Source organism: Dendrobates tinctorius, unplaced genomic scaffold (genome assembly GCF_039654945.1).
Source record: "Dendrobates tinctorius isolate UK_male_01 unplaced genomic scaffold, ASM3965494v1 ptg000084l, whole genome shotgun sequence".
Taxonomy (NCBI): Eukaryota; Metazoa; Chordata; class Amphibia; order Anura; family Dendrobatidae; genus Dendrobates; species Dendrobates tinctorius.
The window spans coordinates 29,518,902-29,663,080 of NW_027361752.1; positions in this window are offsets into that span (position 1 = coordinate 29,518,902).

A 144,179-nucleotide genomic window follows, 5' to 3' on the forward strand; every position below is an offset into this window, starting at 1 on the left:
TGGCCCATCATCCGCAATGTCTGAACCACAAACAAAAGAACAAGAAATCCGCAAGCATCGAAAATGTGGAGTTGGAAGATGCAGCGAAAACAAAACAACTAAAACTTGCGCAAGCTGTAACAAACCAGTTTCTGGAAAATGCACTGGGAAAGTGGAAGAAAGTACTGTTTGTGCTAACTGTTGGATACCGCATGCTATGACCATGTAAAAGGAAAATGCGTGCTGTACTTGATCTTAACACTGTTCCTACTAAGTTAAAATAAATGTTCTTTAATTTGTTGGCAACAAAAAAGTTATTTTTACTCCAGAGTCAGTACTTTTGAATGGGGGTCAAAATGACCCCTAGTGGTAGTTATAGATATTATGAAACATGCGGTAGTTCTAGTGTTAAAGAACAATAGACACATTTTTCTCTTCATCGGATGAGCTTTCAACTTTTAGTATCTATGCAGGAGCTTTATAGCTCACTATAGATGTAACTAGTGTATACACTGTGTGCAGAATTATTAGGCAAATGAGTATTTTGATCACATCATCCTTTTTATACATGTTGTCCTATGGCAAGCTGTATAGGATTGAAAGCCAACTGCCAATTATGTAAATCAGGTGATTTGCATCTCTGTAATGAGGAGGGGTGTGGTCTAATGACATCAACACCCTATATAAGGTGTGCTTAATTATTAGACTGTGAAGCGAAAAAAAGAGAAATATACCGCACTCACCGATATAGCTGAAAAACTGTGCGTCTTTATTTCACATGAATTCCATCAATAGATATGTGGACATGCAGGACGTTAGAGGAATGCTAGGGGAGGGAGGTGCCGGACAACAGCCGTTTTACAATTACTCGCTTCTACTGGTCATTGAACATTGAAATATTCATTTTTTTTCATAGCTCTGTCTGTTAATGTGGTGATTTGTGTGCCCTAGTATGCTGTTCATCTGTTTGCTCTTTGCTGGGTGCTTAATTATTAGGCAACTTCCGTTCCTTTGGCAAAATGGGTCTGAAGAAAGATTTGACGGACTCTGAAAGGTCAAAAATTGTGAGGCTGGATCAGTAAAGGGCAGAGAGCTCCACTCCGACTCAGACGCCAGCAAGGTGAAGGTGGGGTACTGGTATGGGCTGGTATCATCAAAGATAAACTTGTGGGACCTTTTCAGCTTGAGGATGGAGTAAAGTTCAACTCCCAGACCTACTGCCAGTTTCTGGAACACACCTTCTTCAAGCAGTGGTACAGGAAGAAGTCGGTATCATTCAAGAAAAACATGATTTTCATGCAGGACAATGCTCCATCACATGCATCCAGATACTCCACAGCGTGGCTGGCCAGTAAAGGTCTAAAAAAAGAAAAAATAATGACATGGCCCCCTTGTTCACCTGATCTGAACCCCATAGAGAACCTGTGGTCCCTCATAAAATGTGAGATCTACAGGGAGGGAAAACAGTACACCTCTGGGAACAGTGTCTGGGAGGCTGTGGTGGCTGCTGCATGTAATGTTGATTGTAAACAGATCAAGCAACTGACAGAATCTATGGATGAAAGGCTTTTGAGTGTCATTGTAAAGAAAGGTGGCTATATTGGTCACTGATTTTTTTTTGGTTTTTGAATGTCAGAAATGTTTATTTCTACATTTTGCGTTGTTACAGTATATTGGTTTACCTGGTGAAAATAAACAAGTGAGATGGGTATATATTTGGTTTTTATTAACTTGCCTAATAATTCTGCACAGTAATAGCTACCTGAAAAAACAGATATCCTCTTAAGATAGCCAAATCTAAAAAACCCCACTCCAACTTCCCAAAATAATAAGCTTTGATATTTATGAGTCTTTTGGGTTGATTGAGAACATAGTTGTTGTTCAATAATAAAAAGAATCCTCTCAAATACAACTTGCCAGTAATTCTACAAGCAGTGTATATGTGTTAGATTAATAACTAGCAATCTAAAAAAAATTTCATGTATTTTTTAGGGTAAAAATGTTATTTATGCATGATATGTCGCTATAAGACAACAGATGACTAACACGAGTTTCTTCAATACCAAATGAAAATTTTCACTCTTGACTTATAACTCAGTATACTAATACTTTGAAATAGTAACTGTAGCAAATATTAAATACAGCCATTATAGATATTATGGCAAACTCATCAGCAGAAACACATTCATTATTCATTAACTGTAGTCCATGAAACAAGCCTTGAATTTACCATGGATAATTACTATATCCTAGCCTTAGAGCTAGTCCAGAAATTACTATATAATGAGCATGAACTTTAAGTCTGCCAAATCTTTTTGTTCAAGGGGAATTTTTTCTTACATTTTACCCTTTCCATTTATTTTGCATTTTTTGTTATGTCTGTAATGTATTACTTCAACATAAATATTTATAATTTGAGGTGCAATGTCTTACCTTGCAAGCCATTCAAAAGAACTTGTGAGCTCAAGCCAACTTTTGATTAAAATTTCCACGTAAGTTTTTTTGGCTGGAGAAATTCTATAATCTTCATAGGCAAAGCATTGTCTGTTCTGTAGGGATGCAGAAAAAAAAATCGGTTTAACTTGCACAATGCACTAAAGGACTCATTTTCAGAATTTTCTGAAAATCTATAACATGTTTCCAATTTTACCTTTTAAAATGTACAGAATTAATATTAATAATAGAATGTTTTGCTTATTTTAAATATACTTTGTTATAGAGACAAGAAAACAATATGTTTTGGTAAATAGTAAAATCAGAGCCAAGAATATGAATAGGCAGAGAAGGCACAAACAAATTTATCTTTTTAACTACCGTAATTATAACCTATTGTTAGCGCAGCTGGGGTATGAAGAAAAATCTTCCTTTTAGAGAACTAGTGTAGTTACTGAAGAACTGGTTCAAAGAGAGGCTAAAGAGGCAAATGACAGGGCCAGTTTTCCAACCTTACTACAAATGAAAGGTAATATGGCATTAAAAACTGTTAAAAGTATGTTTCTCACCAGTATTTTTCTAATTCAGGTTTTTTTTCTGACTGTAGATTTTTTTTTGTACATGAATATGAAAGTGACTTTCTTGATTATGAATCATAGAATCATAGAATCACAGAATCATAGAATCGTAGAGTTGGAATGGACATCCTGGGCCATATGGTCCAACCCCCTGCTCAAAGCAGGATTCGCTAAATCATCCCAGACAGATGTCTGTCCAGCCTCTGTTTGAAGACTTCCATTGAAGGAGAACTCACCACCTCTCGTGGCAGCCTGTTCCACTCATTGATCACTCTGTCAAAAAGTTTTTTCTAATATCTAATCTGTGTCTTCTCCCATTCAGTTTCATCCCATTGCTTCTAGTCTTTCCTTGTGCAAATGAGAATAAAGTTGATCCTTCTGCAATGTGACAGCCCTTTAGATATTTGTAGACAGCTATTAAGTCTCATCTCAGTCTTCTCTTTTGCAAACTAAACATTCCCAAATCCTGCAACCTTTCCTCATAAGACAGGGTTTGCAGACCGGTCACCATTCTGGTCGCTCTTTTCTGAACTTGCTCCAGTTTGTTGATGTCTTTTTTTAAATGTGGTGCCCAAAACTGGACACAATATTCCAGATGAAAGTGGTTATCTTGCTCATGAGGCTGTTAACAATATTAAAAGTTATTATTTACAACTCCCGAGGATATACACTTTAAATGCCACTGTTAGAGATTGACAGTGACAATTAAGGAGTAAATAGCAGATTATTCCAAAATATTGTGGTCCTCAGTATTCTCATAGACAATAGAGTATGTCTAATAATCGGATAACAATGACTGACCCGGGGATTATTGCTATGCCACTAGTTGCTATTTTAATTTATCAACACCCCATTATAAGTTTGCATGGCACCAATGGTCAGACAAATGGAGTCCCAATAACTCTACCTAATTTCACGTGTCTGCTTTGGTAGCTTTTGCCTATATTTAAAAGGTTCATCTGTAAACATCCGAGGTATTTACAGTTCTCCATCACTGTAACCTTATAAGTACATTGGACAGTACTCTACTCACAAAATCATTATTATGGATAGCAACATTATGATGCAGGGACTAGCACTCACTTATGAAAGATGTATAATTCTTTATCTTTTAAAGGGAATCTGTCAGCAGGTTTTTGCAACCTCATCTGAGAGCAGTGTGATGTATGCAAAGAGGATCTGAATCCAACAATGTATCTCTTAGTTCATTGGGTGTAGCAGTTCTGACACAATCAGGGTTTTAGTTCCCACCCACACCAGGCTCTTGATGTACATAGTCTATTGAAAGTGAACTGCTTATCACTGGAGGAGGTGGAGTCGGACTGACAGTCACATGCACATCAGACCTGGCAGTGATAACGTCCTAGTGATAAAACCTTCAGTGTAAGTAAACAACAGCACACAGCGTAATATAAGACACATCATTGAATTCAGTGTCTCAGCCCATACCTAATGCTTTCCTCAGATTATACCTGCTGACAGATTACTTTTAAAGCACCGCTCCAGCATTTTTTTGTTTCACCACTGAAGTGGCACCTTTAATGTAAGTCCCCTGCCCCTGTCTCATACTTCCCTTAAAGTGTTTTCATCTGTTTTTGTTATCACTGCCGTTGGTCTCTGGTGAAAAGTAACTGTCTGGCTTTTCCAGTATTTTATGGAGCGGCATGGAGTTCTCTATTTGATACAAGTCTATGACAGTCTTGTTCTGGCTTGCATTAAGAGCTTGTGACATGGTTTCTGATTTCCAGACCAGTCATAAGCTACTGTCACGAGATGGCGCCATGGGACCAGGGCGGTGCTGCTAAAAAGGTGAAGGAGCCAAAGGGTTATTATAAGGCCGGGGTCACCCTTGCGAGAAACTCGCATGAGTCTCGCGACTCAATTCCCAGCACTGCCGCCGGCACTCAGGACCGGAGTGTGCAGCTGCATGTATTTCTACGCAGCTGATCGCTCCAGTCCGAGTGCCGGCGGCAGTGCCGGGAATTGAGACCCGAGACTCGTGCGAGTTTCTCGCAAGGGTGACCCCGGCCTAAGACAGAGATCAGGGAACTTAAGTTAAAATGCCACTCTAGAGTGGAAAAAAAAACATGCTGAAGTGGTGTTTTAAAGAGTTAACTATATTAACTTAATTGCAGAAAAAATGGATTTTAACTACAAAAGTTAAAAATATTATATGAAAATTATATAATTACCATAAAATTACCCTTCCTACTTAAAATATTACATTCATTTGTAGTGATATGTATTTGGATGATTCTGTATTCCAGCTGTGCATTCAGTTGTTTTACAGATAGATTCAAAAATTAACATTTGAAAAATGTAATTAGAAATTTCATTAAGAACGAAGCCGCTGCTAATATTCATGTTGTTTTAAAATTTCGAATATATAGTGAAATTAGACTCTTAAGGCTTAATGTAATGAATATTCATGCTTTTTGATTTTTTCAGCCATCTCAGTGAAGCAGGAAATGAAGTTACCTGTAAGCACACCATGGTCACACCTATAAAAATTGATAGATCGAGCTTTGAGAAAGTCATTAAAGGAACTTTAATTTTTTTGGCATCTGAATTTTGTTCTAACTTTCATTTATTATTAATCTTACATCTGGTTGTAATACAAGTTTAGCTTGTGTTACCCATACAGAAATCTAACCTGAAATATCACAACTGAAATATTAAATTAGATTTAAAAAAATATATAAAATATAGCCTTCGATATTGACTATTTGGCATTTGGCATAAGTGATAGTGATCATACCACAGGGATCCCCACTGAACTTTTACATGCAACACTGAAATGTCCTTTAGAGACTACAGATATGTATTCTTTTTGCATGTTTTTCACACTTTTATTTCAGTACTTAATGACACATCACTCAGCTGAGTGATATTTTTCTTAAAGATCCATTGAGCGTCAGACTAGAAAATTGAAATGGAAAAATATATAATGGGTTGTACAGGTTGTTGTTCCATTGAGCTGCCCAATGAAACAGTATTTGACCTTGCAATACATATGGCTACATATTGCTAGTATTAGTGTAATACTAATGGTCATTTGGTCACGCACCAAACAGGAACACATCACGCTGAATCCATCTCCTGTTTTGTTTTGGATAATTTACCTACTTGGTTGGTATCAGGGCTCAAATGGCTGCTTCTTAGCAATACTGTTATTGATTGATGTCAGAAGGAAATTGTTAAAATGGTGCCCCAATTATTGCAAGAAATATCTAAAAACTGTACACGAATGCTCTCCTAATCTGAAGGGTCTGCCGGGGTGTCTGAAGGACTTTGGAGATGAGTTCTCGGAAGAAAGAGGACAAAATAGACCATACCATTTGTTGTGTAATTTCTTCTGAGCATGCCGATACCCCATATGTTGGAGTAAAACCACTGTTTGGGTGGATGGCAGGGCCCAGAAGGGAAGGAGTGCCATTTGACATTTTGAATGTAAAATTTGCTGCTATAATTAGCGAAAGCTACTGCATGTTTGGAGAGCCCCTGATGTGCCTAAACAGTGGAAAACCTCCACAAGTGACACCATTTTGGGAACTAAACCCATCAAGGAACTTGGCTTGATGTGTACTGAGCACCTTGAAACCTCAGGTGATTCACAGAAGTTTATAACGTTGAGCCATGAAAATAAAATAAAATCATATTTTACCCACAAGAATGTTTTTTAGCTCAACTTTTTGTATTTTCATAAGGGTAACAAGAGAAAATGGACTCCACAATTTATTGCATAATTTCTTCTGAGTTCACCGATACCCCATACGTGGTTGAAAACTACTTTTGAGTCAGAGTGCAAAGCTCAGAAGAGAAGGAGCGCCTTTTTATAATGCAGATATGGCTGCACTGGTTTGATGATGCCATCTCACTTTGGCAGAGCCCCTGAGGTGCCAGAACAGCCTATCTCCCCATAAATTACATTATTTTACAAACTATACCTCTCAATTAATTCATCTGTGGGTGCAGTGATCATATTGACACCACAGGTGTGTCACACAATTTTATACCATTGTGCACTGAAGAAAAAATAATTTACATTTTTACCACCAAGATTTTGTGTTAGCCCCAAAGTTTTCATTTTCATACTGGGAAATGGGTAAAAATGACACCAAAATTTGTCCCACAGTTTCTGCTGAATGTAGAAATACCCCATATGTGGCTGTACAGTACTTCTTAGCCACACGGCAAGACTCAGGAGGGACGGAGCCTTCTGAAACACAGATTTTCCTTGAATAGTTTGCAGACTCCATATTAAGAGCCCCTAAGTGCTGGAAAAGCAAAATCCCCCCATCAAGTAACCCCATTCAGACTTGGAGATATCTGGAGAGAGGTTCGAAGGAATATTTAGACTGCTCAGATTCACCAAAAAATAGAAGCTGTTCAGTGGATCTTGTTATTAAGATTGAGGATAAGGTTTGGTTGTCATCTTTGATCATTAAACTTAAAGTGCCATCAATGAAGTTGGGTAAAAAGTTTATTGGTCCATATGAGATCCTGGAGGCGGTCAATCCGGTAACATTCAGATTATCGCTTCCTCCATCCCTTTGCATTCGTAACATGTTCTATAAATTCCTGTTGAAGAAGATATTTCCTTCGGTATTGTCTCCCTCAACTCCGCCTAGTCCAGTTTTAGTGGATGGTGTCTTGGAGTACGCGTTTCAAAGGGTTGTGAATTCTCAACATAGGGTCCTAAATTCCCTCCAATACCTCATACACTGGATGGGATACGGCTAGATGAGAGATCCTGGGTCCAAGCTTGACATGCAACGACAGAGCAATTAGTCAAGGTCTTTCATATACTCAGAAGAGGGGGTACTGTCATAGTTTTACTTCTCAATGTGTCTGGAATGCAGTTACTGACAGCTCAGCTGTCCAATCTGGTAAGGAGGAGTGCTGAAGCTGTCAGCACATTGATTAAAAATTCAGTTGTCCAACCTTGTGCAGGGGCGTGCTTAACTCTCTGTGCTTGATTAACAGCTCTGCCATGCAATTTGAGGCTGGGAGGTGTTGGCTGTCTTGAGGTGTTCAATGTCCCAGGGGATTGTCAGGCTACTCAACTGGGCTGTTACTCCCAGATCTCTGCCAGACATACATTCAGCTGATGTGTGGTTTGCCTCTCTTTGCCTAGCATCCTGCGTTTTGATCTTTCGTTGCCTGACCTTGGACCTTGTTCTGACCATATATCTGTTTAACTCTTTCTGCTCTGATCTGCTATCCTCCCAGGATTCTGACCCTGGCATGTAACCTGACTATGCCTTCGTCTCTTCCTTCTGTCTGTGACATACCATCCTGGCTTTTCAACTTGGACTCCTTGACTATCCCATTCCAAGGCTTGTCCATTACAAGTGACTCACACCTCTGGGCCTGACTTAAGCTGACATAAAACAGCTGACATCAATGCCAAAACCTTTACTTCACTTGCTAAAGCACCAGGGCAAGTGGGAAGAGCTAAGGCTAAGCACCAGATTTGGCGCATCTTATGGATGCGGCAATTCTGGGGCAGCTGAGGGCTTATGTTCTTAGTCTGGGTGGGGGCCGATATCAATTGCCCCTTCCTATGCTATTAATATCAGCCCTCAGCTATCTGTTTTGCCATTGCTGGCTATTAAATATGGGATGACACTACGTCATTTTTTGCGCATCTACCCTACAATATCCAGCAAGGGCTAAGCAAACAATCATGAGTGTGATTAATAGCCAGGGAAACTATATAATTATCCATTGGCCCCTTACCAAAATCATAACACCAGCTCACAGATGTCTACTATTCATTTGCAGGTTATTAAAATAGGGGGGGACCTCACTTTTTTAATTTATTCATTCATTTATATTAGTAATAAATAAATCAAATAATTTGTGCTTTCCCCCTATTTTTAATAACCAGGTAAGAAAAAGCAGACAACTGCTGTCTTCAGCCCCCAACTCTCTGTTTTCCCTATACTGGTTCTCAAAAATGGGCCCATCTCTCCCTAATCCATCTCTCCCTCCCTTTGTCATCCCACTCTCTCTCTTCCTCATCCATCAATCCATCCCTCCCTACATCATCCCTCACTCCCTCCTTCTTCTATCCAGGCATCCCTTATCCATCCCTCCCTCATCCCTCCCCAATCTCTCATCCTTCCCTCCATCATCCCTCCCTCATTTTCTCTCATTTTTCCCTCCCTCATCCATCCCTCCATCATTCATCTATCTATTCCCCACTCATCCCTACCTTCCTCATCCATCTATATATCCCTCTGTCTTCCATCAATCCCTCCCTCATCCTACCTCCTTCCCTTATCCATTAATCCATGCATCCATTCATCCCTTCCTCATCCATCTTTCCCCCATTCCTTCCTCCCTATCCATAAATACCTCATTCAACTATTCCTCCCTCATCCATCTATGCATCCCTCCCTCATCCATCCATCCCTCATCCATCCATTCCTCCCTAATCCATCTATCAATTCATCCCACCCTCATCCATCCTTACATCATTCTTGCCTCACTCATCCATTCATCCATCCAACCTTCCCTCATCCATTCATTCATCAATCCATCACTCACTAATCCATCTATACATCTACAAAGTTCTTACGAAGCGAGCGGAGCCATAAGTGAACTTTCTCATGGCAGCTTAGCACTAGACACTGCAGGAGAGATTGTCAGTGTGCTCCAGCTGGTGGAGATAGCGGTCACATCACTGATGTGACCGCTATTCAAATCATTTGGATTGCTGTGGGACAGCATTATTTCAATAAAAGGATTTTATTCTGGTTGTTTCTATTTTACAATCTAACTATTGGATTAGTAATGGAGTCATCTTATGGACTCCTCTTCATCACTAATCTGTGGGCTTGATGTCAAAGGCCATAAAACCGATGACATAAACACCACAACCATTACTCTACTTGCCACACCAGGGTAAGTGGGAATAGTCAGGCAAAGTGCCAGAATTGGCACGAATAATAGATGAGCTTTTTATTGCGTGGCTGTGGCCTGCTATTTTTAGGCTGGAAAGAGAATGTCCCCTTACCTGTTACCAGCTATCTGCTTTAGTTTGGCTGGTTGTCAAAAATGGGAGAACCCTATGTCATTTTTTAAATTATTTATTATCTATTTTGATAACCAGCTGGATAAAGCTGACAGCTGAGAGTTGCAGCCCACAGCTGTCAGTTTTTCCTGCACTGGCTATCAAAAATACAAGAGTTGTCCCATGTCACTTTTTTATTTATTTATTTATTTATAGCACGGGTGCCAGCTGATGAATACTCTCATCAGCTGCGCTTGCTCTTGCTGTTATCAGTCTGATGGGAAGAATACTTTATAATCATGGTATGTCCATCCACCCAGCTCTCCTGCTCTCCTGCTGTCTGTCTATGAAGGACACACAGTGCGTCACCCAGCTTTGCACATAGACTTGCCTCTGCACCTAGCATTCACATGGTATGTCCATCCACCCAGCTCTCCTGCTCTCCTGCTGTCTGTCTATGAAGGACACACAGTGCGTCACCCAGCTTTGCACATAGACTTGCCTCTGCACCTAGCATTCACATGGTATGCCTTTCAGCTAACCCCAGCTTACCCCAGTGTTATTTATGACCTTGTTTACTCTGGCTTGATCATATACATCTGGTCCACTCTTAATTGTCTGGCCAAGATGAGCAGAGACCACTCCTCTCTGCTTCACACCTGACTGCACTTAGTTGTACATATATTGCAGAGTACAAGTCTGCATAGACTTCAGTCTGCATTGTGATTGCTATAAGTGTGTGCTAGAAGTGTGAAGATTAATTTAAGAATTAAAACCAGAAGGATGAATACAGACTGTGCCCTGCTACCTGCCACCATCGCACTCTAACAAGCATCTCTATTCTTCCGACAGGTATGTCCATCCACCCAGCTCTCCTGCTCTCCTGCTGTCTGTCTATGAAGGACACACAGTGCGTCACCCAGCTTTGCACATAGACTTGCCTCTGCACCTAGCATTCACATGGTATGTCCATCCACCCAGCTCTCCTGCTCTCCTGCTGTCTGTCTATGAAGGACACACAGTGCGTCACCCAGCTTTGCACATAGACTTGCCTCTGCACCTAGCATTCACATGGTATGTCCATCCACCCAGCTCTCCTGCTCTCCTGCTGTCTGTCTATGAAGGACACACAGTGCGTCACCCAGCTTTGCACATAGACTTGCCTCTGCACCTAGCATTCACATGGTATGTCCATCCACCCAGCTCTCCTGCTCTCCTGCTGTCTGTCTATGAAGGACACACAGTGCGTCACCCAGCTTTGCACATAGACTTGCCTCTGCACCTAGCATTCACATGGTATGTCCATCCACCCAGCTCTCCTGCTCTCCTGCTGTCTGTCTATGAAGGACACACAGTGCGTCACCCAGCTTTGCACATAGACTTGCCTCTGCACCTAGCATTCACATGGTATGCCTTTCAGCTAACCCCAGCTTACCCCAGTGTTATTTATGACCTTGTTTACTCTGGCTTGATCATATACATCTGGTCCACTCTTAATTGTCTGGCCAAGATGAGCAGAGACCACTCCTCTCTGCTTCACACCTGACTGCACTTAGTTGTACATATATTGCAGAGTACAAGTCTGCATAGACTTCAGTCTGCATTGTGATTGCTATAAGTGTGTGCTAGAAGTGTGAAGATTAATTTAAGAATTAAAACCAGAATTGAACCAGAAGGGAACTGAAGGTAACTGGACACAGTCACTGTAAACAATGTTTCTGTTTGTTTTCACTTTCACCCCAATAATCCTTCACTTTCTGCTAATTCCCCTAATCCCTACTCCTAGTAAGGAACTGTTCATCTCTTCTTCAATCCTCCCCATCCACCTCACCTCCGCCTCAAAACTGTTCCTTAACATACAATCCTCTGTCTCCAAACACAGACAGCCCCCTCATGCCCTCTCCTGCTCCCACCTGCTAACACTTTCTCTGCTCCTTCTCACTGCTGGTGATATCTCTCCAAATCCTGGTCCTCCTCACCACATTCCCACAGTCATTTCTACCTCCCATCCACGCTCTATCACAACCTTCCGTAACCTCTCCAACCTTATACCCATTCACCCAGCCCCCGCTTCCCCAGTCCCACTAACAGGAGCTCTGTGGAACGCTCGCTCTGTCTGCAACAAGCTTTCCTACATCCATGATCTTTTTGTTACTACCAAACTCTCCTTCCTCGCCATCACCGAAACCTGGCTCACCCCTTCTGACACAGCCTCTCCTGCTGCACTTTCGTATGGCGGCTTCCACCTTTCTCACACCCCCCGCCCCAGCAGCAAACATGGTGGAGGAGTTGGTTTTCTCCTGTCAGATACCTGCTCCTTCACCCCAATCCCACTGCCACCCTCTGTTACCCTCCCTTCCTTTGAGGTGCACTCTGTGCGCATCTACTCCCCCTCCAACCTCCAACTGGCTGTCATCTACCGCCCCCCAGGGCCAGCCACCACCTTCTTTGACCACTTCACCACCTGGTTACTTCATTTCCTTTCCGCGGACATCCCTACTATCATCATGGGCGACTTCAACATCCCCATTGACACTTCCCTCTCAGCTGCCACTAAACTTCTATCTCTCACTTCCTCCTTCGGCCTCACTCAATGGTCTTCTACAGCCACCCACAAAGATGGCCACACACTGGACCTCATCTTCACCCGCCTCTGCTCCCTATCTAACCTCTCTAACTCACCTCTTCCTCTCTCTGACCACAACCTGCTCACATTCTCTTCCCTCTTCACTCCATGTCTACAATCCCCACCCCACAAACTTTCACACCCTCGCAGGAATCTTAAACACCTTGACCTACACTCATTCTCCGAATCCCTCCTCCCTCTTACAGATATAAGTTCCTTACACAATGCGGATGACGCTGCCGCTCTATATAACACCACAATAGCTGTAGCTTTGGAATCCGCTGCCCCACTTACACATACCAAAACTCGCAAAATCAACAGACAGCCCTGGCACACCAGCCTGACCAAAGAGCTGAGGCGAGCTTCCAGGGCTGCTGAGCGCAGATGGAAAAGATCCCACTCCAACGAGCATTTCATCGCATTCAAACAGTCCCTCACTACTTTCAAGACCACACTCGCCACAGCTAAACAAACCTACTTCTCATCTCTCATATCCTCCCTGTCTCACAACCCTAAACAGTTATTCAACACCTTCAATTCTCTCCTCCGCCCCCCAGCACCTCCTCCCTCCCCACTCATCTCAGCTGAAGACTTTGCCTCATTTTTCAAGCAGAAAATTGATAACATCAGGGACAGTTTTGGTCAACAACCCCCAGAGCCCTTCCTCCCGACTTCCCAGCCCTCCACCTTCAAAACCAACTTCTCCACCATTACAGAAGATCGACTCTCCACTCTACTCTCAAGATCACATCTCACCACCTGTGCTCTCGACCCGATCCCATCCCACTTCATCCCAAACCTCACCACAGTCTTCATCCCAACCCTAACCCATCTCTTCAACCTATCACTAACAACTGGTGTTTTCCCCTCAAGCTTTAAACATGCCTCCATCACACCTATCCTCAAAAAGCCCTCTCTTGACCCATCCTCTGCATCTAGCTATCGCCCTATATCACTTCTCCCATACGCCTCCAAGCTACTGGAACAACACGTCTACCTTGAACTGTCCTCCCATCTCTCTTCTTGCTCCCTCTTCGACCGCTTACAATCTGGCTTCCGGTCACACCACTCCACTGAAACTGCCCTTACTAAGGTCACCAATGACCTCTTAACTGCCAAGAGCAAGCGACACTACTCTGTCCTCCTCCTCCTGGACCTGTCGGCTGCCTTTGACACAGTGGACCATTCCCTATTATTACAGACCCTCTCATCCCTCGGCATCACAGACTTGGCCCTCTCCTGGATCTCATCATACCTAACAGACCGGACATTCAGCGTCTCCCACTCACACACCACCTCCTCACCTCGCCCCCTATCTGTCGGAGTCCCACAAGGTTCAGTCCTAGGGCCCCTGCTGTTCTCTATTTACACCTTTGGCCTGGGACAGCTCATAGAATCTCATGGCTTTCAATATCATCTTTATGCTGATGACACACAGATCTACATCTCTGGACCAGATATCACCTCCCTACTAACCAGAATCCCTCAATGTCTGTCCACTATTTCATCCTTCTTCTCCACTAGATATCTGAAACTCAACATGGACAAAACAGAATTCATCATCTTTCCCCCATCTCACGTGACCCCCCCTACGAACCTATCAATTACAGTAAATGACTGCCCACTCTCCCCAGTCCCACAAGCTCGCTGCCTCGGAGTAATCCTTGATGCTGATCTCTCCTTCAAACCACATATCCAAACCCTTTCCACTTCCTGCCGACTTCAACTCAAAAATATTTCACGCATCCGTTCATTCCTCACCCAAGAATCTGCAAAAACCCTAGTCCATGCCCTCATCATCTCTCGCCTTGACTACTGCAACCTCATGCTCTGCGGCCTCCCCTCAAACACTCTCGCACCCCTCCAATCTATTCTAAACTCTGCTGCCCGGCTAATCCACCTGTCCCCCCGCTATTCCCCAGCTTCTCCCCTCTGTCAATCCCTTCACTGGCTCCCAATTGCCCAGAGACTCCATTACAAAACCCTAACCATGACATACAAAGCCATCCACAACTTGTCTCCTCCATACATCTGTGACCTCGTCTCCCGGTACTTTCCTGCACGCAACCTCCGATCCTCACAAGATCTCCTTCTCTACTCCCCTCTTATCTCCTCTTCCCACAATCGCATACAAGATTTCTCTCGCGCATCACCCCTACTCTGGAACTCTCTACCACAACATATCAGACTCTCACCTACCATCGAAACCTTCAAAAAGAGGCTGAAGACCCACCTCTTCCAACAAGCCTATAACCTGCAGTAACCACCGATCGACCAAACCGCTGCACGACCAGCTCTACCCTCGCCTACTGTATTATCACCCATCCCTTGAAGATTGTGAGCCCTCGCGGGCAGGGTCCTCTCTCCTCCTGTACCAGTTATGACTTGTATTGTTTAAGATTATTGTACTTGTTTTTATGTATACCCCCCTCACATGTAAAGCGCCATGGAATAAATGGCGCTATAACAATAAATAATAATAATAATAATAATAATAATAATAATAATAATAATCAGCCAATGCCTGTTGCCTTTTTACCGCCAGTCATCGGACAGCATTAGAACCACAGCTCTCTGAGTGTCGGTAATGATCTTACCAGCAATCAGAGTCTGTGTTTGCCACACTGCCATGCAGATGACAGCATGGCCAACAACGTTTTTTTGGGTCTTCCATTCATCTGAATTGGGTCTGGGTTTGAGCACTGTTCTAGTACCCAAACAAAACTTTTTAAAGATGTTTGGCCTCACTTGCTGGACACAGTACATCCACAGGTTCACTCATTGCTATTTTTACATTTTAATTTTTATGTTATAATATACAAAGAAAAAAATTGGAACAGCACCAAAATATTACCTCAGATAATGTGCAAAGCTTTCCCAACCAGTAATCCAATGGTTTCCAGCAATAGAATAAAAAAAGGAAAACAGCACAAAAAAGTGGACTTTATTGCCCAATGGCGTGGCAACATTTCGGATATAGTATCCTTTCTCAAGAGTTTATTGCCACGCCATTGGGCAATAAAGTCCACTTTTTTCATCTTTTTGTGCTCTTTTCCTTTTTTATTTTATCTTATAATATAGCAATAAAAAATAATAAGTAACATAACATGACTGGGAAATAAATCTGAACTATCATTACTAGAGTTGAGCGACTTTTGGTTTTTTAGGGTCGCGTTTCGTTTCGTGAAATCCGACTTTTCCAAAAGTCGGGTCGAGCAAGATCGTCCGATTATAGGGAAAAGTCGGGGTCGTCCCGAAACACGAAACCCAATGTAAGTCAATGGGGAATAAAAGTCGGCAGTGAGAGGAGGACAGGAAACACACCTACAGTGCCCATTTGAATGCCAAAAGCATCAATTCTTCTTACTTAAGCTTGTCAACCTTAATTAACTTCATAATACAAGTTACGCACTGAAAAATGGGGGTTATTTGGCTAAAGTTGTGGGGGGGGGGAGGGCTGGCTGCAGGTTTTCATGTGCCCTGGGCGAAAGAGCGCCCCTTTAACACATACCACAACTCATCATGCTCCGATACGCCAGATAAATAGCTGTATAGTACAATGAAAAATACCTCACTTTTTACATCTCATGACGAGGCCCATCTATTTCTCCATACAGAATCATTGGTCCCATATAATGTTTGAAACAGTATATGATGAGCTCCACATAATGCTACAGTATATGTTGGTCCCCATGGATGAAGCTCCACTGTCTTATGGGCCCAAATAATGCTCCAAACATAATGGGCCCCATTTCTAATGCTCTAGTGTATAATGGGCCCTGTAAATGCTGCTCCAGTGTCTGATGTCCACCTTTGGAATGTTCCAGTGTATGGTGGGCCCCATCTATCATTCTCCAGAGTATAGTGCTCCCCAAAAATTGCTGTCCCAACATTGAAAACAATCAAATAAGTCTCCTCGCTAGGGAATCCCTGTACTTGTCTGGACAGGTGCTGTAGCTTGCTTAACAGCTCGCCAGCCGTTCTCACGCCCAGTATGGATTGCACGTGATTGCACAAAGGTTAGAAAGGGTACCGTATCCCTGGATAACATGTATGGATAGCGTACACATTCAAAATATATGTCTCAGGAGGCAGGCTCAGACGGTGTTAGGCCCAGTATGGATTGCACGTGATTGCACAAAGGTTAGAAAGGGTACCGTATCCCTGGATAACATGTATGGATAGCGTACATATTCAAAATATATGTCTCAGGAGGCAGGCTCAGACGGTGTCAGGCCCAGTATGGATTGCACGTGATTGCACAAAGGTTAGAAAGGGTACCGTATCCCTGGATAACATGTATGGATAGCGTACACATTCAAAATATATGTCTCAGGAGGCAGGCTCAGACAGTGTTAGGCCCAGTATGGATTGCACGTGATTGCACAAAGGTTAGAAAGGGTACCGTATCCCTGGATAACATGTATGGATAGCGTACACATTCAAAATATATGTCTCAGGAGGCAGGCTCAGACGGTGTCAGGCCCAGTATTGATTGCACGTGATTGCACAAAGGTTAGAAAGGGTACCGTATCCCTGAATAACATGTATGGATAGCGTACACATTCAAAATATATGTCTCAGGAGGCAGGCTCAGATGGTGTCAGGCCCAGTATGGATTGCACGTGATTGCACAAAGGTTAGAAAGGGTACCGTATCCCCGGATAACATGTATGGATAGCGTACACATTCAAAATATATGTCTCAGGAGGCAGGCTCAGACGGTGTCAGGCCCAGTATGGATTGCACAAAGGTTAGAAAGGGTACCGTATCCCTGGATAACATGTATGGATAGCGTACACATTCAAAATATATGTCTCAGGAGGCAGGCTCAGACGGTGTCAGGCACAGTATGGATTGCACGTGATTGCACAAAGGTTAGAAAGGGTACCGTATCCCTGGATAACATGTATGGATAGCGTACACATTCAAAATATATGTCTCAGGAGGCAGGCTCAGACGGTGTCAGGCACAGTATGGATTTGACGGCCCAGATTACACAGCGGAGGAGCAGGGAGAGGTAAAGATTGCAAATGCTGGGGCCCTGCCCAAGCAAGGGGGGCCCACTCGTGGGCGTCGGTACTGGCACTGGGCCCCTCATAGTACAGCGGTGTGTCTGACGGCGGGTGTGCACCACCGCCGTCAGAGACACTTGATTGCACTATGAGGGACCCTGTGCCAGTGCCCGCGCCCAAGAGTCGGCCTACCCACCTGTCCAGGGCAACGGCACTCGCACGGTGTCGTGCGGTAGGTGGTGACCCCGGCCATGGGGGGGGAGGCAGCACAGTTAGGGAGTTTTAGAAAGTGGCATATGTTGATGTTGGACATTCAGCTGATGCAAAAGGTGAAATAGGTGAAGTACCAGGAAGAGGTGGACCAAAGCAAGCCATTTTTCTGTCACCCTATGTGTCATCAGGGGAAGGTGGGACAAAATCCTTGGAAACCCATGCGTGGTTCATTTTAATGAAGGTTAGATCATCCACATTTTGGGTTGACAGACGGGTCCTTTTTTCTGTCAGGATTGATCCAGCAGCACTGAAGACTCTTTCCGATAGCACACTTGCAGCTGGGCAAGCGAGCTCCTGTAAGGCATATTGGGCCAATTCAGGCCAGGTGTCCAGTTTAGCGGCCCAATAGTCAAAGGGGAATGACCTGTGTGGGAGAACATCGATATGGGAGGAAAAGTAGTTTGTAACCATAGTTGACAACTGCTGTCTCCTGTCACTTTCCATCGATGCAGTATTACCAGTTGTGTGAGCGGTATTTGAAAAATCAGTCCACAACATTGTCATGAAACCCCTGTCTCCAACGCCACTTCTGCTGTGTGCACCACGAACACCTCTGCCAAACTGCCCCCGGCCCGTACGGCTCGTGTGAGAACCATCACCGCTGCTGTGTGCTGGGAATGCCTCAAGCAACCGATTTACCCGAGTTGCTTGTTTATTAGCCAATATTAGGTCAAGGTTCTCCTGTGGCATGATGTTTTGTAATTTGCCTTTATAGCGTGGATCCAGGATGCTGGCCAACCAGTAGTCGTCATCGTTCATCATTTTGGCAATGCGGGGGTCCCTTTTTAGGATCCGCAAGGCATAATCTGACATGTGGGCCAATGTTCCCGGTGTCAATGATGCACTGCGAGTGCTGGGTGGAGGAGCACTTTCTGGCAAATCCACATCCCTCCAGTCACGCACAAACCCTGTACCAGACCTTGCCACGCCAACATTTTCACTTGCCCCACGAGATGCATCCTCCTCCCCTAAGTATTCATCCCCATCATCCTCCTCCTCCTCCTCTTCTTCCTCCACCTCGTCCAGGAGAGGTCCCTGAGCAGACAATGGCTGAATGTCATCAAGGATTCCCTCCTCCTCTTCCTCCTCATCAACATTGGCTGCAGACGCCTGCTCCTTAAGGTGCGTCAAAGTTTGCATGAGCAGATGCATAAGTGGGATGCTCATGCTTAGGATGGCGTCGTCTGCGCTTACCAGCCGTGTGCATTCCTCAAAACACTGAAGGACTTTACAAAGGTCTTTCAGCTTCGACCACTGCACGCCTGTCAATTCCATGTCTGCTCTCAAAGTGCCTGGCCATGTATCCTCCCACAAATGCATTATGGCCTGCCTCTGCTCGCACAGCCGCTCCACCATGTGCAGGGTGGAGTTCCACCTTGTTGCAATGTCGATAATGAGGCGGTGGTTGGGAAGGTGGAGCAATCCCTGCAGCTTCTGCATACGAACGGAGTGTACAGGCGACCGGCGGATGTGCGCGCACAGTCTTCGCACCTTCTGGAGCAGGGCTGTTAACTCCGGATAATTTTTGAGGAAGCACTGCACCACCAGGTTCAAGGTGTGAGCCAAGCAAGGTATGTGGCTGAGTTTTGAAAGGGCTATGGCTGCCACAAAATTACGGCCGTTATCACTAACTACCTTGCCTGCCTCAAGATGTACACTGCCCAGCCATGACTCAGTTTGTCGCTTCAAGTACTCGGCCAGCACCTCGGCGGTGTGTCTATCGCCCAAACACATCATCTGCAACACAGCCTGCTGACGTTTTCCACTAGCTGCTCGATAGGGGGACACATCGTGTGCAACAGTGGCAGCTGCAGATGGAGTGCTCGTACGACTGCGCTCTGTGGATGAGCTTTCGCTTCTGGAGGAGGAGGAGGAGGAGGGTGGAACGCCTACAGCCAACTGTTTCCTATACCGTGGGCTAGGTAGCACTGTCCCACCACCGCTGTCCCCTGTGGACCCTGCATCCACCACATTAACCCAGTGCGCAGTGATGGACACGTAACGGCCCTGGCCATGCCGACTGGTCCATGCATCAGTTGTGAGGTGCACCTTTCCGCTCACTGACTGCTTGAGTGCATGGACAAGGCGGTCTTTCACATGATGGTGGAGGGCTGGGATGGCTTTGCGAGAGAAGAAGTGGCAACTGGGTAGGTCATAGCGTGGTACTGCATAGGCCATGAGTTCGCGGAAAGCTGTGCTTTCCACCAACCGAAAGGGCATCATCTCAAACGAGATTAGTTTGGCAATGTGGGCGTTCAAACCCAGTGTACGCGGATGAGAGACTGAGTACTTTCTTGACCTACTCATAGTGTCTGGGAGGGTGAGCTGGACTTGAGAGCTGCATATGGTGGAAGTAGCGGTGGACAGGGCGGACTGAGAGAGGGTTGATGATGGTGATGGAGTTGGTGTTCTTTCTGATGGCCTAGAATCAGTCTTTCGTTGATATAACAGTGGGATTCCCTGACTGCTGTGGTCTTGCAACGACACCTCATCATTTGCTGCTGTGCTAACCGGTGGGCTTACAGTGGGGGAAACAATGTAGCGTTGCTGACTACCTTCGTTGTGATCAGTTGCACATGTGGCACTTGAGGTTTGGTGTTGTGTCCATGCTTGCAAGTGCATGCTGGTTAAATGTCTAAGCATGCAACTGGTATTCAAATTTTTCAGATTTTTCCCTCGGCTAAAGGTCTTTGCGCACTTCTTACAGATAACCTTGGCCTGATCATGAGGATTTTGTTCAAAAAAGTGCCACACTGCACTCTTCCTACTTTGGCAGACATTTTGCGGCCTAGCACGCTGTGATCTTTTGACCCTCTGGACAAGCTGTCCAGCAACTCTTTTGATGTTTGGAACCTGTCTTTGGAGTGCTCCGGGCCTGCCAGATAACAGCTGTTGCGATGTCGATGTCTGCTGTGGATGCTCCTCATCTGAGCTATTGGAAGCAGCACCCTCTTCCCCCAATGGATGCCAATCTGGGTCAACAACTGGGTCATCCATCACCTCCTCTTCTATGTCATGTGCACCTTTCTCTGTGTCACCGTGTATGGTGGTATAGTGTGCGGGAAGGGGCACCCGAGTCTCATCAGGGTCAAAATCTGGCTCTGTAAACTGCGAGGACAATGTAGTGCTCTGAGTGAATGTACCAGCAGAATCATCCATCAGCGGCTGTGCATCAGTGCACTCCATGTCAGATTCATCTTGGCCTGGGTAATTCACCATTTCACTTGATAATCCAGGCATGGTATGTGAAAACAGCTCCATGGAGTAATCAGTAGTATGGCCTGCGTCATCCTTCAATCTTGGTTGGGGTGAAGGACACAAGGAAAGGTGTGGTTCATGAACATGAGCCTCCAATGACGACTCAGTGCTTTTACTTTTTACAACTGAAGAAGAGGAGGCGATAGAGCTGGAGGCTGAGTCAGCAATGTAAGACAAAACTTTTTCCTGATGCTCTGGCTTTAAAAGCGGTTTGCCAACTCCTAGAAAACTAAGCGTTCGAGGCCTTATGTAACCAGACGATGACGCAGGGTCAGCACCTCCTGCATTCGGTCCTATTTTGCTCTTGCCACTACCATCAGATCCACCACCAACACCATCATTACCAGCTGCCAACCCCCGCCCAATTCCACGGCCTCTTCCACCAGCCTTCCTCATTTTTGGTAGAAATGTAGACAAAATCCAACAAACTATATAGTAATGTAAAACAAGGTACAAGGTGTCTATAGGACAGGGGAGATTTAGAATTGCTGCACACACTTGTGGACAGTGGACACTTTTGGATTGTGTGAGGCCCACTGATATCTGAGCGCTATGTGACAGGCTCGATGGCACAGCTGCCTGTGACCAAAGTGACGAGAGGATAATGGAGATTTTGAATCTCTGCGCACACTTTTGGACACTGGACACTTGTGGATTGTGTGAGGCCCACTGATATCTGAGCGCTATGTGACAGGCTCGATGGCACAGCTGCCTGTGACCAAAGTGACGAGAGGATAATGGAGATTTTGAATCTCTGCGCACACTTTTGGACACTGGACACTTGTGGATTGTGTGAGGCCCACTGATATCTGAGCGCTATGTGACACGCTCGATGGCACAGCTGCCTGTGACCAAAGTGACGAGAGGATAATGGAGATTTTGAATCTCTGCGCACACTTTTGGACACTGGACACTTGTGGATTGTGTGAGGCCCACTGATATCTGAGCGCTATGTGACACGCTCGATGGCACAGCTGCCTGTGACCAAAGTGACGAGAGGATAATGGAGATTTTGAATCTCTGCGCACACTTTTGGACACTGGACACTTGTGGATTGTGTGAGGCCCACTGATATCTGAGCGCTATGTGACACGCTCGATGGCACAGCTGCCTGTGACCAAAGTGACGAGAGGATAATGGAGATTTTGAATCTCTGTGCACACTTTTGGACACTGGACACTTGTGGGTTGTGTGAGGCCCACTGATATCTGAGCGCTATGTGACAGGCTCGATGGCACAGCTGCCTGTGGTGACCAAAGTGACGAGAGGATAATGGAGATTTTGAATCTCTGCGCACACTTTTGGACACTGGACACTTGTGGATTGTGTGAGGCCCACTGATATCTGAGCGCTATGTGACACGCTCGATGGCACAGCTGCCTGTGACCAAAGTGACGAGAGGATAATGGAGATTTTGAATCTCTGCGCACACTTTTGGACACTGGACACTTGTGGGTTGTGTGAGGCCCACTGATATCTGAGCGCTATGTGACAGGCTCGATGGCACAGCTGCCTGTGACCAAAGTGACGAGAGGATAATGGAGATTTTGAATCTCTGTGCACACTTTTGGACACTGGACACTTGTGGGTTGTGTGAGGCCCACTGATATCTGAGCGCTATGTGACAGGCTCGATGGCACAGCTGCCTGTGGTGACCAAAGTGACGAGAGGATAATGGAGATTTTGAATCTCTGCGCACACTTTTGGACACTGGACACTTGTGGATTGTGTGAGGCCCACTGATATCTGAGCGCTATGTGACACGCTCGATGGCACAGCTGCCTGTGACCAAAGTGATGAGAGGATAATGGAGATTTTGAATCTCTGCGCACACTTTTGGACACTGGACACTTGTGGGTTGTGTGAGGCCCACTGATATCTGAGCGCTATGTGACAGGCTCGATGGCACAGCTGCCTGTGACCAAAGTGACGAGAGGATAATGGAGATTTTGAATCTCTGCGCACACTTTTGGACACTGGACACTTGTGAATTGTGTGAGGCCCACTGATATCTGAGCGCTATGTGACACGCTCGATGGCACAGCTGCCTGTGACCAAAGTGACGAGAGGATAATGGAGATTTTGAATCTCTGCGCACACTTTTGGACACTGGACACTTGTGGATTGTGTGAGGCCCACTGATATCTGAGCGCTATGTGACAGGCTCGATGGCACAGCTGCCTGTGACCAAAGTGACGAGAGGATAATGGAGATTTTGAATCTCTGCGCACACTTTTGGACACTGGACACTTGTGGATTGTGTGAGGCCCACTGATATCTGAGCGCTATGTGACACGCTCGATGGCACAGCTGCCTGTGACCAAAGTGACAAGAGGATAATGGAGATTTTGAATCTCTGCGCACACTTTTGGACACTGGACACTTGTGGATTGTGTGAGGCCCACTGATATCTGAGCGCTATGTGACACGCTCGATGGCACAGCTGCCTGTGACCAAAGTGACGAGAGGATAATGGAGATGTTGAATCTCTGCGCACACTTTTGGACACTGGACACTTGTGGATTGTGTGAGGCCCACTGATATCTGAGCGCTATGTGACACGCTCGATGGCACAGCTGCCTGTGACCAAAGTGACAAGAGGATAATGGAGATTTTGAATCTCTGCGCACACTTTTGGACACTGGACACTTGTGGATTGTGTGAGGCCCACTGATATCTGAGCGCTATGTGACAGGCTCGATGGCACAGCTGTGACAAAAGTGACTAGAGGATAAGGGAGATTGGATTGCTTTTAAAAAAGCAGTTTGCGGAGCAGTGGGTAAACAGCAATGCCAGCGTGTCAGGAAGCCTTAAAAGGCAGCCCAACAACCAACACCACTGATACACCACAATATAGCCTCCCCTTGCACTGCACACACAGTGACTTGTGTGTTGTGCAGGCCAAATCGCTAGCAGCAGAAGCAGTTTTTTTGTCTTCTTCCCTGCCTAACGCTCTCCCTACAGAATCAGCAGCAACCTCTCCCTATACTAAGATCGGCAGAAGTAAGATGGCGTTCGGCGTGCACACCCTTTTATACCCCCTGTGACGCCCACCAAAGCAAGCCAATCACTTGCATGCCCTTCTGAAAGATGGTGGTGACCCGTGCCTAGGTCATCACGTTGCCCACAGTGTCCGTGGATCCTGATTGGCTGAAAAAGAGCGCAAAACAAACTTTTGAAACGCGACTTTGGCGCGTAAGTCGCCGACCTCGTGGCCGACCTCATCCTAGGGTCGGGTTTCGTTTCATGAAACCCGACTTTGCCAAAAGTCGGAGACTTTTGAATTTTTTTGACCCGTTTCGCTCAACTCTAATCATTACGTATCATTATACACTGATGGATAAAACTAGTGCAGGTTTAATTAAGGTTGCCAATCAATTGTGTTTTTTTCTTCTATGTTTTAGTTATCATAGAGTGTGAATTTTAGAATGTTACCTGGCAAACACAAATAGAGATGGGGACACCTGGATGTTCGGTTCCAGGGGGGTCAGCTGAACAGTTACAAAAAGTTCAGGTTTGGGTACCAGAACAGTACCCGGACCCGAACTCGGACTTCATTCACTTGAATGGGGGGCTTGAACATCCACTGCAGTTCAGCCAAGCTGGGAACACAGCCTTAGTGACCGGAGGTAATCTTGATGATGTCACCACTAGTCACTGATGCTGCGCTCACAGCAGCTCATTCATCAGTGGTTCTCAGCATGGTCGGTCGCAACTTTGCACCATCCAGGTTGAAAGCTATTAGTCCCCCAGACATGGATTATGGCATTGAACAGAACAACAGACAGGTGACAGGAATTGTTTTTTATTTTTGTTTTATTACAGGAGACGAGGGATTCGAATTAGGCATTAGGTGAGTATAACTGTGTGTGTTATTTTTAAATAAAAAAAGGAAAGTTTTTTTGTTTTATTTCAAATGAAAGACTTTATTTTGGATGTGCTTTTACTTACAATATATCTATAGGATTAGTAAAGGAGAGCCTTTCCATTACTACTCTGTGGGCTTAATGTCCCCTGACAATACAAAGGTGACATCTACTTCACAAATATAAACCTCACTTGCCACTGCTACAGGTCAAGTGGGAAGAGCCTGGGAAACCACCAAAATTGGTGCATCTAATAGATGCGCCTTTTTTGGGTGGCTGGAGGCTGCCATTTTTAGGCTGGGGGGCAATATCTATGGCCCCTTTTCAGCCTGAGAATACCAGTCCTCAGCTGTCTGCTTTAGCAGGGCTGGATGTCAAAAATGGGGGACCCTATACCTTTTTTTTAAATTAATTATTTATTCAAATAATTTAAAAATACAGCATGGGGACCCGGTTTTGATAACCAACATTGTTAGCGCTAACAGCTGAGGGTTGCAGCCCTCAGCTGTTAGTTTTGCCTGGTTGGTTATCAAAAATACAGGAGAATCCACTCCATTTTTTTTAAATTATTTATTTACAGTGCAGGAGCCAGCTGATGAATACTCCCATCAGCAACTCCTGCTCTCACTGTTAGAGAAGTAAACGTTTTACTTCAGGTAAACTTTTTACCTCAGATCACAGCTGCACTCCAAAACTGTAATTTTACAATGTGGGAACCGCAGCTCTCTGACTGGCGGTGATGATTTTACCGGCGGTGATGATTTTACCACCAGTGATGATTTTACCGCCGATCAGAAGCAATATTTTCTGCACAGTCATGCACAAGACAGCGCGACAAACATCTGGTCTTTGGGAGGCCGAACCCAAACAGTAAAGTGGACTTCCTGGTGAAGTCCGTGTTCAGTGTCCGTGCCCAAGCAGTAGGTGCTCAGTACGGATGCCGAACTTTACTGTTCGGGTTCGCCCATCTCTAAACACAAACAATCTTATCTTTTGTAAAACATGAAATGTATCTAAAGTCTTTTTTATGCAATGTACATTACAAATTGCTAGCAAAAAAAATCAGAGACCTTTAAAATACGCTGGAAGGACTACAACAGAACAGAACAAAGATTTGTTTTTGAAGACAAGGCTTTTTTTCTTCTAATTAATTTTATACAAGAAGTTCACTGTTTGCCTTTTGTTTAATAACGCTCAACTATGTAAAGTAAATGTCTACATATTCAACATTTTGGATTGCAATGTTTTCCTAGTAATTTGTACAAACAACGAAAATAATATTTATTCTTGGTAGTAAAATTGAGCTAAAAGATTCAACGGCCACGTTGGCAGTCTATGGTCACCATACAGGGTGCACAAGACATGGGAACCAGACAGGGGTGTCAAGGAGGGGAGGTTTTCAAACAAATAAGGTATTGTTCTTGGTGATATGAAAGTGCAGCTAAAAAGATCCTTTGAGGCAAAATCTAGATAGCTCTGGAGAAGGTGATGCCACAATTACTACTGGCTTCTGACATTAAATATTGCCTGAATTGTCTTGTCCCTGCAGTATTGAGACATATACAGTTGTGGCAAAAAGTATTGACACCCCTGCAATTCTGTCAGATAATACTCAGTTTCTTCCTGAAAATGATTGCAAACACAAATTATTTGGTATTATTAGCTTCATTTAATTTGTCTTAAATGAAAAAACACAAAAAGAATTGTCCTATAGCCAAATTGGATATAATTCCACACCAAACATAAAAAGAGGGTGGACAAAAGTATTGGCACTGTTCGAAAAATCATGTGATGCTTCTCTAATTTGTGTAATTAACAGCACCTGTAACTTACCTGTGGCACCTAACAGGTGTTGGCAATAACTAAATCACACTTGCAGCCAGTTGACATGGATTAAAGTTGACTCAACCTCTGTCCTTTGTCCTTGTGTGTACACATTGAGCATGGAGAAAAGAAAGAAGACCAAAGAACTGTCTGAGGACTTGAGAAACCAAATTGTGAGGAAGCATGAGCAATCTCAAAGCTACATGTCCATCTCCAAAGATCTGAATGTTCCTGTGTCTACCATGCGCAGTATCATCAAGAATTTTAAAGCCCATGGCACTGTGGCTAACCCCCCTAGATGTTGACGGGAAAGAAAAATTGACAAGAGATTTCAACGCAAGATTGTGCGGATGTTGGATGAAGAACCTCGACTAACATCCAAACAAGTTCAAGCTGCCCTGCAGTCTGAGGGTACAACAGTGTCAACCCGTAATATCCGTCAGCGTCTGAATGAAAAGGGACTGTATGGTAGGAGACCCAGGAAGACCCCAATTCTTACCCCGAGACATAAAAAAGCCAGGCTGGAGTTTGCCAAAACTTATCTGAAAAAGCCTAAAACTTTTTTGAAGAATGCTCTCTGGTCAGATGAGACAAAAGTAGAGCTTTTTGGGCAAAAGCATCAATATAGAGTTTACAGGAGAAAAAAAGAAGCATTCAAAGAAAAGAACACAGTTCCTACAGTCAAACATGGCAGAGGTTCCCTGATGTTTTGGGGTTGCTTTGCTGCCTCTGGCACTGGACTGCTTGACCGTGTGCATGGCATTATGAAGTCTGAAGACTACCAACAAATGTTGCAGCATAATTTAGGTCCCAGTATGAGAAAGTTGGGTCTCCCTCAGAGGTCATGGGTCTTCCAGCAGGACAATGACCCAAAACACACTTCAAAAAGCACTAGAAAATGGTTTGAGAGAAAGCACTGGAGACTTCTAAGGTAGCCAGCAATGAGTCCAGACCTGAATTCCATAGAACACCTGTGGAGAGATCTAAAAATGGCAGTTTGGAGAAGGCACCCTTCGAATATCAGGGACCTGGAGCAGTTTGCCAAAGAAGAATGGTCTAAAATTCCAGCAGAGCATTGTAAGAAACTCATTGATGGTTACTAGAAGCGGTTGGTGGCAGTTATTTTGGCTAAAGGTTGTGCAACCAAGTATTAGGCTGTGGGTGCCAATACTTTTGTCTGGACCATTTTTTGAGTTTTGTGTGAAATGATCAATGTTTTGCTTTCTGCTTCATTCTCTTTTGTGCTTTTTCATTTAAGACAAATTAAATGAAGATAATGATACCAAAGAATTTGTGTTTGCAATCATTTTCAGGAAGAAACTGAGTATTATCTGACAGAGTTGCAGGGGTGTCAATACTTTTGGCCACAACTGTATATGGGCATTGCTTGTGTGGGAGTACTTGTGCATGTTATTGCCATATGATTCAGACTATGCAATAGGAAAATTTGCTGTGGATATCCGGGCTCATATAGCCTAGAAACTACTTCTCTTCATCAGCACTTGAAGAAACATCAACTGTTTATCTGAAAATACTAAACCATCAATCAGAGCAAGCCTCAAGTTGTCAACCTATCACTTCTTTTTTTAGTATTTTTGCCAGCCAGCGGCATCCCCAAGTGGTAACTGGCCAGTGTCAACATCATGATATTGCCATCCACCCTTCTGCCTCTTTCTCCATCGAATCTGCAGATATCCATCTCTGATTGCTTGTTAATGAAAGCACAGTAATTCCCAATCACCTGCTTGTGTGTCATCTTGACTTCCATCTAGTGAAGTTGCTAGTGATGCAGTCGTTGTCATGCTACCTTGAAGAGTTTGCTGACTTTCCAGTAATGATGGATGCACTCAGTTTTCTTTGAAGATGCACAGCTGAAATTATTTATCACAAAAAGGGTTGCCTGTTCTGTGCACTCATGTGCAGGAAAATGTAGGCTTCTCTTTAAAATTGACTTTGAGCACCAAAATTCACTGCACTGTAGATACCTACAAAGAGCAAGAGAGAAAACAAACGATCACAAAGTCCATATTATATTCAAAAATAAAAAATCAATTTATTCATAGATACACATACAGGTAAAGGCAAAAAACACCACAGTGTAATAGCAGCTCAAGAAACGGGATGCAAGTGTAGTGACTTAGTCACTCCTCATAAATACAATAAATCATTTAAGCGCTGTGGAATTTGTTAGCGCTATATAAAATTAAAGATTATTATTATTAAGTACCAATTATAGATATCAAATACTCCCCATAGAGCAAATTCCCAGACAATTATATATGACATGAGATAATTTAAAGGTATATATCAATATCCCCAAAGTATGGTACAACTTATAAAAACCTAGTGTAGTCCAGGACATCTCCCGATATCACCAAGGGCAGCGCAATCATAATCTATACATGTAGCCAATGAATAAAGTACTGCTCATACCAGTAGATATCTCACAATTGGTCCGGGGAGCACAAGGAGAGAAGGATGAGGGCTGTTAGCACACCAGCGTAACCCCGATGCGTGTTTCTGAAAAGCCTTCATCAGGGGTACTGTAGATACCTGTAGCAGAAACGATGTATAAGCACAATACTTGAGTTACCTAAGTTTTACAGTCTACTGGGTAAATATTTTGAGCAGCAACGATATACCACTGCAACCAGGACAGGTAGTTGAGACTTTCAGACTGGTAGCTATGCTTGTTTTCACCACCAGGTAGAAGTTATCTGTAGCCTCCTAAGCCTCACATGAATGAATGCTACTCAACAGACATGATCCTATCCCCAACAGCCTCAAGGCACATTTTTGATAATGTGACACCCCAGAGTCCGGTTGTCACAATGACATTGCCTCCCTCTAAGAGGTGAAGTCATGCTTGGAGGCAGAAAGGGGACCCCATGCCAGGCAGCATAGATTTAATCACAATTTCCTGCTGCAGGTCAGAAAAGGGAGATGCCTTATAAATTCTGGCCAGCAGAGGGGGTTGGTGAGTCAGTTAGAAATCAGCTGAGAGGGTTGTCATGGAAACAAAACAGCTGTGAGGAAAAATGACAGTTACAAAGTTACAATGTGAGGAGGTGAGGTAAAGAGATCTTTCTGGAAGATCCTGTCAGATGAAGACAGGGAGCTGATCTGTGAAGAGGGAAAGGACAAGAGCAGAGACTAAGAGACTCTAGGGAAGCTGAAATACTGCATACAGCAGACCCCTGAGTAAAGCGCTAATAAAAAGAAAAGGGCCATCAGAGTCCTAGGCTGACAGTAACTGTACGCCCTGATAGCCGAATCTGAAAGTACAAGGGATTGTAAATTCCTGTGCACATTGAATACCTGAGGGCATGTCAGCGGATAAGGAGCCCGGGGCCGACGGTGAAGAGAACGGTACCCGTGGAATAGGCTCACGCTGACAGCCGTACAGGTTAGTGAAACCATCACAAATTGAGGGTCGCAGCATAGTTATATACAGCGGAGACCCACACATAAAGCACAGAAATGAAGGTCCTAAATCCCCACCTGGCAAGGTGGATCCCCTGAATGCCTCCAGGCGAGCCAGACTCATTCCATCACCTGTATGTGGTACTCCGGACTGCAACCTATTACCAGTAAAAGGTAAAGAAACTGCACCTCTCTGTGTCTTTCTCTCATTTATCTGCACCCCAACGTTTACAGCCATTTTTACTATTTATTTAACATCTTTGCCCTGGGACTACAGCCCTACCTGTGGAGGGCTACACATCATAGCTGCTCCCAACATCCATCCCAGAGAAGCAACACCACAGCGCTGGTCACCTCTGACTAGAATACCACAGGTGGCGTCACGTATTTCACCATCAAATAACTTTCATTTTTACCACATAAATACCACACAACTTTCCCCTATTTTATTACTGGACTCCTCTGGGCCACGGACCGGGTCGCCGCCGCCGTGACACAGTCCCCCATTGAAGTCGATGGGCTCGGTATCGAGTACCCCCAGGCCCCACGGAGCGCTCCAATTCCTCACAGTAACTTTTCCTTTTGCTTATGCCAAGCAAAGCACTACCAAGCATACAGTGGCAAGTAAAAGTTTTGGCACCCCTGGTAAAAATTATTGTTATTGTTAACAGTTAAGCATGTTGAAGATGAAATGATCTCTAAAAGGACTAAAGTTAAAGATGACACATTTCCTTTGGGTTTTATGAAAAAAGATATTGTCAATTTTTACACTTTAAAAATGACAAAAAAAGAAAATGAGTCAGTGCAATATTTTGGGCATCCTTGGAGATTTGTGTGCTTAGATATTTTTGAACAAGTTTTCAGATTTTAATTATTGTGTTAGGGTTATGGCTTGTTCACTGTCATCATTAAGAAAGGCCAGGTGAATTTCCCAGCTTCATAAAAAAAAACAGCCTCCTCTAAGCTTGTGCTAAAAGTTCATAAAGGAAAATGAGCCGGTGCAAAGGTTTGGGCACCCTGCATGATTAGTACCTAAGTAACACCCACTTTTGCAGGTGTCACAGTTTGTGAAAGCTTTTTGTACCCAGATAAGGTCTTTCAATTTTTCTTTGGATTTTTATCCATTCTTCCTTGGAAAATTCTGAGAGTTCTGAGAGATTCCTGAGTTGTCCTGCATACACTTCTACTTTGAAGTCTAGCCACAGATTTTCAATGATGTTCAGAACAGAGGGCTGTGAGGGCCATTGTAAAACCTTCAACTTGCACCTTTTGAGGTAATCTATTGTGGATTTTGACATGTATTTACGATCATTATCTACAGTATTTGTAGAAACCATCCTCTTTTCAACTTCAGCATTTTTGCAGATGGTGTAATGTTTGCATCAAGAATTTGTTGAAATTTCATTGAATCCATTCTTCTACCCATGAAATGTGTTCTGTGCCATTGGCTGTAACATTCCCAGAGTATTATTGATCCACACCATGCTTAATAGTTGGCAAGATGTTATTTTCCTGAATTTCTGTGCCCATTTTTCTCCCAACATACCTTCGATCATTGTGGCCAAAGAGCTCTATTGTAACCAAATTGGTCCACAGGACTTGTTTCAAAAATGCATTAGGCTTGTTTAGATGTTCTTCTGCATACTTCTGACACTGTATTTTATGGTGAGGATGCAGGAGAGGTTTTCTTCTGATGACACTTCCATGAGGGCCTTCATTCTATTGCAGCTCATCTCCATACTATATCATCATCACATAAGAGAATGTTAAGAGCCAGATTAGAGCTTCAGCATTCCAAGATGAAGAATCATGCTTTCAAATACATCTTGTCTCTATGAGCAGCTCTCAGATAAAGTTACACTGCTTACACTAGTCATTTCTTCACAGATTATACTGGTGTATAGGATATCTTAGTGTTGCAGGATGTATTTATTTACTAGTAGGCTATGCTAGGACTTGTACTGTAGAAGCTTACTGTTATAAAGAGCATTTGTTCACATCTTGGTTGTTAGAACTTGTTAATGTGAGAATTTTTTCACTACTAGAATCATCAACTGGAGATGTTAACAGATGAGGCCACAGGTGATATTTCTTTTTAGAAATAATATTATTTATCACTTCTATTGCTTAAATTACAAAGGTAAGGGCAATTATTTACTATCTTTCTCTTTGCCATCTGCAGAATCAACTTGTCTGCATAGAATTTACTTAGGCTAGTGCACCTCATGCCATGTCAGTCCTCAACTACTATGAGTGACGCTAGTCACTTCTCATGGTCAAGCTGTGAGTCAGCGTGGTCAAGGAGTCCAAGGTCAGAAGCCAGGAGGGTACATCATAAACAGAAGGAAGATACAAAAGCGTAGTCAGGTAACGGGCTGAGATCAGAGTGCCGGGAGGAAAATGGATCAGAGCTGAAGGGGATAAACAGGCAGATGGTGAGAACGAATTCAGGCAACAGATCAAGGATACAGAACTCAAGGCACAGGAAAGCACAGCACAAACCTCACAAGATGAATGTACATCTGATAGTGTTCTGGGAAACACAGCTCAGTTAAGAAGCATGGCCATTAAATGGAATAATGAACACATGAGACAGCTGACGCCTCACTGTCTCAGATTGGATAGTCAAGCTGTCAATCAACACACTGACAGCTCAAAACGCCCCTGTACCAGATTGGATGGCCAAGATGTCAATCAAAGTACTGACAGCTTCAACACACCCCTATACCAGATTGGACGGCTGAGCTGTCAGTAACCGCATCCCAGGCACACTGAAGGGTAGAACCGTGACACTATGTTTATTTTAAGAGTGATTTAGGATCTGGAAAGGAAAGCACAAAATAGTTTTTTTAATTGTGTAGGCATAAAAATATTACTTTTTTCAAGGGAGCACAAAGAGAACATTTGTACAAAGGAGTTTTGGGCAGTGTGGAGGCATAAAATGATATTAATGTTTAAGGGCCCACAGTGGGACATTGTTGGTGACATATTTGAAGGCATTAATGTGATGTAGGAGCATTGCAAGGATGCAAAATCTGAATTATTATTGCTTGTAGGTACTAAGAATATCAGTATTGCAGAAAGAGGTCAGTAATTCACTGGCGGCTCAAAGGGTGTCACTATTACTTTGGTAGCACAAGGGCCCTTAGCCATTTTGAATGCTATTACTATCTGGAGAACCACTATGTTTGTGCTTTGTGGTGTACTATTTTCAGGTAAGAGATCAATATCTATTGGATATTATTATTTTGGGGAAACTATTAGTCTGTTTTTAGGGGCATCAACAGCTCCTCTTTTCAGTGGAACCAACATTGTACCAGTATTTCTGAATTTCTGAATGGGTTCTCCATTCACTAAGCCCCAAACTAATATGTGATTTATTATAAATAGAACGTGAGTTACCTGTGAAAACATGCGTTATGACACCCATCAATCGCATACCAAATAATGATATGGGGTCTTTGTGAAAGGAAGACCCCCACTGAAAGAAAGATAGAATATACTGTAGAAGATAAAAGAACTATTCGGAAGACCATTGGCAGCAGTACAGGCATGGGAAGTCACAGCTGACCTTGCTCCCCATATCTTGGAATGCTGTATATGAAGGCGTACAGGGGTGGACCATACTTTTGGGAAAAATCTGGTGACAGTTTCGCTTTAAATTCTTGCATCTCATATAAACTTTGCCCTGATGATAGGTCAGATATAATTAAAAAAAAGTTTTGTTTATTTTTTAATGAGACCACCAATTATTAGGTTTTATTAAAAGTGTTGCCTAAAGAAATTTGTAACAATATGAATGTATGAAGTAGCATAAAAAATATTTATCATGAGCCACATTTTAATAAATAGGTCACTATGGAACTCTATGCAAGTTAATGATGGCTCTATACAAAGTAACAAAGTTGGTTGTGCAGTAGTTAAACATTTCTCTTTCTGCTTGATGCATCTTCCTGACATGAAACATTTCACAACTAATAGCCTTTATAAATGCTTAAGATGATAGCCTAATAGAAATTGAGGCAATTTATAGTCCAGAAATGAGAGACTACTAAAATAAACATATACTCTGTACGGGTTAGTTAGCAATCTTTTGAAAAGTTCAGTTTCAAGATGCCGTATTTATTTTTTTTATTATATTAATTTTTATGTTTCTGTTGGATTTTACAATTAGTTAGACCCATAAAAAAACATATGCTCTTTACATGCTAATATTGGTCATAATTAAAAATGCCTGACTTTCCAAGGCAAGAAATTGCAGGACCTGTTGCTATTTTATGCATATAAAACCAGAATAATTTGGTTGAGAAAGCTTGATTCACTTTAGCCTCAGCACTTTAACCTAATTCAATTTACATCTGTCATTATTAGTCTCACAAATACTCTGGAATTTTAAAGAGTTCTCCCTTCTCTATTACATCAGAATAAATGGAAATGGTTGTTCTAAGGATTTAAAGCCTATCTTCCCTTGATGAGCACCAGTCATCAGTTCAATGTTAAATATTTTTCAAAATAAGTTTGAACGACCCTTTCATTGTGTTTGTCCATAAAAAAATCTTTTGAGGTCTTTCTAATATAAATATAGAAATATTTAATGATAATAAATCTCTCCTTTCTCTTGAAAAAAATTAGGAAAAATGGCATCGGGGTGGTGGGACACAGTGCCTTGGACCCTATAGGCAGCGAATTGATTAATTTTCAGGTAATTTTACCTACTCATATTGTACCATTGTGATATTGCTATGGTGTATATAGGAATCCTGGGTCAAATTATCTTAGCAATAAGGGTAGTGATTATTGGTGAGCGAGTATACTCGTTGCTCGGGTTTTCCCGAGCATGCTCAGGTGATCTCCAAGTATTTTGGCTTGCTCGGAGATTTAGTGTTTATCGATGCAGCTGCTTGATTTGCAGCTGCTAGACAGCCTGAATACATGTGGCGATTCCCTGTTTGTTAGGAATTCTACACATGTATTCAGGCTGTCTAGCAGATGCAAATCATGCAGCTGTGTCGACAAACATTAAATCTCCGAGCACGGAAACCACCCGAGCATGCTCGAGAAAACCCCTCGCTCATCACTAGTTGTGATAGATATATGTTTATTTATTGTGAGTACTTCCACTTTACTGCTCTGTACCCTTGGCTACTTTGTTTTGACCCTCACATCACTTTTTAGGTTCCTCCAGGCTTATTATTGGCATTCCCTTTCATTTTATAGATTTTTATGCATTTTTTCAATAAAACCATAACTTTGTAGTAATAATGTTTTCTGCATGATTCTCTTCTTATCCTGGTATTATCTAGTATTTAATGGGTTGTGGCTACTGGTTAACTCTACGTTTAGTGAAGTGTTATGCCTTTCCTTAGGATTTTGGGACTACTTCCTATTGACATTAGCTTAGAGCAGCCCTGGTAACCTTCATTAAGACCTGGTTGTAACATAATGTTGTGTTCCCATAAATCATTTACTGAGCTTTTAATGTATCAGATTTTTTTGCAACATTTCTTCATCTATTAGATAAAATAGATCACTTTTGTTATTTTTTCATTGTATTTTTCAGTGCATTTTTTTACGTGTGTTTTAATGCATTTTTAATTTTTTCTGCTTTTGTTCCTTTTTGGTATACGTATCATACTTTAAATAAGCCTATTTTGTTTTTTGATACATCTCAATATATGTCTTTGAAAAACTTTATTGATGCAAATTACATGCATTTTAGTGCTCTTTCAGAGTATAAATGTACTAAAAATTCATGTGCATTTTTGTTACCTTCTGACTTTGCGCATCTAATACAATTCTATGGGGAAAATTCACACATACAGTTAACCACAGCATACTAGCAAAAGAAATTGTCATGTTGCAGAATTAAAACACACCACAGGTCAATTTACTCGTAAAAAAGCAAAGTTGATGTGATATTTCTATAAATTTGATAGAACTATATGATGCTGTGTTTTTAGTGCAGCGAAAATACACAGCGACAAAGAACTCACCAAGATTTCATCATGGGAACGTATCCTAAAACTGCTACCTTAAAGGCCCATTCACACTTCTGATTTCCATGTACAGTTGCTATCTGTGTTTTTCATGGATAGCACTTGTAAGGCCAGGGTCAGACTTGTGAGTACAATGTGAGAAACTCGCATCAATACCCGGCACTGCCGCCACCACTTGGGACCAGAGTGTGCGTCTGCCTAGAAATACATGCAACCGAACACTCCGCTCCGAGTGCCGGCAGCACTGCCGGGTTTTGATGAGAGAGACTCGCGCGCGTTTTTCGCATTATACTCGCAAGTCTGACCCTGGCCTAACTGTTCTAATCTATAGTGTCATTCACATGTCTGCAGAATATTTTAGATTCATGTCTGATTTTGATCCAAGCATTGGATCAAATTCGACAATCCAATTCAATGGATCCAAGAAAAAATCCAACCGCATTCAGATGACATCCAAGTGTGGTCCTATTTTCTCACATTGTCAAAATGTAGAAGGTGAAAAAACGTCTTTTTTTAATTTTCCATGTACAGGAAAAAAGGATTACACGTGGACACTCTGATCAACTCTGATCAAAGTCTGATCTGAAAAATCTATCTGTTTTTCTCATCTGTGGAAAAATCAGACATGCAAATGAGCCCTTAGGAGGTGACAACCATTCATTTATGCAATGATTGCTATTTGTCACAATATCTCAGCAGCATCTACTATTGGTGAGCGAGCATGCTCCGGTAAGGTAACAACCAGGCAAGCCTTGCATGTGTTAAGTTTGTAGAACAGCCACAAGATGACAATGTAGCCACAACATATTTTTCGAGCACGCCAAAGACTCTTGGTTAGCATGCGAGCATGCTCAGAGAGCACCTTATCCGAGCATGCTCACAAATCAATAGTATCTACATATTTCTAGACATTGCAGTGGTATATTATGTTTGGTAAATGTACTGCAAATGTGAAGTGTAAAATTCTAGCTGACAAAATTGTGCATTTTTGGTGCAGTGTGAAAACCAGTTAATACGTGAAATCTTGTAAGGAAAGATTTGCTCCATAATGAACAGTTCGATGTTTGGCAACCAAACTGTTTACCTTAAAAAAATGCTTTTTAAGCAAACTTCTACCATCTGAATCACAAACAAAGAATTAGACGTGCTTGTTATTGTTCTTGTAAAACCACTTTGCATCTTCTGCAGCACAACAACCTTACTCTGCTGGAAAACATTTTCATAATTGATATTGCCTTTTAGGGATACATACAGACTGCAAATGAAGTTTAGACTGTAGTTAAATATCTCCTTACTCATTGCACACAAGTTCTTTTTGAAAGGAATGATTAAGAGGTCTAATTAACCTTCTGCAGCCAGATGACGAGCAATTATCACCTTTATTTCAAGTCCCAATAGTCACATATACAATTTAAAAAGCCAAGCTTTTACTAGCACTGGGAAAACACAACCCTGATACCCCACGTGCTATTAATGAAAAGAACACTTAATAGCTTTACAATTAAGCACATGTATCCATAAAGTGTATTACCTTTTTCTAACATTGAATCTGAAAATACTTTTCTTTTGTGCTGTATTTCAAAAAGATAAAAAAAATATATTTTGCTCCATAAAAGTGAATTTTCCAGGTACAACCACAAAAAATTGTATGCCAGTAAGGAAATAGTGTACATTTGCATTGTATTTTTTTCAGTAAATTATAATAAATGTTTTTGTGCGCAATTGACCTTGGGCTGTCCCAGTCATGGTTACCCTTGTCACTTGTCAAAACCTTGTCATAGTTGGTTGGAGCTGCCTTAAAAATGTAAAAAATGATATTTTTTTGTAATATCAAATTGCATAAACATTTTTTATGCCATTTAAAGCAAATCTGTCATCAGTAGTGTTGAGCATTCCGATACCGCAAGTATCGGGTATCGGCCGATATTCGCGGTATCGGAATTCCGATGCTGAGTTCCGATACTTTTAGCATATCGAATACTGGAATCGGAAGTTCCCATAATGCTATGAGCCAGTTTGATTTGATTCAGCCAATGACAATCCTCAGAAGTGTGGGCACATCCTGTTAGGCATGTAGGCTTGTTAAGTAATGGCATGGCTGTGATTGGCTGCTGAAATGATGTCAAGATGCATTATAAAAGCCACCGCAGCCGCCATTTTGGGTTCACTCTGCTGTGAATTCAGTTAGGGACAGGCTGCTGTTCAAGACTCTGAGGGACAGTTAGAGATAGCGATTTTCCAAATCATATTGTGCTTTACCCAGGCTACATAATAAACCACTGTAGCTTTCTTTTGCCTTGCAGCAGTGTTCACAGCTGTCTGCAAGGTCTGTGTGAGTGCAGCTCACTCTGTGTAGTATGTCCTGCAGCCACGTCTGGTTGTAGGCCGCTCAGCGTGTGTCACTGCCTCACACATATTTTTCTTTTTTGCTGCTCATTTTTCATTCTCCTATTAGTGTGCATCCATCCGTATCCATCTACAATTGTTGGTTGCAAACACTATAGAAGTAGACAGCGGAGCCTTTCTGCAGCCTTTCAGTGCTAGTGCCCATTTATCTTCACTGTTCACGGCTGTCTGAGAGGTCTCTGTGTGTGAGTGCAGCTCACACTGTAGCGTGTCCTGCAGCTACGTCTGGTTGTAGGTCGCTCAGCGTGCGTCACTGCCTCATACATATTTTTGTTTTATTGCAGCTGATTTTTCATTCGCCTATTAGTGTGCATCCATCCGTATCCATCTACATTGGTTGGTTGCAAAAACTATATAGGAGTAGATAGAGGAGCCTTTTTTCTGGCTTGTGCCCTTCAGCCGCAACCAGATTAGTATTACCCTATTTTTTGGAGCCTCATCTTTTGCATTGTAGGTTACCTTCCTGCATTGTAATAGCTCCAAAAAGTTTGTGAAACTATCGCTTTCAAATCTTTGGTCACATCCTTTTTGTTTTTTTGAAAAAAACAAAACAAAATAAAGTTCACCAAACACTCCATTTGACAGTTGTTCAGGAATAAGCACACTAAGCCCCCCCTTTGTTCTTTTCTGCCTATCTTTATCAGTCTACCAAGATGAAGAAGGCAGGGAGTAAGGCACGTGGGCGTAGAGTTTCAGCAGGGAGAGGACGTGGGGATTCTGTAGGGAAAGGACGTGGGGATCAGTGAGTTAGCATACCCCAGTTTTACCAGGAAACAGTCCTTTATGCACAGCTTTGTAGGACCTCGCCATACCCCACTGCTGCGGGAGGAACAAATTGAAGCCATTGTCGGATGGATGGCAGCTAATGCATCGACTTCAATGACTTCCACGTCCTCTCAGAGCCAGAGCACTGAAGAGCAACCATCTGTCTCTTCACCACCTGCCAAATTGCCCAGGCAGTCAGAGAGCCCTGGACAGGAGCCATCACAGTCTCTACTTCTGTTCTCTGAATCTGTTGGCTTGGAAAGAGGGGGCCAGCCAAGCAACATTCAAGAATGTGAAGAAGAGGGAGTATGCAGTGATGGGCAACTGCTTTGTCCCTCTGAAGTCTCAGGTGCCACTTTCTGGTGTGTACGGTGCTGGCGAGACTACCCAGGAGAAGCAGGTGTTTGAAGAGGGGAGTGTAGATGAAGAGGTCCTTGACCCATCATGGCGTGAGGAACAGGAAGGTGGTGGGATCAGCTCTGAGGAAGCGATTCCCCGAATGGCCAAAACAGGAGGGAGAGGGAAGGGGGCAGACTTGGTTACCTGTAGCCTCCACTTCGGTACCCGTTAGGAGCATTCCTCTTCCAAAAGCCAAAACGGGCGCTCCCAAGACTTGTAGTGCGTGGTCCTTTTTTGACACAGTTGCAGATGACATTTGCTTTGTCAAATGCAAGCTGTGTCATCAGAAAGTCAAAAGAGGGAAAAATGTCAGCAACCTCAATACCACAAATATGTGGAAACATGTGCGGACCAAGCACGAGTTGGAGTTTCACAGACACACTGAAGACGTAGGCCAACGTACAGCACCACCTGCCACCTCTTCAGCTCATGTTGGGGCCTCTTCCTCCAGCTCACACATAGCTGGTTCGGCTTCCTCACAGGATCGCCAAGGAAGTACCTCTGGCACTGTTGTCCGGAGAACCAGTGACATTCCACCCACAGCACCACGTTCCCAGTCATCCTCACACTCCCTGGCCACTCTACAGCCATCGGTAGCACAGGCATGGGATAAAAGGCGGCCATACTCGGCAAACCATCCCCGAGCACAGGCTCTGAATGCTGGCATTGCCAAACTACTGGCCCTTGAAATGCTCTCATTCAGGCAGGTGGAGACTGACACCTTCCGGAACTTCATGGCATTGGCAGTCCCACAATACACCGTGCCCAGCCGCTTTTATTTCAGCAGGCAAGCCGTCCCTGCCCTGCAAAAACATGTGGAGGGAAAAATAAAACATGTGCTACTAAACGCCGTCAGTAGCAAGGTCCACCTGACCACCAATGCGTGAACCAGTAACCATTGACAGGGACGATACCTTTCCCTCACTGCCCATTGGGTCAATGTTGTGGAGCCGGGTACAGATCTGGAGAGTGGCGCTGTACGTGTTCTGCCAACTCCACGGATTGCAGGAATCCAGTCTCTAGACATTGACTCCTCCTCCTACTCAAGTTCTTCAGAAACAGCGCTGCAGGAGCCTGTTACGACCGATATGAGCACAGCCGTGGCCAAACGTCAACAGGCCGTACTCAAATTAATTTCTTTGGGGAATCGAAGCCACACAGCGCAGGAGCTCTGGAATGCCATCAAGCAGGAGAGCGACGTGTGGTGTGTGCCAGCGAATCTCCAGCCGGACTTGGTAGTGTGTGACAATGGCCAAAATCTGGTGGCAGCTCTGGGCCTAGGCAACCTCACTCACATCCCATGTCTGGCACATGTGCTGAACTTGGTCGCGCAGAGCTTTCTGAGGGACTGCTCAGATGTCACTGCTGCACAAGGTCCGCATAGAGTGCGTTCACTTGCGGCGTTCCAGCACGGCAAGATTGCACCTTGCTGCTCTGCAGTGCCGATTACGCCTTCTGGAACATCGCATCATATGTGACCTACCCACCAGGTGGAATTCAACGTTACATATGTTGGAGCGGTTGTGTGAGCAGCAGGCAGCAGTCATGGAGTACCAGCTGCATCAGGCGCAAACAAGTCGCACTGTGCGCCGGCCACACTTCAGCACCACTGAGTGGGCCTCTATGAAGGACATCTGCCTCGTTTTGCGTGCCTTCGATGATTCCACGCGGATGGCGAGTGCAGATGATGCACTAGTCAGCATGACTGTCCCCCTTATCTGCCTGCTTCAAAAAACACTGCAAGCACTAAGGGAGGAGGTTTTGGAAGAGGTGGAGGATGAGGAGTCACAAATGCCATCTGCTTCTGAACAGTCTGCGCTACGTGGTTCTTCACAAAGGCCTAGGCAGGGGACACTTTGTGAGGAGGATGAGGAGGAGTCGATGGAGGAGGAAGACATCTCTCCAGAGGAGGGAGGTACACAATGCTCTAGTCAGTATGTACAGCGAGGGTGGGGTGATGCAGAGCAGGCAGAAATGACGACTCAAGCAGGGGACAGCGTTTCTTTGGCATGTGGGAGTGGCACATGGTTTATTTCATGCTGCAGTGCCTGAGAAACGACCGCCGCATCGCCCACATTCTCAACACGACTGATTATTGGGTGTACACCCTCTTAGATCCTCGCTACCGGGACAACTTACAAAGCCTCATACCACCGTTGAACCGGGATCGCAAACTGCGGGAGTACCAAGACACAATGGTGAAGTCCATCATGTTCTCCATTCCACCCGACAGCAGTGCTGCTAGTGCTTTACAAAGCAGCCTTGTGCGTCGAGGCAGTGGAGGAAGCTCGGCACAAAGAGGGAGCAGAGGCAGCGCCTCAGCACAAGGCAAGACCACTATGGCCCAAATGTGGCAAAGTTTTGTGTGTCTGCCACAAATGTCTACACCATCACAGACGGCTCCAGTCAGCAGGAGGCAACATTTCCGTCAGATGGTGACAGACTACATGTCTTGCCCTGTCAGTGTACTCCCAGATGGCTCTTCCCCCTTCAAGTTTTGGGTCTCTAAGCTGGATACATGGCCATTATGCATTGGAGGTGCTGGCTTGCCCTTCTGCCAGTGTATTATCGGAACGCGTCTTTAGTGTCGCAGGTGGTGTACTAACAGACCGTCGCACGCGACTATCCTCCGATAACATTGACCGGCTTACTTTTCTGAAAATGAACAAGGCCTGGATCTCACCAGAATTTGCCAGTCCTCTTCCAGAATAAATAATTGGTTGGCAACAGTATCCAGGTCTCCTGTTGTGTTCATGTTTCTACCACCTGAACTGTAATCCCTGGGCTTCAACACAGCCAGTTGTCGCTCAGAAGTGCCGTCTGCACAGAGAAAAACACTAGCTCCTGTGTTAGTGGGTTTCAGTAATGCCAGCTGCTCCCCTGCTGTGTGGACGGCAATGTCTTCGGCTGCATCCACATTCACACTACTACTGATTTCAAACTTGCTCCAACTAGGCCTCTGGCTCCACTCTGTCTCTAGTATTTCCCCTGGCCTCCAACCCCACCAGTTGCTGCTCAGAAGTGGTGTCTGCACAATCAACACTTGTTCCTGTGTTACTGGGGTTCAGTAACATCAGCTGAACCCCTGATGTGTGTCCGGCAATGTCTCCTGCTCTGTCCACATTCCCACTACTAGTTGTCCAGTCGTGTGGCGGTCGGGTTAGCCGAGTCTATAGTGCCTGCAGTTTAGGTGCTTCCTATGTGGGCTGTGGGTTCTGGTAATAAAGGCTGGTTCCGTAATGCCAATAGGACAAGCACCCCCTGTAGGACTGTGTGTTTCGGTAACTGTGGCCGGCTCGCGGCCTTGCACCATTGTTTTTCAGGGGTAGCTTCTGCTACTCATCCGGGTTCCAGTAACGTCAGCTGGTTCTCGGCAGTGCCTTTGGCCTAGGTGCCTCCTTCTTGGTATCTGAGTTCCAGCAATGTCTGCTGGTTCTTGGTAGTGCTTTGTAGCACAGGTACCTCCTGCTTAGTAACCGTGTTCCAGCACCGTCAGCTGGTCCACGGTTGTGCCATTGGCTCTTGTTCCTTCTACTGCCACTCTGGGTACCAGCACCGTCAGCTGGTTCTTGGTAGTTCCATTGACTCTTGTAGCTTCTGCTACCCATCCGTGTTCCAGCACCGTCAGCTGGTCCTCGGCAGTGTCTTTGGCATGGGTACTCCCTCCTGCCCAACCTGGTTCCAGCACGCCTGCTGTTTCTGGGTAGTGTCAACGTCACTTTGCCACCAAAACTTTGTCCAGTCGTGTTGCGATCGGGTTAGCCGAGTCTATGGTGCCTGCAGTTTAGGTGCTTCCTATGTGGGCTGCGGGTTCTGGTAATAAAGGCTGGTTCCGTAGTGCCAATAGGACAAGCACCCCCTGTAGGACTGTGTGTTTCAGTAACTGCGGCCGGCTCGCAGCCTTGCAACGTTGTTTTTCAGGGGTAGCTTCTGCTACCCATCCGGGTTCCAGTGCCGTCAGCTGGTTCTCGGCAGTGCCTTTGGCCTAGGTGCCTCTTTCTCGGTATCCGAGTTCCAGCAACGTCTGCTGGTCCTTGGTATTGCTTTATAGCACAGGTACCTCCTGCTTAGTAACCGGGTTCCAGCACCGTCAGCTGGTCCACGGTTGTGCCATTGGCTCTTGTTCCTTCTGCTGCCACTCTGGGTACCAGCACCGTCAGCTGGTTCTCGGTAGTTCCATTGACTCTTGTAGCTTCTGCTACCCATTCGGGTTCCTGCACCGTCAGCTGGTTCTTGGCAGTGCCTTTGGCCTAGGTGCCTCCTTCTCGGTATCCGAGTTCCAGCAACGTCTGCTGGTCCTTGGTAGTGCTTTGTAGCACAGGTACCTCCTGCTTAGTAACCGGGTTCCAGCACCATCAGCTGGTCCACGGTTGTGCCATTGGCTCTTGTTCCTTCTGCTGCCCATCCGGGTTCCAGTAGAATCAGCTGGTTCTCGGCAGTTCCTCAGCCTTCTTGTACCTTCTGCTACATTTCAAAGTTCACGCTTGTGGAAATGGTTTTTGGTTCTCACTCTGGATCTCCCTGACGATGATCCTGAAGACGACGACCCTGAAGACCACACCGAAGAAGACCAAAAAGATGACCCTGAAGAATATGACCAAGAGGACAAAGAACATGAAGACAACCACCAAGATGCAGAACAACAAGAGACAGAAGACCAAGAAGCAGAAGAACAAAAAGCAGAAGGACCAAAAGCAGAAGAACATTAAGCATAAGACTAAAAATCAGAGCAAAAGATATTATCTAAATTCTAAGCAGAAGAAGACTAAGCAGTGTATGGGGGTGAGTCTGTTCCTCCTCGTGGTGTCCCTGGAAAATGCCTGCTGCTGCAGGCCAAACTGAACGCAGACAAATCCTGTTGTAAATCTTTTGTGACAGGCAGAACGGAAGGTGTAATCTTCAAACTTTTATAGATAACAACTACAGGAATGCCTGTCACAAATCAGAATATGATGATGATGAAGACGAAGAATAGGAAGAAGATGAAGTAGAATATGAAGAAGAATAATAGTTGAATAAGAAGAATATGAAGAATGTAAAAGAAAAGAATAATAGGAAGAAGGTGAAGAAGAAGAAGATGAATAAGGTGAAGAAGTAGTTGATGAAAAAGATGCTGCTGCTGAGGATGATGAAGGAGAAAGTGTTGGAGAAGTAAAAAAGAAGGTGAAGAGCATGGAAGTAGTGAAACATACATATCTAACAAAATATACAAAAGGTTAACATAGTCAATATCTTTGTAAGTCCGAACATCTTTAAAAAAAAAAAATATTCCTGCTATTCTATTTGATTGGGCTAAACCTCTATGCCTTTAATGTCTCCTCCACCTCCCCCAATACATTCTACATTATTCTTAGTTGTTTTACTTCATGTAGAATTAAACTACAAGGATAGAAAGGATTTTTTTTAATTCCGATATTTCTGTTCCATTGAGTTGAATGGGACTTCCGGGATCGGAATCGGCGATACCCGATACTTTTTTGATATCGGCCGATCAAATCCGATCCGATATTTTTCAATATCGGGTGGTATCGCTCAACACTAGTGCTAAGAAGTGTTGAGCATTCCGATACTGCAAATATCGGGTATCGGCCGATATTCGCTGTATCGGAATTCCGATACCAAGTACCGATATTTTTCTATGTCGGATACCAGAATCGGAAGTCCCCATAATGCAATGAGCCACTGTTATGGCTGTGATTGGCTGCTGAAATGATGTCATCATGATGCGCGGTCTGTGCGCATCATGATGCGCGGTCTGTGCCAACTGCGAGGGGTCTGTGCCAACTGTCGGGGGTCTGTACGGGCCTCTCGGGGGTCTGTACAGACTTGTCGGGGGCGTGTGCCGCCTGCCGGTGGTCTGTACGGGCCTCTCGGGGGCCTGTGCCGACTGCCGGTGGTCTGTACGGGCCTCTCGGGGGTCTGTACAGGCCTGTCGGGGGGCCTGTGCTGGCTGCCGGTGGTCTGTACGGGCCTCTCGGGGGCCTGTGCCGGCTGTCGGTGGTCTGTGCCAGCTGCCGGGGGCCTGTGCCGGCTGCCAGTGGTCTGTACGGGTCTCTCGGTGGTCTGTGCCTGCTGCTGGGGTCCTGTGCCGGCTGCCGGTGGTCTGTGCGGGCATGCCGGGGGTCTTGTGTGTGTGCAGGCATAGTCCGATGGGACTACAAGTCCCATCGGGCGATGCCTGCTACACTGACAGTGATTGACACATTAGCCAATGATGGGACAGTAGTAGTCCCATCATCCGGCTAATGTGTTGAATGTAAAAAAAAAACATACTACATACATACTGCATACATACAGCATACATAAATACTACATACATGCTACATATATACTACATTCATACAACATACATACATCCTACATACATGCTACATATATACTACATTCATACAACATACATACATCCTACATACATGCTACATATTTACTACATTCATACAACATACATACTACATGCATGCTACATATATACTACATTCATACAACATACATAAATACTACATACATGCTACATATATACTACATTCATACAACATACTACATACATGCTACATATATACAACTTTCATACAACATACATACATACTGCATACATGCTACATATATACTACATTCATACAACATACATACATACTACATACATGCTACATACATATTACATTCATACAACATACATACATACTACATACATGCTACATATATACTACATTCATACAACATACATACATACTACATACATGCTACATATATACTACATTCATACAACATACATTCATACAATATATATACTACATATATATTACATTCATACAGCATATATACATGCTAAATACTACATACATGCTACATATATACTACATTCATACAACATACATTCATACTACATACATACTATATATATACTACATTCATACAACATACATACATATATACTACATATATACTACATTCATGCAACATACATACATACTACATACATACTACATATATACTACATTCATACAACATACATACATACTACATACATGCTACATATATACAACATTCATACAACATACATACATACTACATACATGCTACATATATACTACATTCATACAACATACATACATACAATATATATACTACATATATACTACATTCATACAGCATATATACATGCTACATACTACATACATGCTACATATATACTACATTCATACAACATACATTCATACTACATACATACTATATATATACTACATTCATACAACATACATACATACTACATATATACTACATTCATACAACATACATACATACTACATACATACTACATTCATACAACATACATACATACATACTACATACATACTACATATATACTACATTCATACAACATACATACATACTACATACATGCTACATATATACTACATTCATACAACATACATACATACTACATACATGCTACATATATACTACATTCATACAACATGCATACATAATACATACTACATACATACTACATATATACTACATTCATACAACATACATACTATATACATACTACTTACTACATGTATACTACATTCATGCAACATACATACTACATACTACATACATACTACATACATAGTACATACTACATACATACAACATGCTACAGACATACAACATACATACATACTACATACATACTACATACAATACATTCATACATTCATACAATACATACATATAGACATACAGTACATATAACATTGAGTATATACTCACCATCACTTGTCACTTTGTTCCCCGAAGCCAGTGTCATTCTCACTGTAAAAAATATGAAAATAACAAACAACATACTCCCTGCTCCGCAGAAATCCATGCATGTGTGTCCCACGCCAATCTCCCGTGGATAACAGCAGCATCAGCTGATGTGACCGCTCTCTACGGGGCTCAAGGAATCCAGTGATGGGAGGTAGGTATCCTTCCGCACTGTATTCCTCTGCCACTGTAAAAAAATAGTCCCTAGTCTCACTTTTGGCATTGCTGTGTGAGAAAGTTCCCATGCAGATTTTGCCATAAAGTGAGACCAGGGACTATTTTTTTACAGTGGCGGAGGAATACTGTGCGGAAGGATACCTACCTCCCGTCACTGGATTCCTGGAGCCCCATAGAGAGCGGTCGCATCAGCTGATGCTGCTGTTCTCCACGGGAGATCGGCGTGGGACACACACACGTGGATTTCTGTGGATCATGGAGTATATTGTTTGTTTGTTATTTTCATATTTTTCCACAGATGACACTGGCTTCGGGGATCAAAGTGACAAGTGATGGTGAGTATGTAATCTGTTATATGTACTGTATGTCTATATGTATGTATTGTATGAATGTATGAATGTATTGTATGCAGTATGTATGTAGTATGTATGTTGTATGAATGTAGTATATATGTAGCATGTATGTATGCTGTATGAATGTAGTATATATGAATCATGTATGTAGTATGTATGTATGTAGTATATATGTAGCATGTATGTAGTATGTATGTATGTTGTGTGAATGTAGTATGTATGTAGCATGTATGTAGTATGTAGTATGTATGTATGCTGTATGAATGTAGTATATATGTAGCATGTATGTAGTATGTATGTATGTTGAATGAATGTATTATATATGTAGCATGTATGTAGTATGTAGCATGCATGTTGTATGAATGTAGTATATACAGTGGGGCAAAAAAGTATTTAGTCAGTCAGCAATAGTGCAAGTTCCACCACTTAAAAAGATGAGAGGTGTCTGTAATTTACATCATAGGTAGACCTCAACTATGGGAGACAAACTGAGAAAAAAAAATCCAGAAAATCACATTGTCTGTTTTTTTTTCATTTTATTTGCATATTATGGTGGAAAATAAGTATTTGGTCAGAAACAAGCAACCAAGATTTCTGGCTCTCACAGACCTGTAACTTCTTCTTTAAGAGTCTCCTCTTTCCTCCACTCATTACCTGTAGTAATGGCACCTGTTTAAACTTGTTATCAGTATAAAAAGACACCTGTGCACACCCTCAAACAGTCTGACTCCAAACTCCACTATGGTGAAGACCAAAGAGCTGTCAAAGGACACCAGAAACAAAATTGTAGCCCTGCACCAGGCTGGGAAGACTGAATCTGCAATAGCCAACCAGCTTGGAGTGAAGAAATCAACTGTGGGAGCAATAATTAGAAAATGGAAGACATACAAGACCACTGATAATCTCCCTCGATCTGGTGCTCCATGCAAAATCCCACCCCGTGGGGTCAGAATGATCACAAGAACGGTGAGCAAAAATCCCAGAACCACGCGGGGGACCTAGTGAATGAACTGCAGAGAGCTGGGACCAATGTAACGAGGCCTACCATAAGTAACACACTACGCCACCATGGACTCAGATCCTGCAGTGCCAGACGTGTCCCACTGCTTAAGCCTGTACATGTCCGGGCCCGTCTGAAGTTTGCTAGAGAGCATTTGGATGATCCTGAGGAGTTTTGGGAGAATGTCCTGTGGTCTGATGAAACCAAACTGGAACTGTTTGGTAGAAACACAACTTGTCGTGTTTGCAGGAAAAAGAATACTGAGTTGCATCCATCAAACACCATACCTACTGTAAAGCATGGTGGTGGAAACATCATGCTTTGGGGCTGTTTCTCTGCAAAGGGGCCAGGACGACTGATCCGGGTACATGAAAGAATGAATGGGGCCATGTATCGTGAGATTTTGAGTGCAAACCTCCTTCCATCAGCAAGGGCATTGAATATGAAACGTGGCTGGGTCTTTCAACATGACAATGATCCAAAGCACACCGCCAGGGCAACGAAGGAGTGGCTTCGTAAGAATCATTTCAAGGTCCTGGAGTGGCCTAGCCAGTCTCCAGATCTCAACCCTATAGAAAACCTTTGGAGGGAGTTGAAAGTCCGTGTTGCCAAGCGAAAAGCCAAAAACATCACTGCTCTAGAGGAGATCTGCATGGAGGAATGGGCCAACATACCAACAACAGTGTGTGGCAACCTTGTGAAGACTTACAGAAAACGTTTGACCTCTGTCATTGCCAACAAAGGATATATCACAAAGTATTGAGATGAAATTTTGTTTCTGACCAAATACTTATTTTCCACCATAATATGCAAATAAAATGAAAAAAAAACAGACAATGTGATTTTCTGGATTTTTTTTTCTCAGTTTGTCTCCCATAGTTGAGCTCTACCTATGATGTAAATTACAGACACCTCTCAACTTTTTAAGTGGTGGAACTTGCACTATTGCTGACTGACTAAATACTTTTTTGCCCCACTGTATGTAGCATGTATGTAGTATGTATGTTGTATGAATGTATATGTAGCATGTATGTAGTATGTATGTATGTTGTATGAATGTAGTATATATGTAGCATGTATGTAACATGTAGTATGTATGTATATATTATGAATGTAGTATATATGTAGCATGTAAGTAGTATGTATGTATGTTGTATGAATGTAGTATATATGTAGTATGTTTGTTTTTTTTTTACATTCAACACATTAGCTGGATGATGGGACTACTACTGTCCCATCATTGGCTAATGTGTCAATCACTAATCACTGTCATTGTAGCAGTCATCCCCCGATGGGACTTGTAGTCCCATCGGACGATGCCTGCACACACACAAGACCCCCAGCAGGCCCGCACAGACCCCTGGCAGCCGGCACAAGCCCCCGGCAGGCCCGTACTGGCCCCCGGCAGCTGGCACAAGCCCCCCGGCAGGCCCGTACACACCCCCGGCAGCCGGCACAAGCCCCCGGCAGGCCCGTACAGACCCCAGGCAGCCGGCACAAGCCCCCGGAAGGCCCATACATACCCCCGGCAGCTGGCACAAGCCCCCGGCAGGCCCGTACAGACCCCCGGCAGCCGGCACAAGCCCCCGGCAGGCCCGTACAGACCCCCGGCAGCCGTCACAAGCCCCCGACAGTCGGCACAGACCCCCGAGAGGCCCGTACAGACCACCGGCAGCTGGCACAGGCCCACGAAGGCCTGTACAGACCCCCAAGAGGCCCGCACAGGCCCTGGCCGCACACACAGACACGCACAGTGTCTGCCCATGCACCGCCCACACTCTTCCCCCCTCCCGAACAGGATACACAAGGAAAGAAAGGGTTTTTTTAATTCCGATATTTCTGTCCCATTGACTTGAATGGGACTTCCAGGATCGGAATCAGTGATATCCGCTACTTTCTTTGTGTCGGGCCGATCCAATCCGATCCGATATTTCTGAATATTGGATGGTATCGCTCAACACTAATGCTAAGTAATTTTCGTTTTGATCGGATTTGTAGTTTTTGCGCAATTAGCATTTGAAAAACATTTTCCTCAATGCATTTCAATGAGAAAATGTTGCCACAGGGAAAACATGCCCTCAGGCGATTCAAATGGCAGTTAAGCTCATTGTTATGCGCAGGCACACCCAGTTACTACGCCAACACCTACGAACTATACATGACCTCTCCAGGACAGAGTTTCTGGCAGATAATATCAGCTCTTAAAGCGAAACCCACAGCACAAATGCAAATCTAGCTTCATCACATGACGCATGCCCCTGAGAGAGAATGTGCGCCAAAGTGGATTTAGAAGCCCAGTGAGCCAAAATGAGTCTTAAAGGGCCGGCGCACCAAATTGAAAGCTGAGTGACCCCAGGCTCCAAATCGGAGGCTGAGCCACCCCGGCCTCCAATTCGGAGGCTGATCGACCCTGGCCTACAAATCGGAGGCTGAGCCACCCTGGCTTCCAAATCGGACCCAGAGTGGCCCCGCCCACCAAATCGGACCCAGAGTGGCCCCGCCCACCAAATCGAACCCAGAGTGGCCCCGCCCACCAAATCGGACCCTGAGGGGCCCCGCCCACCAAATCGAACCCTGAGGGGGCTCGTCCACCAAATCGGACCCAGAGTGGCCCCACCCACCAAATCGGACCCAGAGTGGCCCCGCCCACCAAATCAGACCCTGAGAGCCCCCGCCCACAAAATCAGACCCTAAGTGGCCCCACTCACAAAATCGGACCCTGAAGGTGCCCGGCCACAAAATCGGACCCTGAGGGGCCCCAGCCACAAAATCGGACCTTGAGGGATCCCGTCCACCAATTTAAGCCCTGAGGAGCCCAGGCCACCAAATCGGATCCTGAGGGGCCCCACCCACCAAATCAGACCCTGAGGGGCCCCACAGGCCAAAGTTTCCCCTGAGATGCACCCACAGTTAAAACAGATCCTGAGTTGAAAGTCTTGCAGGGGCAAGTCTCTCTTAAAGGGGAAGCCCTGGGACCATTTCAAAGCACTATCTGTACTTCCTTCAGGAAATACACATCTAGTTAATATTCACATTAACTGGGCATGCAAACTTGTAAACATGCTTTAGTTGCAGTAGTAAAGGTGTCCACTTTTATTGTTCAATGTATAGATTTATTATAGGCTGCAAATTACAATTTTAAAGAGTTTTTCTTCTTTGGGTAATCCCTACTTAGATGTTTATTGACAATACAAATCACTTGAAAGTCGTAAGGAAGCATGGCAGTGAGTGCTCAATTATCCTGTCAATATGCTTCGGGGAAATGAAGAATTACACAATGACCAATCAAGTCAATGTTTTGACTATGCAATGCACAATAGGGCTAGACCTCCAGAGAAATGGGCACTTTCTAAACTGGGAGATCCTTCTATCAATTGTGAGTTTCTAGATGCAGTATTTGTAAATGGATTTTCAAAAAAACACTTTCGAGACCTAATGCACATGGCTTAGAAGCTGTAATTTTGAAGTCCGATATGGCTCTATTGGAAGGTCTACTGTACTATGCTGTAGTTACTGTATACTCCACACTAAGATGGTGGATGCACTGTAGAGAGATTGTCCATTACCAAGTATTATGCTATGCCATCCTAATTTTGTCACTCGTGTGCATCTACTTCTAGACTGTTACTGTCATTCTGTGTTTTGCCATTTATTGACTCTTAAAGCTTATGTAATGTCAATTACCACTGCCATCTAGCAGTCTCTTGGTGCAGTGTATTACGCTAATACTTCTGTGTAGGACTGAGCAATACTTTTTATTAGGTACTTGGCTCTTCGCTAGGTTTATTAGGTGCTTGGGTTTGCATGATTCTGCATTAGGTTCATTAGGCTCTTGGTTATTTACTAAATACATTAGATTCTTGGTTCTTCACTAATTTCATTAGGTTCTTGGTTCTTCACTAAGTTCATTAGGTTCTTGGTTCTTTACAAGGTTCATTAAGTTATTGGTTCTTTGTTAGGTTTATTAGGTTCTTGGTTCTTCACTAAGTTCAATTAGTTTGAGCCTTTTGTTAAATTGCATTTTTTCCTGATACTCTCAGGCTATGTGCGCACGTTGAGTATTTGCTTGCAGAAATTTCTGCAAGGTTTCTGCATCTCTTGGCAGGAAAAATGCTGCTGCAAAAAGACGCATTTTTGCTGTGATTTGGTGACTTTTTGCATGCATTTTTGGTGCATTTTTGCATGTGTTTTTTATATGCGTTTTTGCATGCATTTTTGTATAGCAATGAAGTCTTTTTTGAGCTAAATAAAGATTTTTTTTTTAAAAAAGTTTTGTGATGTGATTTCTTGGCTCAACACCACCTTTTTCAGTGCAGATGCAGTGTGGCGTCAGGGTAATGGAATTAGGGCAGCAGCTGTCATTGACACCTAGCTCTAGGCTTAAGCCCCCGTCACACACAGCGATCTCACACAAGATCGCTGTGTGTGACACCTATCAGCGACCGGCCCCCTGCCGGGTATCGCTGATCATGGAGGAAAGCCCTGGACATTTTTTTAATCGTTGGTCTCCCGCTGGCCAGCACGCATCACTACGTGTGGCAGGCGGTAGACCAGCGATCAGCGGCGCCTAGAAACCCGCTGATTACTTTGGTTACCAGCTCCCTGCACCAGCGCGCTGGTATCTAAGGTACACAGAGACGCGCACGCTGGTGCTGTTCGCTGGTGAAGCTGCCTGTTCGACAGCTCACCAGCGATCATGTAGCGACTCACCAGAGATCCTGACAAGTTCATATCATTAAACAGAAGAAAAAACCTATGGACATGAGCTAATTAATATGCCATAAAAACAAACAATGTTAAGGAAGATAAAATATCTTTATTAATATAGGTAAATAAGTAGTAATCTACATAAAAAAGTGGTTGTGCATACACAGATAAAAAAAAATTTTGTGTATGAAATCACCAGAGTACAAATATGAATATATTATCAATGGTATATAAATAATAGCAACACCCGCCAAGTAGGGGCAAAAAATTTTTTTGCGGTAAATAATCGACAAAGTGACTGATGCAAAAGAATGCATCAATATGAGGTGAAAATATTAAATCTCAAATACAAATATAAAAAAATAAAAAAAGAGGAAAAAACCCCAATAAGATTAAATCACACAATTGAATAAAAATACATTAATATATAAAGTGCAAAAGTGCCAATTAGGAAAAGTAGCAAGGTGAAGAATAATATATGCCCCACACATGGACGTGCTACAATATAGTAATACAATATGATATGGTAAGTACCTGGGAAAGATGATGTACGTGCACAACGCACCCCATTCATGTCGTTGTCGGGATTGCTGGTGAGTCGCTATGGGTAACGGGGCCCTTAGTAATGAAAAGGTGCAGGCCGACACAGTTATTACTAAGCTGATAAGCAAACACAAACACACACAAACCTATACACACATTGTAACCAGCCTATGTAGGAGCCTTAACAGAACGAACTTACATAGGCTGAACATACAGAAACTGTTAATTTTGAAGAAAAAAAAGAAAGAAAAATGGCATAATATTAATAACCAGCAGGGGCTGATGTTTATAGCCTGGAAAGGGGGTAATACCCATGGAGCTTCCCAGGCTATTAATAACAGCTCACAGTTGTATACTTAGCTTTTACTGACTATTAAAATGGGGGACCACCCAAAAAATTATGTGGGTTCCCTCTATAATTAATAACCAGCAAAGGCTATACAGACAGCTGTGGGCTGATATTAATCGCCTAGGAATATTGGACCTTCCCAGACTAAAATGATCGGCTCTCAGCCACCCCAGAAAAAGCACATCTATAAGATACGCCAAATCTGGCACTTAGCCTTGCTCTTCCCACTTGCCCTGTAGCGGTGGCAAGTAGGGTTCATATTTGTGGGGTTGATGTCACCTTTGTATTATCAGTTGACATCATGCCCATATGTTAGTAATGGAAAGATGTCTATAAGACACCTATCCATTAGTTACCCCATAGTGATATTGTATAAAAACACAGACACCCAGAATAAAGTCCTTTATTTGATATAATGACACAGACTCCTTTAATGAATCTTAATTAAACCATACTCACCAAACACCTAATCCCCCAAAGCCAACATTTCCTGCAACAAAAGTAAAATAATAAACCACAAATATTCCTCACCTATCTGCCGAGAAGAGAGTAATTGCCCAGAGAGGACCTGGAGCTGGACTTCTCTCTTCTTCAAAGAATTTTCCATGATGTCTGGTGGAGACATATCCCTGCTTGTGTTTTTTGTGCTCCATTGTGAACTCCAAGGGGTGAGCTGACATATACTTTGTTTGTAATCATTCAGTATGCATAGGACTCTCACTGCCAAAAAATGGCTGCCTATACGCACTGAACATTCTACTGCAGATCATTTAGAGCTCATGTAAATGGCCAATAAATAATCATTGATCATTAAATGTTTACCAATCAGTAAACTTTTAATGACGTTGGCTGGTAAACAGACCCTTACCCACTGGCATACTGGCTGGTAAAATTTTGGCCTTGTCTAATCTATCTGCTAGTTGGTAACTTTTATGACAGCTTCTGCTTCAATCAAAGCTCTTTGATTAACTATAATTTTTGACTGTTGCTTTAATATTTTGGTCTTGTATGTACTTTTGATCTATATGTCATGTGATTTGCATGTTGGATAGGTTTGGTGGATTAAAAATAATTATAGTAATTATAAAAATGACTTAACACCACATGAAATAATAGCTTCTTCCTTGTTTACATTTCACAAACGGAATGACACTAGTGGTGCCATATAGTAATTTTAATACCCATTTGAAAGCAGGTGTATAGTTACTGCTCCATTATCATTGTGCATTCTATGTTTTTTAAAAATGTTCCTTACAGATTTATTCTGCACATTTCAATAAAACATAATTTTAATGGAATTTTCATGAGAAAGCAATGGATTATTAATTACTACATGACCTATTTAGTATTTGATCACCATAATGGACTCAGCGTTTGTTAATTGTGCTAAGTACGTCCTCAAAACCGTAGCAGAAAATTATTCCATTTTAGATAAAAAATTATTTAAAAATCTACCAAAGGATTTTTCTCTTGCTTCAGGTTGTTAGATGATTTTATGCAGATAGTAGGAGGCTTTATTAAGATGTTCTCTTCTAATAAAACTGGCATGGCTACAAAGAGTACTGTATAGTACAAGCTGTCAGGATTCTCTTGTTCCGGCAGTGAGAATGAGCGGTCATGTAACAGCAAGTATGGGACATGCATACTTCCGGCCACATTCCAATTAGACATGTGCGGTCTTGGTAAATTCAGTTATATTGAGTGAGGCCACATCAAGTGGGAATTTGGCTGGGTGCATGCATGATGCATATTTGTGCTCACATAATTGCCCACTCCTAGTGCCAGCAACAGAAGATTCTGCCTTCATCTTGTGCTGTAAGGCTGGTTTCACATTAGCGCATTTTACATGCAGCGCACCGTGCCGCTAAGCCCCGCCCCCTGCTCGCTCCATGCCCGCTCCATCCGGTCATCGCCTCCTACTATCGCACATGGCTGTATGCGATCTGCGCACCCTATCTTTAGCATAGGGTGCGCAGACCGTGCGATGGCCGTGCGCTAGTAGGATTTTGGCGTGCGCTGTGCACTTTTGAAGGTGCGCTGAGCGCGCCAAAATGCAACATGGTGCTTTCGGCGCACACCAGCGCACCTTCAAAAGTGTGCAGTGCATGCCAAAATCCTACTAGCGCACGGCCAGCGCACGGTCTGCACACCCTATGCTAAAGATAGGGTGCGCAGATCGCATGCAGCCCTGTGTGATAGTAGGAGGCGATGACCGTATGGGGTGGGCATGGAGCGGGCAGGGGGCGGGGCTTAGCGGCGCCGTGCGCTGCATGTAAAATGCGCTAATGTGAAACTAGCCTAAGACATTTGATAATTCTTAAGTCTGCAGTCATATACTGCAGCATAACCGCAGAATTTCAAACCAAACCTGGACTGCCCCTTTTAAATTAAAGAGATAGGCGAACCAATGGGTGTTCGGGTCCATTGTGTTCTGCAATTCAGTTCAGGTACCAGAACGGAACTCCAACTCGAACCGAAACCCGGACCTAATTCAAATGAATTGGTGTTTCCTGGTGTTTCCTACGCTGTCATATATGACAGTGTGAGAAACACCAACTCTGATAGGAGGTAACATTACATGTTACTACAGGTTACAGCGCTGCGGTTAACAAGCTGTCACACAGATTGCTATTTATAAGCCAACAGCTGTGACCTGCGGTGTAAAGGTTAACACTGGTCACAGGTGTCGGCTAATGAGAGTACTACTTTCATTATGCATTGCCTGGTCACACTGATAGAAGTGAGAGTAGACAATGATGAGTATTTTCACCAGCCGATACCTTTAAATGATCTTGGCTGGTTATCAAAAATAGAGGGTCGCAATTTTTTTAACTTTCTTAAATAATTTTAAAAATAGCTTGGGGTCCCCCTCATTTTTGATAACCAGCCAAACTAAAGAAGACAGTTGGGGGCTGGTATTCTCAAATTGGGAAGGGGCCATGGATATTGACCAAACTCAGCATTTAATCCCTTTCTGACATAATATCGCTTTGATATGGGCTACAGTGGTGAGCCCAAATCTTTTCCGGCACATGTCAGCTGTTTTGAACAGATGACGTGCCACTAATAGCCGTGGAAGGAATCACCAGAAATCTACCCATTAAAGGTTTTTTGTATTTTATCATTATGTGGATGTGCATACCATTATTAGTCTAGTCTTTGTTAGGCGTCAAGTTTCCACCGCTGCACAGGGGGAATCTCAATCCATGTCCTCTGTGGTCTCCCATTCTTCTGCAGCTGCAGAGGTTCCTGCTCAGCAAAAATGTCAGTCCCAGCATGTTACTCAGGCTAATGCTATGCGTCTAGTTTCTGCTACTGCCCCAAGTTCAACTATAGCATCCAGCATTAGTCAGTGGCGAACAGACGCTCCTGGGACAAAGTCCTGCTTTTCCTCATCTGAGCATGCCCATGAGACGAGCGCTCATTGGTGGTCAGAGGTCACATGCTCAGATCCTCAAGCAGCTGGGATAGGGCCATCAGGAAGGTCCTGGAAGGCGGCAGTTATAAAAAGGATCGCACGGCCGCACTGACATGCGCCAGTATAGACAATGTGGAGTGAGTGTTGTATGCACGTATGAATGTCTCTGGTGAATGACTCATTATGAAACCACTACCCTTGGTATGCATGTGTTGTTCAAACTTGCCAGTTAGAGCCTAGGCTTATAGTGCAGGTAGGAGGCAGAGTCAGGGACTAGCAACAGCGCCAAGTAGTAGTTTAGCCTGTGCGCCACTGTGCACTTGGTCTGCATTCCATGGTAGCCAGCATCTATTAGTGGTGTTCGCAGGTGTGATGCCGTGCACTTAGTGGGTCTAGAGGGACTCTAACCCTGTGTCTTTGGGGCAGAGTTCTGCAACTGTACACTAGCGCTCACTTTGACGAGCTCTGTGAGCTTTAACAGGCTACGGCATTTATATTCTGTGGTAGTGCGGTTCTGTGAAGCAACAGAGTCCGCCTCTGTACACACCGGGTGACGTTAACCCACATGTGTTCTTCTATTATACCGCCATATAGCATCCCCCTTTACCGGTCAGCAGGTAACATCTCTGCATGGTGGACCCGGGCTACGAACGCACCTTATTACTACCTTCTTATTATTTGGTGCGTTCCGCCAGCCCTAACATTATACTAGCGCCAGGGTCTGGCTAATAATGGCAGGCGAACAGCGACTGCAGCAGTACATTCAGCAGCTGGAGGGCAGGTTGGCGGTTCTTGAGCACACAACCTCAGCTGTGGATGTTACCGCAGTAGCTGTTCAGGCTGCTAGCATGGCTGCAGCTAGTTTGTCCACTGTTCTGACCTTATCCTGCCTCCCGCTGCCAGATAAGTTTTCTGGTGATAGCAAGTCTTGTAGGGGATTTGTGAGCCAGTGTGCTATATACCTTGAGCTCCTGGCTGCACATTTCCACTCAGAGCGGGCCAAGGTGGGATTCATAATATCCTTATGTCGGACAGGGCATTGGAGTGGGCCACGCCGCTGTGGGAGCGCAACGATCATGTGGTGAAGAGTGCTCTGCGGTTCCTGAGCACTCTGAAACAGATTTTTTGGAGACCTCGAGTCACCCTTGATATGGTTCTCCAACTGCTGGCACTGACACAGGGCTTGTCCATGGTCAGCCATTTTGCCATCCACTTCCAGACTTTAGCATCTGAGCTGAAGTGGCCGGACAAAGTCCTTATCCCTGTATTTTGGAGGGGACTGGCTGACCATGTGAAGGATGTTTTGGCCACTAGGGAGACTCCCGCCACACTGGAGGAGCTAATAGCAGTGTCAATTCGTATCGACCTTCGTTTTAATGAACAAATGTTGGCGCAAGCCCAGTGTAGGCAGAGGTTTCGGCTGGCTCTCACCTAAGCCAAACATCTCGAATCTTCAGTCCAGGCGTCCGAGCCACATGAGGCCTTGGAGGTGTCACGAGCGGGATCTAAGTCCTGGACCGCTCATGCACTCAAGGTCTGTCATGTCTGCCGGCAGTCAGGACATCTTGCCTCCAGATGTCCTCAGTGGTCGGGAGAACGTCCCCGTTTAGTGACCGCAGGAGGTGGTTCACTAGAAACAGCGGCATTTTCCTCCAAACTGTCCTTCAAGGGGACAATTACCATTGGCCAATCCACTCATACGGTAGAGCTTTGCGTGGTTTCCGGGGCGGAGGGCAACTTTATGTCTTCTGCCTTTTCCCAATGGCACGCAATTCCTCTGGAGATACTCGCAAAACCAGTGACCGTATGAGTGGTAAATGGGTCGACACTGCCCCCACAGATAACTCATCAGACCATCCCATTTACTCTATTCATGTCTCCATCCCATCAGGAGATCATCTACCTGCTAGTCATTCCCAAGGGAATTGATGAGGTCCTCTTAGGGATACCATGGCTACACTACCACTCCCTTCATATAGAGTGGTCCTCAGGGAGAATTCTGGGATGGAGTAAATCCTGTGAGGGTAGATGTCAGAGAGAGTGCATTCAGGTTGCTACTACAGAGATACCCGCAGATCTTTCCTCTCTCCCCAAACACTATTGGCCGTATGCGGACATGCTCTCCAAGAAGGCTGCGGAGACCCTTCCGCCTCACCGCCCCTATTACTGCCCTATTGACCTCTTGCCTGGTGCTGAGCCTCACCGGGGTCGAGTCTATCCACTGTCTCTCCCAGAGATGGAGGAAATCACTCATTACATCCAGGAGAATCTGGCAAGAGGATTCAGTAGGAAGTCAGTGTTACCTGCAGGGTTGGGGTTCTTCTTCGTGCAGAAGAAGAATGGAGAACTACATCCATGCATAGATTACAGGGGTCTTAACGCCATCTCTGTTAAGAACAAGTACCTTCTGCCCCTGATATCTGAGCTATTTGATAGGTTGCGGGGTGCAAGGGTTTTTACTAAACTTGATCTGCGGGGTGCTTACAACCTGATTTGCATCTGTGAGTGGGACAAATGGAAGATGGCATTTAATACCAGGGCTGGCCACTATGAGTAACTGGTGATGCCATTTGGGCTCTGTAATGCTCCTGCCGTTTTCCAGGACTTTGTAAAGGATATCTTTATATGCTCACCACCTCAGTTGTAGTCTATCTGGATGATATTCTCATCTACTTTCCAGATATAGACTCCCACCGGAGAGATGTTTTCAAAGTCTTCGACCTCCTACGGGCATACTCCCTCTATGCCAAGTTGGAGAAGTGTGTGTTTCAGCAGGAGTCCTTGCCTTTCCTGCTCTATATCATCTCCCCCCAGGAATTGGCTATGGATCCTGCCACGCTACAGGTTGTGATGGACTGGCAGGAACCCCATTCTCTCAAAGCAGTTCAGCGCTTTATGGGGTTCTTTAACTATTATCGCCAGTTCATTCCCCACGTCTCAACTTTGGTAGCTCCTTTGGTAGCCCTCACCAAGTCCCACTTCCCTAGCGCTCCCATTTTACATCACCCCGATGTAGATAAACCATTTATAATGGAGGTGGACACCTCATCCGTCTGTGCTGGAGCAGTCCTCTTCCAAAAGTATGCTCAAGGTCGAAAGCATCCTTGCTTCTTTTTCTCCAAGACCTTCACACTGGCAGAGAGAAATTATTCCATCAGAGACAGGGAGTTGCTAGGTATGAAGTTGGCCTTCTCGGAGTGGAGATATCTCCTTGAGGGGGCTTGTTTTTCCTTCCAAGTTTACACCGACCACAAGAATTTGGTGTACCTACAAACCACTCAGCGGCTAAATTCTCGCCAGGCTAGATGGTCCCTGTTCTTATCCCAGTTCTATTTCACCCTCCATTTTCTCTCCAGGGAAAAGAACATTCATGCCGACACGCTCTCCCTCTCTGTTGTGTCATCAGCATCACCATCAGAGGAGGAGCATTGGTTAATTGTCCCTTCTGAGAGCCTGAGGACGGTGGCCCTGGTTTCGCTTGAGTCTGTGCCCCTGGGCAAGACTTTTGTGCCATCTTATTTGTGACTGGAGGTTCTCTCTTGGGCTCACTTGTCCAGGGTGGGTGGGCATTTTGGGACCAAGAGGACATCTGAGCTTCTGGCGAGAATGTACTGATGGCCGCGTATGGCCCGTGATGTTGGAGATAATATCCGGGCGTGTGTCTCCTGTGCCAAGAATAGGTCTTCTCGACAATGGCCTGCTGGACTACTTTACCCCCTGCCGGTGGTGGACAGGCCCTGGGAAATGGTTGGTATGGACTTTGTGGTGGGTTTACTCAAGTCCCTTAGCTGCACAGTCATCTGGGCAATCACCGACCATTTTTCTAAAATGGTGCACCTGGTGCCCCTTCCGCGGGTACCTTCTGCATGGGTCTTGGCGGCAGTTCGAGTCTCGGTTCTGGAGAGAGCTTTGTCGCCTACTCAGCATTGAGCTGAATCTCTCTTCAGCTTATCATCCCAAGACAAACGGGTTGGTAGAGAGGGCCAACCAGACCCTGGTCATATACCTGCAACATTTTATTTCAGCTGTTACGATTCTGCAGCACAGGACTAGGGTAAAAGGGGGAAAACTGACCCTGCACTATGACTAGGCTGATACCGTACGATGGAGTGGGCGACCCATTCCTTGTGAATAGACCCACCAACGATCCTAGGTTAATCTCCAGCGAAGACATATAGATTGGGGGAAGGGGGTCCCTGAGAGATCTAAGGACTGGGTACAAAAATGGGTCACCTCCTAATAGAAAACAAAGAGAAGGCTACAGAAGCAAACTGAAAACAGAAACTAAGACTAGGAGAACCAGAGATCCCAGCATTGCACTAATTAAACACACAGAAGGCAAAGCAAAGCTCCAAGCCAGAGTACAAGCTTATTAACACTATTTTCCAGCAAGGAATGGGAGACAGGTGCAGGTTAATAAAGGGTGATACAATCACCTGACCCAAGACAAACCCAGCACCAGGGGAAAAAGACCAGCAGCCAGAACACTACAAGAAAATGGCAGAGTCACAAACTGAACAGATTCTAACAGGCCAGGCAGGATGACTAGGCATTCTTGTTACCATGAGCGGAATTTGTGCTGAACAGCACTGTAGCTGACTCTACTAGACAGACCGCATTCCTCCTTAACTATGGCCAGCATCCACGTGTCCCTGTGCCCATGCCTGTGTCATCCACTGACTCTAGAGTGGCAAATTGGGAGGTGGAGGCACGTGACATTTTGGACCACACACAGGATGCTATCTGGGCCTCCAAAGAGAGAATGAGGGTTTCCACTGATGCACACCGGAGCCCTACTCTGACCTTTGCTCCTGTCGACTTAGTGTGGCTCTAGACCTGTAATATCAAGCTGCGAGTTGAGTCCACTAAATTTGCACCTCGCTACATAGGTACCTTCAAGGTCCTGGAACAGGTCAACCCTGTTGTTTATCGTTTGACCCTTCGCCCACACCTAGGTATCACTGACACCTTTCAAGTGTCCCTCCTAAAACCCGTTCACATTTCCCGGTTTTCCAAGTCATCTGCCGGGACATCGGCTTCATCCACGGACAATTATGAGGTGAATGCTATTGTGGGATGCAAAGTGATACATGGCACAAAGTAATATCTGGTGGATTAGAAGGGTCATGGCCCAGAAGACAGGACCTGGGAAACTATTGAGCACATTCATGCTTCTCAGCTCATTGCAGCTTTTGAGCGTAGCAAGGCCCAACTAGTGGGGCCATGTTAGGCGTCGAGTTTCCGCCACTGCACATGGGGAATCTCAAGCCATATCCTCTGCGGTCTCCCATTCTTCTGCAGCCGCAAAGGTTCCTGCTCATTGTTTAACCAGCCAATGGATAGAATAATTAAAATATACCTTTTATTGATTTTTTCAAAAATAAAGTGCAAGGTGCTCAAGTAACGTTAAACACAACAAAGAAGAACGCATAAATGAAAACAGCTAGTATTGCACATCGTTACTGAGTATCCCAATTATCAAGCATATTCTTTGGATATTTTAAATCAGTCCAGAACAACCAACCTTTTCAAAAGACATAAGAATTTCTCAAAATAGTCTCTAGACTTATCATATCATAGCGTTGGCCGTTTTTATTGGAAACCGGTGTCATGCCATCGGTATGTTCCCAAATATGGCATACCCGTTTCCCTCTCCTCATCTGGAGTACTGTATACTACAGGGTACAATACTGCTATACAACATAAAACAGAACCACATAACCTCAGTTATTACGTTCGCTGCAGGTTCTATGACACATACATAGTATATCAGATAGAAATGTATCAAGTGTCCTATAAAAGATATAATCTCGCATACCCTCCTTATATATCAGCAACCAATCTGAATCCACCAAGTATGCATAAATATCTTAGATAGACCGTCTCTTATATGGTGAGACCAATATCTAGACACCAAAGTATTATATACAACACGGAACAATCTCACCCAATTAGCAGGGGCATTTTTTGATTGATTGCCATCTCTGTGACTAGTAGGCGCGACACCCCTTTTCTCCCAAAAAAGGGGTGTCGCGCCTACTAGTCACGGAGATGGCAATCAATCAAAAAATGCCCCTGCTAATTGGGTGAGATTGTTCCGTGTTGTATATAATACTTTGGTGTCTAGATATTGGTCTCACCATATAAGAGACGGTCTATCTAAGATATTTATGCATACTTGGTGGATTCAGATTGGTTGCTGATATATAAGGAGGGTATGCGAGATTATATCTTTTATAGGACACTTGATACATTTCTATCTGATATACTATGTATGTGTCATAGAACCTGCAGCGAACGTAATAACTGAGGTTATGTGGTTCTGTTTTATGTTGTATAGCAGTATTGTACCCTGTAGTATACAGTACTCCAGATGAGGAGAGGGAAACGGGTATGCCATATTTGGGAACATACCGATGGCATGACACCGGTTTCCAATAAAAACGGCCAACGCTATGATATGATAAGTCTAGAGACTATTTTGAGAAATTCTTATGTCTTTTGAAAAGGTTGGTTGTTCTGGACTGATTTAAAATACCCAAAGAATATGCTTGATAATTGGGATACTCAGTAACGATGGGCAATACTAGCTGTTTTCATTTATGCGTTCTTCTTTGTTGTGTTTAACGTTACTTGAGCACCTTGCACTTTAATTTTTAAAAAATCAATAAAAGGTATATTTTAATTATTCTATCCATTGGCTGGTTAAACAATTTGGGAAGTGGATATCCTAGTGCTGTATATATAAAGGTTCCTGCTCAGCAGAGACGTCAGTCCCAGCATCTTGCTCAGGCTAATGCTAAGCGTTTGGTTGCTGCTGCCACCCCAGGTTCAACTAGAGCATCCAGCATTAGTCAGCGGTGAGCAGACGCCACTGGGACTAAGTCCTGCTTTTCTCCATCTGACCATGCCCTTGAGATGACTGCTCATTGGTGGTCAGAAGTCACATGATCAGGTCCTCAAGCAGCTCGGATTGGGCCATCAGTAAGGTCCTGGAAGGCTGCAGTTATAAAAGGATAGTACAGACCATGTGGAGTGAGTGTTGTAAGCACGTATGAATGTCTCTGGTGAATGACATATTATGAAACCCCTACCCTTGGTACGCATGTGTTGATCAGCCTTGCGAGTTAGTGCCTAGGCTGATAGGTAGGAGGCAGAGTCAAGGACTAGCAACAGCGCCAAGTAGTGGTTTTGACTGTACGCCATTGTGCACTTGGTCTGCACTCCATGGTAGCCAGTGTCTATTAGTGGTGTTGGCAGGTGCGATGTTGCGCTCTTAGTGGGTCTAGAGGGACTCTAACCCTGTGTCTTTGGGGCAAAGTTCTGTGACTGTACACTAGCACTAACTTTGCTCAGCTCTGTGAGCTTTAACAGGCTACGGCATTTATATTCCGCAGTAGTGCGGTTCTCTGAAGCAACAGAGTCCGCCTCTGTAGACACTGGGTGACGCTAAACGGCTTGTGTTCTTCTATTATACCGCCGTATAGCATCTGTCATTACCGGGAAGCAGGTAACATCTCTGCATGGTGGACCCTGGGCTGCGAATGCACCTTATTTATACCTTATTATTTGGTGCGTTCCGCCAGCCCTAATTGTTGACATTAGTGGAGAGTATGTGGAATAAATGTAAAGTTTCATCTTCCTATCTCGTCTCTTTCTGGGTAAATCCAAAAGCTTACCAGCAACCCCTCATACTCGCTCATCACTAATAATTGCCAGTTATCGCAAACACTTGATTGAAGTTGTTGCTTCTAAGGGTGGCCTAACCAGTTATTAGATTTAAGGGGCGATCACTTTTTCACACAGGAAAAAGTTTGTATTTCTTTTTCCCTTAACAATAAAGACCTTCATTAAAAAACTTCATTTTGTCTAATATTTAAATTTGTTTGGTGATCTGTAACATTTAAGTGTGACAAACATGCATAAGGATAGGAAATCAAGACGGAAGCAAGGAATTTTTCACACAACTGAAGTATTTTCTCTTGTTATGAATAGCACTGTCCCTTGTTACATAGCATCCTCTCTTCTTATGTGAGATGCTGTCCTTTAATACATAGCAATTTTTCATGTTATGTATAGCGCCATACCTTATTGCAAAGCATCTTTACTTCTTATGTAAGACAATATCCTTTATTATATATTTCCTTTTCTAATGCATAGCCCTGTCCTTTATTACCTAACATCGTCTCTTCTTATGTAAAGCACTGTCCTTTATCACACAGCATTTCCTACTGTTAGTTATAGCAACATTACTTACTATTTAGTATCCTCTCTTGTTGGGAACAGCATCGTCCTTTATTGTATATAGCATCCTTTTTTCTTATGTAAAGCGATGTCACTTTTAAATTAGTATCCTCTATTGTTATGTATAGCACTGTACATAAGGACAAAAAACATCTGCTTGCATCTGCAGATGTGCACCAGATTATATACAGCATACAGTCTAGATCACGTGAAGTCATTATTGCCCTCTACTCCTCTTTGGTCAGACCTCATCTGGAATACTGTGTCCAGTTTTGGGCGCCACATTTTAAAAAAAAGACATCAACAAACTGGAGCAAGTTCAGAGAAGAGTGACCAGAATGGTGACCGATTTGCAAACCCTGTCTTATGAGGAACAGTTTTAGGAATTGGGAATGTTTAGCTTGAAAAAAAAGAAGACTGAGAGGAGACTTAATAGCTGTCTACAAATATTTCAAGGGCTGTCACATTGTAGAAGGATCAACTTTATTCTCATTTGCACAAGGATAGACTAGAAGCAATGGGATGAAACTGAAGGGGAGGAGACACAGATTAGATATTAGAAAAAACTTTTTGACAGTTAGAGTGACCAATGAGTGGAACAGGCTGCCATGAGAAGTGGTGAGTTCTCCTTCTATGGAAGTCTTCAAACAGAGGCTGGACAGACATCTGACTGGGATGATTTAGCGAATCCTGCTTTGAGCAGGGGGTTGGACCAGAAAACCCAGGAGGTCCCTTCCAACTCTACGATTCTATGATTCTATGATCTGTGTGCTCACCATGTGACCTCTAAAATAAGTCCTGCGATATGTTAAGTTATACATCAGATGCAGGGGTGTCAAAGCAGACTAAACTGCCCGTGGTTACCCTTAATCCGCACATTTCTGCAGATATAAAATTATGAACCTTGTCTAAGTATTATATATATTCACCTGTAAGAAAGTTTTTTACTAAGTTCCTAATTAATCAATCAGTTTGTGCTTCATGTCAGTATATTTACATGCAGAAGAAATAGACATGTCACTATTCATTCTGCCCGGCTCACTTTGATTTCCCAAAAGAGCATGGCCGAAGTAAAGTGATTTGTATGCAAAACTCTAGTTTAATCAGTTGTATACTGGAAGTTTGAATAAACATTTATTAAATTTGTTTATTTTTCTTACAAATAAAAGAACAAAGGAAAACAGATTAAAAACAAACTTTTCTTGTTAATGCAGAATAAAGAAAATCTATTAAGCCACTGTGCTGACTAATTAAAAAAATAAAAATGTAATTACTTTGGGGAATGGTAGACAGTGAACATTTGCTTAGACAATGTATTCTCTAAAGTTTCATGGCTAGTAAAATGTTCTTAGGATACACTCTAGTTAGACATGTAAGCATTCCACAGAGGTGTTAATGAGGGTTTTATGCAGTAATCAATGCCACAAGAATGTACTCAACTAGCAGAATCCTAAAAGGAGAAAAATAAGCAAGGAGAAAAAAGTCAAGGATGAGCAAATTCAAGTATGAGAATAAATGAGAAAGGAAGACATGGAGAAATAAGAGAGATACATATGCATAGATGTGGCTGCAGCCTTGTTGACATTACCCATGGTGCACTATATCTGTTTTCTACCATGGCTTACTAAACCTATTTGCATAAAACTTCATTTTTAGCCCTTAGGTTAGGTTCACATAGCATTATGGCAGTCCGTTCAACACATGCGTTAAATGGACTGCGCTAACGCTACTCTGTTTTCTGATCGTGTTATGCGATCGTGTTAGTGCAGCTGCTCTACCTGCGCTAGCCGTGACGGACCCTCGAACACTGCAGACTGAGGGTCCATCACAGCATGACGGTGTAGGGTTGGTGGGCCAGACTGGGGAGTGGTCCCTCTCTTACCATGCAGAGACGTAACAGAGACACGATGGAGGCAAGTGTCGGGAACAACAGGTCCAAGTTTATTTCACTCGCCGTCCGCCTGACGGCCTCAGAAGTACACCGCACTTCACTTCACGGCCCTCCATTTCTAGGGCCCGTTATGCACACCGTACTTTCACACCAGGGACGTACATGTACGCACCGTCCTTCCTTCACTTATTGATGCTCCTGACAGGTCCGTCACTGTGGCCGCCTTAGGCCCGTAAACCAGCAGTAATTTTACTGGTCAGTCGTCTTCCTTAATACGATATGCTTCACCTCTGTGCCTCATCTATATTGCAGTACCTTGTGTCAGGACCACCCCCCTGACTTCCTCTCTCCTCAGTCCCCCTGGTTTGGTTTTCCTCACAGTGCACAAACTGTCACAGTCTTGCTGTCACTTGAGCTTCCCCTGGGGACTGGAACTTTCTGGAACTCTCCTGTCAAATTTATACTTTCCCGATTCCCTCTGACTCCGCCCCCCATGACCAATGGTTTCTTAAGCCCTTAGCTGATGTCAAGTCCTATGCTCACACTCCTCCCTGCCCTCTAATGGTCAATCCAAGGTACTGCACGTCCACTACACTTTCCTAGCTGTTTCCCCACTATAATAACTGACACCTGTCTAAACTGTGCAAACCTTTCCTTTCTCTATTCTGACAAGTCCGTCTGTCCGTCAGGTCACCTTCCCTACAACGGCACATCGCTTACGCATGCCGATTATGACATGCGTTAGCGATGCACTATGTTATGGCAGTCTATGGCAGCGTTAACAGATGTGTTACATCACGTTAATGCCGCTTTGTAACGCAATCCATTAAACAGACTGCCTTAACGCTATGTGAACCCGGCCTAAGGTGCCTCACACAAACAGAGTAAAGGGTCAAAAAAAGTTCAGATTGTTGATAGCATAGCTCATTAAAGGTTTGTGTAGGCATAGATAGATAAAGATGAAGATGCAAGTATATGAACAAGTAAAGTTTTCTTTAAGCTTATAGCGTTAAATCTCCTACATAGAAATAAAATTAAATTGTTGCATTTATTCTGAAGAACGTCACAAAAAGATGAACTTTCAATTCACTGAGAGATCATGTTACAACTGCTTGTTAAAACTTATGGCGAGGGGAAGGAGGAGCAAAAGAGGCAGAAAGGCACACAGACCTGCTTAATGGTTTTGCTTTCTAATAAGTATTTTATTTTTATCTCAGTGTTGGATTAACGGTTATAGTGGTCCATGCCACTTCATAAGGTCCTCTATATGCTATATAAAGACAGGAGAATAGGTATTCCTCATGTCTGTGTGTACTGTGTATGGGAGACATCATAGCAACTGTCTCCACCTATTGGCTCAAAAACAACTGAAATCTGAAGATAGTCTGCAAGGAAGGGGAACCCTTATAAAATGCGGAAAATAAGTTATATAATGACCATCAATAGCACTGCTACTCATGTACACATGCAGCCAATTCTGTAGCGTCACCAAAAATTAAATATAAGCTTTAAATGATAAAAATCACAATATTTGCAATTTTCTCCTAAAGAAATGTTGGCATTTTTTGCATACTACATTATCAGTGAGTTCAATGTAAGGAATAATATTTATTTATTTTACTCACATGCGGTACATAGCATCATTAATCCCACAGCAGTTTACAGACATTATCGACATTATCACCTTTTGCTGTTGCGACAATTTCCCGCTGTTAGCAAACACAAGAAAAACACCTAATACCTAAGTTAATATATTTTCTGAAAAAAAGACACCTGGCACAAATTTAACAAAAGGCATCTAAGATTTTTACACTCACCGACATCTTTAGCGCAAACAGTTTTGTTAAGAAGCCCAAAGTTCTTATGCAGAGACTGAGAAAACAATACTATAATATAAATTTTTAAAATGTTCAGAACTCCCATATTCTGCTTTGGTTTGGTCTTTATCTACAGCACATGCACAAATTTTCAGATAATCATTAACATTCTCCGTGATCCAGAAACCAGTAGAAAAAAAAATCAACAAAAGGTCTAATTAGGTGCTCAGAGTTATTAAGAAAGCAACTATAGATCTTCTTGATAAAGAGGATGATAACATGAAAAAAGGTTTCTGAATCCCCACTGGGTTCACTGTAGGCTGCATAGCTACTTGATGGGATACATATTCTTGATGGCACTTTTAGCTCACAGTTCTGTGCCTGGAATATTGCACTCAGAATATTGAACTCAATATCATTTGAAAGCTAAGATTCTTGGCTGTAATACGATATACCATATGCTTTGATATTAGATCTAAGCTTTAGCTCTTATATTCTCGCTGCAATGATCATTTCAAAGCAATACACTTTACATACATCATAAAATATGTGAATAAATAACAACTCTATAGTCAATATACAATTTCTAATGTTGTGTACCAAGCAATTGAGAAGGAAAGAGTGACGGATATCATTGTCCTCTGGCCCACCGCTCTATAGCCCCATCTTTTGTTCTCTGTAGAACCCGAGAACATTAAGAGGTTATGTGTTGGTATGCTATAATAAGCAACATGTTTTACCATGAGATAAATGAGTTGTTTACTTGTGGGGACTTCATTGGCTGGTCTATCCATGGCTCATATATTATATTATGGATGCTAGTATCACAATTTTTTCCAATTTAAACTTTCAAGAAGAAACGAGCAGATTGCTTTGCGCAACTCCGCTCTATGGTCCAGGTAACTGTCAGCTGCATTCATTTTCTTACCATCAAGGATCAGCTAATGAATTGCTGGGTTGACGCTTCATCCTCTGTGCACTGCACGTCACACAGGTTACATTACACCAGACCAGCAAATCAAACAACATGCTGGGGAACCCAGAAACTCAGGTAATTTGCACAGCTCTTGTACACGTCCAGGGAACACTGATCTGGACCCTAGATTGGGGAGCACAAAGTGGTTTTCTCTTCTCTACTATCAAGCTGTGATATTTTGAATGTTGATTCATGCTATTTGGGTTAATAATAGTCATTCATTTAACCTATGGTTAGTTAGGGATCAGTTGATATGGAGAGAAGGCGCCATATTGTACTTAGGGTTCTAAGTAGTGATGAGCAGACATTTTGAAATTTGAATTTGCAGAATTTTCCAGGAATAATTCGGTTTGCGGTGAATAAATTTGCATGGATTTCAATTCTGGAAAGTTTGTAATTTCTTGTAAAACACACGAGGGGGAGAGGAGAGAAAGAACCTTACTGTCTATATGAGCTAATGCTTTATAGGTAAGAGAGAGAAAAGACCACATTAACAATAATAACTTACACTCTATGGGAGATAGTGAGGCCCCTGCTGTACATAAGAGTTTACACTCTACAAGAGAGAGGACCTCGTTAACAATAAGCATTTGACCTCTACAACAGTGAGAAAGATGGAGAAAGGACCCCACTAACCATAACAGCTTACATTCTACAGGCAAGTGAGAGAGGAACCTGCTGGTCATAAGGACATACGCTGTACAAGAGAGACAGAGGGTCACACTTACCATAAGAGCTTACACTCTACTGTAGAGAGAGATATCCAGTGACTCTGGAGATAAAAAAAAATGACACTTCTGTACAAACTGTGCTCCACTGGGAACTGCTGATCTGTGATGTCCCAGGTACTGACCACTGCTGTGCAAGTATAATAATCCATAAGATGTCATAGCTGCAGGGCATAATGGGGAAGCCTACATAGCAATGCCAAACTAAGTTTTCCAACCCTCGCATGCTTCAGCAGTGTGGGAAATTATGTTGGCCAATATTTTTTTGCAAAATGCAAATCAAATTTCAAAATGTTCAAATGTGTGTAAAACCACAAAATTCAGGAAATTCAACTCAAACCTGATCCACCAAGAATTGAATTACTCATCTCTAGTGTTAACTTCCGTGATTACATATGACTACCATCTGTTTGTTGGAGACATAACAGGGTGAGTCTCCTCTTTCCCACCTCTTGCTACTTGTTTGAATTGGATTATTTAACATTGGGTCTATATTTTCTAGTGAGTGTTAAATACCAGCTCACATTTCTATGTGTATATTGCATGGACAGGTCTCTGATTTTGAAACCATAATTTTGTTCCCAATAGGACATGATGTTTCATAACTATAGAACATAATTGTAGCTTCAATGAAAAGGGTTTTTTTTAATCTATGTCTTCTGCCACTTTGGATACTTAAAATCTAATGCTGACTATTTTAGATGTGGTATTTTAAAACTGCTTTTATTCCGAGTTCACATTACATGATATCAAGTTGCTATTATTTTGCTCTGTTTTTTTCTTTTGTTTTAATGTGGGAGATGTTTGACAGCTTGGAACTTGACATGATTGGGCTCAGGCTGTAAGCAATGGATAACAATAAGATGTGTCTTACATATCAAGAAAATGTCTTCTGATCGTGGTGATATTTTTACAAACAGAATGCAACAGGACTCATGAATTCCACTATTTTTATACACACAAAAAGCATGAGTTACTTAGTTACTTAGTAAACATTTTTTGATTAGGAAGCAATAAGCCATCCGCCAGCAACAAGTTGGCCTCAATGGAGAGACATTTATCTCTATTGACTCAATACTCAATTTGCCTCTTGCGCTTTAAGTGTATTGGAAAAGTGGAATTCTTGCTTGTAAAAAATATTGGCCATGGCGTACATGCACCTGCTCATCATCTTAAAACTCTAGGTGTTTTGGCCTTTTCCCATATTTTTTGTTACCTATATTGCTTGTTATTTTAACCCTTTTTTATTGTTAGAACTAAGTCAATTTTGACTATTGTAAAACAATAATTGACTATCGGCCTTTATGAACAGAGATCTAAAAATCTCTGGACGTGTTACATATCTTGAGTAAGTTGAAGTCCTTTTAAACTTCCAGTTTGTCACAGTCTATTGCAAATGTGTCCTGGGTGTACCTGGCATTCGTCAATATCTTTGTCTTCCTTGTATTGAGTAGGAGTCCCATGTTTAAGCTTTCCATCTTGACACCCTGTAATAAGTCCTTTATTCAATTTATGGTTGTTATCAATGCTGTATCATCAGCATATTTGATATTGCTGATGTTTTGTCCAGCAATTTTGATTACTTCTTCTTTTTTGGCATGTCCAATCTTTCTTAAAATAGGTTCTGCATATCATAAATTGAAGAGAAATGATCTTTGTTTGTTGGTTTGGTCAGTTTTTCTTTACTTAGCTGTGTATTTGTTCATATTTATTATTTTGTGAGTCCTTTTGATATTTTGTATTTTTGTAATAATGCTTGGTTATTTATCTTTTCTATTTGCTTCACAGACTGGGTGCAACCATATTTTAGGCTGATTGTTACTTATCTATGCTATTCCATGACTCCTTAAATGTTTTTAAACTTGTTTTGCTATATGTTTCAATAAAATTATATTTTTTGCATTTTTGTGATAAGTGTGTTCATAGCATGTTTCTTTTTCCTGTATTGTAATACGTCATTTTTTAAATGCTACAGATTGATCCTAATTATTGGGTGGTGTTCTCCATTTTTCATCTGTAGGATGCAGCTTTGTCTGACTCCTCAATCTACTTTGACCCATGCCGTGGTGGATGAAAAGGTTCCTAATGAGGCTGATCAGATGGTTTAGCACACTGATATCCTTAATGGATTACAAAGTTTCTGGTGATCAACACAGACAAAGGCTTTGCTGTAGTCGATGTAGCAAAAAATAGATCTCCTTGTTGTATTCTTTGGCCTTTTCCATTTTCCATCTAATGTTAGCAATTACATCTCTTTCTCCTCTGCCTTTTTCTGAATCCTGCTTGTTCCTCTTGCAGCTCTTTGTCACAGTAATTCTGTAGCTTTCTTTGTAGGATCTTCAGCAGTACTTTGCTGGCAGAAGGTAAGAGCGCAATTGTCAGATAGTTTCCACAGTTGGTAGCATCTCCCTTCTTTGGAATAGGAATAAACACCTATCTTTTCTTGTCCTTGGGTATTTACCAATTGTCCATATCTTTTGACACAGGCATGTGATGACATCAACTGCTGCTTCTGAAGACTTTATTAGCTCTATTGGAATATTGTCACATCCAGTTGCTATGTTTTGTGACAGAAGTATTATTCCAGCATGGACTTAGTCTTTCAAGTGTGAAGGGTTAATACTAAAATCAGAGCTGAAGTTTCGTTTTGTCCATTCTCTGAAGGTTTCGTTTCTTCATTTTTGTTGCTGTAAGATAAATTTTTGTAATTGGCAAGGGCTGTCATGAATCCAGACTGTTCTCATCAGGTGCAAAGGTAAGGGAGGCGGGAGTGTAAAACTCTGAAGAATATGCCATTATACTACTTTCTATTTGGATACGGACATATATGTAGTTTCCAGTTTTCTTGCAATTTTATTGGCTTATAAAGTGAAATAATCCTATTGGTACTTGAGAACCTTGCATAATTAAGCAAAAGATTATAAAAGATGTGACTAAAATAAAGGGGCTTAGTGATCTGCCTCGATCCTCCCGTACAGAGACTCCAGTCTCCGTGTGGTCATTTGAGTTGCTAGCAACACTGGAATAATTTGGACATCACTGGCTCAACCGTGAAGGGTTAATTTAGCCCTCCCTAAATAGCTACCTCGACAGTGGCGCACAACATGGGGCCCCCGGACAGAGACGCCTCTGCCCCCGGAGGACAACAAGACAAAGGACCCTCGGAGCCGACACAGGTGCTGGAAAATTGGGACTGATCACCCCCCCATGACAACCATGGTAAGTTGGCAGTTATACTGTTCAGACTGACCGTTGGTGTGGTTTTCCTGTGCTTGTTGCTGCAAAGAGGATCTGAGGTTTGTCCCCTGGTGGGGTGATTCATGGGTGGAATCATATAGAGGCGTAGTCCCATTGGGGGCCCAGTGCTCGAACCGTACCTCATAAAGGACGGACACCCCGGATTGACCAGTGATTGTGGCTCTCTTTATAGTCAAAATATCGTGAAATTCCCGATCATTATTAGTAATTGGGCGTGGTGAGTGATCGAAGACTGGGTAGGATACGTAACTCAGGTATATATAGAAAGATATATCTAACCAAAGGTGTCCGGAGGGATAGTCTGAAACGCCCTCCTCCTTTCACTGAGTACCGCAAATTTTGGGCTTCCCAGAGGGGGTTGACCCTGTGGAACAGACTGATACGGCCGCTCCAGATCTGTGCACAATTTGTCAGGATATTTAGCTCTAAAGGAGAGAATTATGTTTCTGTGGAAGAAAAAGAAAAGTTTGGAATTGTGTGAAGGATCAGATACTGTTAGTCTTATGACTTAAAGATGAGGAAAGAAATGTGTCAGGAATGCAGGAAAAATATTTTCGATTCTGGGATTTCCTAAGGGCGGGAGGTTGCAGCCTACGCTATGGGATGAAGGAGTTAAAAAAAAAAAATAAAGGGAGATTGACTGATGATGGATTACTTAAAGGCGCTGAGGAATTCTGTGGCTTGACACATGAATTGTAAAATGAAGGTTATGTGGAAGTTGAACAGCAAGTGAATTCTGATTGTTTTTATTGCTATGTGGAAAAAGGAAAATAGTCTAACACTGTGAAAAAGACTGAAAGTGTTGTGGTACAGGAAAGAATTGAGAATGTGATTAAGGAAGACACTGAGATCGAGGTTAATGTGTCAGGGAGACAGATGGTTAAGAATGATTTGAAACAAGAAGTTTCCCTGCTAGATGATAAGGTCCCTCCCCAGGAAATCAAGCCTCTCCTCCCGACTGTAAGCTCTGTGCCCCTTAACCCCAAGGCACCGATATATCCTGGACTACCGAAACTCAGTATGCCCCCACCCTATGATCCTGCCGGGTGGATCTGTGCTGTATAGAGAGTTACTAATCCTCAGTGGAGAGAGGTCTGTTCTAATTGTGGCACAAGAAGACCGGGTGTTGCAGCCCCCACCTTTCCTCTGTTGAATGCTGACGGTACCTATTATCATCCGCAGCCAGCCCCAGTCCCCGTTATGCCTAATATAGCTAGTGGTTATGAATATCCACCCCCTCCTACTTTAGTTACCAGGTCAGAGACAGGATGCTCAGAGAAGAAAGAAGATTTCCAGGAAATGTATTCCAATATTATTCCTGGACCCCACTGTTATGATGTGCTCTTTAGGATAGGGACAGGGGAGCTCACGAAGCAGCATGTTGGGGCCATAGTAAATGCCGCAAACAATCAACCCCGCTACTTTACTGCCGGTCCCCAAGAAAGATGGCAGTAATGAGGATTTTCTCCAACATGATTGTTCCCAACTTCTGACTGAAGAAACAGCTACTCCACCAAATGTCAGTGAGAATCCACTTCCAAATCCCGATTTGGTGTTATACACGGATGGTTCAAGATATGCTGAAGAGTTTGGTAGATTCCACACGGGATATGCTGTTACCACAGAGGACACTGTAGTGCACGCAGCTGCGCTCCCGCCATCACAGTCAGCACAAGAAGCAGAACTCCAGGCTCTGTCTACTGCATGTACTTTGGCCAAGAACAGACGGTCTAATATATACACGGACTCACGGTATGCATTTGGTATTGCTCACGATTTTGGGGTTCTATGGGCCAATCGAGGGTTTATTACTACTGCCAGAACCCCAGTGAAAAATGCTGAAGCTGTTAAAACCCTCATGGACTCGATCAAATTACCTACTCAGGTGGCTATTATCAAAGTTAAGGCGCACGGTCCTAGGACCAGTCCACAGACTGTTGGCAACACATTTGCGGAAATGCAAGCAAAAGCTGCCGCTTTCTTACCCGTTGAACCAATCATACCAACTATGGTGACCACATGCTCTCAGCGCAAACAGTTACAAGAAGCATTGACCCTACAAGAACCTGATGATCTACAACAGACTGAAGTTTTCTGTCGGACCCCGCGAGACCGCTTAATGATGATGCAGAGAATGTCTCCAAAGGAAAAGCTGCAGCAATGGAAGACTGATGGGTAGTGTTGAGCATTCCGATACCGCAAGTATCGGGTATCGGCCGATACTTGCTGTATCGGAATTCCGATACCGACCTCCGATATTTTTTCAATATCGGAATTCGGCATCGGAATCGGAAGTTCAGTTGATTGACAGCCTGACGTCATCATGATGCGCGGTGTGTGCGCATCATGATGCGCCGTCATTTCGGGCCTTCCGGGGGTCTCTGCCGGCCTGCCGGGGGGCTGTGCCGGCCTGCCGGGGGGCTGTGTGGACTGCCCGGGGTCTGTACCGGCCTGCCGGGGGGCTGTGCCGGCCTGCCGGTGGTCTGTGCACCCTGTGGGGGTCTGTACCGGCCTGCCGGGGGGCTGTGCCGGCCTGCCGGTGGTCTGTGCACCCTGTGGGGGTCTGTAGCGGCCTGCCGGGGGGCTGTGCCGGCCTGCCGGTGGTCTGTGCACCCTGTGGGGGTCTGTACCGGCCTGCCGGGGGGCTGTGCCGGCCTGCCGGGGGGCTGTGCTGATGTCCGGGGGTCTGTGCAAGCATCGTCCGATGGGACTACAAGTCCCATCTGGCGATGCCTGCTACCATGACAGTGATTGACACATTAGCCAATGATGGGACAGTAGTAGTCCCATCATCCGGCTAATGTGTTAAATGTTAAAAAAAAAATACTACATACATACTACATGCTACATACATACTACATGCTACATACATACTACATATATACTACATACATACTACATACATGCTACATACATGCTACATACATGCTGCATGCTACATACATACTACATACATACTACATACATACTACATGCATGCTACATGCATGCTACATACATACATGCATGCTACATACATACTACATGCATGCTACATACATACTACATGCATGCTACATACATACTACATGCTACATACATACCACATACATACTACATACATACTACATACTACATATATACTACATGCATGCTACATACATACTACATGCTACATACATACCACATACATGCTACATACATACTACATATATACTACATACATACTACATACATACTACATACATACTACATGCATACTACATGCATACTACATACATACTACATGCATGCTACATACATACTACATGCATGCTACATACATACTACATGCTACATACATACCACATACATACTACATACATACTACATACTACATATATACTACATGCATGCTACATACATACTACATGCTACATACATACTACATGCTACATACATACCACATACATGCTACATACATACTACATATATACTACATACATACTACATACATACTACATGCATGCTACATACATACTACATGCTACATACATACCACATACATACTACATACATACTACATACATACTACATGCTACATACATACTACATATATACTACATGCATGCTACATACATACTACATGCTACATACATACCACATACATACCACATACATGCTACATACATACTACATGCATACTACATGCATTCTACATACATACTACATGCATGCTACATACATACTACATGCTACATACATACCACATACATACTACATACATACTACATACATACTACATGCTACATACATACTACATATATACTACATGCATGCTACATACATACTACATGCTACATACATACCACATACATACTACATACATGCTACATACATACTACATATATACTACATGCATGCTACATACATACTACATATATACTACATGCATGCTACATACATACTGCATGCTACATGCATGCTACATACATACAACATACATACTACATGCTACATACATACCACATATATACTAAATACATACAATACATTCATACAATACATACATAGACATACAGTACATATAACATAGAGTAACATACTTACCAATACTTGTCACATTGTTCCCCGAAGCCATTGTCTTTTCCGGAATAAATATTAACATAACAAACCACAAAAATACTCACCCACGATCCGAAGCAGTCCACGAGTGTGTCCCACGACGATCTTGGGTAGAGAACTGCAGCATCAGATGATGCTGCCATTCTCTACGGGCTGCAGGAATCCAATGACGGAAGGTAGGTATCCTTCCGCACTGTATTCCTCCGCCACTTAAAAAAAAAAAAGTCCCTAGTCTCACTTTATGCCATTGCTGTGTGGGAATTTCCCACACAGCAATGGCATAAAGTGAGACTAGGGACTTTTTTTTTTTTAAGTGGCGGAGGAATACAGTGCGGAAGGATACCTACCTTCCGTCATTGGATTCCTGCAGCCCGTAGAGAACGGCAGCATCAGCTGATGCTGCAGTTCTCTACCCAAGATCGTCGTGGGACACACTCGTGGACTGCTTCGGATCGTGGGTGAGTATTTTTGTGGTTTGTTATGTTAATATTTATTCCGGAAAAGACAATGGCTTCGGGGAACAATGTGACAAGTATTGGTAAGTATGTTACTCTATGTTATATGTACTGTATGTCTATGTATGTATTGTATGAATGTATTATATGTATGTAGTATATATGTGGTATGTATGTAGCATGTAGTATGTATGTAGTATGTATGTAGCATGCATGTAGCATGCAGTATGTATGTAGCATGCATGTAATATATATGTAGTATGTATGTAGCATGCATGTAGTATATATGTATGAATGTATGTAGCATGTAGTATGTATGTAGTATGTATGTGGTATGTATGTAGCATGTAGTATGTATGTAGTATGTATGTAGCATGCATGTAGTATGTATGTAGTATGTATGTAGTATATATGTAGTATGTATGTAGCATGTAGTATGTATGTAGCATGCATGTAGTATATATGTAGTATATATGTAGCATGTAGCATGTATGTAGTATGTATGTGGTATGTATGTAGCATGTAGTATGTATGTAGCATGCATGTAGTATATATGTAGTATGTATGTAGCATGTAGTATGTATGTAGTATGTATGTAGTATATATGTAGTATGTATGTAGCATGTAGTATGTATGTAGCATGCATGTAGTATATATGTAGTATATATGTAGCATGTAGCATGTATGTAGTATGTATGTGGTATGTATGTAGCATGTAGTATGTATGTAGCATGCATGTAGTATATACGTAGTATGTATGTAGCATGTAGTATGTATGTAGCATGCATGTAGTATATATGTAGTATGTATGTAGCATGTAGTATGTATGTAGCATGCATGTAGTATATATGTAGTATGTATGTAGCATGTATGTAGCATGCATGTAGTATATATGTAGTATGTAGCATGTAGTATGTATGTAGCATGCATGTAGTATATATGTAGTATGTAGCATGTAGTATGTATGTAACATGCATGTAGCATGTACTATGTATGTAGCATGCATGTAGTATATATGTGTTATGTATGTAGCATGTAGCATGCATGTAGCATGCATGTAGTATGTATGTAGTATGTATGTAGTATATATGTGGTATGTATGTAGCATGTAGTATGTATGTAGCATGTAGTATGTATGTAGCATGCAGTATGTATGTAGCATGCATGTAGTATATATGTAGTATGTATGTAGTATATATGTAGTATGTATGTTGCATGTAGTATTTATGTAGTATGAATGTAGCATGTATGTAGCATGTATGTAGTATGTAGTATGAATGTAGCATGTATGTAGTATGCATGTTGTATGTATGTAGCATGTAATTTTTTTTTTTTTTTTTTACATTCAACACATTAGCCGGATGATAGGACTATTACTGTCCCATCATTGGCTAATGTGTCAATCACTGTCATGGTAGCAGGCATCGCCCGATGGGACTTGTAGTCCCATCGGACGATGCCTGCACAGACCCCCGAAGCCTGCACAGACCACCGGCAGGCCGGCACAGCCCCCCGGCAGGCCGGCACAGCCCCCCGGAGCCTGCACAGCCCCCCGGCAGGCCGGCACAGCCCCCCGGCAGGCCGGCACAGCCCCCCGGAGCCTGCACAGCCCCCCGGCAGGCCGGCACAGCCCCCCGGCAGGCCGGCACAGCCCACCGGAGCCTGCACAGACCACCGGCAGGCCGGCACAGCCCCCCGGCAGGCCGGCACAGACCACCGGAGCCTGCACAGACCCCCTGGCAGGCCGGCACAGCCCCCCGAAAGGCCCGTACAGACCCCAGAGAGGCTGTACAAGGGCAGGAAAGGGTTTTTCTTATTCCGATACCGGAAGTCCCATAGACTTGAATGGGACTTCCGGTATCGGAATCGGCGATACCGATACTTTTTTTAAAGATCGGCCGATACCATCCGATACGATACTTTGAAGTATCGGACGGTATCGCTCAACTCTACTGATGGGGCACGAATGGATAATGGTCTCTGGAAAAAGGACCAACTCGTGTGTCTCCCTAAGCGGATGTACCCTGCTATTGCCACATGGGCACATGGACCTATATATCAAGGAAAGAATCAGGCCCTCGCACTGGTGCAAAAATTCTTCTGGGCCCCGGTTCTTCAGTTGGCTGGAAGCATTCCCTGTTACCAACATGACTGCAAAAACCACAGCGAAGAAACTGGTGATGGAAGTTATATGCAGATATGGGGTTCCAGAAGTTGTTGAAAGTGATCAAGGTCCGGCTTTTTCTTCTCATGTGTACCAAGAAGTTCTGACAATGCTTGGATCCACTGTAGCCCTCCATGCTCCGTACCACCCACAATCTAGTGGGAAAGTTGAGAGGCTGAACGGCACACTAAAGGGACAATTGACCAAAATGATGCAGGAGACTACGGCTCCATGGCCAGAGCTCCTACCCATTGTACTATGCCATATTCGTACTACCCCTATTGCAAAGCATGGCCTGTCCCTATATGAGATATTGTTTGGTGCTAGGCCCCCAGTTGCAAATTTCCAGCCTCAGCAGTTATCAGAAGAAACTGACTGTGCTGTTCAATGTGTTATTCAGCTTAGTAAAAATCTTGCTAACACCTATGCTCTAGTTTTCTTTTCCAGATTCAGCAGAAACCGACACCTGTCATAACCTGAAGCCTGGTGATTTGGTAGTCGTGAAGAGGCATGTCAGGAAGCACGGACTAGAACCCTTGCATGACGGTCCCTATCAAGTTCTCCTCATCACCCAACAAGCCAATATTAAATAAAGGGGACATAATGTTTTGGTTTTTCGCATTTTTCATATTATTATTGGTAGAAGTTAAAAGTTAAAGTTAGAAGATATTCAATGACTCAGACATCAATACGATAAAGACAATGATTGTACTAAGGACAGTTGGTGGTCAGACCCCTTCTCCTTTCTCAATCCAGCCAACTGGTTTAAGGAAATTGGGGGCTGGGTAGCTGGGATCTTACAAAGCTTGTTACACATTGCTGCCTGTATCCTTGTTGTATATGTGATACTAAAACTTGTTCTTTGGTGTATTTCTGTATGTATTAGGAAATTCTGCACTAAGACAGCTAATGATGATACCAAAGGTGTCGTTGCCCCTGCTTTTCTCTGCACCGATCTCAAAAGGCTACTTGATGAAGATGTTGAAGCCAAGCACATGCTTACCTACAAAAGATCTCCACCACCGTCATCAAAAATTGTTATTCATGAACTGCAGTATACAGGGGGGATGGGTGCGCCGCGACAGCCATGACTGGTAACACGGCATCAGTCATGTGAAGACCAGTACCCCTCAAGCTGTTAGCTTGGGATAGCACCTCTGATGCTGCATATGTGTTAACAAAATTTATCTAGGGGGGAATGTGACGGGTTAATACTAAAATCAGAGCTGAAGTTTCGTTTTGTCCATTCTCTGAAGGTTTCATTTCTTCATTTTTGTTGCTGTAAGATAAATTTTTGTAATTGGCAAGGGCTGTCATGAAACCAGACTGTCCTCATCAGGTGCAAAGATAAGGGAGGCGGGAGTGTAAAACTCTGAAGAATATGCCATTATACTACTTTCTATTTGAATATGGACATATATGTAGTTTCCGGTTTTCTTGCAATATTATTGGCTTATAAAGTGAAATGATGCTATTGGTACTTGAGAACCTTGCATAATTAAGCAAAAGATTATAAAAGATGTGACTAAAATAAAGGGGCTTAGTGATCTGCCTCGATCCTCCCGTACAGAGACCCCAGTCTCCGTGTGGTCATTTGAGTTGCTAGCAACACTGGAATAATTTGGACATCACTGGCTCAACCGTGAAGGGTTAATTTAGCCCTCCCTAAATAGCTACCTCGACACAAGATGTTCAGTTCGCTATTATTTCCAGTCTCAGTTTATTCCCATACCACTGAGTCATTCTTGCAAAGGTGCTCCGTGTGTTCTTTCCATCTTTCCTTGATCTATTCTGGCTCAGTTAGCTTTTTCCTATCTGCGTCTTTCAACATTCCCATACTTGGCTGAAACTTTCATCCTTTGGTATGCCCTTTTGATTTTACCCTTCAGATGTTTGCTTTCTTTGTCTGTTCGTATCCTTTTTGCCATAAAGTTCTTTGTCTGCTCCAGTGACTCTCTTTAGGCTTTTACTGATGTTGTCTGCTTCCTGCTTGTTAACTTTTGCTTTTGCTATTCATCTTTCTTTGATGATCTTTAGGGTCTCTTCTGTTCATGATGACTGTGGGGGGTCACCTTTGCCTCTTGTTTATAGTCTTTTGGCTTTTTCAGTTTTAATAGTCTGCATGTCAGTTCATAAATTCTCAAGCTTTTTTTCATCCATGTCCAGTGATATAAATTGGTTGTGCAGACAATTCCAAAAACCTTTAGGTATTGTGGTCAAATTGAAGTTTGAAACAGCCTTTTGTCTTGTCAATTTTTGCAGCTTGAATCTAATCTTTAATGCCAAAAGTTCATGATCATTTCCTCTGTTAGCTCCTGATACTGTTTTTGCTGTTGTAGGGAAGGTGATCTGACGGACGGACGGACTAGTCAGAGAGAAGAAGGAAAGGTTTGCACAGTGTAGGTAGGTGTCAGTTATTACAGTGGGAAACAGCTAGAAAAGTGTAGTGGATGTGCAATACCTAGGTTGACGATTAGAGGGCAGGGAGGAGTGTGAGCAAAGGACTTGACAGCAGCTTAGGGCTTAAGAAACCGTTGGTCATGGGGGCAGAGTTACAGGGAACCGGGTTTGGTATAAATACTGAGGGAGGGTTCCAGAAAGTTTCAGTCCCCAGGGGGAGCTCAAGTGATAGGAGAACTGCGACAGTTTGGGCACTCTGAGGAAAACCAAACCAGGGGGACTGAGAAGAGAGAACATCAGGGGGGTGGTCCTGACAGGAATACCGCAATATAAACGAGACACAGAAGTTATTTTGGCGAGGCACAGAGGTTACGGATACCGTTTTAAGGAAGACGTTGCGACCAGTGAAATTACTGTTGATACGGGCATAAGGCGGCCACAGTGACGGACCTGTCAAAAGCATCATCAAGAGTGAAGGGACGGGACGTATATACACATCCCTGGTGAAAGTATGGTGTTCTGTGGAGTATTGTAACCGGTGAGCCTCGAAGGGAATTGCGGAGTGCTGTGTGGCTGTCAGGCGGACAGCGAGCGAATAAACTTGGACCTGTTGTACCCGAAAACGGCCTTTACTTGTCTCTGTTCATCTCTGCGAGGTATGATGAGGGACCATCCCCCCAGCCTGGCCCGCACCTCTACACTGTGAAGATCGACTATCTCCATCTTTGGCAAACAATCTGTTTCTTCTAGGCCCCATTCAGTGATATTCACGTGTAGAGTCTCCATTTGGGAATTTGGAAGAAGGTGTTCAAAATGGACAGTTGATTTGCTAACAAAAGTCAATGAATCTTTCTTCAGCTTAATTTTGTTCACCAAGTTCAAAGTTTACAATAATGATTCCATTTTTGTCATGGCCCACTTTGGCATTCCAGTCTCCCATGATACTGAGTATGTCCTGTTTTGGCGTCTTGTTGATGTCTTCTTGAACTTGATCATAGAATAGCTTAATGTCCTTCTCGGAACCTGTTGTTGGAGAATAGACTTGTACAACTGTGAGAAGAATTGGTGCTCCTTATAGTCTTATCGAGATGACTCTATCACTGACTATATTGTACTTCTGGACTGTGCCATCCAATCTTATGTGTAAGTGAACAGTAACACATAGGGATGGGCGAGTCTACTCGCTAGGACTCGTTACTCGGCGAATAGTAAGGGACTCGCTGGACTCGTTACTCGGCGAGTCTCCCAGTGATTACTCGCACAGTAATGAGTCCAATGCAAGTCAATGGCAATCCTAGTTTTGTCAGAGTTTTTTTTTCTCACTCGCTAGACTCGCTATATCACATCGCTGTCAACAGCGAGTCTGAGCGAGTCTGAGTGAGTCTACGATTCCGAGTCCTGTATACTGGATTCGGGACTCGCTTATACAGAATCTGTTATGTTCCTACAAGTTTCCAAGACAGCCTATGTCAACACACAGCGATTGTGAGCGAGTCTGAGCGAGTCTACAAATCCCGAGTCTTGTATACTGGATTCGGGACTCGCAAATATAGAATCTGTTATGTTCCTACAAAGCTTCCAAGACAGCCTAGTGTGTTAGGTCAGAAAACTTTTTTAGATGGACAAGCATGTTAGCCAATCATATTCAGTAATGTTGGTTGTGGCAGGACTATGATTGGCTTCTGTCCATCGTGATGCCTATGTCATGTATGAGAGGCGAGGCTGTATATAAGCCTTTTCCACCGCCATTTCCTCTACATTCCTGAGAGATCTGAGATAGAGCAGGGTGAGGTAGATGCTTGAGCAGATCATAGGGATTGTCAGTTAGTGTAGGGAAACTTCAAGATTCCTTATATTAAACCCAAACAGCTCTTCTGAGAGCTACCAGGAGGACAGAGGAGTACTGTGTAGACTGTAGGCAGGCAGGCAGGGAGGATCAAGCCTTACAGTGCAGTGCACAGTGCAGGGACTAGTGTGCAGCTTCACTGCTAGGTGTCAGCACACACACTTACCCCGCCAGCAAGTGACGCCTACAGCACCTCCTAACTCCATCTCGGTGACTGTGCATTTGTCAACAATGTCACAAAAACCACAATTTCCCAAAAAAGAGGTTGCAAAGGGACGAGGTTGTGGCCGTAGCAGTGCAGGGAACATCACTTGAGCGATCTCCCTCCAGGCTGTAGTCCGCTGGATGTTATGCCCATAGGCAGGGTCAGTGGGGAGCCAAAGCAGGGGCCGAGCCTCCACCAGATCAATCAACTGCAGCGTGTTGACAGTGACACGGGCCATGATTGCTCTGTATTGCTCTGTGTGTGTGTGCATATGTCAACTCGACTCGGATTATTTCCTGTTTGCTCAAAGCATGGTGTGTGCTAGAGAAAATCGCTTCCCTCGCCTCATCGGCGCTAAATAAGACAAACAAATGCGAGTTTGGACTCGGACACAGCAGCAACAAACTGTTGCGAGTGGGGTTTACAAATCGCCAATGCAAGCACTTTCCGAGACACATCTGCGATTTGTAAATCGCACATTACTCGCTAAGACTCGCTTCCCCATTCATTAACATTGGACTCGCTAGACTCGCAACGAGTAGCGAGTCCCGGGCTCGGACTCGCTAGAGTCAAGCGATTCCGAGTAATTTAGTACTCGCCCATCACTAGTAACACAGACTTCGTGGATAAGTTCGGGGTCCGTGTTTGGTAAGGACCCTGAACTTGAACTTCTCCAGAAAGTCCATGTTACTGTTCAGTTTTCTCACTCTGAACATCGGCTGTTTCCAACGCTGTCATTTGTGTGACAGTGTGAGGAACAGTGGTGGCTCTGATCGGTGGTAAGTTAGTTACTGCCGGTCATAGAGGTGCAGTTCCCATTCTGTCTGATTACAGCCTGAGTAAGCAGCTGTGACTAGTAGTAAAAAGGTTACTGCTGTTCACAGGCATCGGATGATGAGTGAGTGCTACTCTCATCAGCGCATGCCTGCTGCCGTTGATAGCAAAGAAAGCATGTGCCACTGATGGGATTATTCCTCAGCAGGCACCTGTGCTATAAATACATAAAAAAAATTATGTGGGGCCTCTTCTATTTTTGATAGCCAATGCAGGTAAAACCAACAACTCCGGGCTGCAAACCTCGCTGTCAGCTTGATCATGGCTAGTTATCAAGAACAGAGGGGTTAAACAACATTATTTAATTATTTAAATAAGTAATTAAAAAACGGAATCCCTCCATATTTTACAACATGCAAAGCTAAGATAGACAGTTGGGTTGCTAGTATTCTCAGGCTGGTAAGGGGCCATGAATATTGTCCCATACAAGCTTAAACATTGCAGACTGCAGCAACCCTAAAGATGGTGCATCTAATAGATGTTCCAATTCTTGTGCTTTTCCCTTCTCTTCTTCCTTGCACTGGTGCGTTGCCAAGTGGAAAAATAGGTTTGGGGTTGATGTCAGCTGTTTTATGGCCACTGACGTCAAGCCTGGAGGTTAGTAATGGAGATGCATCTTTATGACTTCCTCATTACGATCCCTATAGTTAGATTATAAAAAACAACAGCCAGAATAAAGTTCTTTAATTTTAGCTCCTTTATTTGAAGTAAAAATAAAAAAGCACAGTTGTTCTCACCTTTCTGCCTTATCCACTGAAGCCCATATCACCCGTAAAAGACATAAAATAATAAATAACCATAATACTCACTTTTACGCAGGTTACAACACTATCCTTGCCAGTCCATTCACACTAAGACTGGAGCATAATCACGCTCCTGCAGTGTGTAGCACTGATCTCCCGTGAGAATGGTCACCAGAGTTAATATTTGATGAACCCTGGTGACCTCACTTATGGCAGCGCTCTCTGCTTGAGAAAGATCTGAATGGAATATGGGTTTGATTTTGGATTCAGGTACTTTTCTGGTACCAAACTTTTTTAGATGATCGGCTGTACCCACCGGACCCGAAGATCCACCAATTCGCCCATCACTACACATCATTATCCAGTGCTAAAAAAATTCTAATATACAAAGCCTATATAATGTCAAAACATACTGCTCAAGAAATGAAAATCAAAAAATACCAATATACAATGAAATATTTTCCAACAGCATACAGTGTCTGATTATGCACCAAACAATCCCAACAATTAATAATAGTATACAGTTCTCAAAACATAACACTATACCAACCATACTAAAACGAATCCCAACAACTAATACCAATATACTGTGCTTAATAAATAAAAAAGCAGTCCAATATGCAATGCTCAAATTATGCAGAACAAAATAACAATGCAAAACTAAAATAACACCACAATTCAGAGCACAATTAGTAGGAAAATATAGTGCTCAATGTATAAAAAAAAAAAATAAACATCCCAGCCAACTAATGCCACATATTGTGCTCAAATATTAACAAAAACTGCATAAATTTGCCTACGATACCCTGCTCTTACTAATTTTAACACATTAAGCATATAGATATACACTCATTATATATATATATATGTATTTATTTTTATTCATTTACATAGTGTTATTAATTCCACAGTGCTTTACAGACATTATTGGCACTATCCCCAATGGGGCTTACAATCTAAGTTCGCTATCAGTATGTCTTTGGAATGTGGGAGGAAACCGGAGTACCCAGAGGAAACCCACGCAAATACAGGGAGAACATACAAACTCCTTTCAGATGTTATCCTTGGTGGGATTTGAACCCAGTACCCCAGCGCTGCAAGGCTGCAGTGCTAACCACTGAGCCATCATATATATAGAGGTGCAGTGGAGTCCCCACATTGCAGTGATGACGCAGTGACCCAGGAAAGTTCAAAACTAAACATACTTTTAATGTCCAAACTCACAAGCAAAATACATGGTATCCTCCAGACTTTTCTAGAAGTAATACATGGGTTTGGGTGGCAACCTGGTTTCTTTTTAACATCAATAGATGTAGAAAGTCTCTATACAAGAATTCCTCAACAATTGGGAGTTGACACTATTAGGGAAATTTTAGGTACGACAGGGAAAGAGCAAGGTTTCATAGATTTCGTTTGTGATGCATTGAGTTTTATTCTAACACACAATGCTTTTACTTTTGATTCAAAATGGTATTGTCAAAATGTGGGAACTGCGATGGGCACGCCGGTATCTTGCACGTTTGCGAATTTGTTCTTGGGAGCTTTTGAGGAGAAATACGTTTATAATATGCAGAGGTATTTCAGACATATCAGATTATACCTCAGATATGTGGACGATGTGTTCATAATCTGGGAGGGTACAAAAGAGACATTTGTTGAATTTGTTAACTATTTAAATGACATGAATCACATGAACATGGTGTTCACATATAATTTTGGAGGTACCAAATTGGAGTTTCTTGATGTCCTTTTGGAGATCAAGGATGATACTATATGTACATCGGTTTTTAGGAAATCTATAGCCACCAACTCCGTATTGCGGTTTGACAGTTATCACCCCACACATACTGTTAATTCATTACCATATAGTCAATTTTTACGAATATTTCGTGTCAATAATACAGTTGAGGGTCGGGAACGACAATCCAGAGAATTACATGAGAGATTGAGACAACGAGGGTACCCTGACCATTTATTAGATACTACACTTCAAAAAGTGAAATCACAATGGGATGATAACAGGAGATGCATAATAAATCAACAGAGTAAAGAAAGTAAGAAAGAAAAAAGATTTACCTTTTGTTTTCGTTATGGCCCCATGGATAGACAAATCAGATCCGTAATAAGGAAACATTGGCATGTTTTGGAACAAGACAGGGAATTGATTGATATAGTGTCCAGAGGACCTTTGATTTCCAATAGACGCAGTACAAGGATTAGGGACGTTTTAGTCCAGAATCGTTTAATAACTCAACGTGACACATGGTTAAATCAAGGAATACCTAAAGGTAATTATAAATGTGGACAATGTCCCTATTGTAGGTATCATTGTACTGATCGTACACTGCAAATGGGTGCAGTTAGACATACGGTGTCCAGCTTTATTACATGCAAGACTGATCATGTGGTTTATGTTATCTTCTGTACATGTCGTTTTTTTTATATAGGAAAGACAATACGCCCGCTTTATGTTCGATTTCGGGAGCACTTCAAGTCGATAAAATCTGGGAAAGGAGTGCCACGTCTCATTGACCATGTCAGGACTGTACATGGGACGGATCCGGGTGTCCTTACTTTTGCGGGTATTGAAAAAGTGATGTTACCCCCACAAGGGGGGAACTTGCATAAATTATTATTGCAGCGGGAATCGAAATGGATCATGGATACACGGGCGACGGGTCCCGCAGGTTTCAATGATAAAGTAGATATGGCTATTTTTTTATGATAATTGATTCATATAAATGTATTTTGCTTAATATTATGAGATTATAACACAAGAATTATGCCTGGGAGGTATATAAATTTATGACATTCGGCGTGGTATTTTGCTTGATAAAAAATTTATATAAAATTGGGGCAGTTTATTATTCGCTTAATTTTGTACTACATAGTTAAATTTGTCTTAATCCGTTTTGATCGTGAGAAAATAGTTTTTCTAGGATATTATTATAATATAAATGGCAATAAGATAGGTGTCAGTGATTTTTATCCTGGAGACAGGAGCTACGACATAGTCGCAATATATCACAATTATATTATATTTAATGGGAGCACATATTTGGTCCGGAATAGATTATCCAGAAGAGTTAACTTAATTATAGGGGTTAACCAGTAACACTGATAATGATTTATTGCTCCTTGTAATCTTAGTAATTTTATATGTAAAGGTATTGTTCCCGCTGAGGCGGTAAATTGTATGTTTTTATATGTCTGCACGTAACACTTGTCTGTTTCACTTGTTATTTTTTTAGTGGCTGGCAGGAGGAGTGATTGGTATGCATAAGTATCCGTCATTTCCTCCTGCACTTTGACCCGTGGAAGCGCTCGAGTAGCGTGAAACGGCCGTAGTCAGCCATTTGACACACTCTCCTTCACATCTCCGACGTGACATGTAATTCAGTGTCAATAAACATTCATCATTATCCCGCAGAGTGCGACCTTTTTCTCTTGGAAACTACATTCGTCTTGCTACGAGGTCAAGCACCCGGGAGTCCTGGATGTGAGCTCTCCGCCTGCTGCCAGCCACGGACCTTAGCACGGTAACAGCGGTGCCGTCCGCTTTCTTGCATTGACTTGATTAATGTATTAATTAAATGTACTTTGTTTCTGGGACAGCCCCTTTAAATACTGCACCCTTTTGCAACATGTCAGATCCCTCTCTAATATTCATTGGGGTCCAGTATACGCCTTTTATTTTATGTCTTTATCTATCTTTTATTGTAACTTTTATTCAAAATAAATATTCCCAGCAAAAAAGCACACAGATGAACGGCAGACTAGGACACACAAATCACCACATTAACAGATGGAGAAATTTATCTGAAGTATTGCGGTGTATAGTTCAGTCAAAAAACAGAGGTGCATGCATGAAGAAATATGAATATTTCAATGTATAATGAAAAAAGAAGAAAAATTAAGCACTCACCAATAGAGCTGAAAAACTGTGCTTCTTTATTTCACATGAATTCCATCAACAGGTATGTGGACATGCAGGACATTAAAGGAATGCTTAGCAGAAAGATCCAAGATAATCAGCAGGGAGTAATGACTATAAGATTTAGCTGCTGATAGATCATTAGAGTCTTTAGTGAGGGAAGCTTCAGTAGAGTGTAAAGAGCGGAATCCAGACTATAAAGGGTTTAGAAGAGAGTTATCTGAGAGTCAGCAGATTAGATGGAGTAGACCAAGCATTCCAGGAGTTTTGAGATGAAGGGAGAGTTGAAGAAAGTTCTGTAGTTAGAGGCACAGTTCTGGTTGAAGGATGTTTTGTCAGTAATGGATGCATAATGTCATGTTTAAATGAGGGAAAAATACCAGATGATAGGGAAAGATTAAATATTTTAGTTAGGTGAGTGACGACAGCCAGTGAAAGGGACTGGAGAAGATATGAGGGAATAGGGTTACTGGTACAGGTAGTCAGGTGAGAAGACGCAAGGAGCACGGTCACTTCTTCTTGTGTGACTGCATCGAAGACAGAAAGTGAGCAAGGTGAAATGTAGGAGGTAGGAGAATAGATAACATTAGGGGATTGGGAGAAAATTTCCTGTCGCATATGGTTAATTTTTTCCTTGAAATAATTGGCCAGATAATCAGCGTTGAGGTGGGTGGTCAACGCCTGCACTCTTGGATTGAGGAGAGAGTGAAAAGTGTCAAATAGTTGTTTAGGATTATTGGATAGTGAGGTGATGAAGGGTGTTGAAATAAGCTTGCTTTTAAAGGTGAAGGGCAGAGTTGTATGTTTTAAGCATAAACTTATTAGGGATGAAATCCTCAGCCAGTTTAGAGTTTCTCCACAGCCGGTCACTGCACCTGGAGCTATGTTAGAGAAAACTTGTTTACAGTTTGTGCCAGGGTTTTCTCCATCTGTGTCGATGTATTCTAAATATAGGGGGTGCAGCTTCATTCTGGGCACGTTGCAATGTTTAATTGTAATGTTTCAGTGCAGAGTTAGGGCATAAGAGGGAGGAGATTAGGGCCAACGATGACTAAAGATGAGCTAACCTTTTAAGGTTCGGTTTGGCTATGTTTGGAAAACTTCCCAATCTTTGTGGGACTGTTGACCAAACATAACCGAACATCTTTGAATTTATAGAGAGGCAAAACCAAATGGATAGACAACACCTTCAGGGGGCCCAAATGCTGCAAAAACAGCTCAAATTAGGGGCAGACACCAGGAAAAGTAGCATCAATTGACCCATCAATAGCACTATAAATAATTTTTTGATAACCAGCCAGGGAAAACTGCCAGCTGTGGGCTGCAACCCTCAGCTGTCAGCTTTAGCAAAATTGGTTATCAAGAATACATGTTAATTAATGCTTAAGATTTTTAAGATATTTAAGGTAGAGTCTGACAGTGTGGACCTGAAAAGAAAAGAGCAGTCCAATACCTCCACCTGATCTACTGTATTGTCAGATCTCGGGGTATGAGATATATGTAGGCCACCATATGAGTGAGCAGCAGCAGTGGCTGTGGTATTCGATTGCTGGGTCTAGGTTTCAGTAAGAGCCAGAGGTTAAGGGGAATTGAAAGGAAAAAGTCATGGAAGTAGGAGTTTGTTACTCACTGACTGTGCATTCCAAAGGGCACAAATAAAAGAGACAGAATTCATGCAAGGAATATTAATGAGGTTGTAGGGTTTCTGAGCGTAGCAGGGAAGGGGTTAGTAACAAGATGGGCCAGGATAAGGAGAGATATCTCCTGCAACGAGGAAAAGTGATTTATGAAAGCTTTTCTTGGGTTGTATGGTGGAAGCGAATGAATCTGTGAGGCTTAACGATATGAAGAGAGCATGAGGGCTGTACACAGGAGGAGAGGTGAGAGGGATTTATATGGATGATGTGTACAGAGTTTGTGAAATGACAGTAGATGTGAGTGATTTCAACAGGTAGAACATAAATGGCACAAATACATATGGTGAATACTCTTTGCAAATCAGATGACCTGGAAGCAAGTTTGTTTGAGTGGCTTGCATGTCATACCTGTCGCCTGCCCTGTCAATTTGCCATGTTTAACTCACCTGGTACTTAGAACAATTGAACTGCCATGTTTAACTGCCCTGACACTTAGAAAAATTGCACTTTGATACAATCTGCACAAGTGCACCCCTGCACATGTGCATCCCTTCAGCTATGACCAGGTACATACGAAAGTACGTGCTTAGATCTAACACAAATTTATCTTGCTGGTGATTGATCAGCTAGCTTATGACAGCAGGAGATAATAAAATGCACAGACAAACAAACAAGCTCACAGAACAACATGAATCATACACTGTCAAAGTAAGGGTGGTTTCACATTAGCGCTTTTTAAGCGCACGCACGGCCGGGGGTAGCTCCGCCCCCGAGCCGGCTCTCTGCCCGGCGTGCCCGCCCCTTGCTTGTAGCGCCGCCTACTAGCGGACAGCGGCGCCTGCGATCGGCGCACCCTATCTTTAGCATAGGGTGCGCAGATCGTGCGCAGGCCGTGCGCTAGTTGCGCTTTGACCTGCGCTGCGCACTTTTGACGGTGCGCCGTGCGTGCCAAAATCCGAAAAGTTCGATTTTGGCGCACACGGCGCACCGTCAAAAGTGCGCAGCGCAGGTCAAAGCGCAACTAGCGCACGGCCTGCGCACGATCTGCGCACCCTATGCTAAAGATAGGGTGCGCCGATCGCAGGCGCCGCTGTCCGCTAGTAGGCGGCGCTACAAGCAAGGGGCGGGCACGCCAGGCAGAGAGCCGGCTCGGGGGCGGAGCTACCCCCGGCCGTGCGTGCGCTTAAAAAGCGCTAATGTGAAACCACCCTTAGTGAGATGACCTTAAAGCCTCAGTGATTAAACACAGCAGATATAATAAAGTATATACCCTTAAAATATGTTGCACAGATTGAAATGAAGGTTGTAGCTTTAAAAGGATGAATGCAATAGATAAAGGAAGTATATGAAAGTATATAAAAGCATGTCTTATGAATGTTAATCATTAATTTCATCAATCAATATTTATTTTTACAGACCCTTATCCCCACTGGGAACAGTTAACATAAAATTACTGTAGGTGATTACAATCTAAGAAGCTTTGTAAATCTACATAAAGAATTGAAGTGTATCATATCAATGCCAATATTCCCGAATAAACCCATTTGGTTTTATGCACTTGATAGTTGACTTCAACCGTAGCAGCTTAATGTCTCCTAAGCGTCAATAAGGAAAATGTATCCTGATCATACCATACATATGAAAACAAACAATTACAGTGGCTAGTCTGAAAAAAGAAACCCAAGGAGCATGACGTCCATAGCCGAATTATCTCCGCAGTGGTGTGTACAATCAACATGCTCATCTCAGCTAATGCCTAGTTTTTATGATTTCGCTTCCTGCTGATTTCTCCTGCTGGCTTTGTACAAAGTGTATCTTTTAGTCACTTGAAATAATTATTATCAAGTAGTTTTTCATTATTGTAATTGACATTATAAAAAGCATTATTAATTGTGTACCCAGCATTTTGTATGCTAATGCTTCCTTAGCGATATGTGCTCTTATATCTAACAAGAATAATTAGGTGAATAATTGCTATATTTTATGCTCTTACAGCATTACAAAGTGTAAATACATAAAAGTGTAATAATATTTTTAGAGTTTGAGGCCATATTTCACTAGTATTTTTATTATTAGCAAAGAGGCAGACTCTAAAGTAGGAAAAACGCTTCTGTTATAGGGACAAAATCACCGCGCACCAAATTAGGAAAAGACAAGGTGATAGGGTATGTATTAATCAGTGATCAGGGAATATTTGACTTCTGGGTCATATTTACAGGGATTGCTAAAGATCAGGGGTCAACTAGCAGTTGTACCTCACAATTAGGCCATGTTCACATGTTCAGTATTTGATCAGTATTCTACAGTACATCAGTACTGGAACAATTAGGCTTGGATCACACATGCAAGGAATATGGCTGAGTCTCGCATGTTAATACCCGGCACTGCCGCCGGCACTCAGGAGCGGAGTGTGCGTCTCAATGTATTGCTATGCGTCCGCACGCTCCGGTCCTGAGTGCTGGCGGCACGTGCTGGGTATTAACATGCGAGACTCGTCCGTATTCCTCGCATGTGTGATCCCGGGCTTAGAGAAAAAGTGTACTTGAAATATGTCACCACTTTGCCATTTTTTACCCACTCCTGATTTGGGCTACAAATACTGATGTGAACTTGGCATCTTTTAGAACAAAAGCTCAGATACAATATACCTTTTTGTGAATTTCCACCTTTGAATGCGATATCTCTTTTAAGTTGACAATTTTAATAAAACCTATTTGTTCAACAGAAAATAGATTCTCCTGAATTCATTTTTTGTGACTGCCTTCATGTAAGTTCAGTAAAATCACAATCTCCCCTATTTTGCTGATTTGCAAAATGATGGAAAAAGGGGTGAAAAGAAGAAAATTCCGTGATGTTCACCTGTCCTTCCACTACAGCCCCCTGCCTATATCAACTCTTCCTATATTCTCTCAACAGCTCCCTCCAGCACCTTACCCAACTCCACTTCAGATCTTAAAGCATCTTCACTTGCCACTAAGTCACTTAGCACTGAATATTCCTGAACCAAGCAGCCCTCTTATATCCTGTAAGAATATCATGATGATCGCCCGATGTAATGTCTAGGCCTTGATCAACATTTATCGTGACATCAGAGGCCTACTTTGCTTCAGAAGACTCATTGTTGAGTGACGATTCTGGAAGAGCCAAAGAGGATGCCATGTACACGTTGCTAAAGTGAGCTTCACAGAGGATCGGATAGGGGACTTTGGCTGCAGTACAAATTAATGACAAGCCATGATACCCATCTCTTTAATCTCCCACTGATCTGATGGTTCCAGCAGCTGGCCAGACATTGACCCATTCAGCCAGTTGGCAGCCACTCAGCACTGAGCCCTTATACCAGTACTGACAGCATATGACTAGAGATGAGCGACTTTGCCTTTTTTCGGGTCGAGTCGGGTTTCATGAAACCCAACTTTCTAAAAAGTCGGGTCGAACGAAATCGGCCGACTATAGGGAAAAGTTGGGGTCCGACTGAAACACGAAACCCAATGCAAGTCAATGGGGAAGCAAAGTCGGCAGGGAGTGGAGGACAGTAAACACACCTACAGTGCCCATTTCATTGCCAACGACATGAATTATTATTACTTAAGCTTGGCAAACTTAATTTACTTTATAATAATAGTTACGCATTGAAAACTAGGGTTTTTTGGCTAAAGTTGTGAGGGGGTAGGGCTGGTGCCAGGTTTTTGTGTGCCCTGGCCAAAGAGTGTCAGTGCGCCCTTTTAACACATTCCACAATTCATAATGCTCCGATACGGAACAGAAATATAGGTATAGTACAATGAAAAATACTTCACTGCTTACATGACATGACTGATATCTATTTTAAATTCTACAGTAGCTCAAAAAACGGAGAGTATATTACTCCATACAGTATTATGGCCACCACCTAGTGCGCCATACAGAATAATGAGCCCCATATATTTCTCCATTCAGAATAATTGGTCCCATATAATGTCCCATACAGTATATGATGAGCTCCAAATAATGCTACAGTATATGGTGGTCCCCATGGATGATGTTCCAGTGTCTTAAGGGCCCAAATAATGCTCCATATATAATAGGCCCCATTTCTAATGCTCCAGTGTATAAAGGGCCCCATAGATGCTGCTTCATTGTCTGATGTCCCGTATTTGGAATGCTCCAGTATATGATGGGCCAAATGGATGATGCTCCAGTGTATAATGGGCCCCACATATCATTCTCCAGTGTATATTGCTTCCCAAAAAATTCTCCCAACATTTAAAATAATTAAATACCTCTCCTCGCTGGGCACTGCTCTACTCTGGACTCCTCAGCATTGCCATTTTAAAGCTCTCTGCACTTGTACTGTTTCGGTAGAGGGCATACAGATGTGATGTCATCGTGCTCTGTAACCTGAAGGTCACTGTCAGGAAAGGCAGAAGACGTCACGGCGGTGGAGCAGGGAGAGGTAAGTATTGCAAGTGCTGTGGCCCTGAGCAAGCATGGGGGGCCCACTCATGGGCGATTGCACTGGCACAGGACCCCTCATAGTACGACAGTATGTCTGATGGCGAGTGGGCCCTCCCACCGGCAGAGACACTTTTGCATACTATGAGGGGCCCTGTGCCACTGCCATCGCCCATGAGTAGGACTCCCCTACCTGCTCAGGGAACCGGCACTTTCATCTGCACTTTCCTCTGTGTCACCGTGTAAGGTGGTATAGTATGCGGGAAGGGGCACCTGAGTTTCATCATTGTCACATTCTGGCTCTGTAGAGTGCGAGGGGAATGTAGTGCTGTGGGTCAATGTACCAGCAGAATCATCTAGCAGTGGCTGTGCATCAGTGCACTCCATCTCCGATTCATATTGGACTAGAGAATTCAGAATTTAATTTGATAACACAGGCATGGCCTGTGAAAAGAGCTCCATAGAGTAATCTGAAGTGTGGGCTGCCGCATCCTTCACTTTTAGTGGGGGTGAAGGAGACAAGGAAAGGGGTGGTTCCTGAGCAGAAGCCTGCACTGACGACTCAGTGCTTGCATTTTTTTAAACTTCAGAAGAGGAGGCAATAGAGCTGGAGGCTTTTTCGGCAATGTAAGGCAAAACCTGCTCCTGATGCTTCGGCTTTAAAAGCAGTTTACCTACTCCCAGAAAAGGGAGCCTTAAAGGCCTTCTTGTGCCAGCTGATGACGCAGGCTCAACACCTCCAACCTTAGCTGGTATTGTGCTTTTGGCAATACCAGCAGATACACCACCACCACCATCAGTAGCAGCTGGCCCCCCACACCCACGTCCGCGGCCTTTTCCACCATATGTAATAATTTTTGTGAAAATGGACTAAAAATACCAGCAGATATATGGTACTGTTTCAGAAGCGGACAGCTCTATACAGTGTAGGGATAATTGTAAATCTCCGTATATATTTCATGAGTCAGACACAGATGGTCACAGGCTCAGTATGGATTAGACAATAATATAAAAATTTGCAAAAGGGTACAGTATCACTAGATACAAGGTATATATAGTATAGTTTAAACATACTGAATCTCCGTATACATTTCAGGAGGCAAACACAGACGCTCTCAGGCCCAGTATGGATCCGACAACAATATAGAAAGTTGAGAAAGGGTACTATGGTGCCCCTTAGGGTACGGTCACCACAGAGGTACTGCACCTCATCCAAAGGTGTGGTATCCCACCCTCAGGTAAGAAGGGATCACCACTCAGGACTCCTAACCCTGCACTCAACACCCACACTAGTTAGTCAGTGCTTTCTGGGTGTACCCGGGGGGAGGATGGCCTCATCCCAGACTGACTAGGAAAGGGTGTTGAGGGTTAGTGTGGATGGTAGGTAAAGTGGGAGGAGCTTAGGTAGTGGAGTGATTGTGGGCATCCAATCAGAGAGAGCAAGCTGACAATTGATGGGTGGAGCTAGTCTGAGGTAAATGGATCTTTCTAGAGAGTTGTCAGTCGGTGACAGGACAGAGTAAGAGCAAGATTGCTGTGAGAGGGCTGAGGGTCAGAGAAGAGAGAAAAATCTTGTCCCAACTCCTAGACTGGAAGGAAGGGGTCCTTGGGGCAAGGGAAGTGCAATACGCCACCTGTGAAGCCCATTTCTGGAGAAGGAAGGACCAGGCCTCGTTGGAAAAGGTGCCTCCTGAAGGTGGTGGAGAAATACAGGGCTCAGCTAGAAAGACGGAGGCTGAGGTAACTTTAAGTGCCTCAATCGCAGCCGCATTCAATACTCAAAAAGGCAGCAGTTGCAATAAAAGACCCCGGAGCCTGACCCACATCGCCTGGTGTGATCCGTGGCTGCCGGCTTGGGACACTGTTTGCGAAGGCGCACAGCAGGAAGGAAGGGAGAGATCAGCACAGAGACACAGCCTACAAAGGATACACAAGGAGGAGTCTTGAACAAGGGTTCCTGATCTACCTTGGAGTTTGCCGGGCCCCTCCCTCGGATGACACAGTACCAATTGGGTCATCTTGTGCACAAAACTTTTGAGGAAAAACTCAGAAACTGCACCCAACTGTGTCCTTGGTGGCTTTTACAACTCGCCTGCTACACACGCTACACTCACCATCACTGTCAATGGCTCACAAACACCATCTCAACTGCCCTGGGATACAGCTCTGCCCATGGAGAGCTTTATCATCTTGTCTGCTTTAACACCGGCCCAGAGGATCTGCACTGCAGCGTCGACTACCGTAGCCGAGTACCACGGGTGGTGTCGTGATCCCCCTTTTCCAAATTAATTATCATACCATCTTCCCCCTCATCTGAACTGTCATCTTCTTTTTTGGACACCCAGGGCCACGGACCGGGTCCCAATCACCACCGTGACATACTTCCCCCTTAAAAGAGCCTGAAAGGTCCGGTACTGAGTAACCCCCGGCCCTTTGTGGCGTTTCATTTTAACACCAGATAACAGGCATATATTGTATAGTTTCAACATTATAAATCTACGTATATATTTGAGGAGTCAGACACAGACGCTGTCATGGCCAGTATGGATTCGACAACAATCTAAAAAGTAGAAACAGGGTACAGTATCACCAGATCCAAGGTATATATAGTATAGTTTCAACATTCAAAATCTCCATATTTATTTCAGGCGGCAGACACAGACGCTCTGAGGCCCAGTATGGATTACACAGCAATATAAAAAGCAGTAAAAGGGGAATGGATCCCAAGCGTACTGCTGTATACAGTGTTGGGGTCATTTGGCGATCTACATATATATTTCAAGAGTAACACACAGCCTCTCACAGGCTCAGCATGGATCACACCATAATATAAAAAGAAGATCTGCAAGAAATAATCACACATGTCTGCCAATGTTCCAGGTGTCAATGATGCGCTTTGAGTGTTGGGTGGAGGATGAATTTCGGGCATAAAGGGTACTGGATCAATAGATACAAGGTATATATAGTATAATTAAAATACAAAAAAAATCTGAATGTATTTCAGGAGGCAGACACATATGCTCACACGCTCAGTATGGATTTGACAATAATGTAACAAGTTGAAAAAGGGTACAGTATGACCAGATACAAGGTATATTGTTGTGAGTTCATTCTCTGGTTCACCAGTTGTGAGTTCTCCTTCCAGACTCCCTCTGGTGGTAACAGGAAGTAATGAGGCTGATTTGGTTGGTGGAGATCTGCCACCTGAGAATGAGGATGACGATTGGACCTCAGGAGTCTCAGATTGGATTTAAGACAGCCGGTGCCCTATTCAGTTACTGGTGATTCCTTCTGGCTTGTCAGCTCTTGGTTTTCAGCTCTGTTCCAGTCATCTAAAGCTAAGTTTTTCTGCTAATGTTCACACTTGATTTTGTTGGTCTATTCAGTTTTTTGTGTGGTCAGCCAGCCCTGGCTGGGGGCTGTGCTGAATTTCCACTCTTATTTATCAGTATTTTGCGAATTTGCTTTTTGTCTCTTACTAGTTGGCCTCTTTTTGCTCTGTCTCAGAATACTTCAGAGTGCTGATATAGTGGGAGAAGTCTAGTGACTTCAGGGTTAATTTTGCTATCAGAAGTGTTGGACATTATTTTTGTAGGGTTTTTTGCAGGTTGCAGACAGTGTCTTTTCTTTCCTTTCCTTTCTAGTTAGTTTGGGCCCCATCATTTGCTCAGCCTATTTTCCTGCCTGTGTTTGTGCTTTCATCTTGTTTCACCGTCAATACATGTGTGGTGGCTATCTATTACTTTGGGGTCTGCTCTGGGGCAGTTAGTTTTCCCCTTTTCATGCTTCAGGCTTATTTAGTCCTCCGGCTGTGACGAAGCATCTAGGAACATCGTAGGCACGCTTCACGGCTGCTGCTAGTTGTGTGGTAGGATCAGGGATCTGCAATCTGCATAGTTAGCAACCTCTCTGGTTTTCTGTGACTTAGCTTGTTTTGCTTTTTTCTCCTCGGTCACCCATTCATAACAGTATATATAGTATAGTTTAAACATTCTAAATCTCCGTAGACATTTCATGAGGCAGACACAGACGCTCTCAGTCCCAGTATGCATTAGCCAAGAATATAAAAAGTATAAAAAGGTTACTGTATCACCAGATACAAGGTACATATAGTATTAGATACAAGGTACATATAGTATTGTTTAAACATTATAAATCTCCTTATTTTTTTCAGGAGGCAAACACAGACACTCTCAGGGTCAGTATGGATTACACAATATAAAAAGCAGTAAAAGGGTAATGGATCAGAAGCGTACAGCTGCATACAGTGTTGGGGTAATTGTAAATCTCAGTAGATATTTCGAGGGTCAGAAACAGACTCTCACTGGCTCAGTATGGATTACACCCGAACATAAAAATGAGAAAAAGGGAAATGTATTCGAAACGTACACCAGTATACAGTGTTGGAGTACTTTGAAATCTTCGCCTATATTTCAGTGTTAGTCTGCCAGTCCAGACACTAGAGGAGGGTAGATGGATAAAAGTACAGATGTAAAGTCAAGTGATTTTAGATGTTTCTGAATTACTAATCATGGGAAAACCTCCCGGGAGAATTCGCAGAGGCGATGCTGACCCTCAATAACTTTAACTGTGGATACAGCTAAAACGCAAATTAGTGAAGAAAGGGTTGCTGTATCTCAGTACCGTCGATCCCATCACTGTAACTCGTCTCCATCAAATTGTGATAACAGGGAGAGCTGTAGACCTGGTCCTCACTGCCTATCATGATCTGTTTGGTCACTTTGGAGTGCAAAACACACAAGCCACAGGCCGTAGGGGATTGTATTGGATTGCCATGAGAGGACACTTTGAAAAATGGTGGCAGGAATGTCACACGTCTGTGATAGAGATGAGGGACTTTGCCTTTTTTAGGGTCGAGTCGGGTTTCATGAAACCCGACTTTCGCAAAAGTCGCGTCGAACGAAATCGGCTGACTATGGGGAAAAGTTGGAGGCCGACTGAAACACGAGACCCAATGCAAATCAATGGGGAAGCAAACTTGGCATGGAGTGGAGGACAGTAAACACACCTACAGTGCCCATTTCAATGCCAAAAACATCAATTCTTATTACTGAAGCTTGTCAACCTTAATTTAATTCATAATATTAGTTACGCATTGAAAACTGGTGGTTATTTCGCTAAAGTTGAGGGGGGGTAGGGCTGGCTCCAGGTTTTCGTGTGAACTGGGCCAAAGAGTGTCAGTGCGCCCCTTTAACACATACCACAACTCATGATGCTCCGATACGGCACAGAAATATAGGTATAGTACAAAGACAAATACTTCACTGCTTACAATGCGTGACTGATCTATTTTAAATTGTACAATAGCTCAAAAAAGGACAGCATATAACTCAATACAGTATTATGGCCACCACATTGTGCGCCCTACAGAATATTGAGCCCCATATATTTCTCCATACAAAATAATTGATCACATATAATGTTCCATACAGTATATGATGAGCTCCACATAATGCTACAGTATATGATGGTCACCATAGACGATGCTCCAGTGTATTATGGGCCCAAATAATGCTCCATATATAATGGGCTCCATTTCTAATGCTGCAGTGCATAATGAGCCCCATAAATGCTGCTCCAGTGTCTGATGTCCCCCATTTGGAATGCTCCAGTATATGATGGGCCTCATGGATGATTCTCCAGTGTATGATGGGCCCTAATAATGCTCCATATATAATTGGCCCCATTTCTAATGCTCCAGTCTATAATGGATAATGGGCCCCATAAATGCTGCTCCAGTGTCTGATGTCCCCAATCTGGAATGCTCTAGTATATGATGGGCCTCATGGATGCTGTTCCAGTGTATGATGGGCCCTAATAATGCTCCATATATAATGGGCCCCATTTCTAATGCTCCAGTCTATTATGTACCCCATAGATGCTGCTCCAGTGTCTGATCTGCCCCATTTAGAATGCTCCAGTATATAATGGGCCCAATAGATGATGCTCCAGTGTCTTATGGGCCCAAATAATGCTCCATATATAATGGCCTCCATTTCTAATGCTCCAGTGTATAATGAGCCCCGTAAATGCTACTTCAGTGTCTGATGTCTCCCATTTGGAATGCTCCAGTATATGATGGGCCTCATTTATGATGCTCCAGTGTATGATGGGCCCTAATAATGCTTCATATATAATGGGCTCCATTTCTAATGCTCCAGTGTATAATGGGCCCCAGAAATACTGCTCCAGTGTCTGATGTCCCCCATCTGGAATGCTCCAGTATATGATGGGCCTCATGGATGATGCTCCAGTGTATGATGGGCCCTAATAATGCTCCATACACTGTATAATGAGCTCCATTTCTAATGCTCCAGAATATAATGGGCCCCATAAATGCTGCTCCAGTGTCTGATGTCCCCTATCTGGAATGCTGCAGTATATGATGGGCCTCATGGAAGATGCTCCAGTGTATGATGGGCCCTAATAATGTGCCATATATAATGGGCTCCATTTCTAATGCTCCAGTGTATAATGTGCCCCTTAAATGCTGCTCCAGTGTCTGATGCCCCCCATTTGGAATGCTCCAGTATATGATGGGCCTCATGGATGATGCTCCAGTGTATGATTGGCCCTAATAATGCTTCATATTTAATGGGCTCCATTTCTAATGCTCCAGTGTATAATGGGCCCCATAAGTGCTGCTTCAGTGTCTGATGTCCCCCATTTGGAATGCTCCAGTATATGATGGGCCCCATTTTTAAGTAACCCAGGCATGGTATGTGAAAAGAGCTCCATGGAGTAATCTGAAGTGTGTGCTGCCGCTTCCTTCACTTTTGGTGAGGGTGCAGGACACAAGGAAAGGGGTTTCTCCTGACCAGAAGCCTGCACTGATGACTCAGTGCTTGCTTTTTTTTAAACTTCAGAAGAGGAGGCGATAGAGCTGGAGGCTGTTTCAGCAATGTAAGCCAAAAACAGTTCCTGATGCTCCGGCTTTAAAAGCAGTCTACCTGCTCCCAGAAAAGGGAGCCTTACAGGCCTTCCAGAGCTACACCATGACATAGGCACAACACCTCCTCCCTTAGCTGCTATTGTGTTTTTGGCACTACCAGCAGATGCACCACCACCACCATCAGTACCAGATGGCACCCCACGCCCACGTCCGCATCCTCTTCTACCATACTTCCTCATGTTTTGAAAAATGGACCCAAAATACCAGCAGATATATGGTACTGTATCAGAAGTGTACAGCTCTATACAGTCTAGGGATAACAGTAAATCTCCGTATATATTTCATGAGTCATACAAAGACGCTCACAGGCTCAGTATGGATTACACATTAAAATAAAAAGTTGAAAAAGGGTACAGTATCACCGGATGCAAGGTATATATAGTATAGTGTAAACATTCTGAATCTCCGTATATATTGCAGGAGGCAGACACAAACACTCTGAGGCCCAGTATGGATTACACAAGAATATGAAAAGCTTTAAATGGGTAACGTAACACAAGCTTACAGCTGTATACAGTGTTGGGGTAATCTTAAATCTCCAAATATATTTCCGTAGTAACAGACAGACGTTCACAGGCTCATTATGGATTGCACCAGAATCTAAATAGCAAAAAAGGTTACTGTATCAGAAGGGTACAGCTGTATACAGTGTTGGCCAAATTTGAAATCTCGGTATATATTTCCGGAGTCACCCTCAGATGCTCACTCAGTCTGGGTTTGACCATAATAAAAAATGTTGTAAAAAAGGTACTGGATAACAAGATAGCAAGTATATATAATATAGGGTACAATTGAAATCTCCATATACATAGTCCCCTAGTCACTCTCAGATGCTTACTCAGTACGGATTTGACCGTAATACTAAATGTCAAACAAAGGTACTGTATAACAAGATACAAGCTCTGTCGAGTATAGGTTAAAAATTGGTATCTCGGATTCACGGTAAATATAGAAGGCATAAACCACACACACTCACTCACTATGGATGATACCGTAATAACAAATTTTGAACAAAGGGACTGTATCAGCACATACCAGGTGCATCCAGTCTAGGGGTACTTGTAAATTTCCATCTATACTTCTGGAGTCAGACACAGACACTCACAGGCTCACTATGTATTACACCAGAATTTCAAAAGAAGAAAAAGGGAAAGGTATTCAAAGCGTACAACAGTATACAGTGCTGTGGTACTTTTAAATCTTTGTATATATTTCAATCTCAGTAAACCAGTCCAGACTCTCCGCTACTGGAAAGTACATGGATACAAGTACAGACAGAAAGTCGAGTGTTAGCAGAAATTTGGGAATTACTTATCGTGGGAAAACCTCCCGGTAGATGTTGCAGAGGAGATGCAGACCCTCAATTATTGTGTCTGTGGAGAAATCGAAAACAGTTTTTTGTGAAGAAAGGATTGCTTTATCGCAGTAGCGTGGATCACATCACCGTTACTCGTCTCCATCAAATTGTGATCACAGGGAGAGATGTACCCATGGTCCTCACTGCCTATCATGATGTGTCTGGTCATTTTGGAGTGCAAAAGACAGAAGCCACAGGCCGTATGCGATTCTATTGGATTGGCATGAGAGGAGACATTGAAAAATGGTGGCAGGAATGTCACACGTCTGTGACTATCACAACTGTGAAAGGTGATCATAAAGAACCACTGCATCCGCTTGTAAGTTGATGTCCATTACAAATGGTAGCCATTGATCATCTGAAGGTAGAGGCCAGCAGGACAGGCCATAGCTACATCTTAGCCATCATTGATCAATACACCAAATTTCTAGTGGCCGACCCTGTGAAGGATTTAACTGCCCAAACTACACAGAGGTGGAGCAGGGAGAGGTAAGTATTGCAACTTGCAATTGTTATGGCCATGACCAAGCAGGGAGGGCACACTCGTGGGCAACGGTACTGGCACAGAACCCCTCATAGTACACTGGTGTGTCTGACGACGAGTAGGCCTCCCCACCGTCAGTGACAATGTATTGTACTATGAGGGGCCCTGTGCCAGTGCATTCGGCCATCAGTGGGCCCATCCACCTGTTCAGAGCAACGGTACCTGCCTGGGTGCGCCAGGTGTTGACCCCAGCCCTTGGGGGGGTGGGAAGCCCAGTTAGGGAGGTTTTAAAAAATGGCATATGTTGATGTGTAGGCTGGACATTCAGCTGCTGCAAATGGCAGAACTGGGCAAGTTTGAGGAAGAGGAGGACAAAAGCGAGCTAGTTTTCTGGCAACCTATGTGTCAGCAGGGGGAGGTGGGACAAAATCCTTTGAAACCCATGCATGGTTCATTTTAATGAAGGTTAGATCATCAACATTTTGGGTAGACAGACGGGTCCTTTTTTCTGTCAGGATTGATCCAGCAGCACTGAAGACTCTTCAAATAACACACTACCAGCAGGGCAAGCGAGCTCCTGTAAGGCATAGTGTTCCAATTCAGGCCAGGTGTCCAGTTTAAAGGTCCATTAGTCAAAGGGGAATGACCTGTGAGGGAGAACATCTATATGGGAGGAGAAGTAGTTTGTAACCATAGTTAACAACTGCTGTCTCCTGTCACTTTTAATCGATGCAGTATTAGTAGTCATGTGAGCGGTACTTGATAAATCATTCCACAACATGGTCATTAAACCCCTGTCTCCAACGCCACTTCGGCTGTGTGCACCACGAACACCTCTTCCATTGTGCCCACTACGGCTCGTGGGAGAACCAGCACCGCTGCTCTGTGCTGGGAATGCCTCAAACAACCTGTTTCTCAGAGTTGCTTGTTTGTTAGCCAATATTAGCTCTAGATTCTCATGAGGCATGATGTTGTGTAATTTGCCTTTACAGTGTGGATCGAGGATGCTGGCCAACCAGTAGTCATCATCCCTCATCATTTTGGCAATGCAGGGGTCCCTTTTTAGGATCCACAAGGCATAGTCACACATGTGGGCCAATGTTCCCGGTGTCAGTGCTGCACTGCCAGTGGTGGGTGGAGGAGCACTTTCTGGCAAATCCACATCCCTCCAGTCACGCACAAACTCTGTACCTGACCTTGGCACGCCCACATGTTCTCTTGCCCCGTGAGAAGCATCCTCCTCCCCAAAATAATCATCCCCCTCATCCTCCTCCTCATCTTCCTCTTCTTCCTCCACCTCATCCACAACAGTTCCCTGACCAGACAATGGCTGACTGTCATCAAGGCTTTCCTCCTCCTCCTCCTCCTCCTCCTCATCCTGTTGCCCCTCAGCTTCAGATGCCTGATCCTTGATGTGCATCAAAGTTTGCATGAGCAGATGCATAAGTGGTAAGCTCATGCTTATTAGGGCGTCGTCTGTGCTTACCAACTGTGTGCATTTCTCAAAACACTGCAAGACTTTACAGAGGTCTTTCAGCTTTGACCACTGCAGACCCGACAATTCCATGTAGTCCCTCAAACTGCCTGCCCGTGTATCCTCCCACAAATGCATTACAGCCTGCCTCTGTTCGCACTGCCTCTCAACCATGTGCATGGTGGGGTTCCATCTTGTAGCAACGTCTATGATTAGGTGGTGCATGGGGAGGTTGAGTGATCACTGCAGCTTCTGCATACAAGTGGAGTGGACGTTTGAGCGACAGATGTGTGAGCACAGTCTTCACACCTTATGGAGCAGGGCTGTTAACTCCGGATAATTATTTAGGAAGCATTGCACCTCCAAGTTCAAGGTGTGTGCCAGGCATGGTATGTGTCTGAGTTTTGAAAGGGCTATGGCTGCCACAAAATTCTGCCCATTATCACTGACTACCTTGCCTGTTTCAAGATGTAGACTGCCCAGCCATGACTCAGTTTGTCGATTCAAGTAGTCGGCCAGTACCTCCACGGTGTGTCTACTGTCACCCAAAGACATAATTTTTAAAACGGCCTGCTGCCACTTACCACTAGCTGTTCGATAGTGGGACACCTCGTGTGCAACACTGACAGATGTGGATGGAGTTCTCATGCGACTACGCTCTGTCGATGAGCTTTTGCTTCTGGAGGAGGAGGAGGAGGGTCGAACGCCTACAGCCAACTGTTTCCTATTCCGTGGGCTAGGCAGCACTGTGCCATTGCCGCTGTCCCCTGTGGAGCCTGCATCCACCACATTAACCCAATGCGCAGTGATGGACACGTAACGGCCCTGGCCATGCCTACTGGTCCATGCATCTGTTGTGAGGTGCACCTTTCCACTCACTGATGTTTTAGTGCATGGACAATGCGGTCTTTCACATGCCGGTGGAGAGCAGGGATGGCTTTTTGAGAAAAGAAGTGCTGACTGGGTAGGTCATAGCATGGGACAGCGTAGGCCATGAGCTCTCGGAAAGCTTCGCTTTCTACCAAACGGAAGGGCATTATCTCTAATGAGATCAGTTTGGCAATGTAGGCGTTCAAAGCCAGTGTACGCGGATGAGAGGATGAGTACTTTCTTGTCCTACTCAGAGTGTCTGATAGGGTGAGCTGGACTTGAGAGCTGCATATGTGGGAACTAGCATTGGACATGATGGACTGAGAAGGGGTTGGTGATGGTGAAGGTGTTGATGGCCTAGATTCAGTGTTTCCTCACGAAAATATTGTGATTGCCTGACTGGTTTGGCCTAGCGACGACACCTCAACATTTCTTGATTGTGGTATGCTTAGCAGTGGCCTTACAGTGGGGGAAGTGATGGAGCATTGCCGGCTAACTTCAGTCGGAGCAGCTGCACATGTGCTACCTGAGCTTTTGCAGTCCATCCACGCTTGCAAGTGTATGTTGTTTAAATGTCTAAGCATGCAACTGGTATTCAAATTTCTTAGATTCTACCTTCTGCTAAGGGTCCTTTGGCACTTCTTACAGATAACCTTTGCATCATCAGTAGGATTTTGTTCAAAAAAGTGCCACACTGCTCTCTTCCTACTATTGTACAAATTTTCAGGGCTTGCACGCTGTGCTAATTTGACCATCTGGCCAAGCTGTCCTGCAACTCTTTTAGTTTTCTTGCCAAGTTTTTTGACAGCTATGGGCCTGCCGGATAACCGCTGCTGTGATAACGATGCCTGCTGCGGATCCTTCTCCTCTTCTGACCTATTGTCACCAGCACCCTCTTCCCCCAACGGATGTCAATCCGGGTCAACAACTGGGTCATCCATGACCTCGTCTTCAATGTCATCTGCACCTTCCTCTATACCTTCCTCTGTGTCACCGTGTAAGGTGGTATAGTATGCAGGAAGGGGCACCTGAGTTTCATCAGGGTCTGATTCAGGCTCAGTAGACTGTGAGGGCAATGTAGTGCTGTGGGTGAATGTACCAGCAGATTCATCTATCAGTGGCTGTGCATCAGTGCACTCCATGTCAGATTCATCTTGGACTGGGGAATTCAGGATTTGACTTGATAACCCAGGAATGATATGTGAAAAGAGCTCCATGGAGTAATCTGAAGTTTGTGCTGCAGCATCCTTCACTTTTGGTGTGGGTGAAGGACACGACAAAAGGTGTTGTTCAAGACCAGAGGCCTGCACTGATGACTCTGTGCTTGCAGTTTTTGTAACTTCAGAAGAGGAGGCAATAGAGCTGGAGGCTGTTTCGGCAATGTAAGCCAAAACCTGTTCCTGATGCTCCAGCTTTAAAAGCGGTTTACCTACTCTCAGAAAAGGGAACCTTAAAGGCCTTCTTGTGCCAGACAATGACGCAGGCTCAACACCTCCTGCCTTAGCTGCTATTGTGCTTTTGCCAGAACCAGCCGATGCACCACCACCACCATCAGTACCAGCTGCGCCCCCCCACCCACGTCCGTGGCCTCTTCCACCAGACTTCCTCATGTTTGGGAAAATGTACCAAAAATACCAGCAGAGAAATGGTACTGTATGAGTAGCGTACAGCTTTGTAAGGTGTATGAAAGAAGTGAAATCTCCTTATATATTTTGTGAGTCACAGACGCTCACCCAGTATGTATTGCACCGTAATCCAACAAGCAGATATACGGTACTGTATCAGAGGTGTATAGCTATATACGTTGTTGGTGAAACTGTCAATCTCTGTGTATGTATTAACGGAATGTCACACACAAGTTGACTCTGTGTAGATGTGACCGTAATAAGAACACCAAATATCCGATACTGTTTGACTGCTCAATACGGCCTATAGAGAAAAGGAAATGTCCGTATATGTCTTTACGGAGTGTCACACACGCTGACTCTTTGTAGATGTGATATTAATAAGAACACCAGATATCCAATACTGTTTGAGAATCAGACAGCTCAATATGGTGTATAGAGAAATGGAAATGTCCATATATGTATTTACAGAGTGTCACACACACATGCTGACTCTGTGTAGATGTGACCGTAATAAGAACACCAGATATCCGATACTGTTTGAGAATCGGACTGCTCAATACAGTGTATAAAGAAATGGAAATGTCCGTATATGTATTTATGGAGTGTCACACACACACGCTGATTCTGTGTAGATGTGATAGTAATAAGAACACCAGATATACGATACTGTTTGAGAATCGGACTGCTCAATATTGTGTATAAAGAAATGGAAATGTCCGTATATGTATTTACGGAGTCTCACAGACACACGCTGACTCTGTGTAGATGTGACCATAATAAGAACACCAGATATCCGATACTGTTTGATAATCGGACTGCTCAATACGGTGTATAAAGAAATGGAAATGTCCGTATATGTATTTATGGAGTGTCACACACACACACACACACACTGACTCTGTGTAGATGTGACCGTAATAAGAACACCAGATATCCGATACTGTTTGATAATCAAACAGCTTAATACGGTGTATAGAGAAATGGAAATGTCCGTATATGTATTTATGGAGTGTCACACAAACACGCTGACTCTGTGTAGATGTGACCGTAATAAGAACACCAGATATCCTATACTGTTTGATAATCGGACACCTTAATATGGTGTATGTATGGAAAAATGTTACTCTCCTTGTATTTTTCATGGAGTCACACACATATAGCATGTACTGTATTTGTCTGTGATACCAGCCGGTACATGGTAGTGTGTTAGGAGCGTACCCCTCTATACAGTGTGTGAAAAAATGTATGCTCATTATCTACTGTGCAGAAAAAAAAGGAATAAAATGATTTTTGCTTTTAAAAAAGCAATGCAGCTATCAGGGAGCCTTATAAGGCAGCCTAATCACCAACAGAGCTGCTGCACAGAAAAGTGTGAAAAAATTAACGATTGTTAACTGTGCAGAAAAAAGGAATAAAAATATTTTTGCAAACAGCAATGCAGCTATCAGGGAGCCTTATAAGGCAGCCTAATAACCAACAGAGCTGCTGCGCACAAATATATCCTCCCCTGTCACTGCACACTATACTGTTGTGTTGTACAGTGACATTCGCTATCAGCAGAAGCAATTTTTTTTTGGCCTGCCTAAACACTCTCCCTGTTGAGAATGAGCAGCAGCAATCTCTCCCTATGCTAAGATCGGCAGAAGTAAGATGGCGGTCGGCGGTCACGGCCTTTTATAGGCACTGTGATGCCACACAAAGCCAGCCAATCACTTCAATGCTCTTCTCTAACATGGTGGGGGCCACTGCCTATATAATCGCGTTGCCCACAGTGTGCATCTTTGATGATTGGATGAGAAAAGGCCCTGGAAGCATTGTGGGTAACGCGACTTTGGCGCGCGGGTCGGCGACCTCATGGCCGACCTCACGCTATGGTCGAGTTTCGATAGACGAAACCCAACTTTAGCCAAAGTCGGCGGATTCTGAATTTGGCCAACCCATTTCGCTCAACTCTACATATGACCATTGAGGACAAATGTGGATAAGGTCAGGTTTCCAACACTATTGAATTACTGTGCAGGTGCACATACGCTGAAACCAAAAAGAGAGACATATATGCAAACACTATGTAATTCACTTGCAATTAACAAGTACATGATTTCCACAAATAAGAACAGCATATTTTTATGTACATTACTACAATTCAGTTCATTGGTAAGAAAGTTTTCCTAAATGTATCTTAATTGAATCACTAGATACCATGAAATGTATAGAGACAGGTGTGAAAAGGCCTCACTGCATGGATTTGAGTTGTGAAAAATTATGAACCTCCAGACACAAATTACCATATTCCAGTCACCAGGGTAATTGGATTCACAATTAACACTAGGACTACAGGACTTGTCACCCCCCCCCTAGAACTACCGAATGGAGTCATTTTGACACCTGGCTTGTTTTCATTTATTTTTAGAGTTTCTTGCTCCTGGTATTGTTGTAACTTTAATTTTGTTTATTATTACTGTTTTATAAAATAGCAAGAATATCGTCAGGCTTTAGCGCCCTGCTTCTAACCATATTCTAAATTAGCAAACCTGCAGGCCGTATTCTACAGAAATTATGCAGCTCACTCGAGAGTTCACTGGTTCACTGACGGATGTCCTGTATATGTCCTGTGTATGTCAAGTATATTTGCAAAAATGCTAATTATTCTAAGTCATCATTTATTCTAAACTTATTCTAAACATACAAGTACATGAAAACTAAAAGAAATAATAACATTTAGAAACAAACACTAGCAAAATATAGTAGGGAGTCAAAATGACTCCCTTTGATAATTAAAGGTAAATTTTGAAAAAAGGTGCTCTTTTTTTTAAAAAATTATTTATTGTCACAAAATCTTTTTTCACATCCTAAATGAGTGAAAGTCATTGAGTCTCAAGCCGGAATTCGGAAAAATGTGGTCACAGAAGAGAAATAAAAATTGCGAGGAGTCAAAATGACTCCATCGGTAGTTCTAGTGTTAATGAATTAAAGTGTAATTTATTATTTAATCTGAAATATGCAGGTTTCCCGGAAAGTTTGTGAACCCTTCAGAATTTTCTATATTTCATCATAAATTTGACCTGAAACTACAGTACAGACCAAAAGTTTGGACACACCTTCTCATTCAAAGAGTTTTCTTTATTTTCATGACTATGAAAATTGTAGATTCACTCTGAAGGCATCAAAACTATGAATTAACACATGTGGAATTATACAATTAACAAAAAAGTGTGAAACAGCTGAAAATATGTCTTATATTCTAGGTTCTTCAAAGTAGCCACCTTTTGCTTTGATTACTGCTTTGCACACTCTTGGCATTCTCTTGATGAGCTTCAAGAGGTAGTCACCGGAAATGTTTTCACTTCACAGGTGTGCCCTGTCAGGTTTAATAAGTGGGATTTCTTGCCTTATAAATGGAGTTGGGACAATCAGTTGTGTTGTGCAGAAGTCTGGTGGATACACAGCTGATAGTCTTACTGGATAGACTGTTAGAATTAGTATTATGGAAAGAAAAAAGCAGCTAAGTAAAGAAAAACGAGTGGCCATCATTACTTTAAGAAATGAAGGTCAGTCAGTCTGAAAAATTGGGAAGACTTTGAAAGTGTCCCCAAGTGCAGTGACAAAAACCATCAAGCGCTACAAAGAAACTGGCTCACATGAGGACCGCCCGAGGAAAGGAAGACCAAGAGTCACCTCTGCTGAGGAGGATAAGTTCATCTGAGTCACCAGCCTCAGAAATCGCAGGTTATCAGCAGCTCAGATTAGAGATCAGGTCAATGCCACACAGAGTTCTAGCAGCAGACACATTGCTACAACAACTGTTAAGAGGAGACTTTGTGCAGCAGGCCTTCATGGTAAAATAGCTGCTAGGAAACCAATGCTAAGGACAGGCAACAAGCAGAAGAGACTTGTTTGGGCTAAAGAACACAAGGAATGGACATTAGACCAGTGGAAATCTGTGCTTTGGTCTGATGAGTCCAAATTTGAGGTCTTTGGTTCCAACCACCGTGTCTTTGTATGACTCAGAAAAGGTGAACGGATGGACTGTACATGCCTGGTTGCCACCGTGAAGCATGGAGGAGGAGGTGTGATGGTGTTGGGGTGCTTTGCTGGTGACACTGTTGGGGATTTATTCAAAATTGAAGGCATACTGAACCAGCATGGCTACCACAGCATCTTGCAGTGGCATGCTATTCCATCCGGTTTGTGTTTAGTTGGACCATCATTTATTTTTCAACTGGACAATGACCCCAAACACACCTCCCGGCTGTGTGAGGGCTATTTGACCAAGAAGGAGAGTGATGGGGTGCTACCCCAGATGACCTGGCTTCCACAGTCACTAGACCTGAACCCAATTGAGATGGTTTGGGGTGAACAGGACCACATAGTGAAGGCAAAATGACTAACAAGTGCTAAGCATCTCTGGGAACTCCTTCAAGACTGTTGGAATAATAATAATAATAATAATAATAATAATAATAATAAATAATAATAAATTTTATTTCTATAGCGCTGACATATTCTGCAGAACTTTACATTTCAGAGGGGATTTGTACAGACAATAGACATTACAGCATGACAATAATCACATAGATTATAACAAATACCAAGAGGAATGAGGGCCCTGCTCGCGAGCTTACAGTCTATGAGGAAAGAGGTAGACAAGAAAGGTGGGTGGTAACAATTGCCCTGATTGTTTAGACCAGCCATAATGTTAAGTGTGTAACAGTACAGACACAGAGGGCTAGTGGATGCATAAAGCATGTGGGAACATGATGCGGGGAACGTGGTTATGGTAAAACTTTAGACTGTGCCACCCAGGGATAGATTAGGTTAATGTATTGAGGCGGTAGGCCAGTCTGAATAAATGCATTTTCAAGTTACGCTTAAAATTGTGGGGATTGGGGACTAATCGTATTGACCTGGGAAGTGCATTCCAAAGAATTGGCGCAGCACATGTAAAGTCTTGGAGACGGGAGTGGGAGGTTCTGATTATTGAGGATGCTAACCTCAGGTCATCAGCAGAACGGAGGGGGTGGGGTAGGGTGGTATACTGAAACAAGGGAGGAGATGTAGGGTGGTGCTGAGCCTTGGAGGGCTTTGTGGGTGAGGGTAATAAGTTTATACTGAATTCTGGAGTGGATGGGTAGCCAGTGTAAGGACTGGCACAAGGTAGAGGCATCGGTGTAACGATTGGTGAGGAATATGATCCTGGCTGCAGCATTCAAAACAGATTGGAGAGGGGAGAGTTTGGTAAGAGGGAGACCGATTAGAAGAGAGTTACAATAGTCGAGACGAGAATGAATAAGAGAAACAGTAAGAGTTTTTGCGGAGTCAAAAGTAAGAAAAGGTTGAATTCTAGAAATGTTTTTGAGGTGCAGATGACAAGAGCGAGCCAGTGATCGAATGTGGGGGGCAAAGGAAAGCTCAGAGTCAAGTATGACCCCAAGACAGCAGGCATGTTGCTGGGGAGTAATAGTGGAACCACAAACAGAAATGGCAATGTCGGGTATAAGTACATTAGTAGAGTGAGGAAGCACAAGGAGTTCAGTCTTTGACAGGTTCAGTTTCAGATATAGTGAGGACATGATGTTAGACACAGCGTTTAGACAATCGTCAGTGTTTTCTAGAAAGGCTGGCGTGATGTCAGGAGAAGAAGCGTATAATTGTGTGTCATCAGCATAGAGATGGTACTGGAAACAAAATCTACTGATTGTTTGACCAATAGGGGCAGTGTACAAGGAGAAGAGGAGGGGGCCTAGAACCGATCCTTGAGGAACTCCAACAGTAAGGGGAAGGTGAGAGGAGGAGGAATCGGCAAAAGATACAGTAAAGGAGTGGTCAGAGAGATAGGAGGAGAACCAGGAGAGAATGGTGTCCTTGAGTCCAATGGAACAGGGCATAGTGAGGAGGAGCTGATGATCCACAGTGTCGAATGCTGCAGAGAGATCCAAGAGAATTAGCATGGAGTAATGACCATTTGATTTAGCTGTTAGTAGATCATTAGAGACTTTAGTGAGGGCAGTTTCAGTAGAGTGTAAAGAGCATAAACTGGATTGGAGAGGGTCGAGAAGAGAGTTATCGAAGATATAGGAGTGGACCAGGCGTTCCAGGAGTTTAGAGATGAAGGGAAGATTAGAGACAGGTCTATAGTTAGCGGCACAGTTTTGTTCGAGGGATGGTTTTTTAAGTAGTGGATGTATGATGGCATGCTTAAATGAGGAGGGAAAGATATCAGAAGAGAGAGAGGTTAAATATTTTAGTTAGGTGAGGGGTGACAGCAGGGGAAAGGGACTGGAGGAGATGTGACGGAAATGGGTCACTGGTGCAAGTGGTTGGGCGAGAAGATGCAAGGAGCCTGCTTACTTCTTCTTCTGTGACTGGTTCAAAATCAGAGAGTGAGCTAGATGCAGTGGGGGAGGGAGGACAGTGCATGGTATGAAGTGATTGGGAGATAATTTCCTGTCGGATCTGGTCAATTCTTTCTTTGAAGTAATTGGCCAGATCGTCAGCTCGGAGCTCCGTGGTTGGGGTCTGTACTCTTGGGTTGAGTAGAGAATGAAAAGTGTCAAAGAGCCGTTTCGGGTTATTGGACAGTGAGGTGATGAGGGTGTTGAAATATGTTTGTTTGGAGAGGTGAAGGGCAGTGTTGTATGTTCTAAGCATAAACTTATAATGAATGAAATCTTCGTGTAGATTGGATTTTCTCCACAGACGTTTGGCGCACCTGAAGCACCGCTGCAGGAAACATGTTTGCAGGGTGTGCCAGGGTTGTCACCATCTGTGTTGTGGTGTTCTTTTTATAGGGGGTGCAAATTCATCCAGGGCACTTTGAAGTATTTCATTGTAATTCTTCAATGCGGAATCAGGACATGAGAGGGAGGAGATAGGGGCCAATGAAGACTGCAAGTTCTTCATATGTTTCTGGGTGTTAATGGCCTGTATGTTTCTATAAGTATGGACAGTGGGGGTGACCTGAGCAGCCTGGCAGTTCTTGATAGAGAATTAAAGAAGATTGTGGTCAGAGAGCGGGAGAGGGGAGTTTGCAAAATTATCCACTGCACAAAGTCGAGAGAAGACCAAGTCGAGGGAGTTTCCGTCTTTGTGTGTTGGAGAATTAGTAACCTGCGAAAGGCCAACCGAGGAGGTTAGAGATAAAAGGTGAGTAGCAGATGGGGAGAGGGGAAGCGCAATGGGGATGTTGAAATCTCCCATGATGAGGGTAGGGATGTCACAGGAGAGAAAATGTGGAAGCCAAGTGGCAAAATGATCCAGGAACTCTTGACAAGGGCCGGGAGGATGATACACCACTGCCACTCACATGGAGAAGGGGGTGTAGAGTCTGACGGCATGGACCTCAAAAGAAGGGAAGACTAGTGAGGGTAGTTGAGGGATAACCTGAAAGGTACATTTTGGTGATAGGAGCAGACCAACGCCTCCATCTGCTCTATTGTCTGATCTTGGGGTGTGAGAGAAGTGTAGTCCCCCATATGAAAGAGCAACAGCAGCGGTAGTGTCTGTCTGCTGGATCCAGGTTTCAGTAAGAGCCAGAAGGTTAAGAGAATTAGAAAGGAAAAAGTCATGAATGAAGGTGAGTTTGTTACACACTGAGCGAGAACTCCAAAGTGCACAATTAAGAGAGACAGATGGCATGCAGGGAATATTAATAAGATTAGAGGGGCTTCTGAGTGTAGCAGTCGGGGGGTTTGACTTTCTATAACATGAGGGACCAGGGTTGGGAGCAATGTCTCCTGTGACTAGGAGAAGGAGGATAGAAAGAGTGAGCAGATGGTTAAGTGATTTGTGAGAGCATCTCTTATGTTGAATGGTGGGACTGACTGGATCTGTGCACTTTAACAATGTGAAAAGAGCGTGAGGCCAGGAAAATAATTATACATTATTGGAAGACCATTTCTGGTGACTACCTCTTGAAGCTCATCAAGAAATGCCAAGAGTGTGCAAAGCAGTAATCAAAGCAAAAGGTGGCTACTTTGAAGAACCTAGACTATAAGACATATTTTCAGTTGTTTCACACTTTTTTGTTAATTGTATAATTCCACATGTGTTAATTCATAGTTTTGATGCCTTCAGAGTGAATCTACAATTTTCATTCATGAAAATAAAGAAAACTCTTTGAACGAGAAGGTGGGTCCAAACTTTTGGTCTGTACTGTACACCAGATTTTATTTGCCACCACAGGAGAAAAAAAATATTACATGTTGATCATTCAACTTACTGTGCTTTCTGAGTAATACAAAACAGGACAGATATTGATAATAATAATAATAATAATAATAGCTTTTTTATATATAGTGCCAACATATACTGCAGCACTTTACTTTTAAAAGGATGTTCCTATCGCAAAGATCCAATCCCATTATGTAATTGTTGCGTAGACTCGTCCTGTGTGACACGACCTGCAGGTCGGTAACTAAAATGACAAGACAAACAAGGGAACACCGGGGACACAGTTACAATGGAGGGCCCTGCAATAGGAAACAGGGACGTGGAGACCTCCTGCACTCCCCTGAGGCAGTGTCCTTGAACAGTGCTAACGTTCCCTAAACAGGCTCTTCACCTGTCACCGACCAGGATACCTGAATCCCTCACTAGCCCTGCACCTATCCCTTACTAGGGAACTGGTTAGTGTGGACACTGGTCCCACCGCTGTACTAATATAGCATTAGGGAAAACAGCAAACAGGGAAAAACAAACAACTTAGCTTTCTCTGTTGCCAATGCACCTTTTTCCTTTTCCTTCCTCCTCTTCTATTTAACTTTGCTTTTGTACTGATCACAGACATGGCTATAACTAAGAACATTTTTGTTTGAAATGTGTAATCCCCTGGATATACATTTTTAGCAGCATGTTTTTAAAGGCATTGCAATAAAGATGAAGTCTTAACGTCTATTCAAGAATCTGATTTGGATGTTTGTTGCTGGAACTTTTTTGTTTGATCACCACAGCCGCTTTTTCAGAGCACCATCCTGGAGTCCACACCCAAAGCCACAAGAATTCATCTAATGGTGAGCTGAATACCTTTTTTTTTCTTCTATACTGAGGCAACAGAGTACAGCACCCGGACACAGCTTCCTCCTGAACAGCTGATACACCAAAGCCCTGGATGAGCTGCAAAGCACTGCTCCCAATAGCTCCCCTCTCCTCCAAGGTTGGTAAGGAAATGAACAATATCACCAACATTGATTCAGAGCACCTGACACCTTTTTATAGGAAAGAGGGGAGGGTTAACATCTGCTGGCTAATTAATACATGTAGTTACCCCAGCGGCCACCGGGGCAACCCATTAAGCCAGAGGCTTGAAGAAAAAAAGGTTATATGTGAGCCACATCTGCCACAATCCAAACATGGATTGTGACAGTAATAGGTGTAATAACAATAATATTAGCAAATACATCAAATTAGAAATTGGAGACTCTGATTAGCTATGTAGCTTCACCATGTGCAGGGCATTGCTGTAGCTTAGGTATCCATGGTTAAGACCACCAACAAATAACTAGCTAGCTAACTGCCACTACATCAGATGTTGTAACCATGGTTATCTTATATACCGGATGCCCTACACATGGGGTAAGCAACATAGCAAATCAGAAGAACTGTACTACATTTCAGATTTAGATATTTGTTAATTGTATTATTATTATTACACCTATTATATATCGGGATAGGATCTTGTAGATAGGAATACCTCTTTGGGTATGTGCACACAATCCAGAAGTAGCAGCGCTTTGGACACAGTGCATGTTCGCCGCTTCCAAATCGCTGCCATCTATTGAACACAGGTGAATCCGCATGTGTTCACTGAACCATGTGGATTCACCACATCCAATACATTCTGGCATCTCCGCAAGAGAAATTGACATGCTGGAGAAACGTGCCGCATTATCGTCTCCACGGGTGAGACGCGGACGTCTGTAGACACATAGTGGACATGGGATTACTTACTGTAACATCTGGATGCTGCAAAAGTACACAGCATCCAACCCGCAGCATTTACTGATCGTGTGCACATACCCTTTAACTTCCAGGAGATCCTTTTCTTTGTAACCGCTATCCCCTATGAATAAAAGATTAATATTCTGAACAGAAGATATTCTTTTGATAGAAGATGTGCTTTCTTTTTCCTTACATAACTTTTAAAGGAGGTCCCAATTCTATAGTTTGACAGACTGTTTGACATTTTGAATTTGCAAGCTCCACTGAAGTAAATATTTTTGTAGTGCTGACATCTCTGCCTGCTGCCATTCTTCTCCAGCAGAGATGCCGACTTACTCACCACTGCTGCCCTCGTTCCTCACTTCCTGCCTATGCTGCTAATGCCCGAGGTACCCGCTGCATGCAGACCCCAAGGCACTGTGGTTAGGGCATGTGTGTGGTTTTGTACTCTTAGAGAGAAAGTTCTCACACAGCAGTGGTGCCGTAAGTGAAAGCACATGAACTCTGATGAACTCTCATGGCAGTGCAGTGATACACTGCAGGAGTGATCACCTCTTGTCAGTGTATTGGCGCAAGCAGGTAGAGCATGTGAGATTATCGTGGGACACTCATTAAATGGACTACCTTGGACAGAGAGTATTATATGTTGGTTTATTATTTTATTTTTGTTGCAGGAGATCAAGGGCTTCACTGGGATTAGGCATTTAATTAAAAATGGAAAACTGTGTTTATGCTTATTTCAAATAAAGGACTTTTTTCTGGCTGTGTCTTAATTTACTATACAACAATAGCATTAGTAATGGATAGGTGTCTTATAGACACTTCTCCATTACTAAGCCGTTGGCTTGATGTCACCAGACAATACAAAGGTGACATCAACCCCCCAACTATTACCCCATTTGCCACCACTACAGGTCAATTGGAAAGAGTGAGACTAAACGCCAGAATTGGGGCATCTTACCGATGCACCTTTTCTGGGGTGACTGAGAGCTGATGTTTTTAGCCAGGGGGTCAGTATCTATGGCCCCTTCCTAGGCTATTAATATCATCCCGCAGCTGTCTGCATAGCCTTTGCTGGTTATTAATTATAGGGAGACCCCAATTATTTTTTGTGGGGGACCCCCATTTTAATAGCCAGTAAAGGCTAAGTATACAGTTGTGAGCTGATATTAATAGCCTGGGAAGCTCCATGGGTATTATCGCCTTCGCAGGCTATAAGCATCGGCCCCCAGTCATCATGCTTTCTCTTTGCTGGTTACGAAAATTGCGCGGGAGCCCATGCCATATTTTTCTAAAACATAATCTTTCATTAAATAAATACATGTCCAGTAATTTGCACACACACACTGTACTATTTGCATTTGTCTCTGATATCTATATATCTACCTATTCTATAGGCATTTATTGAATATAATCTATCCTGTTGGCTCTTGCAGTTATTTTATGCTATCCGGTTGCTGAATTGCCGCTTTTCTTCTATCTATCTATCTATCTATCTATCTTTTGAAGAATATTTCCCTTGAAAACGATGTGTAAATAACTTAGAGAATTTCTCTATGCAAAAGCTCTTGATTGTCCACCTTCATAATGTTCTTGCTATAGCCGATGTGTAATTTTAAAAAGGCCAGAGACATAAATGTAGTATAATCAATAAAGGATAACACAAATTATGACATACTGCTGACCTGTCAGATGTTTTAAAGGGAATCTGTCAGCAGATTTTGACCACCTCATCTGAGAGCATCATGATTTAGGCAAAAAGACCCTGAATCCAACAATGTATCATTTAGCTTACTGGGTGCAGCCATTGTGACACAAAGTTCTTAGATTTAACATTCAGCAGAGCTGAGAAAGTTAACCCTGCCACATCAAGGTTTTGTATGTACCTTGTCTATAGACAGTGAGCTGATTATAACAAGGGGGGTGAAGTCGGACCTGCTCATGGGGCCAGCTAGTCCTAGTAATGATAATATCCTATGGATAAAACCTTCATTGTAAGTAAAAACATCACAAAGCTTGATAAATGACATATCATGGCAATGGAACCCCAACCTCATGCTGCCCTCACATTATATGATAAAAACCTGTTGACAGAGTGCCTTTGAGTGGTTGAAGTCCATTGGCTGTTATGAAAAGTCTACTGTAGAGTGGCCCCTTTAATTCCCATATGACTTTCTTTGCCATGGGCTTTAAGGTTATTCTTATGTCTATTTAAGTTGTCAGCCATTTGTAACTTAACTGCAGATGTACTTTAAAGCTTTGACTATAAAAGAAAAATTGTGTAGTATGATTGTCTTCTGTACTTAATCAGTTGGCTCATATCAATCAAATTAAAACTGTATAGGACCACATTTCAATTTGTTTAGGCCTTGGCTTGTAAAAATATGGTGTTTTATTTTGCTTATATTGTTTGTATACAATACAGCTTGTGCGCTTGAAAACCATCCGTTCAATGGTGTCATTAACCCCTTTCTGACATATGATGTACTATCCCATCCATGAGCCATCTTAATTAATGCCCATGTATGAGATAGTACATCATACGCGATCAGCCGTGCTCACAGGGGTGCGCGGCTGATTGCAGTCGGGTGTCAGCTGATTCAAACAGCTGACACCAGGCACTAAGTGCCAGGAGTGGTCACAAACCGCTTCTGGCACTTTAACCCCTGGAACACTGCAATCAAACATGATCGCAGCATTCCGGGAGCAGGCAGAGGGGCTGTCAGCTGTAAAATATTTAAAAATATTAAAAAATAATGATAAAAAAAATCAATATTTATTCCATCATTAAATCAATATTTGAATTAAAAAAAATCTAAACAATAAAAGTACACATATTTAGTATTGCGAGCTATAAAACTACCCCACTAGTTAACCCCTTTAGTGAACACCATTAAAAAACCAAGGCAAAAAAACAATGCTTTATCATCATACCGCAGAACAAAAAGTAGAGTAATATGCGATCAAAAAGATGCATATAACTAAACCTGGTACCACTGAAAGCATCATCTTGTCCTGCAAAAAGCAAGGGTGCTCCATCACCAAAAAAAATAAAAAAGTTATAGCTCTCAGAATAAAACGAAGCAAAAATAATTATTTTTTCTATAAAATAGTTTTTACTGTAAAAAAGTGCCAAAACATAAAAAATGGCATTAATAAGGTATCACTGTAATCATACTGACTTGAAGAATAAAACTGCTTTATCAATTTTACCACATGCAAAACGGTATAAATGCCCCCTCCAAAGAAATTTATGAATTGCTTGTTTTTGTTCATTCTGCCTCCCAAAAATTGGAATAAAAGGAGATAAAAAAAAGAAATGTGCCCAAAAATGGTACCAATAAAAATGTCAACTTGTCCTGCAAAAAACAAAACCTCATAAGACTGTGGGCCAAAATATGGAAAAATTATAGCTCTCAAAATGTGGTGATGCAAAAACTATTTTTTGCAATAGAAAGCATCTTTTAGTGTGTGACAGCTGCCAAACATGAAAACCCGCTATAAAAACCCACTATAAATAGTAAATCAAACCCCCTTTATCACCCCCTTAGTTAGGGAAAAATGATAAAAATACATTTTTTTATTTATTTCCATTTTCCAGTTAAGGTTAGGGCTAGGTTTAGAGATAGGGTTAGGGCTAGGGTTAGGGTTGGGATTAGGGTTAGGGTTAAATATTAGGGTTAGGGGTGTGTTAGGGTTATGGTTGTGATCAGGTTTATGTTTGTGATTAGGGTTAGGGGTGTGTTGAGGTTAGGGTTGAAGTTAGATTTGGGGGGTTTCCACTGTTTAGGCACATCAGGGGCTCTCCAAATGTGACATGCATCTGATCTCAATTCCAGCCAAATCTGCATTGAAAAATTCAACCGGTGCTCCTTCCCTTCCGAGCTCTACCATGCGCCCAAACAGTGGTTTACTCCCACGTATGGGGTATCGGCGTACTCAGGACAAATTGCACAATAAGTTTTGGGGTCCAATTTCTCCTGTTACCCTTGGGAAAATAAAAAAGTAGGGGCAAAAATATCATTTTTTGGAAAAAATTTTTTTATTTTTATGTCTACATTATAAACTTCTGTGAAGCACTTGGGGGTCCAACGTTCTCACCACACATCTAGATAAGTTCCTTAGGGGGTCTACTTTCCAAAATGGTGTCACTTGTGTGGGGGTTTCCATTGTTTAGGCACATCAGGGGCTCTCCAAATGCGACATGGCGTCCGATCTCAATTCCAGCTAATTTTGCACTGAGAAGTCAAACGGCGCTCCTTCCCTTCCGAGCTCTGCCTTGTGCCCAAATAGTGGTATACCTGTATTTATGGGGTATCAGCATACTCAGGACAAATTGTACAACAATTTTGGGTTCCAATTTCTCCTGTTACCTTTGGTAAAATAAAACAAATTGGATCTGAAGTAAATTTTGGGGGAAAATTGTGCACCGCATCTTCAGACTGTCTAATCAGCCTGTGAGTGAGAAAATACTTATTCTTCAATGCACATTAATGGTACTACAAAAAGGAGAAGCAGAATTATTTTCCCATCTAAAAAAATTTACATTTTCAAATATGTACAATCTATATGTTTGAGTATGATGTCTTACTGGCAGCTGATCTGATTTGGGCAAGGTTTCCTAGCCGTGGCATTTCACCAAAAACAATGGCGCAAATAGCTAATTATATAGATTGTAAAACCAAATCATTAGCTGTATACTTCAGAAAGAAAGAAATGGGATAGTTTACTATGGAAGTTCAAGGTTATATTAAAAATAAGACATTTAATTTCCTTTGTTTCCGACATGCTGTGAATAAGACTGAAAATAATTAAAACGTGTACTTCTTGATCACAGAGACAAAATAAAGTAGCGATGAGAGCAATACACCAAAACATTAAAACTGGTAATAAGCATACTTTAGCTCTATTCAGCAACAATCACAATTAAGGGAATTGACATCAGGCAGTGAAGGTAATATATTTAATTCTTATAGCTTTGAGTTTGCAGCAACATGTAATTGCTAATTGTCTTGTTGGGTATTAAGACTGTGAAAGCTCATTGCCAAAAATACAATGACTTCATAAAACTATACTGAGAGCAAATATCTTTTTATCCTAAATTAAATATAGGTTTTTCTCGAATTATAAATAGAATTTCAATCAGCTCAAGTGAACTTCTAGTTCTTTCTTGTTAAACTATAAAATGGCCATAAATAATTCCACCTGGAACTGTTAATGCTCAATTCCAAATATAATGAGCAAAATTCGTCTTCAAATATATTGAAATCTGTAATGTTTGCAGCACATAAAAAATTAACAGTTATTACGACATCCCTAACATGCAACAAAAGGTTGAAATACGCAGCATGTTGCACATTTATTTTGTAATACTTTTTTGTCAAATACGTTTTCTGCAAGGGAAGTTACCATTTTGTAAATTCTATATATTTGCATGGGATCCAAGGGGTAACGTTTCTGCTTGCCGAGAGTGACTTGTCAAGCTTGGCATGACAAGCTGAGGAGACTTTTAAGGCCGTGGTCACACTAGAGAGGAATACGGACGAGTGAGAGGCGTTAAAAGCACGCATTACACACGGACCAACGATTCTCTATGGGTTTGCTCCCAACAGCCATATATTTCTCGTCCGTATTCTACGGTCCGTGCCAATCGCAGCATGCTGCGAGTGTCAGCGTACCTCTCCCGTAGTACACCAATGCAAGTCTATGGGTGCGCAAAAAATACGTATTACACGCGGACCACACGTGTGACTTGCGAGAAATACGCAGGTCTTTTGGCTGGTGACAGGAAATGGGCCAATCCATCATCAGGAAGCCTAGACATGCAAATGAGCTCAAAAAGCGCTCCAGAAATCCAGGAAGTACGCCTCCACAGAGTACAGCAGCGTCATGGCGCCATATTTCCTCAATGTGGAGATGCTTATTGTATTAGTGCAGGAGCGGCCAGAACTCTGGGACCAACGTGATGCCCATTATGCCAACGGGGCAAGAAAGGAGGCATCATGGAGGCGCATATGTCACCAGATATTCCATGATTTTGATGATCAGCCACGTGAGGAGCAGCAGAAACTGAGTAAGTACAACCCAAAAACTGTTTAAAAATACCTCACATCTAAAGATGCATATAGAATCGGCCACCCCCCCTTCCTGTGCTTGTACTTTTTTCCTCATGAGGCGGGTAGATTTTGATGTGACCCATGGTTTTACCCTGCCATCATTTGGCACAGGCCACAAGCTCCTTATCCTCCTAGCCAACCAAGTTATTAAGTGTAGTTACTTGTTACATGAACTATTGTGACCCTGTGTATCTGTGCTGGATGGGCCAATTAGATATGCCTCCCTGGGTAGAAAGCACACCCCAGAAGGCCACATGCCTTGGCTACTGGTAGCAAATTTGACATATCAAATATGTGAAATTGATAATATTTCCTGTCACATTGCAGTGGAAGATGTGATGAGAGGTGGCGCAGCATCTGTGACCAATATCGGCGGGAACGTCAGCAGCGGTCCAGGAGTGGTGATGCGGGCTACATAAAGAGGAAATACATCTATTATGACCGCCTCTCCTTCCTCGCCCCTACTCTGGATCTGAGACTGTAAGTAGATACCTCACACCACATTACACAGATACTTTACAGGGTCAAAAATATTGATTTATTTTTGGCTCTTTTCTATTTCATAACAGAACTCAGTCCAACCTTACGGATAGAGGAACGGGCTCAGATACAGAGCCCATCAATGATCCCGTAGGGGATGAGGTGGCTGGTCCATCTTCTCCCCCTACAAGAAGCATGAGTGAAGAATCCTCTCAGGAGAACCCAGTGCCTGCGACATAAACCCCACCACCAGGACCGTCTGCTGCTGCAACATGAGCAGCAGCCCAACTGCCCAGATCTGGGGCTCCCCACAGCCTGCTGGACCATCCCGGTGAGGACGAAGAAGGCGCCAGATCCCTGCCCAAGATACCTGGACCAATGTGGACACAGGGGTCCTCAACTATCTGGCTAGAGTGAATACAGATGATGGCGAGGAGGCATACTCGCATAGCCTGGCCCTTTATCTCCGTGCCCTTTCCCGTGAGGTGAGGCTCCGTATTCGAGGATGTTTTCAGATCCTGCTTGATGCAAGCACACCCCCCAATATCCTATATGAATTGTTTGAATATCTGGAGAGGTGGCAGCTTTCACCCAGAAATCTAATGCGCCTTCGACCACACACAGAGATGCTTGCTCAAGCAGGCTCTGAGGATCCTCAAATACGTTTGCCTACGCCTCACCCCCTTCCTCCCCCTACCCAACCTTTACAACACCAGCAACATATGTCTGCCTCTAGCCAACCCCACCAATATGGCCACTTTTTCCCACCCAGTGTTGGAGGCTGGTCCCAACCTGGTTGGGGACGACATGGCTATATTGGTGGGTATGAGACACGGGCCTACCTGAGCCAACAAGATGCCCCTGTTCCATATCACTCTGGCCAGTTCCAAGCCCAATTCCAGGAGGCAGTACAATACCCACATCATGGGCAACAGTATGCTCCCACACAGGGCAATGTTGGGCAAAGTAGCCAGCAGCAACCACAGGCTGGTCTTCCGCCTTTTCCTTCCCCAAATTACCAAAATTTATAATGTAGCCATTTTGGTATTGCATTATGTTGTATTTTTGTTTTTGTATGTGTGACAAATTGTTTGTGAAAAAATATTCACATCTGCAAAAAGGCCAATTTGCCACATTGCCACAGTTCTTATATGGCAATAATATGTTTTGATTTAAAAAAGCAACAACAAAAAAAAGGTCAAGTAAACAGTTGGCTACTACATTTTACGTCTTTGTCTCAATTCTAAAAAACAGTGTCAGCAAACTAACATATGCTTACCAATGCAATTAAACAGTCATAGAATCTGAAGGGGTAGAAATATATATATTTAGACACATAAACCACAAAATTATAACATAGATACAGCATGCTCTTGCCAAGACGTTTCCCCCTCAGGTGACATAAAGTAATTTGTGAAAATATCACGCACTTTGAAGCCAGAGAGAGGTCTACGTTGAGGGTTGATAGGTGGTGTCGCCCTACGCACATTGGCCAACCCACGCACAACACCACCAGAGGAGGAAAAATCATGTATCCTGGTGAAGTTATGAAGAACCACACAGGCTTTAACAACTTCATTAACATTTTGTTCACTCAGCTGAATGGCAGACTGGAGTACCCGCCATTTGGTACAAAGAATGCCAAAGGAACACTCCACCAGTCGCCGAGCACGTGATAGGCGCAAGTTAAAAATTCTGCGCCTGTGGTCAAGGTTGCGCCGGGGATATGGCCTCATGACATTGCGCGTTAACTGAAAAGCCTCATCTGCCACAAGGACATAAGGGACAGATTCTTGAGTGGAGCCTGGTAGCTGGCGTGGTGGTGGTAGATCCAACTGGTTGGTGCGTAGCCGTCGAGCCATAATGGAAGTATTGAAGACTCAAGAGTCTCCCGTCCTTCCATAGGTCCCAATGTCAACAATTATAAACTTGTATTGAGGGTCTGCCAGAGCCAACAATACAACAGAAAAGTATTGTTTATAATTGAAGAATTGGGAGCCAGAGTTTGGCGGCTTACGCACCCGGATATGTTTGCCATCAAGGGCACCAATACAATTAGGAAACTGGCAAAGTCCCTTGATATCCTCAACCAGTCTTCCATCCTGGGCTCGGGCATGACGAGTTGATGTAGTCTTGACTATATTTGACTACATGTCGATCTGACTATGCCAGAAATGGTAGATCTTCCATCAGAAACTCATGGTGGAGGGCGGCATAAAACAGGCCAGTGGACAGGAAGCTGAAGAACAACAGAAAAGGAACCTTTTAGAATGCACAAATTAAACAAAAAAAAGGTACATACATACAAAACTTGTTATGAATTCACATCAAGTAACACACACATATTTTGTTGCACAATGACTAAGTGATATTCAGTACATCTTACACATAACATTCTGGTCTGTAAGTTTCAACATATCTGGAATAAGATGAGGGCATTAAAATTAGTCCATGAAGCCAAAAATACATACTTTGGGCAACACATCATCAACATAGAGAATGTGGTTGTGTAGTACATACCGTAATGTGAGTAGAAGTCGCTCCTCTGCAGATATAGCTTTGCGCATCCTTGTGTCCTGAAAGGTTATTCCAGGGCGCACTGTCTCCAAGAGTCGATCAAATGTTGCAAGTATTGGTAGAATTTAGCCGGATGCTCCCGCAGAGAAGAATAGAGGCGGTGAAAATGACCTCTTGTGAGTCGTTGCCTCAAAAGTGGATGGACCCACATGTGTCTCCTCCTCCGCGGATCCACTATCACTGGGTATGGTTCACCAAAGCGGCATGACAAAAGCCAGTTGAAGAGAACCTGCTCAGTTGTGTTGAAAGTCAGACTGTCTGCCATGTTGCACATACAACAGCAACACACCTAGTGAAGGCAAGGTCACAAATGGACAGAATGGAGGCAGCCACCTGTTCCTGAGGCAATAAATAGGGTGCAGGCTAATGATTTAAATAGTTAGCAGGCCTCAAAACCGTTAAATGTCCATTTTGCAAGCCGGCGAGAAAATCTCGCCATACGGATGCCATACGGATTACATACGGATCACATACGGATGCTGACATGCGCAAAATACGCGACCACACGTTGCTTACGGAGGACATACGAAGCACTATTTAGGGGTCATTCATCCGTATTACGCATGTAAACTACAGACCGTATTTTGCGTCGGTTAGTGTGACCCCGGCCTAAGACTTGCAATGCTCCTCAGGGAAATTAAATATGCAAAATGTCTCTTCAGAGAAGAAGATGACTAAAACTCTAGTGCCACCTATTGGAAGTTGCAATCCTAAAAGTCAATATCGACTTTAGGATTGCTACTTCCAACAGTTAGCACGAGAGTTCTAGTCTTCTTCCTCTCTGAAGAGACAATTTTCATATATATTTGCATGTACACACATGGTCAAAAAATTGTTGGTACCCCTCGTTTAATGACAGAAAAGCCCACAATGGTCACAGAAAGAACTTGAATCTGACAAAAGTAATAATAAATGAAAAATCTATGAAAATTAACAAAGGAAAGTCAGACATTGCTTTGCAACCATGTTTCCACAGAATTAAAAAAAAAAATAAAACTCATGAAATAGACCTGGACAGAAATGATGGTACCCTTAACTTAATATTGTGTTGCACAACCTTTTGAGACAATTACTACAATCAAACGATTCCTGTAATTGTTAATGAGACTTCCGCACCTCTCGACAGGTATTTTGGCGCACACTGGGCAGCATATTTCTCTCTGGAATCCCTTGATAGTTTTGAGCTTTCATTGTACCCTGCACAGATTCTAGACACCCTGTGCCAGATGCAGCAAATCAGCCCCAGAACATAACAGAGCCTCCTCCATGTTTCACAGTAGGGACAGTGTTCTTTTCTTGATATGCTTTATTTTTCCGTCTGTGAACATATGACTCATACAGTGATGGATGGTGCGATCTGACACTAATATTCCTTGAGCTTGAAGTTCACTTTTAATCTGTTCAGAAGTTTTTCTGGGCCCTTTTGTTACCATTCGTATTATCCGTCTCTTTGATTTGTCATCAATTTTTGTTCTGAGGCCACGTACAGGGAAGTTGGCTATTGTCCCACGGAGCTTAAATTTCTGAATAATATGTGCAACTGTAGTCCCAGGTGTTAGGAGTGGCGGAAGGCACTAAATAGAAATATAATTAAAGTGCCTTCGCCACTCGGGGTCCACCATGCAGAAGCTGAAAAAACCGCAGCTAAGTGAAGGCAGAGCAATCTGGCGGCAGTGTGCAAAGGGTTAAACTGCACCCAATTGCACTAAGCAAGCTCTGTTACAATCACAGAGGCTGCAAGCAAAAACAAAACACAGAAACGCTGAGTCTGTTTAAGGTCACAGAATCTCAGCGATGCACACACGGTATTTATGGTCACAGGAGTAGCCTTAGACAGCAGGACTACTCCGTCTAGACCTACCGTAGAGACACGTGTGCGTGGTGTTGCAACTGCGAACGCCCGGCAGGACTGCAATCGCAGTGCGGCGATAACTGCGCCGCTGGCAAAACGCCGCTATCACGCCGGCGCAATGCAGACGCTAAGCTGCTGAGATAGATGGAGCAAATGCACGCTGGTGCTAGCGCTGCTACTGGCAGAACTCAAACACTCACACAGATGTAGTATCAGAGGAATGAGGGTTTCAAATGAGTCATTCACCAGTCCAAGCATCCATCAACAAACATACAACAGCAAGTATGAATTTACTAGCGCATGGCGGAACAGCCATGCGTGCTTTTTATAAGAAACGGGACCTTCCAGAAATCTCCAAGGCTCCAGGAAGAGCCAATGGGATTCGACACAGGACCTGAGCACCTGACTCCCGTCCCATGAGCATGCTCAGAAGAGGGAACAAAGGACTTAGCCTCTGGAGAGAGTTGCCGCAGGGCAATCTCCTCTGCAATCTCTTCTGCAGCAGAAAAAGTGCAGGAGACTGCAGAATGTGAGGATCTAGATTTCAGCAAAGGAGAGGCAGAAATCTGACTCCTAACAATACCCCCCTCCTAGGGCCCCCTCCTCCCTGAGTCCTCCAGACCATCAGCCTGTGCCTTGTGGTGGCATAGGGCACAAACTCATCCGAAGGCGAGCTTGGTGTCCTGGTAGGTGAGACGGTAAACTGGGACACCTGGACGGCATCAGTGGAGGCAAGGTCACCAGGTTTCAGAAGAGACACCTGGGAAATGGTGGCAGCGGCCAATGCAACAGAGAGTTGCTGTGAGTCGGCGGCCGTCGCCACCCTCTGCCTAGGAAGGCTATCCTGAGCACATGAGGTGCATGCCTGAATAAATCTTTTGATGTCCCGAGCCCTGTGTGGCTACCAATACGCACTGGCCAATAGCTTTGTGGTTTGCATATAGCCCCGATGGTTGTGCGTATTGGATGCGTGTGCCCAGGCGAGAACCTGCGTCCTAAGATGAGGAGGGACAAAGGTCTCGACGACCGGTTCAGATTCCGAGCATTGCAGGGAGCTGGCTTCCTGAGAAGCAGTACACACGTGATAACAACCGCAAAAGGACTCTTGGGTCGCACTTGTATCAAAACCGGTGCGAGACACCTCCATGGGCTCTGGGGGTAGAACCTCTGGTTCAGGCAGCTCAAGAGGTTCAAAAAATTTGGGAGCTGAGCTAGCTCTCCGCTTGGAATGAGCACGCTCCATACCACACTCCAAAAAACGGAGGTCGATACGCGAGGAGACAGAAATTAGCTCCTCCAGGCTGGTGGGGATCTCTCTAGTTGAGAGCGCATCCTTGACATGCTCCGCTAGCCCACGCCAAAAAACGGGGATAAGGACCTTGTCGGACCACTCCAGCTCGGACGCCAGTGTCCGAAAATGGATGGCATACTGGCTAGCTGAGAGCGACCCCTTAGTCAGTGCGAGTAACTGCAGAGATGTGTCATGCGTGACCTGTGGGCCGAGGAAAACCTGCTTGATGGCCATTAACAGGTGCCCTGCGGTCCGTATCTCAGGATCACTGCACTCCCACAAAGGCGTAGCCCATTCCAGAGCCTTGCCCGACAGTAGGGATATAACAAATGCCACCTTGGCCCGTTCTGTGGGGAATTTCACAGCCAGCAGCTCCAGGTGCATTGAGCACTGGCTGATGAAACCCCTACAGGAGGCGCCATCCCCGGAGAACTTATCGGGTAACGGGAGGCGGGTGACTGTCGGTGCAAGGGTGGACACGGACATATGGCCTACCGCATCAGGTAGAGCCTGTACAGCAGCATCCGTAGCCTGTGCAGCAGCGAGAGCCTTCTCGAGGGTGAGTAACCGGTTCTCAAGCTGCCGTATGCACTGCATAAGTTGCTGCTGATCTGCCATCACTAGCCAGACCCTGGCACTAGCATAATGTTAGGAGTGGCTGAAGGCACTAAATAATAATATAATTAAAGTGCCTTCGCCACTCGGGGTCCACCGAGCGGAAGCTGGAAAAACCGCAGCTAACTGAAGGCAGAGCAATCTGGCGGCAGTGTGCAAAGTGTTAAACTGCACCCAATTGCACTAAGCAAGCTCTGTTACAATCACAGAGGCTGCAAGCAAAAACAAAACACAGAAATGCTGAGTCTGTTTAAGGTCACAGAATTTCAGCGATGCACATGCGGTATTTATGGTCACAGGAGTAGCCTTAGACAGCAGGACTACTCCGTCTAGACCTAACGTAGAGACACGTGTGCGTGGCGTCGCAACTGCGAACGCCCGGCAGGACTGCAATCGCAGTGCGGCGATAACTGCACTGCTGGCAAAACGCCGCTATCACACTGGCGCAATGCAGATGCTAAGCTGCTGAGATAGATGGAGCAAATGCGCGCTGGCGCAACACCGACCCCTGCGGTACCCCACTGGTCACAGCGACCCAGTTAGAGAAGATATAATTTGAAACCACCCACTGCTTTCTATCACTAAGCCAGTTACTTACCCATTTACACACATTTCCCCCCAGACCCAGCATTCTCATTTTGTGTACCAACCTCTTGTGTGGCACAGTATCAAACGCTTTGGAAAAATCAAGATATACCATGGACCTGTTGAGGCACATTTTGAATTGGTGCTGGCTGTGGCGGAGGTGTTATCATACGTGGTGGAGTAGGAGGATCAGAGGCTGATTGACTTGGCACTTGATGGCTTCCCAGCAGATGTATTTGATTTTCTGGGGAAAGCTGTCACCTTTCCAAAAAATTAAAGACTGTGCTGGGATTAGTGGGTGGTGTGCTGGTGTCAAGGACTATTTGTAGATCCCCTCTGGTATGCAGCCTGTACTCACGGGGATTTGCACTAAGGTACCATGCCAGACTGTGCTCATAAGCCTCCTCCCCATCATCATGAGTAGCTGTGGCCAAGTAGTCGAAAACACCTCTGTACACCTGCCTCCTGGTTCCAGTAGCCGCTCTTTCTCTCCTGTGCCTGCCTCATCATGGGATTGCAGAAGCCTGAGGTGAGATATCCAGAGGCAAAGTGGGACTGCTACTGTTGCCCTTTGGGGTGTTCTGACTGGCTTGCTGATTCTGGTGGTGGTGGTGATCTTGGTGGTGGTGGTGATGGTGATAGTTGGGTGCATCGTGAAACTGCTGAAGATGGACCAGCCTCTTCAGCACCATCCCTCACTGGATCAATGTGAACCTCGGAGTCAGAACCCATCTCCTTCTCCGTAAGGTTTGACTCCATGCTATGTTTTTAAAAAATAAAAAAACATTACTATTTGAGACAAAAAAGAAAAACAAAATTTTAAAAGCCAGGCACTTACGGTCTCCATAACAGGACCAAGGAAATTGAGGTGATTGTAGTAGAGGTATTTCCTGTTTGTGGTTGCGGCCGCTCGAATCCGGACCTGAAGCTGTCTCTCCCTCCTATATGAGTCCCTACAGCTGCACCAATGCCTTGTCACATCAGTCACTGCAATGTAACTCAAAACACAACTGTTCAGACCAAAAATATGTCTATGTTCTCAACATATACCAATATATTTTGCAAGCAAGTTCCAAATTACATGATTTCTATTTCTTATGGCTCGAGACCAATACTAACAAAGTATTAATGTTTTCATGGCACCAAAGGACCTTCCTCATAAAATACTTTAAAGAAAAAGTATGAAAAAAATGAGGTATTGTGGTATGTATAAGAACAGCTGTTATTATTTAAGGCCAAACCATTTAGTTAAATACAGGCTAATTTAGGGCCCAAAAAACAAGGAGAAGAGCACCGCATTTGTTGTGTGCACAATTTGCAAATGATTGCAAGATATGTTATTAAAAATTCATGGGGCCAACAGTCAGTAGTGTATAATTTAGTTTGGGAAAATATTCAGACATTAGTGGAGTCTTACTTTAAAACTGTTTATCTGTAAAGGAGGCCACATATTTTTCTGCAATATACCATATGAATATTTAAAATTTATGTATGGTGACTAGAGTTGAGCGAAACGGGTCGAACAATTTCAAAAGTCGCCGACTTTTGGCAAAGTCGGGTTTCATGAAACGAAACCCGACCCTAGGATGAGGTCTGCCACGAGGTCGGCGACTTACGCGCCAAAGTCGCATTTCAAAAGTTTGTTTAGCGCTCTTTTTCAGCCAATCAGGATCCACGGACACTGTGGGCAACGTGATGACATATGCAGGGGTCGCCACCATCTTTCAGAAGGGCATGCAAGTGATTGGCTTGCTTTGGTGGGCGTCACAGGGGTTACAAAAGGGCGTGCACGCCGACCGCCATCTTACTTCTGCCGATATTAGCATAGGGAGAGGTTGCTGATTCTGTAGGGAGAGCGTTAGGCAGGGAAGAAGAAAAAAAAACTGCTTCTGCTGCTAGCGATTTTGCCTGTGCAACACACCAGTCACTGTGTGTGCAGTGCAAGGGGAGGCTATATTGTGGTGGATCAGCGGTGTTGGTTGTTAGGCTGCCTTCTAAGGCTTCCTGACAGCTGCATTGCTGTTTCCCCACTGCTCCGCAAACTGCTTTTTTAAAAGCAATCCCAATTTTTTTTTTGTCCTGCTAAGGTACTGAGCGTGCATTTATTCACACCATACAGCGGTGTACGCTCCTCACACAGTACCGTGTAACGGCTGTTATCACAGCCACAGTGAAGCTATCTGTGTGTCACTGTGGAGGGCTTGTTCCGTTCTTACAGACCTACACTCTAGGGAGATTCCTATTCTGCCCAATTCTACAATTCACTTTTTTCACACCTGTGCCATCGAGCCTGTGACATAGCGCTCTGATATTCAGTGGGCCTCACACAATCCAAAAGTGTCCAGTGTCCACAAGTGTCTGCAGAAATTCAAAATCTCCCTTATCCTGTAGTCACTTTTTTCACACCTGCTGCATCGAGCCTGTGACATAGCGCTCTGATATTCATTGGGCCTCACACAATCCAAAAGTGTCCAGTGTCTGCAGAAATTCAAAATCTCCCTTATCCTGTAGTCACTTTTTTCACACTTGCTGCATCGACCCTGTGACATAGCGCTCTGATATTCATTGGGCCTCACACAATCCAAAAGTGTCCAGTGTCCACAAGTGTCTGCAGAAATTCAAAATCTCCCTTATCCTGTAGTCACTTTTTTCACACCTGTGCCATCGAGCCTGTGACATAGCGCTGTGATATTCAGTGGGCCTCACACAATCCAAGTGTCCAGTGTCCACAAGTGTCTGCAGAAATTCAAAATCTCCCTTATCCTGTAGTCACTTTTTTCACACCTGTGCCATCGAGCCTGTGACATAGCGCTGTGATATTCAGTGGGCCTCACACAATCCAAGTGTCCAGTGTCCACAAGTGTCTGCAGAAATTCAAAATCTCCCTTATCCTGTAGTCACTTTTTTCACACCTGTGCCATCGAGCCTGTGACATAGCACTGTGATATTCAGTGGGCCTCACACAATCCAAGTGTCCAGTGTCCACAAGTGTCTGCAGAAATTCAAAATCTCACAGAAATTCAAAATCTCCCTTATCCTGTAGTCACTTTTTTCACACCTGTGCCATCGAGCCTGTGACATAGCACTGTGATATTCAGTGGGCCTCACACAATCCAAGTGTCCAGTGTCCACAAGTGTCTGCAGAAATTCAAAATCTCACAGAAATTCAAAATCTCCCTTATCCTGTAGTCACTTTTTTCACACCTGTGCCATCGAGCCTGTGACATAGCGCTGTGATATTCAGTGGGCCTCACACAATCCAAGAGTCCAGTGTCCACAAGTGTCTGCAGAAATTCAAAATCTCCCTTATCCTGTAGTCACTTTTTTCACACCTGTGCCATCGAGCCTGTGACATAGCACTGTGATATTCAGTGGGCCTCACACAATCCAAGTGTCCAGTGTCCACAAGTGTCTGCAGAAATTCAAAATCTCCCTTATCCTGTAGTCACTTTTTTCACACCTGTGCCATCGACCCTGTGACATAGCACTGTGATATTCAGTGGGCCTCACACAATCCAAGTGTCCAGTGTCCACAAGTGTCTGCAGAAATTCAAAATCTCCCTTATCCTGTAGTCACTTTTTTCACACCTGCTGCATCGAGCCTGTGACATAGCACTGTGATATTCAGTGGGCCTCACACAATCCAAGTGTCCAGTGTCCACAAGTGTCTGCAGAAATTCAAAATCTCACAGAAATTCAAAATCTCCCTTATCCTGTAGTCACTTTTTTCACACCTGTGCCATTGAGCCTGTGACATAGCGCTCTGATATTCAGTGGGCCTCACACAATCCAAAAGTGTCCAGTGTCCACTAGTGTGTGCAGAAAATCTAAATCTCCCCTGTCCTATAGACACCTTGTACCTTGTTTTACATTACTATATAGTTTGTTGGATTTTGTCTACATTTCTACCAAAAATGAGGAAGGCTGGTGGAAGAGGCCGTGGAATTGGGCGGGGGTTGGCAGCTGGTAATGATGGTGTTGGTGGTGGATCTGATGGTAGTGGCAAGAGCAAAATAGGACCGAATGCAGGAGGTGCTGACCCTGCGTCATCGTCTGGCTACATAAGGCTTCGAAGGCTTAGTTTTCTAGGAGTTGGCAAACCGCTTTTAACGCCAGAGCATCAGGAAAAAGTTTTGTCTTACATTGCTGACTCAGCCTCCAGCTCTATCGCCTCCTCTTCTTCAGTTGTAAAAAGTAAAAGCACTGAGTCGTCATTGGAGGCTCATGTTCATGAACCACACCTTTCCTTGTGTCCTTCACCACAACCAAGATTGAAGGATGATGCAGGCCATACTACTGATTACTCCATGGAGCTGTTTTCACATACCATGCCTGGATTATCAAGTGAAATGGTGAATTACCCAGGCCAAGATGAATCTGACATGGAGTGCACTGATGCACAGCCGCTGATAGATGATTCTGCTGGTACATTCACTCAGAGCACTACATTGTCCTCGCAGTGTACAGAGCCAGATTCTGACCCTGATGAGACTCAGGTGCCCCTTCCCGCACACTATACCACCATACACGGTGACACAGAGGAAGGTGCACATGACATTGAAGAGGAGGTGATGGATGACCCAGTTGTTGACCCAGATTGGCATCCATTGGGGGAAGAGGGTGCTGCTTCCAATAGCTCAGATGAGGAGCATCCACAGCAGACGTCAACATTGCAACAGCTGTTATCTGGCAGGCCCGGAGCACTCCAAAGACAGGTTCCAAAAATCAAAAGAGTTGCTGGACAGCTTGTCCAGAGGGTCAAAACATCACAGCGTGCTAGGCCGCAAAATGTCTGCCAAAGTAGGAAGAGTGCAGTGTGGCACTTTTTTGAACAAAATCCTCATGATCAGGCCAAGGTTATCTGTAAGAAGTGCGCAAAGACCTTTAGCCGAGGGAAAATCTGAAAAATTTGAATACCAGTTGCATGCTTAGACATTTAACCAGCATGCACTTGCAAGCGTGGACACAACACCAAACCTCAAGTGCCACATGTGCAACTGATCACAAAGAAGGTAGTCAGCAACGCTACATTGTTTCCCCCAATGAAAGCCCACCGGTTGGCACAGCAGCAAATGTTGAGGTGTCGTTGCAAGGCCACAGCAGTCAGGGAATCCCACTGTTATATCAACGAAATACTGAATCTAGGCCATCAGAAAGAACACCAACTCCATCACCATCATCAACCCTCTCTCAGTCCGCCCTGTCCACTGCTACTTCTACCATATGCAGCTCTCAAGTCCAGCTCACCCTTCCAGACACTATGAGTAGGTCAAGAAAGTACTCAGTCTCTCATCCGCGTACACTGGGTTTGGACGCCCACATTGCCAAATTAATCTCGTTTGAGATGATGCCCTATTGGTTGGTGGAAAGCGCAGCTTTCCGCAAACTCATGGCCTATGCAGTACCACGCTATGACCTACCCAGTCGCCACTTCTTCTCTCGCAAAGCCATCCCAGCCCTCCACCATCATGTGAAAGACCGCATTGTCCATGCACTCAAGCAGTCAGTGAGTGGAAAGGTTCACCTCACAACTGATGCATGGTCCAGTCGGCATGGCCAGGGCCGTTACGTGTCCATCAGTGCGCACTGGGTTAATGTGGGGGATGCAGGGTCCACAGGGGACAGCGGTGGTGGGACAGTGCTGCCTAGCCCACGGTATAGGAAACAGTTGGCTGTAGGCGTTCCACCCTCCTCCTCCTCCTCCTCCAGAAGCGAAAGCTCGTCCACAGAGCGCAGTCGTACGAGCACTCCATCTGCAGCTGCCACTGTTGCACACGAGGTGTCCCCCTATCGAGCAGCTAGTGGAAAGCGTCAGCAGGCTGTGTTGCAGATGATGTGTTTGGGCGACAGACACACCGCCGAGGTGCTGGCCGAGTACTTGAAGCGACAAACTGAATCATGGCTGGGCAGTGTACATCTTGAGGCAGGCAAGGTAGTTAGTGATAACGGCCGTAATTTTGTGGCAACCATAGCCCTTTCAAAACTCAGCCACATACCTTGCTTGGCTCACACCTTGAACCTGGTGGTGCAGTGCTTCCTCAAAAATTATCCGGAGTTAACAGCCCTGCTCCATAAGGTGCGAAGACTGTGCGCCCACATCCGCCGGTCGCCTGTACACTCCGTTCGTATGCAGAAGCTGCAGCGATTGCTCCACCTTCCCAACCACCGCCTCATTATCGACATTGCAACGAGGTGGAACTCCACCCTGCACATGGTGGAGCGGCTGTGCGAGCAGAGGCAGGCCATAATGCATTTGTGGGAGGATACACGGCCAGGCACTTTGAGAGCAGACATGGAGTTGACAGGTGTGCAGTGGTCGAAGCTGAAAGACCTCTGTAAAGTCCTTCAGTGTTTTGAGGAATGCACACGGCTGGTAAGCGCAGACGACGCCATCCTAAGCATGAGCATCCCACTTATGCGTCTGCTCATGCAAACTTTGACGCACCTTAAGGAGCAGGCATCTGCAGCCAATGTTGATGAGGAGGAAGAGGTGGAGGGAATGCTGGATGACATTCAGCCATTGTCTGCTCAGGGACCTCTCCTGGACGAGTTGGAGGAAGAAGAGGAGGAGGAGGATGATGATGGGGATGATTACTTAGGGGAGGAGGATGCATCTCGTGGGGCAAGTGAAAATGTTGGCGTGGCAAGGTCTGGTACAGGGTTTGTGCGTGACTGGAGGGATGTGGATTTGCCAGAAAGTGCTCCTCCAACCAGCACTCGCAGTGCATCATTGACACCGGGAACATTGGCCCACATGTCAGATTATGCCTTGTGGATCCTAAAAAGGGACCCCCGCATTGCCAAAATGATGAACGATGATGACTACTGGTTGGCCAGCATCCTGGATCCACGTTATAAAGGCAAATTACAAAACATCATGCCACAGGAGAACTTTGACCTAATATTGGCTAATAAACAAGCAACTCTGGTAAATCGGTTGCTTGAGGCATTCCCAGCACACAGCCGCGGTGATGGTTCTCACACGAGCCGTACGGGCCGGGGGCAGCTTGGCAGAGGTGTTCATGGTGCACACAGCAGAAGTGGCGTTGGAGACAGGGGTTTCATGACAATGTTGTGGACTGATTTTTCAAGTACCGCTCACACAACTGGTAATACAGCATCGATGGAAAGTGACACTTGACAGCAGTTGTCAACTATGGTTACAAACTACTTTTCCTCCCATATCGATGTTCTCCCACACAGGTCATTCCCCTTTGACTATTGGGCTGCTAAACTGGACACCTGGCCTGAATTGGCACAATATGCCTTACAGGAGCTCGCTAGCCCAGCTGCAAGTGTGCTATCGGAAAGAGTCTTCAGTGCAGCTGGATCAATCCTGACAGAAAAAAGGACCCGTCTGTCAACCCAAAATGTGGATGATCTAACCTTCATTAAAATGAACCATGCATGGGTTTCCAAGGATTTTGTCCCACCTTCCCCTGATGACACATAGGGTGACAGAAAAATGGTTGCTTTGGTCCACCTCTTCCTGGGACTTGACCTATTTCGCCTTTTGCATCAGCTGAATGTCCAACATCAGCATATGCCACTTTCTAAAACTCCCTAACTGTACTGCCTCCCCCCCTCCATGGCCGGGGTCACCACCTAGCGCACCACACCGTGCGAGTGCCGTTGCCCTGGACAGGTGGGTAGGCTGACTCTTGGGCGCGGGCACTGGCACAGGGTCCCTCATAGTGCAATCAAGTGTCTCTGACGGTGGTGGTGCACACCCGCAGTCAGACACACCGCCGTACTATGAGGGGCCCAGTGCCAGTACTGACGCCCACGAGTGGGCCCCCCTTGCTTGGGCAGGGCCCCAGCATTTGCAATCTTTACCTCTCCCTGCTCCTCCGCTGTGTAGTCTGGGCCGTCAAATCCATACTGTGCCTGACACCGTCTGAGCCTGCCTCCTGATGTATAGACATATCTTTTGAATGTGTACGCTATCCATACATGTTATCCGGGGATACGGTACCCTTTCTCACCTTTGTGCAATCACTTGCAAGCCATACTGTGCCTGACACCGTCTGAGCCTGCCTCCTGATGTATAGACATATCTTTTGAATGTGTACGCTATCCATACATGTTATCCGGGGATACGGTACCCTTTCTCACCTTTGTGCAATCACTTGCAAGCCATACTGGGACTTACACCGTCTGAGCCTGCCTCCTGATGTATAGACATATCTTTTGAATGTGTACGCTATCCATACATGTTATCCGGGGATACAGTACCCTTTCTCACCTTTGTGCAATCACGTGCAATCCATACTGGGCCTAACACCGTCTGAGCCTGCCTCCTGATGTATAGACATATCTTTTGAATGTGTACGCTATCCATACATGTTATCCGGGGATACGGTACCCTTTCTCACCTTTGTGCAATCAGGTGTAAGCCATACTAGGCCTAACACCGCCTGAGCCTGCCTCCTGATGTATAGACATATATTTTGAATGTGTACGCTATCCATACATGTTATCCGCGGATACGGTACCCTTTCTCACCTTTGTGCAATCACGTGTAACCCATACTGGGCGTGAGAACGGCTGGCGAGCTGTTAAGCAAGCTACAGCACCTGTGGTTTGCACACGTAAGTTTTTCATTTTTTTCAGGAATGACGGTTAGGCCTAATTCCGGAACTGCAGTTGACCTGCACTTACTGGGAAATCATCGTTCGCGAGTAATAATTGTAATCAGTGATCCCCATCACTGACGTTGTTCAGCGGGTTATCTGCACCTGTAAGCAACAAACGCTGGCCTTTTCAGTGTAGCGCACATGCAGCCACGGACATGTAAGGGCATGACACACCAGTTATTGGCCAATCTCATGTGCCAGAGCCTCACGTGTCCCTCTAGTAAGCCAGACTCAGACCGCGGGATATGACGGAGTCTCGTTCGTTAATGGAATTAAGCTTGCAATGTGTGCATCTGTTCTGTAGCTGGCATGGTTGAGGTTGCCCGTGTTGAGTCAAACTACGCCTTAGGCTCGACTCCTGGTGGTGCCCTTCTGGACATTCCTTTAAGGTTCAGCTTTGCAACCATACTGCCCACGTAAAACAAACACTTTGCCTTCATGAACGCTGTTTGGAGGGTCATGACTCGTGGGAATAACGCCGCCCAATCAGTTAACCTGCTAGAGAGATCCTTCGTTGCTCCCAAGCATGACATCACACTCCCTAGGAGGAAGGTAATGCCACTGTGGCGACCGTACTCCTGGGGGCGACACAAGTGCACTGATGCCCAGCCACTGCTCGATGAATCTGCTGGTACATTGACCCAGACCACTACATTCCCCTCGCACGCTACCCGGCCTGAATCTGACCCTGATGAAACTCAGGTTACCCTTCCCATATACAGTTCCATCTTACATGGTGACAAAGAGGAAGCTGCAGATGAAAGTGCAGGTTCGGCCCACCCGCCATCAGACACACCACCATACTATCAGGGGCCCTGTGCCAGTGCCGTCGCCAACGATTGGGCCCCCCCTGCTTGCTCAGGATCACAGCACTTGCAAGGTTGAAATACTGTGCAGTGAGATGGAAGATGGGGACGACGAGGAGTCCAGACTAGTACAGGGGTTCCCTAGCGAGGAGACTTATTTGATTGTTTTCAATGTTGGGACAGCAATTTTTGGGGAGCACTATACTCTGGAGAATGATAGATGGGGCACACCATACACTGGAACATTCCAAAGGTGGACATCAGACACTGGAGCAGCATTTACAGGGCCCATTATACACTAGAGCATTAGAAATGGGGCCCATTATGTTTGGAGCATTATTTGGGCCCATAAGACAGTGGAGCTTCATCCATGGGGACCAACATATACTGTAGCATTATGTGGAGCTCATCATATACTGTTTCAAACATTATATGGGACCAATGATTCTGTATGGAGAAATAGATGGGCCTCGTCATGAGATGTAAAAAGTGAAGTATTTTTCATTGTACTATACCGCTATTTCTCTGCCGTATCGGAGCATGATGAGTTGTGGTATTATGTGTTAAAGGGGCGCTCTTTCGCCCAGGGCACATGAAAACCTGGAGCCAGCTCTACCCCCCACAACTTTAGCCAAATAACCCCCATT